The 102,684-nt window shown below is 36.1% G+C and overlaps 4 protein-coding genes, 1 long non-coding RNA gene and 1 pseudogene across 5 annotated transcripts; 2 read left to right on the forward strand and 4 right to left on the reverse strand.

The window, feature by feature from the left end:
• Positions 1 to 7,668: 7,668 nt before the first annotated feature.
• On the reverse strand, positions 7,669 to 10,435 carry LOC126706658 (beta-amyrin 28-monooxygenase-like). The gene is made up of 3 exons (XM_050406193.1): positions 9,336 to 10,435; positions 8,317 to 8,504; positions 7,669 to 8,217 (listed from the first exon to the last, which is right to left on the reverse strand). The coding sequence occupies exons 1-3, from the start codon at positions 10,396 to 10,398 to the stop codon at positions 7,915 to 7,917; spliced, it is 1,554 nt and encodes a 517-aa protein (XP_050262150.1). The 5' UTR covers positions 10,399 to 10,435; the 3' UTR covers positions 7,669 to 7,914.
• Positions 10,436 to 23,209: 12,774 nt separating this feature from the next.
• Positions 23,210 to 26,418, reverse strand: LOC126705221 (uncharacterized). The gene is made up of 2 exons (XM_050404130.1): positions 25,978 to 26,418; positions 23,210 to 23,361 (listed from the first exon to the last, which is right to left on the reverse strand). The coding sequence occupies exons 1-2, from the start codon at positions 26,393 to 26,395 to the stop codon at positions 23,210 to 23,212; spliced, it is 570 nt and encodes a 189-aa protein (XP_050260087.1). The 5' UTR covers positions 26,396 to 26,418.
• Positions 26,419 to 39,350: 12,932 nt separating this feature from the next.
• LOC126706660 (beta-amyrin 28-monooxygenase-like) lies at positions 39,351 to 43,061 on the reverse strand (annotated as a pseudogene).
• Positions 43,062 to 52,162: 9,101 nt separating this feature from the next.
• Positions 52,163 to 54,277, reverse strand: LOC126707069 (uncharacterized). Its single transcript, XR_007648801.1, has 2 exons — positions 54,230 to 54,277; positions 52,163 to 52,791 (listed from the first exon to the last, which is right to left on the reverse strand). It is a non-coding gene; the product is annotated as an uncharacterized LOC126707069 (long non-coding RNA).
• A 2,147-nt stretch (positions 54,278 to 56,424) lies between these two features.
• LOC126705551 (G-type lectin S-receptor-like serine/threonine-protein kinase At4g03230) lies at positions 56,425 to 73,112 on the forward strand. Its single transcript, XM_050404604.1, has 9 exons — positions 56,425 to 56,691; positions 57,431 to 58,018; positions 68,647 to 69,450; positions 70,180 to 70,350; positions 70,481 to 70,680; positions 70,902 to 71,112; positions 71,268 to 71,505; positions 71,589 to 71,736; positions 72,604 to 73,112. Exons 2-9 carry the CDS (start codon positions 57,574 to 57,576, stop codon positions 72,910 to 72,912), a joined length of 2,526 nt encoding a protein of 841 aa, XP_050260561.1. The 5' UTR covers positions 56,425 to 56,691; positions 57,431 to 57,573; the 3' UTR covers positions 72,913 to 73,112.
• Positions 59,936 to 61,321, forward strand: LOC126705549 (uncharacterized). Its single transcript, XM_050404603.1, has 3 exons — positions 59,936 to 60,103; positions 60,176 to 60,573; positions 60,657 to 61,321. Exons 2-3 carry the CDS (start codon positions 60,178 to 60,180, stop codon positions 61,188 to 61,190), a joined length of 930 nt encoding a protein of 309 aa, XP_050260560.1. The 5' UTR covers positions 59,936 to 60,103; positions 60,176 to 60,177; the 3' UTR covers positions 61,191 to 61,321.
• Positions 73,113 to 102,684: the final 29,572 nt, after the last annotated feature.

Consider the following 102,684-nt stretch of genomic DNA (forward strand, 5'->3'; position numbering starts at 1 on the left):
AGTTTGTGTAGACTTCACGGATCTAAATAAAGCCTGCCCAAAAGATCCGTTCCCTATGCCTCAGATAGATAAGTTGGTAGACGTGACCGCGGGCCATTCTTGGATGAGCTTCTTGGATGCCTTTCGAGGATATCATCAAATACCACTAGCCGCAGACGACTAAGAAAAGACGGCTTTTGTCACTCCCATTACAAGGTGATGCATTTTGGTTTGAAAAACGTAGGGTCCATCTACTAGAGAATGATGACCAGAATGTTTGAACCGCAACTAGGCAAGAGCATTGAAGTCTATATAGATGATATGGTGGCAAAGAGTAAGGTGGTGTCTGAGCACATGAAAGACCTCAAGGACATTTTTGAAATTCTAAGGAGACACAAGTTGCATCTCAATACGTCCAAATGTTCATTTGGGGTAGGATTAGGAAAATTCTTGGGTTATATGGTGACCCACAGGGGGATCGAGGCCAGTCCCGATCAAATCAGGGCTGTCAACAACTTACAGCTACCTCGGAATCCCAAGGAGGTCTAGAAGCTTACCGGCATGATTGCTACCTTAAACCGTTTTATTTCTCGGTCAGCAGACAGGTGCAGACTCTTCTTCCTCTTAATGAATAAATGGAAGAGATTTGAGTGGACCGAGGAATGTGCTTTGGTCTTCCAACAACTTAAAGAATATCTATCTTGGCCACCAATCATGTCTAGTCCCGAGGCCGATGAAGTCTTGTTCGCCTACATCGATGTGGCCCCTCATGTAGTAAGCCTAGTGCTAATACGAGTGGACAACGACGTACAACGACTAGTTTATTACGTGAGCAAATCATTGCATGAAGCTAAGATTTGCTACTTACCATTAGAAAAGGCCATCCTAGCGGTGGTTCAAGCTACACAAAAGCTTTCCCATTACTTCCAAGCATACACAGTTATCATTCTAACCTAGCTTTCGCTCAGATCCATATTTCGAAGTGCTGATTATACAGGAAGAGATGCTAAGCAGGGCACGATTCTAGGGACTTTTGACATCAAGTACATGCCTCGTACCTTCGTCAAGGGTCAAGTCCTCGCAGATCTGGTGGCTGAATTCGCTGAACCTTCGTTAGAAGAAGAAGTAGGGACACAAGACATGGATGAAAAATCAGTTGGCGTACTCTCTCTGCAAGGGCCCACATGCTATAAATTATATGTTGATGGCGCAGCGAACCAAAGGGGCTCCAAAGTGGGGCTAGTCCTAATTTTCCCTGAAAGGATTACCATCGAAAAATCACTAAGACTGGGCTTCTCGAGCCACGAATAATGGGGTTGAATATGAAGCCTTACTGGAGGGGATGTCCACGATTCACAAACTGGGCGGAAAAGCAGTTCACATGTTCTCGGACTCAAGACTGGTCGTTGGCCAAGTAAATGGGGAGATAGAAGCAAGAGACGAAAGAATGCAAGAATACTTAGACCAAACTAAACGCCTACAATCACGTTTTGATTCTTTTAGCTTACTGCACATCCCTAGAAGTGGAAACACACATGCCAACTCCTTGGCCACGTTTGCCACTTCCTCGGCTCAAAGTTTGTTTCGGGTCATCCTTGTGGAAGATTTATACAAACCCTCAATGACGAAGAGAGAAGTGATCCATGTCCATCATGTTAGAATGGGACCTAGCTGGATGGACCCTCTAGTACTGTTTCTGAAGGAGGACATCTTGCCCGAAGAGAAGACCGAGATTGACAAGATATGGAGAAATGCTTCTCAGTTCTGGTTATCCAAGGACCAGAAGTTGTATAAACGTTCGTTTTCTAGACCATACTTGCTCTGCGTACACCCTGAGGCCTTAAAACTAATCTTGGAGGAATTACACAAAGGGATTTGTGGAAGCCACATAGGAGGCAGGTCCTTATCTTATAGGGCCATCACCCAAGGCTACTAGTGGCCAAACATGCAAAAAGAAGCACACGAATACGTGAAGAAGTGTGACTAGTGTTAGAGATTTGCGCAAAACATACATCAACCAGGAGGGATCCTCAATCCACTATCCAGCCTTTGGCCATTCACTCAGTGGGGCTTGGATATTTTCGGGCCTTTTCCTAAGGCAGCAGGGAACAAAAGGTATTTGCTCGTCGGCACTGACTACTTTACTAAATGGGTTGAAGCTGAGCCTTTAGCGAATATCAGAGATGTGGACGTCAAAAAGTTCGTCTGGAAAAACATTGTTACCCCGTTCGGGGTCCTTCACTCCCTCATCTCGGACAATGGTCTTCAGTTCGATAGTAAGGCCTTCAGGAGGTACTATTGTGAATTGGGAATTACGAATAGATATTCTACCCCAGCCTATCCCTAGGGGAATGGGCAAGCTGAAACTGTTAACAAGGTCATAGTGAACGGACTTAAGAAGAGGTTAGATGACGCGAAGGGAAGATAGGTGGAAGAACTGCCACATGTCCTATGGACGTATCGAACCACACCTCGCAAGTCAACAGGAGAGACCCCCTTTTCGATGACTTACAGGGCCGAGGCTGTTATTCCTCTAGAAACGGGCTTTCTGACACTAAAAACCAACTCATTTTGTCTGAGCAACAACAATGAACAATGAGTTGCTAGAGAAAAGCTTAGACCTTATTGAAGAAAGAAGGGAAAGGGCAATTGTTCAACTAGCATACTACCAACACAAACTTAAGCAAGGTTATGATGCCAAAGTAAAACTGAGGACATTAGTGCTTGGGGACTTAGTGTTAAGGAAAGTTCTAGGCACTGCAAAAAATCCAGTATGGGGAAAGTTGTGACCGAATTGGGAAGGACCATACCGCATCACCTCAGTCATTGGTATTGGGGCATATTTTCTAGAAGATTTAGAAGAGCATGTAATACCACACTCTTGGAATGTAAACAACCTAAAAAGGTACTATTATTAATGAAAACTTCTTTTCTCAATAAGTTCTTTTGTTGTATAAAGGTCTCGTGCTTCTTGTCTCTCAATTTACTCAAGTATTAAACAGAATCTAAGTTCTGCATGACTCCTCGGATCACAGGCTTAGGACAAATTAATTACTTTTGTCATCCTTTCAAGTATTAAATAGAATCTAAGCCCTACATGGTTCCTCGGACCACAGGCTTAGGGGAAATTAATTACTTTTGTCATCCTTTCAAGTATTAAACAGAACCTAAACCCTGTGTGGCTCCTCAGACCACAGGCTTAGGGGAAATTAATAACTTTTAACGTTTACGCAAGTATTAAATAGAACCTAAATCCTGCATGGCTCATCGGATCACAGGCTTAGGGGAAATTAATTACTTTAGACATTTACTCAAGTATTAAATAGAATTTAAGTCCTCATGGCTCCTCGGACCACAGGTTTAGGGAAAATTAATTACTTTTGTTATCCTTTCAAGTATTAAACAGAACTTAAGCCTTGTATGGCTCCTCAAACCATAGGTTTAGGGAAAATTAATAACTTTTGACGTTTGCTCAAGTATTAAACAGAACTTAAGCCCTGCATGGTTCCTCAGACCATAGGCTTAGGGGAAATTAATTACTTTTGTCATCCTTTCAAGTATTAGACAGAATCTAAACCCTGCATGGCTCCTCGGACCACATACTTAGGGAAAATTAATAAATTTTGACGTTTACTCAAGTATTAAACAAAACCTAAGCCCTGCATGGTTCCTCGAACCACAGGCTAAGGGAAAATTAACTACCTTTGACACTTAAAGAACACCTTTATAAGTGTTAGATAGAATGTAAGTTACGAGGTATATTTCTTACTCCCTTCAGATCCAACATTCACTATGTAAGAGTTAATTCGTATCATGAATGTAAAATATCTCTATCTTGTTGACACTTAGTTAGATTTCTTGAAATACGAATAATGAATTACTGCTGGAAATGGAGCAAAAACTATCCAGGCTCATTTATAATGACAATAAAATTAAAAGCAATGAAAATAAAAACCCAAAGAATAGAAGAGAAGTTCGTTCATTCATTAACTTAAAGAAAATTTATATTACAAGCAGTGGCAAAAGCCATAAGAATGGAAAACAAAAACAGAGTAACAAAAGAAAATCGTACATCTAGAATTCTAGGCCTTGTCCTTGAGGGGATCTTTCTTAGGATCAGCAGCCTCGGAATGAGCACCTTCAGCTTTGGATTTAGATTCAGCGTCCTTGGCCTGCGAGACTACATCTCTGATTATGAGGGAGTCCTTGATGGCTTATCCTTCGTTGGTGGCTGAGCTTCCTCGCCCGCTTTTACCCCCCCCAGGAATGTTGGTGTCAAGAAGGGCGGCTTGGGCAGGAGGGAGTTTCTCGTAAGGAGGGTTTGACACAGGAATCTCTCGAATATCCTCTGGGAAGAAGATATTCTCGGCCCTCCTCAGCTCAGAGTTTGCAGGGACTCTTGCCTGGTCCATTGCCACTCCTTAGGACTCGGTGCAGTAGTCCTTGCAAACGACAACCACCTCCTCAGTCAGCCTGGTCTTTGTGTCCAGCACCCTACACTCATAGGATGCCTTCACCGCGGCCTCAGCTGCTTCCCTAGCCACCCGAGCCGCCTTCTTGGCTTGCTACAGTTGCGCCTTGAGGTCTAAGATTGCTTGCTTCTCTGTGGCCAGGTTTATTTCTGTTACATGCAACTTCTAGCGCATGTCCTTGGCCTGCCTTTCCATAGTCTTCAGGCCTGCCATGGTGCTATCACGAGCCTGGATAGCCTCCTTAACCTTCTCGGACAGGCCTTCCTTCTCTTGCCTAAGGGCCTCAACGACCTTTTCAACCGTAAGACGGGACTGGACCTCAGCGTTCACCTCCTCTCAAGCGTTCTTAACCCACTCCTCAGCCACATAGATTTGCTGGGTAACCTGCATAAAAGTAGTGGAAGTATTATTAAAACATGAGCAACATGTAAGTGAACATAGAGTCTAAAATTTATACGATGAAGGATTTTTGGTTTATCATTACAAGGTCCCTCTTCAACAACATGAAAAGGTCCGGCTGCTTGGTATTCTTAAGCCTGTCCATATCCCGAGGGAGGAGAAGGGGCTGTTGCAAGGCCTCAGTGAGGTATGTTGCCTGTCCCCTCTGGGACTCCTAAAGCGTGGCGTCCTAAGAAATGGGAGCGCCATCTAGCTCAAGCTGAGGGGACCAAGTACGCTGCCCCCTTCGCACTGTAGCCTTATCTCGGCTGTCCACCGACTTGGTCCTTTTATCTTTAGACTCTTTGGCATTCTTTTGCTATTTGGCCTTCTGAGGTCCAACCTCACCCTCCTCTAGATCATCAACATGCCTTTTCCTCCTCAGATTCGGATTGGCTTGCAGCCCGAGGTCAGTGGGAGGAAGAGGAGGAGGAGGGAGGCTGGTAGGAACTTGTACCTTAGGGATGCCTTTGGAGGATTGTCCCTTGTTCCTATTGGCCATTAGGCCCTTCAAGCCGAACCTTTGCTTCAGATCTATGCCTTCTTCTTCAATTTCTTGGTTGGTATCAATCCGGGCAACTATCAACCTCGGAGAATGTGCCGCGGAGAATCGGTCAAGATCTGCGTCAAAGTTTGAGAGCTCTATCGGCCTTATCGGCACTTCACCCTCCTCGTTAAAGCAGAATTGATCAATCTTAGCTTCTAGGGATGAGTGAGTAGAATCAATCTCCTCTCTTGGAGCGGCTACCGCTTGGAGAACACGCTGAGCGGGCGGTTAAACGGGTGGAAGGTCTCTCTGAGCTAAGAATCCCGGCTTAGAGACGTCAATCGGAGCCAATCTAGAACTCCCGGCCCTTATTGCTTGGCCTACGTCTTGGAAGATGCGGGACAGTGGCTCGTAGTCCAAAATTAGATGAGCGGCCCGCAACTGTCCATTTTCACTCACGAAAATCTCTGACCTTAGGAGGTAGTTGAGAGCTTGAACGTTGACCAGACTAATCTTCAGGGCAACGTGTTCTTTCTCTGCAAAACATCCAAAAGGGAAGTTGTGGTTAGTCCGAGAACACAACTAACTAAAACAAGTAAAGGGAAAGCTTAGAAGACTAAGATCCCGGCCGAGGGACCTGATCTTAGAGTACCCCACCTGGTGTTCCTACCTTAACTGGGCAGTGAAGACAGTCATGCCATTCTCCGGAAATGACCAGATAATCGTCCTTCAAGCTTTTGTTGGACTTAGGAAGGCAAGATATCAACTTCACCTTGTTGGATTGAGATTTGAGGTAATATCCTCCGGAAAGGGAGAGACACTTGTATAAGTGAGCAACGTCGTGCCATGTGAGGCCGATGTTCATTTGGTCGTTTAGAGCATCTATGCACCCTAAAACTTGGAACATATTGGCGGCACACTAGTAGGGAGTCAGCTTATGGTTAAGCAAATAATCCCTGGTTATCCTACCCATGGGAAGTATCATTCCTCCCTCTATGAAAGCAATCATAGGAATGACGACTTGACCCGTCTCTCTGTTAGTGAGTATTCGGTCTGAAGGACAATATTCTAAACCCACTCCTTTGGGATATGGTATTTGGCCCTAAAACCCTCCATATCGGCCGGCGAATCTACTAGGTGCTTGAACCTACCCATTTAAGTGGCCAGAAATGACACAGAGAAAGGCTTCTAAAAAGAAAAAGAACGGGGAAGAAGGCTGAGGAGAAAAAAGAAGAATATAAAGAAATAAAAGACTTACAGGAACACGTATGCTAAATCTCTGAAACTTTCAGAAAGATTCGCAAAGACTTCTTACAAGAAACAGCTATGGAGACTCAGGAATTTAGAGTGTTTTGTGAGACGAGGCGTTGGAGTTCTCTGGAGCACTTGAAGGTTTTTTGAAGAAAAGAGGAAAATGATTTCCCTCAAGGCTTTATATAGAGGGAGAGAATAAGTGGGAATACTCCCGCTCAAAATTCTAGGAAAAATGTCAACCGTTGGATACGGGAGACATAAAGCCGCCTAGAGTAATTAATGACGCCTCATGGGCTACGAAGCGTTAGTAAAAATTATGAGGCGCATAAAACCGCGTCCCCACATGTGTAAATCAAAGGATTAGTGGGTCTTATCCCTTAAATATCAAAATCCCACTTTTCCTCATCGGATAAGAGGGAAAAACATGAATTTTGAGGGGCTATTGTAGGGGTAAGGGCCTAAGATCATATATTGGGCTTTGAGCTTCACCTGGGACAATTAACAAATCCGAGGAGAGGCAAATGGTTGTTAAGGGATCCCCAGTTAAAGTTTCATAAGCAGGGAATAAATGGAAGATGATCCGAGAAGGAATACCTCATCAGATGCTACGAATATCAAATGTGTACTCTAGCAATTAGAGGCCCCTTCCAAAAGGCTCTAGCGATAGAAATGTGCCTCAAAAACATACGGGGAAGAAGGAAACACAAAATATCTAAGGAAAAGCTGTTACCACCACATTAAATGCATTGCAGCTCTTTTTTTGGCCGCATTTATGTGGAAAAGACATCTGAATAGTACTGCCTTAGCTGTCACAACTCACAGAAGGTTGAAAGGGGGTGTCTGATGGGATGGACACTCAAGTAGGGATTCAGATGATCAATAAGTGTAGGATTAAGTTAACTCAAAATGGGCTATATAATGTGAGAGACCCTCCATGAGATGGGGATCGAAAATGAGAGAGAAAAGATAGTATAGCAATTTGAACCATTTTGATATTCTAAAGTAGTCATTATATACAGATTTAAGAATAAAAAGAAATAAATAAATGCTAAGCACATATGACTGACATTGGGATATTACAATTTTTATTACATGAGACTTATATATTGATATGTTACAAATCATAAAAAAGTAATTCAAACATTCATTTATTATGTCATTGAAATGACACAATTTACATTTATTGCTAGATAGATTTTTAAAATTTTACAGTAAAATTGGTAGTAGATTTAACATTTTCCTATATAAAATTTGTGTCATTCAATTAATGTTTGACTCAATCTATTATTTATGACTATGAGGCTTAAGGTAAATTGGAAGACCATCAACCGGAATGGGTGCTATATTGAAAGACAACTTTTCATCTAGAATTGCTTTCTCCCAATTGAATCTTGTCACCACATTATGCATAAACACTAGTATTCCTAATCGAGCATACTCCCTCCCAGGACACATTTGAGCTCCTCCTCCAAATGGTACAAAAGTGTAAGGTTCAGGTCCATTCCCTTCAAATCTTGAAGGATTAAATTTCTCAGGATCTTGAAAGTATTTGGGATTTTTATGTGTCGAATATGGAGTCCAAAATGTCTGCAAATATATGGATTAACAATAAGAATCACCACTATAACATAGAGAATTGATGTATAATTTAGCTCATGTACTGGTAACTTGGTAAGTGTCACATACCTTCCACCCTTTTGGAATAGTAAAATTTGTGTAAGTGAAGTCATTTACAACCTCTCTAAATGTTCCTTGAGTAGGTGGTGTTAGCCTCATAGACTCAAGTGCCACATTCCAAGAGTACTTCATCTTTTTAATGTCGTCCCAATTCAACAAATCATTTGGGCCTTTGGCTATTGCAATTTCCATTTGCTCTGTTTACAAATAAGGCCCACTTTTTCATTAGATTAATCATTCGAAATTTCATTTATAAGTTATGTCACTCGTCTGAAGGCATATAGCATACCAAACAAAGTTTCTATTTCTTCTTAGGGAGCCAAAGGTTTTGCATCTATAGCGTGTATGTAGATGTATTTATTTACTTATTTATTTTTTTGAGAATGTGTATGTAGATGTATTGATAATGCTAGACCATTTAATAATTTTATATTAGATATGTATTTTGATAAATAAACCATTAAATTATATTCTTTCTCTTATACCTTATATTTGTCCAAAATATCAAGATCATCATAGATCAATAACTGTTTTATTTTTAAAATATTTAAATTTAGAGTTTTTATATTTTTAAGTTTTCAACAAAACATAGGTTATGGATCGAATAATAAATAACATAAGTTATTGATCAAATAGTACATAACATTCGATTAATATATAATTTGACATGCATGTTAAGAAGTACAAAAATGTTTAATTTAAAGGTGGAAATTTTCAAATTTTAATCCAAGAAGAAGTTCTTATGCAGTGCTATATTAACAAAGATATACACCAAGTTATTTGAATATATACATATAGAAAATATGAAAATGAATTCTAAATTGAAATTGTTGTTGATCCTCAACCGCAATTCAACATTATACTATCGAAAATTGTTAAATGGTAGAGACACTAGGACTACTGATAAAGATTATTTTATACTAGGAAAGAAGTATAGCTTTTTTTTTTTTTTTTTTGAGATACAAAAGAAGTATACCTTAATTGTAATTTAATTGAAAGAAGCCAGGGTTCAAAGTGTTGAGAAGTACCTTTGAAGACCTCACTGTAAACATGAGGAAACTCTGCTAGATACTTCAACACAAATGTGATTGCTGAATTTGTGGAATCACGGCCAGCAATAAGTAAGGACATAATTTTACTAGCAATCATCATCTCATTAATAGCTTTTCCATTCTCATCTAATTCAAGGAGCGAGCGAGTCAAAAAGTCACGAGCAACTGTCCCATTATTCTCGGATAGCTCCTTCTTCCTCTGTTTGATGACTTCTAAAATCTCCTGGCGAATAACCTTGCCTGCTCTTATGGCACGGTTGAAGGTTGTGCCTGGTATATTTATAGGCACAGACAGTAAACCATCCATCATAATGGCAAAGTGATCAGCAAATTTTGTCACATGGCTGTGATCTGTGACATTTAAAAAAAACCTACAAGCCAATGCAAAGGTATATTTCATGGAGAGTGGATAAACTTTGACTTTTCTGTAAGGAGACCACTCTGTCTCCAAGTGTTCCTTTACCGTGGAGTCCATGATGGGTATGAAATGTTGAAGAGCTTCGGGCTTGAAAAATTCAACCACGGACCTCCTCATTTGAGCAAAATCTTTTTGGGCTACATCTTCAAGAAGTTCAGGAGAAGATACAAATACAATTTTTAGTATGGAGCGTGGCCACCAAGTGGAGAGATTTTTTTTATCGTTGAACAGTGACTTGTTTGCTGAAGCACCACAAAACACAACCATGTTCTCACCAAACAGTGAGGTTTTGAAGAGATCCTGTGAATATTTTCTCATTCTGTCGTTAAAGAAGATCTCTTGGGTTCCTCTTCTTCTAGCCGTGGCTAATTCCAATGTTTCTCCAATGACAGGCCATCCCTTTTTACCGGGTGGCAACTTGGCATAACTGGATTTTTGTTTATATATAAGGAATATGAGCGAGACCGAAATACAAAGGATTACAAGGTGAAGCAAGTTTGGGAAGAAATCCATACCAACTTCCACAATTACAGCAATGAGGAAGACGTGAAAAGGTGATGATGGACAAGCTCTAGCAAGTTTAGCTAGGCTATATATATAGGAAAAGAAGAGTGCTTGCATTTTCTAGAGAGTGAAAGATTTTAGAGAAAGAGGTTGGAATCTCTTAGGGTCTATTTGTTACATGTATTAAAACAACCGTTTTTAATTTTTTTGAAATATGTGTGGGTAAAAAAGCATGTGAAAATACGTGTAATATTATTTAAAAACTGAAAATATGTGTTAGAACTCGCGTACCAAATAGGGCTTTAGTGTTTCCAACTGAGACATAAAGAGCTCAAATCCTCTCACTCCTAATTGTTAATTTGACAGAAATAATAGCCACCTAGGTAGAGGCGGAGCTAGGGGGCCTTTTCCCCTAGAGTAGGTGAATATACCTATAACTTAGATGAAAATTTGCATATTAGCACCCCCAAAATTTCAAATTTTGCATCTTAAAATGTAAAATTTAGATCATAAAATTAATTTGGCTACTCAAATTTTTAAGCAGTCCAGAAAACCAAGACATTGCTCTAGGACTACTTATGTACACCTATAATACGATTGCAAACAATGGCGACTCTAGGAATTTTTCCTAGGGTGTTCTTTAAGAAGCATAATTTTTCCCAGTGGTGGCTTCAGGAATTTCTCCCAAATGTATTGTTGTTTAGTTGTTTCATTAATTTGTTTGTCTTTTATAAACTATAATTTGTTATATTGTTATTTTATTAATTATAAAATAATTAATTGTTGTTTAACCTAACATAATTTAATTTGTTTGCCTTATATAAAGTATTGATTAATTAAATTATTAATTATTATTTATTAGTTTTCTTTCTCCAATTAATTATTGGTTAATTAATATCCCAAACAAACAAAATTAATTAGTTCAACTAATTACTATGGTTGTTTGATACTTCCCTACTTGAAATATCACACTATTACTTAACCAAAAAAAAAAAAAAAAAAGTCAATAAATTTTGTAGTACAAAAATATATAGGCCGTATAGCTTAAGTCCAAGTCTAAAAAAGAATGATTTATTACATATTTTATGACCATTAGTTGAACTAATCAACTAGCACATAGCACACAACCATATTTATTAATTATTAGTTGCACATTTGCACTACCCCGGCCCCATGCCCCCATCTACCCTCCAATTCAACAGACAAAGCCCAATGCCCCATGTCCCCCAATCACAAGACTAGAACCAATCAGATAAAGCCAATTTGTTGTATCTCACCAAAAGACACCAACACCAATACTAAAAGACAATTAATAATCTCACCAACAATAACACCTTACACAGTTACTGAGTTACACCAACACCAACACCGAATATTCTCAAAAAAAAAAAAAAAAAAGCACCAACACCTGATAAAGGCATAAAGCCAAAAACATGGTAAATATTACTCATAAAGACCTTACACAGTTACTGAGTTACACCAACACCAACACCGGATATTCTCAAATAAATAAATAAATAAATAAAACACCGGCTAAAGGCATAAAGCCAAAAACATGGTAAATATTACTCATAAAGAGAGAGAGAGAGAGAGAGAGAGAGAGAGAGAGAGAGAGAGAGAGAGAGAGAGAGAGAGAGAGAGAGAGAGAGAGAGAGAGAGAGAGAGACTGAGATAGAGATGAAATACCTTGAGGTTGAGGGAGCAGGGAGGCCTGAGGCTGATGGGCGGTGCCGTCGGGCACAGTGGCGAGGCGAGGAAGACTAATCGAGTAGCACATCGAGATGTAGCTTTCGTCCGTTTGAATGGGAGATCGAGTTTGAGGCCCAATCTGGCGGGCAATCTTCTTCGTCTGTTCCGTTGGTTGATGTCGTCCGTGGTTGTTGCGTGACTTGCATATGTGAAGTGTTTGAGGCCCAATCTGATTTCAGTATATTAGGTTAGGTTAGGTTTTTTTTTTTTTTTTTTTTTTTTTTTTTTGGAGAATCTGTGGGTTACTGGGTTTGCTACCATTTTTTGGGCTTGATGTTGGGCTTGCCGTGGGCTTGCCATCCATTGTTTTTTTTCTTGGAGAATCCGTGGGTTTCGCTTGCTCCGTTACATTTTTTTTTTTTTTTTTTCCAGATTTTAGTTCAAATATTTTTTTTTTGGGCTTTTTTTTTTTGCTTGAAAGTAGAACAAATAAAATATTTTTTTTATTTAGGGTGTTCCTAAATTTTTTTTAAGGATAAACAAATTAAAAAAATTTTAATTATTATATATATATATATATATATATTTTTTTTTTCCCAGTTCAGGGTGTTCCTGGGAACACCCTGGGACCAATGTGGCATCGCCACTGATTGCAAACCTTGGCAGTCAAACAATTGTGATGCATGTATCGCTATTTTTTTCATATACCAAATCGTTTGATTGCAAGGCTTAGGAGCACATACCTTTTATTGCACCATTTTTTCCCCTCAGAGCATCCACGGAGTTATTTTTAGGTATTTGGCACCACAAAAAGTTATTTTATCTATTTTACCCACTTAGAGCATTCTCATCAACACTCTCAAATGCTATAAATGCTAAATTTTAGCATCAAAAGATCAAAAAGCATACTCCATCAAAGCTCTTAAATCCTATTCATTTTGCAAACCAGCTAGAGTGGGTTGCTAGAGATAGCAACCCACTGTAGCAAGATTGTAAAAAAAAAATTATTTGTTTAATAAAGAGAGAGACAGAGGAGAGAGAGGAAAAATAAAAAATGAATAAAAAATAATAAAGAAAGAATATTTAAATGGAGTGTTAAAAAAAATAGAAGTTTTGATGGAAGGGATATTGTAAAATGATGTGTTATATATTATAAAATTAGTTTTTAAGATGGTAAATACTAAATTTTTTAGAAGTGTTGATGGGAATGCTCTTACTTTACAAAACATCCAGCATCAGTGGATTTATTTAGCTTTCAATACAATAAAATTATATAAACATCAGTAGCGGCGCCACGTTCAGTCCAGGGTGTTCCCAGGAATACCCTGACCTGAAAAAAAAAAAAAATTAAAATTTTTTATTTGTTTACCCTTAAAAAAAATATAGGAACACCCTCAAGCAAAATTAAGAACACCCTCAAATAAAAAAAAATAAAAAATTGTTTACCATTGTTGAAGCTTCTCAACCACAGTGAGATGTTGTCAGACCATGAGCTTGCATCTCCATTTCTTCTTCTTCTTTCTCTCTCTCTTTCTTTCTTTCTTCTTTTTTTTTTTTTTTTTTTTTTTTTTTTTTTTTGTGTTTTTGCCGTTTCTGCATTTTTGCTCTTTCTGAAGTCTCTGCTATACTTTGACCGTTTGACGATGATGAAGAAGAACTTTTTATTTTTTCTATCATGGTCTTCCATAAGTAAGTAAATGCTTGGCTATCAAAGCGTAAAGTGTCAACACTTTCTTCTTTTACTTGTACCAAATGATTCGCTGTCAACCATTTACTTGGCTTGTATTAGTATTTATTATTTAATTTTTTTTTTGGGGGGGGGGATTTAATTAATTTTTTAATGGGCAAGTCTGCCACTCTTCTGAATTTTACGATATATATATATATATATATTTTTTTTTTTTTGAAATTTAATAAATAGTTAACCATTTAAATGGACTTGGGTTGTTGGGCATAACTTAAGATTAATTTAAATATAGACTAGCACAAAAATGTTATATAAGTATGTGGGTGTGTATATATATATATATATATTTCATCTCTTCTCTAAATTAAAACAATTTCCATGATGTTATCAACTCCTTGATTAAGAAACTTGATATTTAATTTATGTTTGCTTATAATTTAGTATTTCTTATTTTTCTTATGAAAGTTATGATATAAAAAATACACTTGAAAGATAAATCTCAATATTTATTTTGACTATTTTAGTCAATTCTTCTACTTTTACTAATTAATGTATTCATTTATCTTTAAAAAATTCTTAAATTAATTATAACGTCATCACGGTTCTTTAGTTTATTTGCTTGTAAAGTTAGTTTTGACCCATCCTGTTGCTACTGCAGCGGTAGAAAGAAGTTTTTCAGTAATAAAATATATAAAGAATAAACTGCGCAATCGAATGGGAGATCAATGGATGGATGATTCCTTGGTTGTGTATATTGAAAGAGATGTAGCTTGTAGCATTGATAATCATGCAACGATTTCAAAATATGAAAACTCGTAGAAGGCAATTGTAAACTTTATGTATTTGTATGTTTTTTTTATTGTTGTTGTTGTCAATATATGAATTTTTTTTTTTTTTTAGATTGTGTAATTTATACTTCTTAAGGAATACTCTGAGAAAAATTCTTAGACCCGCCATTGATAAACATCACAATAAAATAATATATCTACTACAATAACAGTGTAAATGCACAAATAAAAAAACGATATATAAGACAATAGCAGTGTGAATGCACAAACAATATATAGCAGTGTGAATGTTATATAAAAAAAAGAAAAGAATGAGTAAAAGAAGTGTGAACCCAGAAGAAGAGAAATAAGAATAAAAGACCGAAGAAGAGAAATAAGAATAAAAGAAAGAATAAAAATGAGTAAAATAATCAAAAGCAGTGTGAATGCACAAATTTTTATTTTTATTTTTATTTTTTTTTACCTTTCAGCATAGCCAACAGTAGCTGTGCACTGTAGCTGTGGAGCCAAAAAATATAGCTCTGGCTCCACCATTGTAGGTCACATTTTGGTATTTGATGGTGCTAAAATTATACATGAATTGCCTCTTCAATTGCTACATACTAAATTGCAAAATGATAGCTTTAAACATGTTTGAAGCTAAAAAATTTATGATATATATTGTGAGAGACCCACCCAAATAGTTTCAAAAAGACTAAAAACTGAAATTTTTATTTATTATTTTTCTGAGGTGCCAAACTCATGGCAAAAGTTTAGGCATAAATTAGAGCCACCCTCACAATTGTATCTATAATTATATCGAAAGATTCTAGAGGGAGACAGAGAGAGCAAGAGGTTGCATTTCTAGAGAGAGTGAAATAGTAGGTAATATTAAAGATGAGAGAGAAGAAAAAAAGATACAAGAAATTTATGTATTGGTAGGCGGTGACAAGGAGATAGTTTACAATAGGAAAAATAGTGGCAAAGCGAGGATTTTAGTCTAGCTAGGGGCAGTAGTAAAAGAACATTAAAAAAAAACAATTAAATATTAAACCTTTTTTAATCAAAATATTAACTGGTATTAATAATAAATAAATAAATATTTCTGAACAATTGTAATTGTCATTCAAAATCTAATATAAACGTAAATTATAATTTATTTTTTCATATATAGTTTAATTAATTACAAGTATATATTTTATATCATTAAAATAAAGAAACACAAGTAAAATTCATAGTTACTAACAATCAAGGTAAAACATTATCTAAATACATAAATTTTAGACATCTAATTTACTGCTTAAAAGAAAATGAAAAAATAAATTAATCTAAAAGTGTTCAAAGTGAGCAATATGCCCGTCTCGCCATCTTGATTGCATTTAAAAAATATTTAGAGAATTCAATATTTCTTTCTCAATTTTTCTAAGTTTTTAAACAGCAAAAATTTAGGTTTACAACAAAAACCTACACTTTAAAATTGTGACAAAGTCAAGAAATGGAGCAGGGAAAAATTAAGTGGAGGCTTTAGGGTTATAATACATTATATACAAGGACATTAGAGCATTCACAATAAAGTAGTCAAAATAACTAAAAAGCTAGTTAGGGCTTAAAGGGTTAGGAATTTGGATGAGACCACAAAAACAAAAACAAAAATTGGAGAGAGATATAAAGTAGATACTAGAATATTCATATTTTTGATCTTCAAAAAATTTTAACAGCAACATAAAAAGCAATTTTATATATTTTAAAATTTTAGATTTTTATTAAAGTAGTTGCCTATTGTGCTCTAGTCTGACTAGAAAGTTACAACCATTATAAAAATAATTGTTGTAAATACATATTCTCTTAATTTTGAGGGGAGTTTGAACTTTTATTAGTGGACTTAGGTTTAGGGCACAACACAGTTTAACAATCTGCCATAAATTTTTTTTTGAGGAAGTGAACAAATGACAATCAGTATTCCTTGACAAAAGGTTCAAATATGGAAGTTTATGTATCTAAACTCTAAAGCCGACACCTAGGTATTGCTATTTTTTACTTGTAAGTTGTAACTAAAGCCATTAATTACCAGACTATTAGACTATATCGAAATCATATCTTGCTACTGTAATAAGTTTTATTAATTATCACTTATCAGGAGAGTTGGATATCATGTCTTTATTTATTTATTTATTTTTGCTGAGAAAAAAATTGAGTAAACGGGGTGATTTGAGTTGACATCTTCCATCTAAGCGTGATCATAATGACACTTTATTTGCTGGACTTGGACTTGCAGAAGCAAGGGATCCGAATGAGCCATAGCAATGCATCATCAAGAACGCTAATGAGCATGAGCCGAGAGCATGAAGTTATTTTCCAAATGCTTTCTATTGCAGAATTTAAACTTGAGACCTTCACCTTCCAAACACTTAAGAGTGAGCCCATAACCACTAGAGCTTATGTCACATCTCAATTTGTTACTCTAATTAATACTATAGTGCTTTATTTCTATTTCCACAAAGTATATAGGTGAAACCACCATCAAGGAATGACCTTGAATCTTTGTTGTATTAATTGCTATTTTGGTATATGCACGTACTGGTTTAAACCATAATGTTTATCATATGAGTTTGATTTTCTCAAAAGACTTTTTACCAGTTTTTAGTGAAGGTTAATCAGAAGCCTCACCACGTTTAGCAAGGTTTCTTTATTGTCTTTCGTTCAGACATCTAACATTTTCACTGCTTGCCACGCATTCGAGCTAATCTGACCTTTTTTTTGAGGAACAAGCTGATCTGACCTGGTCACATGCATTAGTGACCCAACTTTGAAAACCAATCTGACTCTCCTCAGTATGAAGAAGCCGTATATCTTGTTTCAATTCTCTTATCTGACAGTATTTTCTTTCTCACTTTGTGATTTTGATTTGCTTTTGAGTTTTGATATGATCATTTGGTTTGGTATGGTATCCGACAATACAAAATTATTGAAGATATTTCGGAATCAAGGACCCATGACTCAAGCACACAATGAAAGGCAACAAATCTGCCACTATAATATTTACATTAAATGTAAATATCCCATCAAGAGATTATAATATTTACATTAAATGTAAATATCTCAATGAGAGATTTCCTTTATTTGGTAAGTATTTGACTTTGGCTGCCAGCTTTGGTGTCGTTGCTTGATTCAAAGATCCTTGATTCACGTATGCATGATTGTCCTTGATTCCGAAATAGCTTTAATAGGATTATAATATTTACATTAAATAAAATATCCCCATCAGGGATTTCCTTTATTTGGCATGTATTTGACTTTGGCTGCTAATTTTGGTGTGATTGCTTGATTCATGGGTCCTTGAGATATATCCTGTAATTGGCATATATGGCAGGTACAAGATATACAAAATCCCTTGATTCCGAAATATCTTCAATGAAAATTATTGTACTTTCAACGAATAACTCTTGGCCTACCACACAAAATGATTGGTATCCGACAATTATTATTATTATTATTATTTTTTTTTTGAGGAGCACCGACAATACATCTTGGACCGTATATCAATGCATGAGAGAATTGGTCATGGAAAAGAGAAACCCATAACCCATTCCCACTTAAAGTGTTCAGACTTCAGATTGTGCAATCCAGCAATATTATGAAATAAATATGGTCATGGACCCATGCATATGAGTCATGAAATAAAGCAGTCCTTTTTGGATTTTCATATCATATATTGAGATATTACTTCTTGTCCTAAATTGTTAGGCTTTATTTATTTTTCCTTTTTTTTTTTTTTTTTTAAATAGAAGGGGCTTATTTCGTTTTGGATATACCAAATTATTCAAAATAATTTTTTTAACATGCTCTATAATTTATTTAAAAAGCCAATATAATTATTAATAAATTTTAAATAAATGAGTTTTTTTTTTTTTTTTTTTTTCCTGTCGAGAAAATTAAATAGTTGTGAAAATTTATGTATTTTTATGTAAATGATATACATCAAATGATTTCCTTCCAAGGTTTGATTTTAAAACATGAATAATAAAATAGGACAGATGGACTATTTATCATAAGAAATCTCTCTTTAAAATATAAAAATTAATAAACCCAATAGTTATTTTTATATATTTTTATATAAATGATATACATCAAATGATTTCCTTCCAAGGTTTGATTCTTAATACATGAATAATAAAAATAGGACAGAAGGACTATTTAATATTTATCATAAGAAATATCTCTTTAAAATTATAAAAATTAATAAACTCAATAGATAAAATTTAAAAGTTCTTTTTTTAGAATCACTTACCATAAAAGTTAAAAGTTAAAACTATTTATTACTTGGTTAAAATAATATGATAAATCTTTATTGGGCTTTCTGTCAAGCTTAGGCCCTTTACCATGATAGTCTTTTCTGGTTCTACAACTCAGTTTTCTTTCATCACCCATGTGAGAGGAGCAGACCTGTGAAGGTAAAGTGTGAATGAGAACTTACATGAAAGAGGAATGAAGAAAAAGGGACTGACATAAATGAAAAGAGAGAAGAACAATTAAATATTGTCGTGTGAAGAAACTTTGGTTGGATGGGAACTACAAATCAACAACTAGGTCAAGGATTTGGTCCAACGAAACTGCACAGCCAAAAAAAGCTTTGGCAAATTCCCCCACTAGTGCCCTAGTTCATCTTTCTTTTGAAGAAGTTGTTGCGTTTGTGCGTCAAGAGTTTTGTAACCAAGAAGCTTCTGGATCTTCATCGTATGGATGAATTGAAGAACTTTGCAACCAGCATCTTTCTCAAGTTGGTGTGTTAGTCACATACTTGGATCCGTTTAATGGGTTAGTCATGTATTGGGAGCCGTGCATAGTGTTAGAGATATATTAGCCCATTAGCATAGGCCCAAACCTAATTCTACTTTGTGTGCAAGCCAAGTCTCCTACTTGTACTAGAAGTCTATTAGTCTAGGATTTAGTCTACTATATATACACATGTTATGATTCATTGTAACACAGGATTTGTACTACACTCTAATATATTATTAATGTAGCCCTTTAGAGTTTCCTCAGTGGATGTAGGCCGTTAGGCTGAACCACGTAACCCTCGTGTGTTATTGTGTTTTATACTTTATGCTTTCGCTTCCGCATCTATACTAGTATATTCAACATGGTGTATCAATGCTAATATTTAACATGGTATCAGAGCTACTGCTCTGACCTTTTCCTAGCGGTCTTGTCTTCATTAGTGTGACTTCCTTTCTTTTACTAACGCTTCCGCCATCACAACTGCCGCCGCAGCCTCTCGCCGTTGAACCTCCGACGTCATCCAGCCGTCGTCCTTGGGTTCCGGACTTGCAGCCGCCGTCGTTAAGGAGTTTCACACTGCATAGACCACTGCTCTTCACATCACCGTTGCGAATATTGCTCCGATTTCATTTTTGAAGGTACCACTGAGATCGTCCTGCGCCGATCTACACATTCGTGGAAGCCTCGCCACCATTGGAGACTGCACGCGCCCCCACGCGCCGCTCAAATCTGCTGAGACGCTGATCACGCGCCACCACGTGCCACCACGCGCCGCAGTTTCCTTGCACGCGCCATTCACGCGCCTCCGCGCGCCTCCACGCGCCGGAACCTGATCTGCTGACGTCATCACCTCTGCCACGTCAGCCCTAGCTGCGTCAGCATCCACTGATCTGCTGACGTCATCGCCACGTCATCCTGTGACATCATCTACTGGCCGTTGACCGTTGATCGTTGACCGTTGACTTTGACCGTTGACTTTTTCAGGGTTGACTTTTTCTGTCCAGGTTCTCCTTACCCAGTTTTTCGCGTAGATTTCATTTGTGCAGTCTATTTTTGCATATTTTGCTTCAAAATGAAGAATAAGGACAAGTCTTCTTCCTCTTGCAACAATTGTCGCCAACAATCCAACAAACGTTTTTGGAATTTTTGCAAACGTTTTGGCCATAATATTGAGACTTGCTATAAACGCAACAAATTAGCTGTTTCCATTTCTGCTGCTACTGTTGCTAACACTGAGAGTGTCCAACCTATGGCTCCCGTCTCTGCAAAGTCTCAGTCTTCTGGATCCACTTTCACCATTTCCAGAGATGACCTTATAAATATCATCGCCAATGTCATTCGTACGGTTGGTAATGCATCTTATTTCTCTTCTCTCTCAGCTTTATCTGGTATGTCTCCTACCTTTTGGCTTATGGATTCTGCTTGTTGCAATCACATGACACCTCACTCGTCCTTATTTTCTGACCTTAAACCTGCACCACACCCTCTTAATATTCGCACAGCAAATGGTTCCACAATGTCTGGTCATAATATAGGTTCCGTTGCGACCTCCAATCTCTCGGTTCCTGGAGTCTTTAATGTTCCTGACCTTTCTTATAATTTATTTTCTGTTGGACAATTAGCTGAGTTGGGTTATCGCATTATCTTTGATTATTCTGGGTGTATTGTGCAGGATCCGAGGACGGGACAGGAGCTTGGGATTGGTCTCAGAGTTGGGCGTATGTTTCCCGTGGACAACCTTCGTCTTCCACTTGTTGCTCCTGTTTCTGTTGCTGCAGCTGCTACAGCTTCTTCAATTCCTTCCTGTGGCCATGGTTTTCTGTCCTTACGGTATATTTAAGAGCAATCTTTGTCTTCCTCGGTGTTTTTCTTTGCTGCGTTCATCTTCTTTGACTTCCTACTACTGCAGTCAAAACTCTCCAGTATAGTCAAGCCACCGTTAGAAGTCGCATCAACACTGCAAGACCATTGCCTTCCTCAAACTACCGTCACAGAGCCAAATTTCATTCAAGAGATCTTCTCAACCTTATCAAATCTCAAGATTTCATCAAGTTTCCATCTTGAGTTTGAGAGGGGGTGTTAGAGATATATTAGCCCATTAGCATAGGCCCAAGCCTAATTCTACTTTGTGTGCAAGCCAAGTCTCATACTTGTACTAGAAGTCTATTAGTCTAGGGTTTAGTCTACTATATATACACATGTTATGATTCATTGTAACACAGGATTTGTACTACACTCTAATATATTATTAATGTAGCCCTTTAGGGTTTCCTCCGTAGATGTAGGCCGTTAGGCTGAACCACGTAACCCTCGTGTGTTATTGTGTTTTATACTTTATGCTTTCGCTTCCGCATCTATACTAGCATATTCAACATGGTGTATCAATGCTAATATTTAACACATAGAAAAAAGAGATTATCACTACATTACAAGTCCGGAGAAAATGGGCAAATGCCCCTTTTAAAAAAAAAATCTAGCATTTTACCACCTTTCCCAAACTAATTAATGAAATACCTCTCTTTTGAAACTCGATTTTCTCAAAATCGAGTTATAAAAAAAAAAAAATTCTGGAGTCCTATAGTGGCGTTTTAAGGAGCCTATAGTGATGTTTTAAAAACCTATAGTGACGTTTTGTAATCCGATCTCCATGAAGTCGAGTTACTTGCAATTTTTTTTCTTTTTTTTACCTATAACTCGATTTCATGGAAATCGGATTACAAAACGCCACTATAGGTCCTTAAAACGTCACTATAGGATCTTTAAAAACGTCACTATAGGGCTTAACTTGATTTTGAGAAAATCAAGTTTCAAAAGAGGGGCATTTCCCTAATTAATTTGGGAAAGAGGACAAAATGCTGGATTGTTTTTTTTTTGAAAGGGGCAAAAGCCAATTTTTTCCTTACAAGTCCAATTGGGTATTGGGGTAATGATTTAACTGTGGGTTAGTATAAGGTACTGAGATTTCTTTATTGGAATTCCTTTACTTATAATCACTTGTTTTGATAATAGTAGATTCTCGATAGTGGTGACCTTAAATTCACCCGGTGGGATTTTGTTCGGTGGTTTTCCCCATTCATAAACAAATCACCTATGTTAAATTTATTTTCTACTGCATTTAACTTAGTTGGTGATTTGTTTGTGCTACCACGTTTATTGCATGTAATTGAATCTAATTAATTTTACTTGGCTAAATTAATTTGATTAAGTTATAAAGAGGGTCAATACATTCTTGGCCTATCATTTTTATTGTTAGACGGGAGTAAGCTTTGCAATTAATAGTGTTTACATATCAATAAATTAATGTTTCTCATACTTTTTTTTTTCCAAGAGATGCTTGTCACTTTTGGTAATGACTTGAATAGATTCTTCTTTAACAAAATTATGAGTTAAATTAATTTCACCAAACCGAAGCTGGTCTCGTGGAATGAGATGGTAATTATATGTGCCATATTGTTTGTGTACAATGAAGAATTGATTAAGCTACTTGTAGCCCTGAAATCCAACTTTAATAAACATGAAAAACGGGAAGGACAAAAATGAGAATAAAGAAAAAAGGAAATTCCTATTAAACTGTAGCTATCTGTAAGAAATTGAAGAACCAAAGAAAATAAAGAAGCATATTTGTCTCTTTCACAAATGCCAAGTTGTGGAAATTGAAATTTCAATGGATACGTTGATGGACTCTTTGCAAGGACCACCACAACTATGATATGGGGAAATAATGCTTGTGCCATATAAAGTGGCACAACTTATATCAAAAACTCGCCCACGTGACGAGTTGTAAGTGGTAGAGAGGTGATGGTGGGTTTATGTGGGATCACCTTTTTATTGCTCACAACTTACCACGTGGGTGAGTTGTGGTACAACTTGTGTCACTTTATGTGGCACTAGCATAGCTCTATGGGGGTGATGTTTATTTTACTCAATGAAAGTAATGGATATTTAATTACAAATAAATTATTTTCCCAAAAATGCAATTAGGATGAGTAGGATAATTACAATCTGCTCAGTAATAATACCAATGTTTTGAGTGTCGTTCTTCTTCACAAATATCACAATAATTTTCTCCGGAGTCATTTTCAGGAGTGTATTGGAGAGTAAAAGAATGCTCATGTTGTTCATATTTTGCGCTACTTGGTAGTGTAGTACATTTAAAGTCTAGAGCAAATGCACAATCAGCCAGCGGAATACATAACCTTCGGAATCACAAACACTACATTTCCCGCTTCTTGTTGCACTGGAGAGGATAAGGGGGTGCTCATGACCATCATGGGTCAGCCTGTCTGAGGTCAAACTATAGTTGACATCAAGGTCAAAGCCGCATTTGTAACAATTATATGAGAAGTTAATGTCGGAACGAGTACAGGCACTACAAGCGACACCGATATCACTACCATAAGGATTCTTAGAAAGTGTGAGTAGGTGTTGATGAAGAGGGTGCCACTTCTTTCTAGGTAATTCAGCACAGAATTTGTGAAGAACGAAACGACATTGCGTACAATTATAAAATGGAGTCAAGATGGGCCTTTTGCACGCATCACACTTCAGTGGCGGCGCCACGTACAGGTCAGGGTGTTCCCAGGAACACCCTGACCTGAAAAAAATTACTTAAAAAAAAAATTTATATTTAAGCTAAATTAGGAACACCCTCAACACAAAATTAGGAACACCCTCAGATTAAAAAAAAATTTATCTGTTCAACTTTCAAGCAAAAAAAAAAAAAAAAGCCCAAAAAAAAAAGGAACTAAAATCTGGAAAAAAAAAAATTGTAACAGAGCCAAGCCAAAATTTATCTGTTCAACTTTCAAGCAAAAAAAAGCCCAAAAAAAAAATTGAACTAAAATCTGAAAACAAAAAAAATTTGAAATAGAACCAAGCCCATGGTAAGCCAAGCCCACGGTGAGCCCAACAGAGCAAACCGACCCACAGATTCTCAAAAAAAAAAAAAAAACCCAACACAGAATCAGACATCAAACTTACCCACCGTACCCCCGGTCACGTCGCTGCAGAAAAAACCAATCCCCAATACACGATACAGTCTATACAATACCGAGCAAAAGCAAAACAAACCAAAAGAAATATTGTGTTTATCAAAAAAAAAAAAAAAAAACCCAATACAGAGCCTCTGTACCAAAACGGCAAAACCAAACCAAAAAACCCCAATACTCGCTCCTCGGTCGCCGTAGCTCGCTCCTCGTCGTCATCGCCGTAGCTCGCGCCTCGTCATTGTCGCCGTAGCTCGCCCCTCATCGCAAATCGCAGATCGTAGACCGTAGATCGCAATCACAGTCGCCAGTCGCAGATCACCCTGCTCGGTGCTAGCAGATCGCAGTTGCAGTCGTCGTCGCTGTAGCTCGGTGTTAGCAGATCGCAGATCCCTCCGGACCGGCGGACCCTCCCTGAGCTTCAGCTCCCTCAAGGTATGTCTAATTTCTCTCTCTTTTTCTCTCTCAGTTTCTCAGTCTCTCTCTCTTTTTCTCACTGAGTGTGATTTTCTAAAATAATAAGCGTCTCTCTCTCTTTGGTCTTTTATTTAAATTAACTAAGTAACTCTCTCTCTCTCTCTCTCTCTCTCTCTCTCTCTCTCTCTCTCTCTCTCTCTCTCTCTCTCTCTCTCTCTCTCTCTCTCTCTCTCTGATTGGCTATTTGGCTGGCCAAATGAATCACTCCTCTCTCTGATTGGCTGGCTGAATGGATCATTGTTTGTCTTTATTTATATTTTGCTTTTTCCTGTTCTGTCTTTTTGAATTTGGCTTTAGTGTTTATTTTATCCATTGGTGCTGTGTTGGTCAGTGTGTGTTCTGTGTTGGTGTAATATTAATTGTCTTTTTGTGAATATTGTGATTTGTGAATCTTGCGAAATTTTTTGATTGGCAGGCAATTGTGATTGGGCATTAGGCAATAAGGCTTATGCTTGTCCATTGAGTGGGGTGGGGATAGATGGGCTAATGGGCACATCATGGCCGGGAGCACAATAATTAAAGCAATATAATATGTTGTACATGACACTGATTTAATTATTGTGTTGCATATGAAATGTGTAATGTTAGGTTTTTTTAGTGTAATGTGTACAAGGGGCTAAATAATATAATAAATTAAAGTAGTATAATTAATGACAAACAAATTAAAGTAATATAGTTTATTGTTACGCTAAACAACAATAATTAATAGTTTATTGTTACGCTAAACAATAATAATTAAAGCTGTATAATTAACCAATACATTATAAAAGACAAATAAATTAAATTATGTTAGGCTAAATAATAATTAATAATTTTATAATTAATGAAATAATAATATAACAAATTATAGTTTATAAAAAACAAATAAATTAATAAAATAACTAAACAACAATAATTAATAATTTTATTAATATTTCAAACAAACTTATAGTTTATTGTAAGCAACCTTTGTTCATTTATTTTCTTTTCATTTTTTTTTTCCTTTTGAGGTTTTTGGATGTACAACATGCAAATTTGTTTTGGTTTTAAGAATATATATATTTTTTTTAAAACACAAACTTCATACCGGCCAAATTTTGAATTTCGGCCGGTATTTACCGAAACGTCCCAAAACACTCGAAATAGACTGAAATGACCCAAAATTTTTTCAAAGTAAAATAGGAATACCCTGGATAAAATTCCTGGAGTCGCCACTGTCACACTTGTCGCTATTTTTTAGCTCGTGGGTGAGTGTTAATTCATGTTGACTAAAATGTTTAATTTTTGTAGTTATTTCAATTCCTTCTTCTCCCATAATTTTCTTCTTGACAACGTAAGATAATGAGTCCAACAGATTCAGTAGTTGTTGGCTCAATGGACTCCTTATCTTCATCTTTCAGCACATTTACGTTATCCTCGATTTCACCATCAGCTGCGCAACTGAGGTGGGCAACAAAAGTGCAACTCGAGCAATAGTAAAACCCATATTTTGTGTCCACCTTTTCAACACAAAGTAGACAAATCTGGTGGTCAAATTGGATCTGATGAAGAGAATAAGTGAGGTTGAGAGTGTGTTGGTGACGTACATGTTTGACAGTGCGATGTAAAGAAGCACATATTGGATGAACACAAAATGCGCATGTGAGACATAAGTAGGGCGTGTCCTTGCCTTCTTTGCCACAAGCATCACAAGTGAACGTGATTAACTTCCGTAAGAGGGTCAATGAATGATCATGAATCTGAACTTCCATGGTGTGTGGTAAAGGAGTTAATGAAGCACATCCGAGATGAAGGTTAAAGCTGCAGCTTAAACAACTGCATGAGAAATAGGAAAAGATATATTTTGCGCAGCGGTTGCATTTGGGATCATAAGCATATGGCTGATCTTTAGTAAGAACAAGAGGATGTTTTCGGTGGTGCAAGGGATGGTGCAACTCACGGAATAGCTCGAAACATGATTTATGAAGGTAAAACTGTTTGCATTTTATACAACGGTAGCTAGAATCCAATATTTTTTCCCCGCACAAATAACAAAAAAATATTTTTGTCTTCATTTCATAGTAGACCAACGGATGCTCTTGGCAAAAATGTTGAACCTCCATCGATCTATATTTCATGCACAAACAATATCTAATTTGTTTAGGAAAAAAAAAAAAAAAAAAGACTTTATAGAACAAGATTGGGTGGTACCCTGAATCCAAATTTATACATAGGGAAATATTAGAGGATATATAATTATATACCTTTATACAGGATCAGTCTATATTTGAGATGGCATCGCAACCCGCTTTAATGACTCCAATAATCTCCGGTGCTAGCTGATTGATATGGGAAACTAAGGGTCAGCCATGCATTGTGACCAAAAAAGAAATAGAGAGAGGTTCACATATGAAATTTGAAATGGAGTTGATGATCTGTTTTGATCAAGTCTTTTAGGTGCAGTTTGTATTGCACTTATTCACGTTGCGTTTTTCTCCTTCACGTTTTCTCCCTTTTTTTTTTTTTTTTTTTTTTACCTGAAGTTGGTTTCACGTGGGGGACAAACGGCCACATATTGATCTGAAATGGCACTGTTTGTGGGTCCCGTGTACTGTTTATAGGACCCACAAACATCTTTTTTTACCCAAATTTTAATTAAAAATGGGTCCCACGGTACTATTAACACATTTAAAAATTATTTTATTACAGTGTTTTCAGTTTTCAGTTTTCAATTTCAGCAAAAATAAGTTGTATCCAAACTCATAATATATATGTTGTGAACTTGGTAACTCGAATCAACTATATACCTCGACTCTTCCCAAACTCATATGACTCAGGAAGGTTTTAACTCGCCCAACTGTGCAGTGGTCAAAAATATATTGTTAATTCCAATGAATTAACAACTAAAATGAGCCCAAAAATATTGGGATTTAATATTTATATGACAAATTTTAAGCAAGCAAAGCATCCAATACTTCTAAATAATAATAGCAAACCTCTTTTCAAAAAAAAAAAAAAAAACACAAAAATAGTAACAGCAAACCACACACACACACATACAAACAAACTTGCAAACTCAAACTTCAATACTTACAAGAATAAGAATTTAAGTTTGGCTTCACAACATCCCTCAAGAAGTTTCTAAGTTGATTCCAGTTTTCACTTCTGTCAAAGTTAAGTTCAGCTAATTAAAAACTCATAGAACTAAATGGTGCTACTTTTTCAATATTTTATCAAACTATGATCATGGTGGCAACAACAACAACAACAACAAACTTCTCAAACACAAAAGAAATGAAACAAAGAAAGAAAGAGAAAGGAAACAAGTGAAAATGGAACTTATCCTCATCGACTTAGATTTATGTTTCATCTTCTCTTTTATTATCAACTCTTTACTTTATTTTGTGTTGTACTCCTATTTGAACTCCAATATAACATTTCCCTTTTCCCCTAATATTTTCTTACTAACATTTTATTTTTTTCATTCGTTTAAGAGACTTTTATCCATCTCTCTTCAAGTTATAAACATATGTGATACTATTTCATAGGGTTGTCATAAAATTTTCGATCTTCTAATTAATAAGTTGCTGTGATCACCTATTTATCATCTTTAAAAACAAAGGAAGAATCGGGTGGGCTTAGACATCCGAAGCTTCCCTCCAAAAGAAAAGAAGAGAATATTCTATTTTTAGCCTCAAGCAAAACCTTATATTTTCATTTTAAGGCGGTCAAATAAGCGGAGAAAAAGTGAAAAAAAAAAGGCAACATCATAAGTACAAGATAACACCATCAAGCGAAAATATAGAAGACTGAAGAAAATGTGAATGAAAGGCATTAGGACTTGCTATGCAACCTAGGGTCCTATGCTTCTCCCTCTAATATGTTATATTTTCCTTTTCTATATTCTTATTGTCTTAACGTTTCTTATTGCTACTCTCCATGGACCATGCTTCACCATTTGCTTTTCTATATCCTTATTATCCTTACATTTTCGTGCACTGACAAGATCCCAATCCTTGTGATTTTTTCATGATAAATGACATTAAGAAACTATAATTTTATCTTTAAGGGAATGTAGAACAAGTTATACCATACACAAAATGCTCTATTAAATAATGTGGGACAATTATCTTTTTTTCTTAGAAAAAAATACACACACAAGAGAGAGTAAAATGGGTAAAAGGTATTGTAAATTCAAGTGGAAATTAACAATCAAATAGGCCCAAAATTTATTGCATTCAACATCTATATGGAAAATTTAAGCAAGCAAAGCAACCTATTGTTTATGGATAGCATTAGAAAAACATACACACTTATTAACAAAGTTTTGAAAGCAACCATCACTACTAGTATTAACAAAGTTTTGTTAAAACTATGTTCTTTTGAAGATCATAACTTCTAGTATATATAGGACTCAAGGGTGTTACTTTTTGAGGATAAAACATGGTCCTTATTATTTTATCAAGTTATAATCATAACATTGTGCCCAAAAAAAAAATTTCTTCAACACAAAAGGAAAAGAGAAGCAATTAATAGGCTAGGTATTTATGCTTTCCAATTTAGATTTATATTATGTTTCTCTTTTCTCCGGTCACTTTTTAATCCATGGACAAATTTCATACGAACATTTCTTTTTTAAATGTCCACATAAATATTTTATTTATTCATTTATTTACATATCTCTATTTAGGTTTTTTTTTAATTTTATTTTAAATTTTTTTATAATAATTTGATATTTACAATAATGGAGTAGATGAGATTCAAATTCTAGTTCTCTTTAGAAATGAGAGTAAGAAATGCAATTAAACTACGATACACTTAAGATTCTATCTCTGATCTCATTTTGGATTAGGAATTCTTGAAGTGGAATTTACACAAAATTGTAATTTGAAAATTTCATTATTGACTTCCTTTGTTTAGGTTAACAAAAAAGGTAATTCATTTGTTTTGTACAAATTTTAGGCTTGAGATTTTCATTTATTCAAATTGATGTTCACAACAATTTTACAACATTTTCACAAGAAGGACAAGTTGTTATGGGTTGTTATTATTGATGGGCAAAAGAATAATTTCAATGACAGGTTTATATTAGAATTAATAACAACTTACCACCTATGTTTTATTATGAAAATATTGTAAAAACGTTGTAAACGTAGTACTTCTCATTCAAATTCCAAGTTCAAATTCTATAGAGGAATGCATCATTTAAAAATTCTATCAACATTACTATAGTCATCCCACCAACCAATCCATAATTAATGCTCTTATGGGCAAAACTAAATAAATGCTATTGGGCACTCAAATTTTTAAAGTGTAAAATTTTAGCCTTATATTTCAATTTAATTTTGCAACATGAATATTGGTGCCCCAAATTTTCATATTTCTTATATAAGCCTCTTAAGTTTGTTTATAAAAGTCTAGTTCAATCCTTATTTATTCTTTAAAGTATTGTCCTCCCACCACCACCATCATTGTCATTGTCAATGTTGTTGCCACCACTAGTCAATATCGTCACCACTATCTCCACCACTGCTCATAGGCATTGTCAACATGGCAACCACTAACATAATGATACATACCATCTGTCATTAAGTCATTGTCACCATCATTTCCATTGTTATTATAACTACAACAATATTCTAAAATTGCCCAAAACAAAAAACCCTCTAAATTTTGAAGATATACTTGACTAATCAATATAAATTTAAATTAATATATTTAAATATCCCATCATTTTGAAAATTTTAAGAAATTTTCGGAGCCATGTTTTTTAGCATTAAGATATATTAACACCATTATGTGAAAATTCAAACAGAAGAAAAAGAAGTAAAGTAATGGAATTCTATTTATTTATTTATTTGATTGGGGAATTCTAATTTGTTAAGCAAACTATAGATTCATATGCTTCTTTGTGTATCATCCGTTACCTTTTCTTTATTATATTCATACTTTCTATAACATTCCCTTCACTGGCAATATTTCTTAGTATTTTTTGTGATTCTTTATAGATTTGAAGAAAATAATAAATGCATTAAGAATTCAAGAGAATTTATGGAACTATACTTTTTATCTTTCCTTAGAATATATTCAATTATTTCCAATAAAAAATGGATTATTCTAAACTTGAAAAGTACACTAGTAGCTAGCTATAGTTGGTAACTTGAACATTTTTTATTTCTTTCTATATGGTTGAGAATTGGTAACTTTGAATTTTTTTTTTAATAATTTAATTGTTACAATAAGTGGGGAAAGAAGAATTTGAACTTCAATTCTCTTGATAAAGGAGACCAATAAATTACAAAGACTCTTACCGCTTCAACTTTTAGTACTATAATAGTTTTACTTCAAAACTGTATGGGTTTTGTTAGGAGTAATATTTCTAAAGTAGGACAACACTTGAGCTAGTTTTTCCATTTTTTTTTTTTGCTTCCTCATTGAAAAAACATAAGCATCGTATGTCTAGAACAGAAAGGAAAAGAGCTATTGCCTTATGCCTAAAGTTATATTAAATTGGCCCTAGGTCCAACCCTTCTAACAATCAACTTGTTTTTCTTAAGTTTCAGGCTCTTTCATCTTCGCACGATCCATATGAAATAGTCCAGCTGTGGTCCTGTACTAACGCCTAGGTGCTACGTAGTACGTACGCGTAAAATTTGTTTAGGATAAAATACAAAAATCACCCCTAAGAATTAGGTTAATGCCATTACTAAGTACTACTAAACTTTTAAAAAAAAATCCAATTTGTTACTTAAGTCCAAATGACACTTTATACCATTTGAAAGTTTCATGCTCCTTTAGGTTCTCTACTTTCTTTCAACAGCTTATCTTGTCTATGTTATGCCAATAATAGAGAAATGCAGTCAGAGACTAAGATGAAAGCAATAGTAAGGGATTTTTGAATGGTGTTAAATGACGTTTTTGCTTAGAGAGCATATTGGATAATTTTTAAAAGCATCTAGCATTAGCCTAAACCTCAAGGTTAATTTTTTGTATTTTATCCATTTCTTTAATTAATACAACAATAATTGCATGCACGAATCTTTTTATGACTAATGGCAACAAATCTTCATTTGGCGACTCCTTTGATGAGTGGAAACTCTAGAAACTTTTATGCGTTCTTCTAAGAATGTCAATTCACGATCCTTCTTCATGATTTCCATGGATTAATTGTGCTTTGACTATGTGTATTTGATGTTGGAATGTTGTTTGATCAAGATTTTACCTAGATAAACTAGGACTTTGATTTTGATTCTTTAATGTGATTATTTTGTGTGAAGTTTTTGTATGAAAGATTTGTTATTAAAGTTGTACTACAACGATGGATTTGTCAAAAGTTTCATTGAATAAAAAAAAATTGTGTAATATTATTTAAAGAATCTCTCTCTCTCTCTCTCTCTCTCTCTCTCTATATATATATATATATATATATATATATATACATATATTCAATTCAAATTGAGATTCTCACTATTCTAAAAGACAAAGCAAACATCTATTTGTCCCTTTCTTTGCTTGGACCTAAAACAATGCAAACTAAATCTTTTATTACCTCCATTTATAAGGAGAGAATGATGAATATAAATAAGCTATTAGGAATTGGTATTCTAAAAGACAAAGCAAAAATCTATATATCCCATTCTTCCCTTGGACCTAAAGCAATGCAAAGCAAATCTTTTATCCCTCCATTTATAAGGAGAGAATAATGAATATAAGTAGGCTATTAGGAAATGGTATTCTAAAAGACAAAGCAAACATCTATATATCCCATTCTTCCCTTGGGCCTAAAGCAATGCAAAGTAAATCTTTTATTCCTCCATTTATAAGGAGAAAATATTAGCTTTAAGGTACAGTAAATGTCTATCTTTAAAACAATATTTATCCTTGTATATGCCTTATTTTGTAACTTTGGAAATTTTATTTTTTGAATAAATTTGGAAAAGGGAAAATTTTTCGAAAATTGATGTAGGGAAAAAAAAAATATAATCACATATTGTCACATTTGGGGTCAAGGACAACAAAGTATTTTTCTGGATAAGAATTGGAGTTCTTGAATGGTCTTGTGAAAAACTTAATTTTGATTGATTAGATTTTGGTCTTAAAACGCATCAAAATGAATGAAATTGCAATATTTTAATTTCCCTTGGGCGAACCAATTAAAATCAACCCAATGCTTGGTTTTCATTAGTTCAATCAGAAGACTTATCATGTTCTTGCAGGCACTTGATAATCCTGCAAGAAAAGTTTATAATTTTTATATTAAAATTAATTATATGTTTGATTGTAATGTAATTTAAGATTAAATGAGCCCAATATCATTTGGAGTAAATCCTTAGGAAACCAATCTCATTCAGGCTCAATCCCTGATTTTGACTCCTAATTATTTTTTAGGGAACTTTTACAGACGTTTATTAGACCTTAGCACTTCAGTTGGGCTTAATTGTATTTTAAATTTTTGTGTGATTATTCTTGTTCAAATATTTGTAGACATCTACCATTAACCCTACATCTTACTTCAGCTTAAGAAAGTAGGAAATTTTGTTTGTAATTCATAATCAGTTACTGCAAAACATTACTAAATTTGATTCAAGGAATATAAACTTTGGATTCTTTTGCGGTGAGTGCTTGTAGCTCATTCTCTATGGGACTTGTGTCTTTTCAGATTTGGAACCCTAAGATTTCGTTGAGCTGAATAGCTAGGCACGTAAGACAATTATTTGGGAAAAGTTATGGATTGATTTAGAAAATATTTGGCGTAAATGCATTTTTAGTCCTTATATTTTGGTTTTTATCCATTTTGGTCCCTATATTTCCATTTCACCACTTTTAGTCTCTAAACCAATTAACGTGTGTTATTTTAGTCATTTCCGTTAGTCAACAGATGAAAATGAAAATAACTAAAATAACTAATGGAGGGATTAAAATATTATTAAAAATTTACTGTAGCACTCATTAGATTAAAAAAAAAAAAAAATCAAGATCTATGTTCATCTTCATCAAGAACACCAAAGAACACAGACCCAAATTTTAAACATAAGAACACATGCCCAGATTTACTTGCATTTTCTTGGCCTTTCTTGTCAACCAAACACAAACACAAACACAAATCGACCTCTAGCAAGAACACAAACACAAACCTAGCAGTAGATCTTCTCAGATTTTCTCAAACCACAAAACCCAGATATACAAAATCACAACTCAAACCCAAATTTTCTCATCTTTCAATCAACAATGAAACCTCCAGCAAATAAAATTCATAAACCCAGAAAATTCAGCATAAAAACACCATAAATAAATAAAAAAAATCATAAATTCCAAAGCCCCCATCCTCAAACCCAAGCAACATGATCTCTGATCGTGCCCAACCTTTGTTGGTCTGATCGTGCCACAGGTTCAGGCCTTAGCCTTATTGGACCGTCATCGTCTTTGCCACAGATCTACACCACCGAGAAGCTAACACAATCTCTAATCTACAAACCCAACCAAAGCCTCAAAGCTAACACCGATCCTCAAAGCCAAGAAGCTAACACGATCTCTGATCTACAAACCAATCTCGTCGCCGTCACCTCCTTCAGACCCACCCACTGATCTCACCGCTGTCAGACCCACTTGCCCATCTTGCCACTATCAAACCCACCCGCCCATCTCACCTCCTTCAGACCCACCCACCAATCTGTGGTCCTTTACCTCTCTCTTTCTCTCAATCTATCTCTCCCTTCCCACTCTCACTATCAATGCTTATTTTTTAGGAAGATTGAATTTTTTTTGTTATGTATTTTTGTTGATTTGGTTTATATATTCAGATTTCCTATTATAATATTAAAGTAGAGGGTCTGTGTTCTTTGGTGTTCTTGTTGAAGATGAACATAGATCTTGATTTTTTTTTTTTCTAATCTGATGAGTGCTACAGTAAATTTTTAATAATATTTTAATCCCTTCGTTAGTCATCTCAGTTATTTCTATCTGTTAACTGATGGAAAGAACTAAAATAACACGCGTTAATTGGTTTAGGGACTAAAAGTGGTGAAATGGAAATGTATGGACCAAAATGGAAAAAAGCCAAAATATAGGGACTAAAAGTGTATTTACGCCAAAATATTTTTAAAAACATTTTAAGAGAAAAGAGGAAAGTAACTAACTTTTTTTTATTTTTTTATTTCTCATGAAAATGGTATTAATTTTTTGTTAACAAATGCCCTAAGCGCCCCCCCCCCCCCTCCTCGCGCCGGGCGGAGGTTTCTACTTTTAACTCCTTAAAGTTCCTTATCTGCCAAATTGACCCCTAAGACTAACTTACGTTAGCTCTTATGGATGAAAAAATCACGTGACCATATTAAGAAAACAATAACTAATTCGGACAATAACTAATTCGTTCTACTGGTTACATAATGGTCACATGATTTTTATGTCTATATATAAGAGTTAACGAAAGTTATCTCACTGGTCAATTTGATGGATATGGAAACCTCAAGGGGTTATAACTTTATAAGCTATAGAAAAATAAAATGTAACATATAAAGACACTTAAACCTAAAAGGCATAAACCCAATAGATATGTGTTCAGTTATGTTATATTAACTACTCATTCTTCTCATCATTATTCAGTGTGAGACTTCACTCACACGTATAACCCAACAATCTCCCCCTCACGTGTGAATTTTGTTGGAAATATGCATAAACGCAGCGGAAAGTTAAACGGATCTACTTCATTCACAATCTATAACATGCACTATGTAAATTTAAGAATTCAAGTATAAGAGAGCATACCTTGAAGCGGTGAATTTCAAAAACTAAGATCAAAGCACTTGGGAATACTTTTAATCTTCACTCCAATTCCACTAACGCCCAAGAAGTGTGGACTCTCAATTGGTTACAAAGGATGAATTTGAGAGTGACATACACTCACCTACACCATTTTTCAATGATGTTTTTCTCATTTTTAAAATTCTATACGTTTTTCCGTTTGTATCTAACCAATTATCTAATTGGGCTGACCTTTTGGGCCTTTCCAATTGGGCTTAAGTGTGTGGCTTGGAGTGGGACCAAAAGGGACCAATAAGACACTAGCTCCAATGGGCCTTGGGCTTTTCTGTCAACTCTTGACAAGTCCAAAATTACCATTAACTATATTTAATACCACTATATAAACAGTTGCACTTTAGGCCTTATCTATAAATTATATCCCAAGACTTTATTGTACATGCAACCTCTTCATAAAATATTCGTAGTAATACAAAGTCATTAATGTAGACTGTCACTTTGTAAATTACTACATCTTAATCCTTGAGTACCCGGTTTAATCCTTTTAAGTTATTCACCATATATTTATGAAATCCAATTTCATAAATATATACTTTAGTAATTTCTTATTAAAGTGGCTAGGTCTAACTTTCTAAATAACTAAACCCATTAAACTTATCTCAAGGGAATATTTTATATCTCCGTTAAGAGACTATGAATTCTATCTTGAGAATATATGTTCCATCAACACTAAATGTGGCTGCCCAATATAATGAGGTTTTGAACGTTATTTTAGATCTCACTCCTGATATATCAAAGCAACCTACACTTCATGATCAAGTCCATTATTCTCTCAAGATTAAGAGTTCATGCAAATATAAGTCGTGAGATTTATTATTCAATTGACAGTCTTTACAAGAATAATAAATCTCACAGCGGTCCAGTTTAATATGTTTTAACTCTTAAAATATATTAACATATCAACTAGAAGTCACCACTTCCATGATCAAGACAAATCATCTTAGTTGATACATTATAGTCTTCGCAGATGAAACGCCCAATTTCATCACCGACTACGAACTAAATTCTGAGTTTACAAAGAACTTGTAATTTATATCTTCTGTGACTTTTCACATAAATCACATACTATGCATCTCATGGACTATATGATAATGTCCAAATATTCATGTTACCATTATTTCAGATAATAATAAAACAAATTTATTAATTACAATATTAAGTCATACATCATGTCATACATAATGTCACACATAATATCATACATAGCATCATACAATAGGATTTAAGGGCACTAATCCTAACAAATTTTTGCCTCTCTGTGGGTTTTAAGACCTCTCTTTGTGGACCATGAACAAGTCTTACTCTCTCCCCCTTGCCTAATGGGCCTTTCCCTTCACTAGTGCATCATCCATGGGCCTCTACGTGTCAAACCCACATGTCATTTATCCTCTATGGGAACCTCGCATCTCATCGTTGTTTAGCACCATTGGCAATAATACTCATTTCTTAGACCTTTTCCAAGAAATGAGTACACACCCTGTTCCTACTCCAACTGCAAAAGGAATCTCGTTAACCTTGACTCCTTTATTCTACACACCACCGCGTGCTTTGATACCACTTTTTGTAGAGATAAACACCTTGGAGAGCTTCCTTAAATAATTAATATAATATATAGAGACACATTTTAATCCAAAAGGCCTAAACCCAATGGGTATGTGCTCAATTATATTATATTAACTAATCATTCTTTTAATCATTATTCAATGTGGGACTTCACTCTCAACTTTGTCTTGTAAATTTGTTAATAAACATGAGCTTAAACTTGTCTTGTTAATTTGTTTATAATAAACATGAGCTTGAACATTTTTATTAAATGGCTTCATTCTCAACTTGCTTTTGTGTGAGTTTGTTATTGATAATGGAGGTGAAGTTCTTTGATCTTAAGAAGCTAAGGTGGAAGCAAAGTGTTGATGTTTACAAGTCCAAGAAATTACTATATTTAAGTTTTGCTCATATATATACACACATGCGCACACACATATCTAAGTTTTGCCCATAATGGAGGTATTGTATCTAAATTTTGCCCAAATGAGTGTCTATATATATATATATATATATATACACATGTATATACACGTGCGCACACACATATAGTAAAATTTACACATTACACATTATACTTACGTCAAGTGGGTCTCAAATCGAACAAATTACCTTCATGGACAGCTTACCTTCTGGCTGACTGGGTTGCTAGCTTCGCTGTTGGATTAGTCTTTGAGAGTGAAGAGAAATATACTTCTGGTCATGACAAAGTGGATGATACTGGTCTTCTGATTTTGTGGGCACCTTTCATTTTATTGCTGGTTGGTAGGCAGGATAGAATAACTTTCACAGTGCAGGATAATGAGCTGTGGCACAGACACTTGATTTGGCTAATTCTCCAAACTCTCCACCACTAGTTTTTTGTTTATTCAATCAATTCACCCAAACAGACTATGGATCCCTACACTTCTTCTCCTTCTCCCTGGAATCATCAAGTATGCTGAGCGGACGGCTGCATTGTATCTTGCAAGTTTGGAGAGTTTTGGAATATCTGTACTTGAAGAATCGAACCCAGGACCCAATTATGAGAGATTAATGAAAACATACTCCACGTTCAAAGAGATGGGTCTTCCTATAAAATATGAATGTCTCTAAGACAAAGAAGCAAGAGAATCCCAGGTGGGCAAATTCATTACAAGAATGGTGAAGGAGGGGAAGCTGGACAACCGTGAGTTGGTGCAGTATACTTATGGCATGTCAAATATGTACAAGGGACTCATTGTCAATGTCATGTTCAGCTCTAGTGAGCATAAGGAGAGTCGAGACTTCTTCTCTAAAAGAGATGCAAAAGATACATTGAGAATGTTAAAGATCGAACTCAACTTCTTTTATGATCTTCTCTAAAAAAATTTCCGGGCTCTAACACTGCGTCACTAGATTACTATCATAAATATTCTTATAACTATAAGAGGTTCCACCCCCCCCCCCCCCCCCCCCCCCCCCCCACACACACACACAAAAAGAGAGTATGGTAGAATTTCCCATAAAATCAATGTGTTTGTTCTTCCCTAATTCGGCCAAATATGTACTTGGTAATGCAAGAAAAATAATGTACAAGATTTAGACGATAAATAAAAATTTCTTTATTCCAGGAACTCTAAATATGTGTACATCTAAGTTCTGAAGAAATTATAAGGTCCTCATGGTGGACAAGTGATGTGGTTCATCATTCCACTAAAAGACTCCCACTTATTTAAAATTGTTGAGTTAAATTTTTTTTTTTAACAGAAACTAATTATAGACTCAGCAATTTTAAACAAATGGGAGTCTTTTAGTGAAATGATGGACAAATGACATGGTTCACCAGAGGACTGTATAATTTCTCAAAGTTCGGGTACTAGTAGTTAGTTTTATTGAATCAACAATGAGCACAAACATACTCCCCCGGAGAAAAAAAATAAAGCATAATTGAAATTAAGAGGGGGACTCATTAATGTTAGAAAATGCTAAAGTTGTTACCAATTTTATTACCAAAAGCTTATAAATTGATATTGCAATGAATGTTTCTTTTTGAGTTATTTCAATAACATAACAATCAAATTTTTGCATTACTTTTTTTTTTTCTTTTTATGATTGATGACATATCAATTGATAAGCTTACATCCAAGAATAAAAAGAAATAAATAAATGCTAAGCACATACGATTTTTTTTTTTTTGAGTAAAAAGCACATATATATGATTGATATTGGGATATTACAATTTTTATTACATGAGACTTATATATTGATATGTCACAAAATCATAAAAAAGTAATAATTCAAACATTCATTTATTATGTTATTGAAATGACACAATTTACATTTATTGCTAGATAGATTTTACCAATTTTACAGTAAAATTGGTAGGAGATTTAACATTTTCCTATATAAAATTTGTGTCATTCAATTAATGTTTGACTCAATCTATTATTTTTGACCATGAGGCTTAAGGTAAATTGGAAGACTATTAACCGGAATGGGTGATATATTGAAAGACAACTTTTCATCTAGAATTGCTTTCTCCCACTTGAATCTTGTTACCACATTATGCATAAACACTAGATTTCTAATCGAGCATACTCCCTCCCAGGACACATTCGAGGTCCTCCTCCAAATGGTACAAAAGTGTAAGGTTCAGGTCCATTCCCTTCAAATCTTGAAGGATTAAATTTCACAGGATCTTGAAAGTATTTGGGATTTTTATGTGTCGAATATGGAGTCCAAAATGTCTGCAAAATATATGGATTAACACTAAGAATCACCATTATAACATAGAGAATTGATGTATAATTTAGCTCATGTACTGGTAACTTGGTAAGTGTCACATACCTTCCACCCTTTTGGAATAGTAAAATTTGTGTAAGTGAAGTCATTTACAACCTCTCTAAATGTTCCTTGAGTAGGCGGTGTTAGCCTCATAGACTCAAGTGCCACATTCCAAGAGTACTTCATCTTGCTAATGTCGTCCCAATTCAACAAATCATTCGTGCCTTTAGATATTGCAATTCCCATTTGCTCTGTAAGGCCCACTTTTTCATTAGATTAATCATTCGAAATTTTATTTATAAGTTATGTCACCTGTCTAAAGGCATATAGCATACCAAACAAAGTTTCTATTTCTTCTTAGGGAGCCGCAGTAAGGTTTTGCATCTATAGTGTGTATGTAGATGTATTGATAATGCTAGACCATTTAATAATTTTATATTAGATATGTATTTTGATAAATGAACCATTAAATTATATTTTTTTCCTTATACCTTATATTTGTCGAAAATATCAAGATCATCATAGATCAATAATTGTCTTATTTTTAAAATATTTTCAAAACATAGGTTATGGATCGATCGAATAATAAATCACATAAGTTATTGATCAAATAGTACGTAACATTCGATTAATATGTAATTTGACATGCATGTTAAAAAGTACAAAAATGTTTAATTTAAAAGTGGAAAATTTCATATTTTAATCCAAGAAGAAGTTATTAAGCAGTGCTATATTAACAAAGATATACACCAAATTTAGTTGAATATATACATATAGAAAATATGAAAATGAATTCTAAACTGAAATTGTTGTTGATCCCCAACCGCAATACAACATTATACTATCGAAAATTGTTAAATGGTAGAGACACTAGTACTATTGATAAAGTTTATTTTGTACTAGGAAACAAGGCCAGCCCAAGATAGTTTGAGGCTGCAAAAATTTTAAAGGAGTTTTTTTATATTTCACTTAATAAATATGTAAGGACTCAATTTGTAACGACCCAAAATTGGTTTATTGGGTTCGAACGTTAAAGGCTCAAACAATAAATTTGTAGAGAGTGGAATGAAAGGCTAGGTCTTGGTCACCGGACAGTGGTTGGTTATGGTGTTCATGATAATCGCACAAGGGTTAACCGTGCTTGCCCAATAAGTCTTTCTCCTCGGCATGGACTGGGAGGCTTTGGTTCTTGGAGGTTCTGGTTCTTGGCCTTTTTTCCCAGCCCCCTCTTTTTGGCTTGCTTCCTTCTCCTTTTATACTAACCTTCAGCCTCTCTCCAACGTCCACGTGTAGGTTCAGCTTTCTCGGGATGATACTTGTCCTATCAGCCCATACCCAAAGTGGTTGGGGGTGGTTGTAAAAGCTGAAAAGCATTGCTCTGTCAGGTGCAGAGTACTTAATCACAGTAATGGTAGCCCTTCCCTTGTCCTTTGTCATCACACTGTTCAGGGATCCTTTACCCATCAATGTAGAGGTGTTTAGCTTTTCCATTAACTGTTCATATACCGTACTTACTCTTTCTTCCAGGAGCGCTTTGGGATGCCGATGACAGAATCATTCTCGGCTATATCTCTAGGCCTTTTGGACTTTCGTTGTATGTCTTCGGCAATATCCCTCCTCGGCTTGGGTCTTGGGTCATACCGTAAAGTGGGCCGGGTTCACAAGTTCTCTAGCCCCACAAAATATTTAATTTATTTTTTATTATATATTTTTTATTTCAATTTATTATTAATTCTTACTTATTATATAGGTTTTACGAACTGACATATCACCAATAAAAAAATAAGTTATTCAAACATTCATTTATTATATTGTTTAAATGACATCGATGATCATATTCATGTCACATTAGTTTATAAATTTTTTGTTGTAAAATTTGTATTAGCTTTAGCATTTTTCATTCACTTAATGTTGATTGGGTTATATTTCTATTAATTTTTTTTTGTTAAAAAAATGCTAAACTTACTACAAATTTAATTACAAAAAACTTACAAACTAATATGACAATAAGGTGGCATTTTAACAACAGAATCAATTGAGTATTAAATTATTCGCATATCAATTCATAGAACCTATGTAATCAAACTAGTAATAAACTAACATAACTCTAATATTTTAAGACTTCTTAAGCATAGAAAAAAAAAAAAACATGTAACTCACATTTTTTTTTTCCTTAATTACCCAAAAAAAAAAAAAAAAAAAAAAAAAACCCCTTACCGCCCCCATACTTGGGGGCCTTAGGCCATGGCCTAAATGGCCTAGGCCTAGGACCGGCCCTGCTAGGAAAGAAGTGTAGCTTAATTGTAATTTAATTGAAAGAAGCCAGGGTTAAGTGTTGAGAAGTACCTTTGAAGACCTCACTGTAAACATGAGGAAACTCTGCTAGATACTTCAACACAAATGTGATAGCTGAATTTGTGGAATCATGGCCAGCAATAAGTAAGGACATAATTCTACTAGCAATCATCATCTCATTAATAGCTTTTCCATGCTTATCTAATTCAAGGAGCGAGTGAGTCAAAAAGTCACGAGCAACCGTCCCATTATTCTCGGATAGCTCCTTCTTCCTCTGTTTGATGACTTCTAAAATCTCCTGGCGAATAACTTTGCCTTCTCTTATGGCACGGTTGAAGGTTGTGCCTGGTATATTTATAGGCACAGACAGTAAACCATGCATGATAATGGCAAAGTGATCAGCAAATTTTGTTACATGGCTGTGATTTGTGACATTTAAAAAAAGCCTACAAGCCAATGCAAAGGTATATTTCATGGAGAGTGGATAAACTTTGACTTTTCTGTAAGGAGACCACTGTGTCTCCAAGTGTTCCTTTGCCATGGAGTCCATGATGGGTATGAAATGTTGAAGAGCTTCGGGCTTGAGAAATTCAACTACGGACCTCCTCATTTGAGCAAAATCTTTTTGGGCTACATCTTCAAGAAGTTCAGGAGAAGATATAATTTTTAGCATGGAGCGTGGCCACCAAGTGGAGAGATTTTTTTTTTATCGTTGTAGAACAGTGACTTGTTTGCTGAAGCACCACAAAACACAACCATGTTCTCACCAAACAGTGAGGTTTTGAAGAGATCCTGTGAATATTTTCTCATTCTGTCGTTAAAAAAGCTCTCTTGGGTTCCTCTTCTTCTAGCCGTGGCAAATTCCAATGTTTCTCCAATGACAGGCCATCCCTTTGTACCAGGTGGCAACTTGGCATGATTGGATTTTTGTTTATATATAAGGAATATGAGAGAGACCGAAATACATAGGATTACAAGTTGAAGCAAGTTTGGGAAGAAATCCATACCAACTTCCACAATTACAGCAATGAGCAAGACGTGAAAAGGTGATGGACAAGCTGTAGCAAGTTTAGCTAGGATATATATAGGAAAAGAAGAGTGCTTGCATTTTCTAGAGAGTGAAAGATTTTAGAGAAAAAGGTTGGTCAGAAGCCACATTTTCATTGCTTGCCACGCATTCGACCTGATCTGACCAAGGATAACATGCATTGGTAACCCAACTTTGAAAACCAATCTGACTCTCCTCACTACGAACAAGCCGTATATCTTGTTTCAGTTCTCTTATCTGACAATATCTTGTGATTTTGATTAGCTTTTGAGTTTTGATATGATTTGGTTTGGTATCCAACAATACAAAATTATTATTTTTACTTTCAACGAATAACTCTTGGCCTACCAAACAAAATGATTGATATCCGACAATACATCTTGAACTGTGTATCAATGCATGAGATAATTGGTCAGGATAAGAGAAACCCATTCCCACTTGAAAGTGTTCAGACTTCAGATTGTGCAATCCAGCAATATCATGAAATAAATATGGTCGTGGACCCATGCATATGGGCATTCATATCATATATTGAGATATTATTTATTGTCCTAAATTATTAGGCTTTATTTATTTTTCTTTTCTTTTCTTAATAGAAGGGGCTTATTTCGTTTTGGATGTACCAAATTATTCAAAATAATTTTTTAACATGCTTTATAATTTATTTAAAAAACCAATATATTTATTAATAAATTTTAAATAAATGAGTTTTTTTTTCGTGTTGAGAAAATTAAATAGTTGTGAAAATTTACATATTTTTATGTAAATGATATACATCAAATGATTTCCTTCCAAGGTTTAATTTTAAAACATGAATAATAAAATAGTACAGAAGGACTATTTATCATGAGAAATCTCTCTTTAAAATATAAAAATTAATAAACCCAATAGTTATTTTATATATTTTTATATAAATGATATACATCAAATGATTTCTTTCCAAGGTTTAATTCTTAAAACATGACTTTAAAATAATAAAAATTAATAAACTCAATAGATAAAATTTAAAAGTTCTTTTTTTAGAATCACTTACCATAAAAGTTAAAAGTTAAAAGTATTTATTACTTGGTTAAAATAATATGATAAATCTTTATTCGGTTTTCTATCAAGCTTAGGCCCTTTATTAGGGGTGTGTGCAGGTCGAATTGGGTGGGTAAATGCCAATTTTTCTATCTAATCTGTCACTAGCAAGTTGCGAAAATTCCAATTTGCTACCAACCCACCAAAGTCTAAATCTGGCGGATTGGTTACAAATTTTGGTGGTTTCAACTTAGCGGATTAGGTGGGTTGGGTAGGTTGATGTTAACAATATTTAAAATATATATATATATATATATATATATATATATATATAACAAACTACAATTTTTTATTAAATAATCTCAAAATATAACTAATGCACAAAAAAAACTAAAGGTAGATTTCAATGAATAATCTCAATTCTAATATAAACATAGGGTCAATGAAAAAGAGATACATCATCTCTAGCAAAAGTAGGCTCTACCTCACAACTTAGGAAATTAAAAAACAGTAGGCTCTACCTTACAACTTAGGAAAATTAAATCAACAAACTCAAAGTCTTAACGTTTCCAAAGTCACATCAAGGATTAAAAATAATAAATAAAAAATTAGACAAAGACAAAGAACTAGATGATCTATATACTTATGTAATATATAACATATTTAACTTGAATATACAATGAACTACTTGAATATACAATGAACCTGCCTGCTAGAATGGCTTTGCTTGTAATATTATAATACATTTTATAATATATAAATGGATCAAATGATATAAACCAAAATAAAAAAGACAAAAAAGAATTAAACAATAGAAGACAATACCGCAATTACATACCTTTGTGATTGTCGGTGAAGAATTGAAATAATAAAAAATAGGCTTCAAAAAGGTTAAAGAGGAAAGAGAAAGGGAAAGACAGTGGTTGAAGGTGAAAGCCAAAAGTAAAAGGTGAGAAGAAAAAGTGAGACCTAGAGCCACAAAGTGTATACTGTATACACAGCTAAAGTAAATGGGATAGGTGGTAGGTAGGGTGTTTAGGTTTCAATGTTGACTTTTTAGATTTTGTTTAAGGAATTTTTTGGGGCCAATCTATTCAGGGAATTGATTATTGATTAGTTGTAAAAATTTATTAGGTGAATTGATTAACTTTAAATACTTAACAATCTGAACTAATATATTTTATTTTTTATGTATGTATAATTAAGCAGGTGGGTCAAATTGTAACGGGTTGGCAATTTTTCAATCTATAACCCAATTCAATCCGCAATTTTGGGGGTCTAACCCAGTGGCGGAGCCAGGAATTTAGGTCAAGGGGGGCAAGATTAAAAGACAAAATTGAAAGTCAAAAACTAATCTAAAAAAATTTAAACGTGAATATTAAGAGTATGCAATATACCTGTGACTATATAAACGTGACTCAATGACTTGAATTCTTTAAAAAACTCAACTTGAATGCTTTTAAAAACTCAACAGAAACTCTAATAGCTTGTTTGAATAGATGGGAGTAAAGTAAAGCGAGGGAAAGTAAGATAAATTACCTTATTTGGATTTTTTTATAAGAAAGGAAATGGAGAGATTTGGAGGGGTTCTAATTACTTCTAACTTCTCATTTTTAATTTCTCTAAATTAGAGAGATATGGAGAAAGAGTAGAGCATAGAAATATTTGACCAAATGAATTACCAAATTTAAAATTTCTTTTTCTTAAAAGCAAATTATTTTCCTCCCTTTACTTAATTTTAAAAACATTCAAAAACTTTTTTTTTTTTTAAATATGGGAGGCATGCTTTACACTGTATCATATATACACTTTTTTTTTTAGAGTTCTATTAGTATTAGGATGCTGTGATTCCTATTCCGTATAGGCATATATCAGTAGCATAGGTTTTTTTTTTTTAATGGTTACTAGGTGGGACGCATAGTTCTATATTAGAGTTATGGTAGTCTCAAGAGTTCTAGTTAAGGAAAAGTTTTTTGGCTTTTGTGTAGAGGGGCAAATAATACATTTTAATGCAATATACTGCCATTATTAGTAAAAAATTTGGAAGTTCAGGGGGGGCAGGTAATTTGGAAGTTCAGGGGGGGCACCTGCCCCCCCTCGCCCCCCCTCCCTCCGCCCCTGGTCTAACCGCTCCAACCCAAATCGCCTAATTTAATGACCTGTATGGGGCGGACGGATCGAGTGCGGGTCAGGCGGGTTAAGCGGATATTTTGCACACCCCTACCCTTTAACATGATAGTCTTTTCGAAGCTGGGTCTACAACTCAGTTTTCTTTCATCACTCATGGGAGAGGAGCAGACCTGTGAAGGTAAAGTGTGAATGAGAAGTTACATGAAAGAGGAATGAAGAAAAAAGGACGACATAAATGAAAAGAGAGAAGAACAATTAAATAGTGTCATGTGAAGAAACTTTGGTTGGATGGGAACTACAAATCAACAACTAGGTCAAGGATTTGGTCCATTTGGATAATATTCGTGAGGGGTGGGTGCATTCTTTTGCAGAGGTAAGGAGCAAATCCACGTGTATTGAATTAGTGTGCGATCTGGTTAGCATCATATAGGTGGAAGGAAAAAGCTTGGAGGAGTTTGCCATGATTGCGTGGTTTATATGGATTCGAAGAAACAAATTGAGACACAACAAACCAACCTTGCCAGTTTCGAAGCTTGCCCAATTTGCCTCAACCTTGTTACATGAGTTCCAACAAGGTAAGCAGTGGAAAGAATCCCAAACGAGAGTTGGACCGGTACGGTGACAGCCTCCACCAGAGGGCTCAGTGAAAGTAAATTTCGGCAGGGCGGTGTTTGGGGAGGAGTAGGTGGGAGGCATTGGGGTGGTCATTCACAGCAATGAGGGGCGGGTGTTAGCTGCTCTGTCTGAGAAGGTACCCATGCCAACATCAGTGGAGATTTTGGAAATGATGGCTGCTCGAAGAGCTACAATTTTTGCTCGGGAACTTGGCTTTCGCAAGGTGTGCTTTGAAGGAGATGCAAACCTCGTGGTGAAGAATTTGCAGGCAGGGAAGGACCCAAATGTGCTGGTTGGCCACTTAGTAAAAGACTTCACGTCTATAGGGGTTATTTTCAATCCTATTCTATCATCCATGTAAGGCGGCAAGGTAATTATTTTGCCCATGCTTTTACTAGGGATGCTAGGCTTTCTTTCCCATTAAGAGTTTGGGGGGAGGTTGTTCCTCCAAACATTTTAAATTATGTTGTAAAAAACTTGGTTTAGTTATATATTTTCAGCTCGTGTTGGGTTGTTCCTCAAAAAAAAAAAAAAAAAAAAAAAAAAAATGTCAAGGATTTGGTCCAACGAAACTGCACAGCCAAAAAAAAGCTTTGGCAAATTCCCCCACTGGAGTCCTTCCTGATTGCAATTTGGAAATATGTAAATAGGAAACTTTGGCAAAAATAATTTAAGAAACTTTTTATGATAAATTGAAATGTTGTAAAATTTTTATTTATTTATTTATTATTTTTATAAAAATGTCTTAAAATGGTTTATTAATGATTTTATGTATACTTTCCATTGCAATTTTTTTTTTTTTTTTTGGAAGGGAATTTGAACCATGCTATAACAAAAATTTGCACAATTTTTGTCATAACTCGTTAAATAATGAGTTTTTTTAATTTTATTTCGGAAAAAATACCTTGACACCCCTTGAGCTTTGGAGTTGTTGTCATGACACCCCCGTAAACTTTTATTTCAGCCAATTTAGTTCCTAAACTTCACACCTTAGCCAAATCACTACATTCGTTAGTCTCCGGTTAATAAACAAGGGTCATGCTAATGAGTTTAGTCTCTGGTCAATTTCCCATAAACTGACGGTTCAAATCACGTGCGAGGCACAAATAACCAAAAAAAAAAAAAAAAAACCAGGCCTAGATGAACCAATTCAGAGGAAAAAGAAACATAGGACTCAGTTTTAAGAGAGAGAGAAAGAGGATCAAACGAAACTCGCTGTCCGTGGTCTTGCCGGAGCTAATGTCTCTTCACCTTTCGCACCACTCGTGATTTCAACTATGCAGTTCATTTTCTATCGTTCAACTGCACAAAATCACTGGGCTCAACTATATATTGTTTAAATTGATAGCTTAAGGTTCTTTTAAATTACTGTTGTGGTGAGAAATCTTTGTTTCTTTTGCGTTGAGGTGACTATATTAGACTTCAAATCATTGCAGCATCATGGAGCTTCTTGTAGATTATTATTTTAATATATATTGTTTGATTTGCTTCAGCAAGCCATTCAAATCTGGGATCTTAATAAATTTAAACTTTTCAATGTTTTCATAATTCGCTGATATAATTTAAGCTTTTCAATGTCTTGTTGTGAAAAGGATTACACTCTTTAGACTTTAAACCGTTGCCGTTCAAAGTCGGATAGCCACAGAATGCATTTCAACGAAGAAATTGATAAGATGTGCAAGGATTTGGCGAGACCACAGACGGCGGCCCGGCTTTTTATTTTTTATTTATAAATCGGTTCATCTGAGCCTCAGTTTCATTCGGTGATATAGTCACAGAATGCCTCTCTCAAAACTGGTTCGATCCCTCAGTTTCTCTTTCCTCTCAATCGGTTCATCTAGGCATGGTTTTTTTTTTTTTTTTTTTTTTTTTTTTTTTTTTTTTTTAAATTTTTAAAGTTTACACAAACTGATGCAATTCTAAAGTAAATTTCCCAAAAAAATAGGGGCTATAAAGAATTAGGAACAAGATGAGACAGCAAAAAAAAAAAAAAAAAAAATATAAAGTGGTTTAAAAGCATTCACATCAGTCTCACCAATTTAATATTTTAGTAAAAATTTATTTAAACTTAACCGAAACAAGCGTGCATCAGCCTCACTAAATTAACTAAAGTTTTTAAAGAAGATATTCTCATCGCTACACGTAGTGAGCCTCTATCCTCACTACATTAAATTTTAATGTATGAGTTCTAGTTATCTCAACTTGTAAAGTCTTTGATAGTTGAATAATAGATCTAGAATTCAATTTCTGCCAACACTAAAAACCGATTGGAATTTTGGTCTAATAATAAAAAGTTATTACCAGGAACGATTAGTATTTTGTAGTGTTGGAGATATATTAGTTATATTAGCTTATTAGTATAGGTCTAAGCTCATCCTATAAGACTCATACTTATGCTAAAAGTCTAAGATTTAACCTTCTATATATATACCCATGTTATGTTTATTGTAACATAAGATTTGTACAACGTTCTCATATAATAAATATGTAATCTTTTGTTCTTGTGTTCTTTAATTTATGCTTCTACTTTTGTAAGTATTCTAAAATATTCAATATAATATATTAACCCTAATATTTAACAAATACTTAATGGGCTCTCAACTTCAAATTAATACTACGGATTTACATTCCTTTGAAATCCGTAGTTCCGTCGCTTTTCCTCCTAGGAATTTCTATTCAACATTTCAGCGTAGCTGTCCTATCAAGTGTCAATAAATAGTCGATCCGTGGGTTCCACTTATTTCTTTTTCAATTTGATTTTTCCCTTTTGATTTTTCAAATCAAAGAGGGTGGCCAAAATAGCCCACTAACCCTACTTAGCAAAAAAGTTAGCAATTTATTACTGAATTGAAAATATGTAAAGATCTATCACATTTTTGAAAGAACATGAATTTTCTCCAAACAAGTTTGCAACAACTGTTGCAAACAAGGACAGATGTCAATTAAACAAGGAGACACCTAAGCAATCACTTAAGTAAGGGTCATGTGCAATGCACAGGACCCATTTTAAGTGAATTGTTGTTAACTCTAATGTTAATAGCGTCAGCGTTAGGAGAAATTATAAAATCCACATGGTGGACAAGTAATGTGGCCCACCATTCCATTAAAAAACTTCCACTTATTTAAAATTGTTAGTTAGAAAATTTTTTTAAATAGAAATTAAAAACTGACTCAGCAATTTTAAATAAATTGAAGTTTTTTAGTGGAATGGTGGACAAATGACGTGGTCCACCAGAGGACTCTATAATTTCTCCAATGTTAGGTAGAGTCATGCCCCTGCTTCCTCTCACCCACAGCTTCAAACACGTACGCCTCTCTCTCATCTCCTCTGTTTTCTTAGCAAACTCAGATCGACAAGAGCTTGGGTGAATAGGCGGAATCGACGATGGCCACATGCAGCAGCCGCGAATATCACCAGACCATATCTCCATTCCTCCTCTTCACCCGCTTCCCTTGTCGCTGATTCTGCCCCATTCACTTTCTCACTCAGCCGATGCCGCTCCCATAAATTCGCCACCAAGGACCACCACTCCATCGTTTCTCGGCATTCTCCCTGACAGTGACAAATGCAATGGTTCTCAATTTGTTTAGGTTTGATTTTCATTGAATTTATTGTAATTTTTTTTAAAAAAAAAACACTGTTTTTTTAAAGATAATTATTCCCTCAAATTGGTTTCTCAAATTGCATTATATTTGAAGTTTGAATATTTGTCCTTATGATTATTACCATAGTTGAGTTCTATAGCTTAAGAGCTTATGGTTTTGAATGGGTATTTATTGTTGGTGGCAAGGATTTATATACTACTTATTTTTTGGGAGTTTTTGAGTATAATTTTTGTTGAATAGGATATTTAGGTATTTTGAGTTCTGAATATTGTTGTTGTTGTTCATTGTGACTGTTTGTAAGACTATAAGCAACTACGATTTTTTACTAGGTTTATTAAAAAATTAAATATTATTTTTCATATTGAATATTCTTAACACTATTGCTTTTTATTGATTTTTGGATTTAGGAAGAAACTCAAGTAAAACCTATTGATGGTAGTCCAAACACCCTGAGTAAACACAATAAGGAAATTAAGGCACCAATGATTGGAATGAAATTTGATTGTGATGACAATGCATATGAGTTTTACAAACAATATGCTCATAGAATGGGCTTCAATGTAAGGAAACAATATGTTAGGCGAGGAAGTGCTGGACATGTTAAGAGGAGAACATTTTGTTATTCAAAACAAGGTGAACGAGCTATTGACAGACGTTGTGAACAGGTATCTTTCCATCACCCAATTTCACGAATTGGTTGTTTAGCACAAATGACTTGTCAGCTTCGAAAGGATGGTATGTTAGAAGTTGTTTCTTTTCATGAACAACATAATCATGAGTTTGCTCCTTCCCCAATGAAACACATGTTAAGATCAAATAGAAAAATTACACCTGCCCAACAAGCTTTTGCGGATGATGTAGAAAAATCTAGGGTATCAATAAAACAAACCATAGATTTGTTGAGCATGCAAGTTGGTGGTTATGAAAATCTTGGGTTTAAATGTTATATGTAGGAATCTTTTGATTGTGAAATTTTGGTTGGACAAGATCACATTGGGTTATATGGCTTGAATCGGGTGTGTATAGTTGTTATGAATTTTGCTAAAACTTAAACTTATATTTTCCTTTTAGTTATTTTTTCCATACACTTATTTTATATTTGGTGGCATATTTTGCAGGTTTCAATAGATCTTGATATTGGCAACCTTTGAAAAACACCATATTGGCTGTTTTCCTTTGTGTTTTGCACAGTTTTTGGACAACATATTGGCTGTTATATAACATTTAGTGGACAGAACTTTGACAGTATTTTGGATAGCACATCTGACTTTGACAGATTTTTGGAGAGCATATCTAACAATTTGGACAGATTTTGGATAATTTCATATTCAATGGGAAATTTCATTTTTATATTTTTTGTATCTATGTATTTGCATATTTGAACAAGGCAGCTTTAAATGAATGCAATAAAATGATATGGATGAAAATTTAAATTCAGGAACTTTAAATTTAGCAATAGATTTGTTGAGCTTTTCTTTTTATTTGGCTCTCTTTTAAGATTCAGGAAGTTTAAACTTAGATATGGATTTGGTTAGCAGAAAACATTTCAGGTGAGCGCGCAACCATATCTGACAATTTGGATTTGGTTTGAACATGCTTATTTCTGTTGTGAGCTAGTTGCATGTGGTATATGATCACATGGCCCACTACAAGAGGTCCATAATCTTCAATCACATGTAACATCAATTAAACAACCAAAATCTAAACAGAGGGAGAGGAATAAAGAGTGGTACCACGGTGTTACCTTTATAAATAAAGTAAAAGAACATATAATAATTCTTTTGGTTGGCAAGGAACTAATAATATTATGTCAAAACTCAATTTGATGTAACAAAACCATATATGATTCTCAGAGCTCATCCCAAATAAATATTGCAAGAATTGTAATGTAACACATTACTAATACAAATGACAAAATTATACAAGGCTTATAAAACATTCTCATGATGAGATCTTGACTTTAATTCTGAGGATGTGATATGGACTGCAAGCTTCTATACATTTTTGAACATGAACGCGCAAACTCTGACAATCCTCCTCCTCTTCCAACCTCTACTTCAAAACATCTATCGCAAACTGCTCTTCCGCAATGAGATAGTTTTGAGGTTTATCTTCCATCCCATCTTGTTCCATCTCATTTGGTCCCCTCTTCTACTTATGTTGTTCCAACTCATATTATTCCAACTCATCTGTTGAATCCAAGGATTGCATGTCAACAATGTATCTTGTATGAAGATGACTCAATGCAGCCTTTGCTTTCTCCAATGCTTCAGAGTTGGTACCTTGTTTCTTATGCCTATTCAGTGAAGCAACCTTCTTCTGGTATTCAAATTTCATAAGCTCACTTGCCTATCGAGCAACATTCAACCCTAAAGAAGACAGTTTATAAGTAATGTATATGATTACTTTGTAATAAAATTATAAATAAATGCACAACAGAAGCAGCACTTTTAGTGAACAAAAAAATTTGCATAAAGATATATGCATAAGTTAATATCAACAAAAATATTATATTTACTGAACACAAGCGAACTATCCTATATCAGCCAAAGTGAACTGTCCTAAAAACAAAATTAATGAAAGGAGAATATGAGCTTCAATTCTAATTTTTATCCTCATAAATTTTTGACAAGCATAATAAGCAAATAGGGCTTTTTCCTTCCCTTTTCTTTCTTTCTTTTTTTTTTTTTTGGAAGAAAAATTATTAACCAAAGGCCAGGCACCCCCAGCTTTTGAATTTGAACAGGAGAAGTACCATTACTGACGCACGCTCAGAGATTCTACAACATTAGCAAGTCAACAATTCTTACCTAATTGAGTGTTCATTTTCAAGGATAATTGGAGGTACAGCCACTTCAAGAGAAAAGCTATCAATCTGATAGCCCTCTCACTAATACAACCAAACTTATCTAATATAGCTTCAAAGCAGGAACTATCATTATAATGTGTAAATGACATTAGGCCCTAAAATACATCATGAAAAAGAGAATAATGTATCACTGTAAAAAAAAAAAAAAAAAAAAATATATATATATATATATATATATATATATATATATAAAGACATTGAGATTTGGTGGTAAACAACATGAAATTGAAGGAAAGATGATTAAGCGACATTTTCAATATTCCTTTGCCAAATAACTTGTCCTTGGACACCACCACGCCAAACGGCAAATGATTACCCACAAACAACGATCAAAATTCACATTCCAAGAAGCAATTTGTATGGTTAGTAGTTCTTTGACCCAAAAAAAAGGGGGGGAGTCTTTTCTAGAATGGCAAAACTCATGTACAGATTACAGAATGTGCTCTCATATTCATAATTACAACTTATAGCATAGCTGAATTTAAATGGTGAAGTTAAGTTGCAATACCTAAGTTTGGATATGAAAACTAACTTAAGATACCTACTAAAGCAACTAGCAATTTCACTGTTATTTGTCTGTAAATGTTTCTCAAACTCAAATTGTGCATCATACCTCTAAAGCACATCACCAATTTCATGACAAATTGACAAGCAAGCTGGGATAACTAGAAGTTTTTATTTTTTAATTTTTAGAAGTAATAACTAGAAGATTATCCACGTGGACCAATTCTTATCAACTCAAAGAAAATCTCCATTACTTATACTCAAGAAATGCTCAAGCATACATGTGAAGGCCCATAAATTTATAATTAAGCAAAAAATTAATAATCAGTTCATGTAAAATGGAACCACACTGGGTACAGCTTTTTTTTCAGGACAAAGTGTGACAAAATAAAGCAAAGAAATATTGCAATATACCTTCACTTCATCATATAGCTTCTGCCAGGCTAGCAACTTATCTAACACTGCGGCATGAGTTTCATGATCTTCTGAGTCAAAGTCATCCTTCCCATCATCAACATTAGGTAACCCTCTAAATGACCGATTCCATGTAATTACAAGCATCAATCTAGCAGAATGATCAATATGTCCTATCAAGTAATTAGCAACAAAGTTTAGGTATGAATACCCAAAACATCAGTAAAATCTAAAGATTACAGAACAGCTGAGAAAAGTTGAAGTTATAGGAGTGGTGGTCCTTGGCGGCAAATATATGGATGCGGGATGGGAATGGCAAAGAGAGAGAAGGTTGTTAAGGGCGGCAATGATTGAGTGGGAAAGGAATGAGACAGAATTGGCGAAGAAGGAAAGGGGTGAATAGGCGGAATCAACGGCGGCCTTAGTGGCCGTGATTCTTTGGCCGAACTGGGGTTCTTGAGAAAAACAAAGGTGGAGCCATCGTGCCATAGAGGAGGATGAGAGAGAAGTTGTGGGTGAGAGACTGAGAGGAAGCAAGGGCGTGTTTGAGGAGAAGACTCTGCCTAACGCTGTTAATGTTAGGGTTAATAGCAATCCATTTAGTTGCACATGACCCTTGCTTAAGTGATTGCTTAGGTGTCTCCTTATTTAGTTGACACCTGTCCCTGTTTGCAACAGTTGCTGCAAACCTGTTTGGAGGAAATCTGTGTCTTTTTGAAATTCGAGTTTGTGAAACTTGAGTTCTTTGAAAAAATATACTCTGAAAATTTTTGAAATTTTTTTATGAGATTCAAGTACCCAAAAAGTGGTAGATCCTTACATATTTTCGAAATAGTTATAGATTGCAACATTTTTTGCAAAAAGGGACTATTTGACTATTTTCACCAAAGAGAGATGTAATTGGTTTTTTGAGAGAGAAGGCAATGTTTAGGTTGCTATTTAGTCAAAAATCAAACAACCACACACATTGCATGATTTTCATAAAAATATCAGCCAAATGATGACTAAACTATTACAGTCGTCTTTTCTATTATGTTTAAAAATGTGTACATTAAGGTATGTGTAAACACCGTTCTTTGTTAACCAAAAAAAAAAAGCACCGTTCTTTTTTTTTTTTTCTGAGAAACGACACCGTTCTTTAATATATATAAAGTTGACACATAACACAACTAAATTGTTTTCCTCGGCTAAAAAAAGGGATGATCATGACCCTTGATTCATGTTCCATTGCGTTTGAATAGGCGTTGCTTTTTATTTCGGGGCGGTTAGCCATTGACTTTTGATATTTGTTGCTCCGCACCTGTAAGGTTGGACACTAGGAAAAGACAAAGAAGTCAACAAAGAGAGAGAAAGAGAGAGTCAGGTGAGTGTCGGTGTGAAGCGAGGACTTATTGGAGGGAGGGATAAAAAGAATAAAATTAAATAGTGTCGGTGCTAGGGTAGACAAATCAATCAAAGGAAAAAGCAGCTTTGGTTAATTGGTTCTGGTACTCACATGGTAGAAAAACTGGTAAAAATAAAAAGACAAATTTTGTTAGGAAAAAGTGTAGGAAAATATATAATTTTGGAAGGCTTTGGGATTGGACTTTTTTTTTTTTTTTAAATGGAATTTTCAAAAAATGTAGTATGAAATTAGGTTTTTTGTGAAAATTAAAAATAGTGTTTGATAAAAACAGTTAGAAAAGTACTTTTTGAAAAAGTTAAGTGTTTGACTAGTATTTATAAAAATGGCAATTTGAAAGATAAATTACCAAAAATGATAATGTATAGATAAAGAAAATTATTTGTTTCAATTACCTCTCTTAATACAAGTTATGAATACAATATTTTTACAAAAATTTTACAATAAAGTCTATATGACAAGTTGTTAATGGTAGAAAAAAAATGTCACTAGTAAGTCTATATGAGAACTAATAACAACTTACTGTATAAACTTTATTATGAAATTAATATAAAAATATTTTGTCAATAGTACTATTTTTTTTCTAAAGAAAAATAGTAATAATCTAAAAAATTGAAAAATATAATAAAATGATATAATATTTTCATAATATTAATTTAAAATTAATCTTTGTAAAATGAAATTTTATTAACATTACAATTAAAAAAGAAATTGTGAAATAATATGTGGTCCCAAACCCTATATTTTCTCCCAATTTGCTTTACCCAAACTGAAAAACTCTTTTAAACTTTTTTCTTTCACTTTTTTCTCATCCACTCCTTCACTTCTTCCTCATCTTCTTATTTTCCTTTTCTTTTACTTTCCTCCACGCAAAGCCCCACATGCTCCTCCACATATTAGTAAAGGACTTCAAGATTTTCAGAACAAGATCTTCAGCCAAGGCTGCCTTGTTGTTGTTGTTGTTGTCTCCAGCTGACTTATTAAGCAAAGAACGTAGCTGATTTGCAATATCACGGCCTTGAACAAGCTCTTCTATTGCCTTTTTCTTGCTAGCTAGAAGGTAAGCTCTCAGGCCAAGTACACTCCATTGTTGTGTGTGTGAGTTTCAGTGTGTTTTGAGACTTTTGTGTTTTGTGCATATGTGACTGTCTTTTGAGCTTTGAGTCCCTTGTGTTTGAGCTCTTCTTTTTACCAGCCAATGTGAAGCAAAGCAAGAGGGTTTTTTGAGATTAGATATGTAAGACGTAAATAAAAAATAAAAATAAAAATAGAGAAGAGAAGAAGAAGAAGCAGCATGGAGAGGCTTGTTCTGAAGATGAGATGAGAGGAATCCGTGAAGTGAGCTACAGTCCATGATTTATCAAAGGGCAAAATTGAGTTTTCAATAAATTTAGTTTATGTTATTTTTAATTTGTTGTGAAGTTAATCCTTATGGTAACTAGTCACTAAAGCTTACATGAACTAAAAAAATCAAGATCTTATTATTATTATTATTTTAATATTTCTTCTCCTTTCTTACTAACCAAGCATATCTAAATTCATTTGCTCCTTCTCTTTCAATAATAATAATAATAAATAAATCATTTGCTCCTACGTTTATGGAGATCCAATAATCACACATATCAATACACGAGGACCAAAAATTAAAACCCGATTAGTAAGTTTACGAACTATGTCATGTCATTTTATGTTCACTGGGGATAAAAATTATAAAATTGATTACAGTAAAACCTAGAATTGTACGACACTATAGTTTAAGTGAAATGTCACCATAATGATTAATGCCTTTTCATTTTCAGTGACAGGGCGAAAAGCGCTGACGGTTGACCTAGTCTCCTTCCTCAATCTAACGACATGACTTTTGAGTCTCCTTCCTCTGCACTGCAAATGGCAAATTGTAAATTGTGCTGCATTGCACAATGCATAGCTGCCTGATAAAAACATGAATAATAGAATTTCCCCTCTTATTGCTTTCCTGCTTCTTTTTTTCTCTCTGGGTTTTCAATCCACGTATAATACTGTCACGGATACCATCTTACCTGGCCAATCACTGACACACCCGGAGACCATTGTGTCGCCTAATGGAATCTTCGAACTTTGTTTCTACTCTCCAGGAAATTCGACAAAGTATTACTTGGCAATACGATTCAAGAATGTTTCTGAGCAGAGTGTAGTTTGGGTTGCAAACAGAAAGTACCCATTCCCTGATTCCACTGCTGCTCTCAATATTAATCAGGATGGAGATCTCGCAATATCTGATGGCACAATGACATACGCCATGACCAACACTTCAGCTGGCAACGGTACCTATGCCATGCTATTGGATACAGGTAATCTTATACTCACAAACAGGGTCTTGGAGCTTTTTTGGCAAAGCTTTGACTATCCTACTTGATGACGTCGATTCCCGTCACCAATGGGTCACACCGTACTCGCGACTCGAATTGAACCTGCACGAGGAAAGAAACTAAAGAATCCTTCAGAGAGCACCGGTGAGGTGCCGGCCAAAGACTCTCCGACGGTCAAGTTAGACTTCCTCTGTTTTACTTAGTGCGTTAGAGAGGGTTCATAAAAGCATACCTCGATTTCTGTGGGTATTACGCCTTTTATAGTGATAAGGGGTTGACTTTCCCTTTCTGGTTCCCACATCTTTTCAATGTGGGACTCTATTCCCAATTCTTCCAAACGTGGTGAGCAAGGATTCTCATTACCGGATCATGGGCCCTTGCTGCGTCAGTAGTGATGGGCCTTCAAAGCTGGGACCATACCTACGCAGGCCCAAGAGACCCAATCCGTCAGGCCCATTAAGGTAAGCCCATCATGCCCAATATTTTATCATCTTCAGTTGCCCCCTTCACCCCGATGATCCGTCACCTTTAAGGTCAAAGGATCAGTGGGGTGACGGTCCTTACATATGGATATGACGGATTCATGCAAAATAGAACGACGGTCCTAGCTGAATCAACCCGTCAAAGGGAGAATCATCCAGTTGACGGATACATGGCAGGTACAAATCTGTTGGTACGTACTGACAGGTTGTCAGCATTTATTAAGCATGCCACGTGTCACTCTCTGAATGGTCGTTGTATAGGATCGAAGCGTCGCTTCGTCTTCCGTGCACTTCCTATATATATAAGGCGCCTCACTCTTTCATTTTTCAATTTTCACTCAGAAAACACTTGTCAGAGCGAAGCCGTCAACCCTGTCAGAGCAAAGCCGTCAACCTAATCTGTGCAATCCGTCGAGGACGAATATTCGCTGATTACACCAACCGTCACCCGTCCTCTGTTAAGTTCGGTAAGTGCTTCTAATTTACTATAGTCAAGTTACATTCTCTTCCATGCATTGTTGTTAGGCTTTCCATACCCGTCAACACTTTCAAACCCGTCGGTCTTAGGTTTTATTGTCAATTGTAGGAAATGTCTAGTGCGTCAAGTAACCAGTCGGTGGTTCGTGATGGGACGGAATACGAGGATGTATACCCGTCCGGTCATAAAGACCAAGAGAGCCCCGGCGAAAGTAGGAGTCCGTCTGCCTCCTCTTCATCCTCAACAAATGAGGATGTGGAGATAGTCGAAGTAGAGGGTTCCGATGATGACGGGGATCAACAACTGGAGTCCGTTGTAGGCGCTGATGGACTAAGGCAGTTCATCATGTTGCCAGAGTGGACTGTTCATAGGTTTACATCCGTCATCAGGGAGAGACATTTCAGCACCTTCAGGACCAACTTCCAAATTCCAGACTATGTCTCCATCCGTCTACCATATGTGTCGGAGAAGTGTTATTACGAAGGGGTAGACGGTGTAGGAGTGTACGAACAGGCATTGAAGGCTGGACTTCGATTCCCGCTTTCTACCCTTCATAGGGAACTCTTGCAGTATCTGGGGTTGTCCGTCACCCAGATATCCCCTAACGCCTGGAGGGTCTTCATAGCCATGGAGATTCTCTACGGTGCAATGTCAAACGGGGAAAGGAAATTGACGGTCCGTGAATTTCTTCACTGTTACCGTCCAGACGAGATTTCTGGATCAAGGGGGATGTACAGTTTTGCCAGTCGGAGCCCCTTGTTGAAGGTGATCTTTGAGACCCCAGACTCAAATAGAGACTGGAAGAGTCGGTACTTCTTCCTGGAGGGTGATAGATGGATGAACCATCCAGGGGAGACGGAGTTCATGCCCGTCGACACAACTTGGGCAGTTATAAATCAGACACGTATGCATCCGTCTAAATTTTGTGTTGCTTTTCATATCCGTCCAGTTATATGTGTATATCTTGATCATCTTTCTTTGCAGGTAGACGGCGCCCACAAGTCAGCCTTGAGGAGTTTAGCTTCCTTGAAAAGGTTTGCAAGAAGACTACGCCGGAGGAAAGGACTTGGGCGAAGTTGGTGAACCCGAGGACCATACATTGGTACTGCGACGGTCCTGAGCCCACCCAAGAAGCGATAAGATACGACGAGCGAGTTCACAAACGTAAGCCCGTCAACTTTACTTGTCATTTATTTTGCTTTATTTTGTTTTAATTTCATCCGTCATTATTTGCAGAGATGGATGACGCAAAGAGGAGAGCTTTGATCAAGTCCCAAGCCGTCAAGAAGAGGGAATCCGGCGAGGAGGTTCCTAAGGCATCAGCTTCAGTCCCTAAAAGGAAACTGACGACAAAATCCGACCGTCCCTTTAAGCAACCAAAGGTCTCTCTTGAACCTGTGGTTGGCTTAATGGCTGAGGGTAACAAGGCCGTCACCCCAGCGAAGCAGGGGAAGGGCAAAGGATTGATGGCGGTCCCAGACGGTAAGCAAGAGAGACCTCCTTCCCTTCTTCGTGATGACTCCAAGTATGCATTGGAGAAACTGTCGTCCATCATCACGGCAGAAGACTACGAAGACCTGGGAAACCATTCGACGGAGGCCATGGGGGAGACGGGCCTCTTCGCCGTCGCTCAGGTTGGTTATGTTTGTCAAATAAGTTTTTGTTTTTCATTCTTCCTGTTACTTACATTATGTGACGGTCTCTTTTCTACTTGCAGTCCTTGGTCATGATGAAGGGACTACTTGACCGGTGTCTCAACCGTGAGAGTAGCTTGGACCGGGTGCGCGCGAAGGCGCAGCAGACGGAGGAAGAGCTCGGACAACTTCAGAGATGGAGGTCCAAGATGGAGAAGAAGCTGGGGCTTTCTGAGCAGGCGAGGAAGGAGCTTGAGGAGAAGACGGCTACTTCGCTGACGGTCATAGAGAACAAAGAAGCTGAGATAAAACAACTCAAAGAAGAGATCCGTCAGGCTAGAGTGGCAGCCGTCGAGGAGTACCGATGCTCGGAGTCCTGTTTGGGCGAGCTGTCGGACTCCTTCCTCCAAGGATTCGATGATTCCCTCCGTCAAGTCAAGAAGGCTTATCCAGAGCTGGACTTGACAATGGTCAAACTTGAGGACCAAGCCCAGACTTCTGCCCTCCCCGTCGCCTCCGAAAATACGGAGGACCTTTTTGGAGACGGTGCTGCTCAGGGAGACGGAGAGTCCGCCCCGTCGAAGGATGTCCCAGATGCTGAAGAAAAGAAAGATTGATGCATATGTACTTTATTTTGTGAACAATCCGTCTTTCTTTTTTATTCATTTTTTGAGACAATCCGTCCTTTTTTTGTATTGAACATTTGCCTTTGGGGCTTTTGGCTTAAAAGTTCACATGCTTTTTATAATTGTTTGGTGCTCTGTTTAAAACTCCGTCTACCTTCTTGAGGGATTATTTTTGTGAGGATATTTGTTAATCTGTGATTATCCGTCCACATTGCAGACTTGTTATCTTGTGTTGATTGAGCATTTACATCGGTGAGGATTTTCCTTCTCCGTCTGTTTTGAGGGGTTTATTATGCGGACCGTCCACTTTGTGGCGTTGTTCATCACTTTTAAATATATCGTGTATTTAATGGACTTGTAGAAAATTTTAACGTAGCCAGTATACGTCCACTTTGCGAAAACGTCCATCTATTGTATCCGTCCACCTTGGGACTTTATTTCATGTAGGACAGTCCGTCCATCTCAAGGACTTTATTTCATGTATTTCAACATCTTAGTGATCCGTCCACTTTGTGGACTAATTGCATCACCTTTGTGATCCGTCCACTTTGTGGACCTATGTCACATCACCTAAGTAGTCCGTCCACTTGGTGGACTTATGTTTCATCACCTTAGTGATCCGTCCACTTTATGGATTCATATTTCATCACCTTAGTGATCCGTCCACTTTGTGGACTTTTGTTTCATCACCTTAGTGATCCGTCCACTTTGTGGACTCACATTTCATCACCTTAGTGATCCGTCCACTTTGTGGACTTTTGTTTCATCACCTTAGTGATCTGTCTACTTTGTGGACTTATATTTCATCACCTTAGTGATCTGTCCACTTTGTGGACTTTTGTTTCATCACCTTAGTGATCTGTCCACTTTGTGGACTTATATTTCATCACCTTAGTGATCCGTCCACTTTGTGGACTTTTGTTTCATCACCTTAGTGATCCGTCCACTTTGTGGACTCACATTTCATCACCTTAGTGATCCGTCCACTTTGTGGACTTTTGTTTCATCACCTTAGTGATCTGTCTACTTTGTGGACTTATATTTCATCACCTTAGTGATCTGTCCACTTTGTGGACTTTTGTTTCATCACCTTAGTGATCTGTCCACTTTGTGGACTTATATTTCATCACCTTAGTGATCCGTCCACTTTGTGGACTTTTGTTTCATCACCTTAGTGATCCGTCCACTTTGTGGACTCACATTTAATCACCTTAGTGATCCGTCCACTTTGTGGACTTTTGTTTCATCACCTTAGTGATCCGTCCACTTTGTGGACTCAGGGTGATCGTCCCTGTAGGACGATCCGTCCACCTTGTGGACGTAGTGGGATCGTCCCTGTAGGATAATCCGTCCGTCTTGCGGACTTCATATTGTATCCGTCCATCTTGTGGACTTATGGTTATCATCCCTGTAGGATGATCCGTCCACCTTGTGGACGTAGTGGGATCGTCCCTGTAGGATAATCCGTCCATCTTGCGGACTTCTATCGTTTCCGTTAACTTTTGTGGGCAATTGCAATGACATACATTCAAGTAGAAGATCAAAAATTGCATCTGATTGTAGAATGCGTAAAGGAAAAGTGCCTGCCCCCTTGGGCTTAAAAAAGGCACGACAATATTGTAGCAAAAATAGTTAAACAGTGCCAATAAAAGTTAATAATTCCCAAAAAGTCTTAAAAGAGAAACTGGTTGTCGTGTCGCTATCACTGGTAGTATTTCCTCAAGTGCTCGGCATTCCACGGATGTGGTAGCTTTTCTCCGTCTATTGTCTCCAGGTGGTATGTCCCTTTCCTTTTCCACGACGTAACTCTGTAGGGTCCTTCCCAGTTGGGGCCGAGCTTTCCTTGTGTAGGGTCTCTAGTTGTACCCATGACCCTCCTGAGTACGAGGTCTCCAACTTGGAAGCTTCTTTGTCGGACCCGTGAGTTGAAATGTTTGGACATGCGATCCTGGTATCTAGCGATCCTCTGTTCTGCTTCCGACCTGACCTCGTCTATAAGGTCCAGCTGTAGCCTCATGGATTCGTCATTCCTTCCCTCGTCGTGGTTGTGAACCCTGTAGCTCGTGAGCCCAACTTCCGCTGGGATGACTGCCTCGCTCCCGTAGGTCAGTCGAAACGGTGTCTCTCCTGTCGGAGTCCTCGCCGTTGTCCTATATGCCCACAGTATGCTTGGCAGTTCTTCTGGCCATATGCCCTTTGCCCCCTCGAGCCGAGTTTTGATAATCTTTAGCAAGGATCGGTTTGTGACCTCAACCTGACCGTTAGCCTGAGGATGGGCGGGGGATGAGTAGTGGTTTTTTATTCCTAGTTGTGAGCAGAAATCACGGAAGGGGCCGTTATCGAACTGCCTCCCGTTATCTGAGACAAGGACTCTAGGAATACCAAACCTACATACTATGTTCCGCCAGACAAAACTTCTAATGTTCTTTTCTGTAATGGTGGCCAAGGCTTCCGCTTCTACCCATTTCGTGAAGTAGTCAATGCCCACTACCAAGAACTTTAGCTGCCTTATCGCCGTTGGGAAAGGTCCCATGATGTCCAGTCCCCACTGAGCGAACGGCCATGGAGCCGTTATGGGGGTCAGCTCTTCAGCTGGCTGTCCGATAAAATTGCTGAACCTCTGGCATTTGTCGCATCTTTTAACATAGGACTCAGCATCCTTTTGCATGGTCGGCCAGTAATAACCAGCTCGTAACAGCTTGTGCACCAACGACCGCGATCCAGAATGGTTCCCGCATATTCCTTCGTGTACTTCCCTCATCACGTAGTCTGCCTCTTCAACCCCGAGACATCTTTGGTAAGGACGGGAGAAACCTCTCTTGTAAAGAATGTCTTTTATCAAGACGAACCTTGCCGCTCGGACTTTTAGCTTTCTCGCTGCCTCCTTCTCCTCAGGCAATATCCCGTCCTTTAAGTATGAAGCTATCGGCGTAGTCCAGTTTCTTTCGGAGCGTATCTCCTGCATGTTGTCGGGGTCTATCAGCGGAAAGATTTGAACAAAGGGAAGTACATTACCCAGTGTTATCATGTGTTCTGCTGAAGCGGCTTTGGCTAGCCGATCAGCGAGCTCGTTGTCTCCCCTGGGGATCTGGACGAACGTTGCTTTTAGCCCATCGACTCTAGCCCTCACTTGATCGAGATATCTCTTCAACCTTTCCCCTTTGCATTCATAATCTCCGTTTACTTGATTGGTCACGACTTGAGAGTCGCAATGCACGACCACACTTTCAGCTCCGGCGGCTTTGGCTAGGTCGAGTCCTGCTGCTACTGCTTCGTATTCTGCTTCATTGTTGGTAATGGGGAAGTCGAGACGGACCATACATTCAATCTTGTCTCCTTCAGGTGACAGCAATACTATGCCGGCTCCTCCAACTCGCTTATTGGATGATCCGTCGGTGTAGATGTTCCACTGGGGGGGTTCTTCTGCCCCCTTGTCCGCGTCATGCGTAAACTCAGCTATGAAGTCGGCTACAGCTTGTCCTTTGATGGCCACACGTGGACGATACTTGATGTCAAACTCGCTCAATTCTATTGCCCACAGCGTCAGTCGACCTGCGGCCTCAGGATTACTTAGTGCCCTTCGCAAGGGCTTGTCGGTCACTACGTTCACGGTATGGGCTTGAAAGTAGGGCTTGAGCTTGCGAGCCGCCGTGACCAACGCAAAGGCGAGTTTCTCCATAGGTTGGTATCTTTCCTCGGCACCGCGGAGCGCCCGGCTGGCGTAGTACACGGGCTTCTGTGCCCTGTCCTCCTCTCTGATTAAGGCCGCGCTGACGGCCACAGTGGAGACGGCCAAATAGAGGAAGAGCTCTTCACCTGGTTGCGAGGGGCTCAGTAGAGGTGGTGAAGATAGATAGGTTTTTAACTCCTCGAATGCTCGTTGACACTCGTCCGTCCACTCGAATGACTTTTTCAATGTTCGGAAGAAAGGTAAACATTTGTCCGTCGCTCTCGACACGAATCTATTCAATGCCGCTACCTTGCCGTTAAGGCTCTGTACTTCCTTCACGTTTCTCGGGGGGGCCATCTCCATTATGGCTCGGATTTTGTCCGGGTTAGCTTCAATCCCCCTTTGAGATACCATGAATCCTAGGAATTTTCCTGCCGTTACACCAAACGCGCACTTTCCTGGATTGAGCTTCATGTTGTAGGATCGGAGTGTGCCGAATGTTTCCTTGAGATCTTCCAAATGGTCTTCCTCCTTCCGGCTCTTCACCAGCATGTCGTCGACATAAACTTGGACGTTCCTCCCGATTTGCTGTGCGAACATCTTGTTCATTAGTCTCTGGTATGTTGCCCCTGCATTCTTCAGACCGAATGGCATTACTTTGTAACAGAAGAGACCTTGACTGGTTACAAACGAAGTCTTCTCCTGGTCGTCCTCGTGCATGCGGATCTGGTTATAACCCGAGAAAGCATCCATGAAGCTTAGCAATTGGTGTTGAGCCGTCGAGTCCACTAGGATGTCGACCCTTGGGAGGGGATAGCTATCTTTGGGGCATGCTTTGTTAAGATCGGTGAAGTCCACGCACATCCGCCATTTGCCACTCGTTTTCTTCACCATTACCACATTCGCCAGCCAATCGGGGTAGTAGACTTCCCTGATAAAGCTTGCATCTTGGAGTTTGCGGACCTCTTCCGCTATTGCTTGGTCTCGCTCCGGGGCGAATACTCTCTTCTTTTGTCGGACGGGTGGGAACGAGGGCAACACATTCAACTTATGTACCATGACCGAGGGATCGATTCCTGGCATATCGTCATGGCTCCAAGCGAACACATCCTTATTGCTCCTCAAGAAAGCTACGAGCTCTTGACGGATTGCGGGTTTGACAAGCGTTCCGATCCTGGTAGTTCGATCTGAATTGGAACTGTCGAGAACTATCTCCTCTAGCTTCTCAGTAGGTTCTGCCGTCGTTCGGTGTTCTTCTATGTTCAAGGCCTGGATCTGGTCTTCCACCTCCATCATAGCTACGTAGCATTCTCGTGCGGCAATTTGGCTTCCGCGTAGCTCTCCTACCCCATACTCCGTTGGGAACTTGATCATCAGGTGGTATGTTGATGTTGCCGCCTTCCACGAGTTGAGAGTGGGCCGTCCAATAATAGCATTGTAGGCTGACGAGCAATCGACCACCAGGAATGTTACGTCCTTGGTGATTTGTTGGGGGTAGTCTCCTACCGTCACCGGTAACGTGACGGCGCCCAAAGGGAATATCCTACTCCCCCCGAAGCCAACGAGCGGGGCGTTTGTCGGTATTAGCAGTTCTCTATCAATCCTCATTTGTTGGAATGCCGGATAATACATGATGTCGGCCGAACTACCGTTGTCGACCAACACCCGGTGGATGTTGTAGTCGCCTGCCCGCAAGGTGACGACGAGTGCATCGTCGTGTGGATGGTGTAGGCGTCTTGCATCCTCCTCCGAGAACCCGATAATGGGGCCTTCCCTTCTAGCCATCTTTGGTACCGTGCCTGCCAGCTGGACATTCTGTACCATCCGAAGGTACGTTTTGCGAGCCTTTTTGGACGATCCGGCCGCTGCTGTTCCTCCAATTATCATCCTTATGTCCCCTATTGGGGGCCTTGGCCGCTCGTTTTCTCGACGGGGGTGTTGTTCTTGTTGGGGTTGATCCATTCTTTCCTTGCTGACGAACTTCTTCAGCTTTCCTTGTCGGATAAGGTTTTCGATTTGTTGCTTCAAGTCGTAACAATCGGCAGTGTCGTGACCATGGTCACGGTGGAAGCGGCAATATTTGTCTCTTGACCTTTTGTTGGGATCACTCTTCAGCTTTCCCGGAAACGTCAGGGATCCTTCGTCCTTAATCTGCATTAGGACTTGGTCTATCGGAGCGGTCAACGGGGTGAAACTTGTGAACCTTCCACCCATGGGTTTTGGACGTCTCTCGTCCCTTCGATCTCCCATCCGTCCTTTTTTTCGCCCCTGGTCCTGTCGGGGATCCTCTTGTCTGTCTCTTTTCTTCGGTCTGTCTTCTCTTGCTAGTAGAGCGTCTTCAGCGTTCATATACTTGGTGGCCCTGTAAAGCACCTCCGACATTGTCTTTGGGTCGTTTTTGTATAGGGAGAACAAAAACTTACCCCCCTTCAGCCCGTTTGTGAACGCGGCCACCAATATTTTGTCGTCGGCTTCGTCGATCGTGAGCGCTTCTTTATTGAAGCGTGATATGTAGGCCCGTAACGTCTCCTCCTCTCTCTGCTTGATGTTCATCAGACAAGCCGTGGATTTCTTGTACCGATGTCCTCCAATGAAGTGTGTAGTGAACTGAGCGCTCAGCTCTCTGAAGGTGCCGATGGAGTTTGGTGTCAGGCGGCTGAACCAAATCCTTGCCGCGCCCTTCAGGGTTGTAGGGAATGCCCTACACATAATTGCGTCCGCCACTCCCTGGAGGTGCATCAAGGTCTTGAAGGTCTCTAGGTGATCGAGGGGGTCCTTGACTCCGTCATAACTGTCCATGCTCGGCATGCGGAACTTACTCGGCAGGGGGAAGGAGTTGACGGACGCCGTAAATGGCGAGTCAGTCCGGTTGACAAGGTCGTCAAGATCGCTGGACACTCGCCCCTTGAGAGCGTTCATCAGGACTTCCATCTGTTCCTTCATCGCCTGCATCTCTGCGATGATGGGTTGTGGAGCTGTGTCCGTCACTGAGGGGATGCTAGCGTCCCGTCGCACTTGTTTGCTCGGTGCGTTGCTCTCCTGCGGTCCGTCATTATTTCTCCTCTCCGCACTGTTCCCTTCTTGATCTCCCTGGCTATTCACGGCTGCACTCTTTTGATTCAGCTGTTCCGTCAGGTCGTGGTTTTGTTTGGTGAGGCGCTCCACAGCTGCGGCGAGCGTCTTGACCTGTCTCTCAAGGGCAGTCGTAGGAGCTTCTTCTTGGACGTCATTTGTGGTTGCCATCGAGCGCGTGAGTACCATGTAACTCCTTTATCTAGGAAATGTTACCGTACCCGGTCGTCGATTTCCCACAGACGGCGCCAACTGATGACGTCGATTCCCGTCACCAATGGGTCACACCGTACTCGCGACTCGAATTGAACCTGCACGAGGAAAGAAACTAAAGAATCCTTCAGAGAGCACCGGTGAGGTGCCGGCCAAAGACTCTCCGACGGTCAAGTTAGACTTCCTCTGTTTTACTTAGTGCGTTAGAGAGGGTTCATAAAAGCATACCTCGATTTCTGTGGGTATTACGCCTTTTATAGTGATAAGGGGTTGACTTTCCCTTTCTGGTTCCCACATCTTTTCAATGTGGGACTCTATTCCCAATTCTTCCAAACGTGGTGAGCAAGGATTCTCATTACCGGATCATGGGCCCTTGCTGCGTCAGTAGTGATGGGCCTTCAAAGCTGGGACCATACCTACGCAGGCCCAAGAGACCCAATCCGTCAGGCCCATTAAGGTAAGCCCATCATGCCCAATATTTTATCATCTTCACTACTGATACTCTTTTGCCCGGAATGAAACTAATAGTAGATAACGCCTCATTAATATCATGGAAAAGTAGAGAAGATCCTGCGCCTGGTCATTTCTATCTGCAGTTGGGTCTTAATATTTATAGTACAGTCCAACCAATAATAAAAATAATGAAGGGGTCTGAAGTATATTGGACTAGTTTACTCACTAGCTTTGATGTTTTATCTTGTGATTGGGGTTATGTTTCTTGGCCTATTAACTACACTTCTCAGACTCAAATTTCGAGAATCGTGTTGCATGAATCCGGGAAGCTTAAACTTCAGTCATGGTTAGAAGATAAGAAAAAGTGGAATTCCACATTACAGTCATCCAGATGTGGGGATTATGCTTTATGCGGCAATTTTAGCGTATGCAATGAGACTGCACATGAACCATGTAGCTGTTTGCCAGGTTTCAAACCCGTTTCTGCTGGTGCTCGGAGCAAAGGAGGCGTGTCCAGTGACTGTGTGAGGAAAACTGCTCTGCAGTGCAGTAAGAATAATAGTGATATTCAAAATGATGTGTTTCTTCTCATGTCTAACGTTGATTGGCTTGATAATCCGAAGCCTTTGGAGATGAGCAGTAATAAGGAGTGTCAATCATCTTGCTTGAACAGTTGTTCTTGTATTGCTTATGCTTTTGAGGAAAAGTTCGGTCCCAATAGGACCAAGTCTGTCTGCATAGAATGGCATGGTTCTTTTTCATATCTGAAGCTACCATCAATTGAAGATAAATATGGAAATGATTTCTATCTGAAACTAGACCCCTTGGAATCGGGCACCCATGGTAAGAATTATGTAAGAACTTTTGTTGGTAAAGTGAATAACTAGTTGTTCCATTTGTAATTGTATATGTTTCTGTTATTAAATTCACTCTTTCCTTCCAAGAGCCTTGTAGCTCAATTTGTACACTAGGAAGACAATCCGGGTTTAAATCTCCATACCCTACCAATAGAATTTTAAAAATAAAAAAAGTAAATGTTAAAAAATTCAATTAGGCATCCTAATGTATAACATATAAGATACTTTATCTATGTTTTACTCTTAAGCTAAATTGTCTTAATTTGGAATTGGGTCACAACTTTACATTTAGACTTAGGGTCTGTTTGGATTGAGCTTATTTTTGTTGAAATTGAAAGCACTGTAGTAAAATAATTTTTAAATGTGTAAATAGTACTGTGGGATCCATTTTTAATTTTTTTTTTAATAAAGTGACTGTAGGTCCCATGAACAGTACGTGAACAGTATTAGTACAGTGTGTGAATAGTGACATTTGTCTCATGAACAGTAAATTTTGTCTTCTCCCTAAAATGCGTGAAAGCAAAAAAAAAAAAAAAAAAAAAAAAAAGAGAAAAACGCAATACAGGATTCAGCGGAAATGCTGAATCCAAACAGCTTCTTATTGAGTTCCCAAGGTTTTTACGGGATAATTCTAGGTGTTGCCATATTATTTTTACTTGAGATGGTAGGCATTACCAATTTTTAGTTTATTTATTCCTCTGATTTTCTTTGACAGGCCCAAGCTCAAGGAATGAATCTAACTCAGCAGCGACGCCTGGAGCAATTGATGGAGTAATGCTTGTACGAGCTAAGCAATTAGTCGCCATACTATCTCTGCCTCTTGCAACGCTTTTGTTGGGCCTCTTTGTCTATTGTGTATGGAAAAAACTCAGGATGACAAGCAAGGGTGAGAAAATAATTGCTGATAATGCTACTTAAGCAATCAAAATGTATATCCTTAATTATTGCCATAAATAAATAAATATGTATATATATATACTCTGTGTGTGTGTGTTTTGTAATTGTTCACTGTTCAGGTGAGGATTTGGTACAGTTAGATTTGGGCATGACCATAAAGTCTGAAAATTCGGAGCTGCTGGAAGAAAATAAGAGTGGAGACATCAGGAAAAAGGAAGTCAAAATGCCATTATTCAGTTTTACAAGTGTTTCTGCTGCAACTGATAATTTCTCAGATGCAAATAAGCTTGGAGAGGGTGGTTTTGGACCTGTTTACAAGGTATGATTATCCATAAACTCAATGCTTAGGATGTGGAATATATACAAAGGTTTACTCTTATAAACTTTACACTTGCCATGTTAACGAGAACAAACAGGCACTGCCAGTTTGTTACTGCGTCTGTTATAATCTCTACTCTATATATCTCTGTCGAGTATAATTGGGCTATACTAATTTCTTCGTGGCGGCCATAAAACTAAGTTCAAGGAAAACAATTTCAGGGAATATTACTGAAAGGGGATTTGGTAGCTGTGAAAAGGCTTTCAAGAAGATCAGGCCAAGGTTGGGAGGAGCTAAAAAATGAAGCTATGCTCATAGCCAAGCTCCAACACAACAATCTTGTTAGACTTTTTGGCTGCTGCATTGAACGAGATGAAAAGATACTAGTATATGAGTATATGCCAAATAAAAGTTTGGACTTTTTCATTTTTGGTTAGTAATTTTTCATACATACATACATACATATATATACATACATATATATATATATATATACACACATATATGATATTGTGATTGATTTCATGGTCGACCTTTGCATATGATCTATTAATGCATACAACTAATTTCTCATGATTGTAAAATAGATCAAGAAAAGCGCAAGATTTTAGATTGGCAAATGCGGATTCGTGTGATTGAAGGCGTTGCACAAGGGCTTCTTTACCTTCATCAATATTCTAGATTGAGGATTATTCATAGAGACTTAAAGGCTAGCAACATTTTGTTAGATACCAAAATGAATCCGAAGATATCAGATTTTGGATTGGCAAGAATATTTGAAGGAAACGAATCACAGGCAAATACAAATAGAATTGTTGGCACTTAGTAAGTACAAACCAACATGATATGTGCTCAAACAAAGAGACAAAACATGACTAATAACATTTTAACTTGATTATGGTTTTCAGTGGTTATATGTCCCCTGAATATGCTCTAGAGGGCCTCTTCTCCATCAAGTCGGATGTTTTCAGTTTTGGTGTCTTGTTGTTAGAGATTGTGAGTGGTAGGAAGAACACTGGATTTTATCAGACCGATTCTTTCCATCTTCTTGGATATGTGAGTATTTTATTTGCCACTATTTTTTCAAAAGTAGTTCAATATTCTTTTTACTTTATTGACAGTTACTCCTTTAAAAAAAAAATTCAACAATCCCCCATCTCACTCCCCCCACCCCCTAACACACACACTCACATAAACATGCAATATTTCAGATCCTTATGAATATAGTATTTTCATGCCAAAAAAAAAAAAAAAACACACACACACACACAATAATAATATATTAATTTATTTGTGTTTTTCTATGAAAGGTTTTTTACATGAATCAATTATTGTTACAATTACTTCATAGTCAGAATTTCATTCAGCATTCATATGAAATAATTTTTAGTTGTTAAATGGACCCCCAATTATAAAATAAATAATAATAATAAAAATAAAATTATACTCCGAACATTTATGAACCTAAAACTCAAAGTTCTAAACTTAAATAATTTTAAACTATAGATTTTATTATTTAATTATTCCAAGATCTATGATACCCTTGAGGCCTTCAGTCGAGGCAATATAGGAATTTTGCTTATATAACTTGATCTAACTCAAGCTAAGATGGAGATTTGTTGATGTGCCTTGTGGCTTGCGCAAGGGGTTCCAGGTTCCCTCATGTCCACTATGTGCTGAACATATATTCAACTTTTTAACTAGTACTCCTATGTGCATGTTGTAATCAGGTATCTTATCGTGTGCTAATGTTTAATAGAGAGAGTGTTCTTTGGGTGTATTTGGACTTTGAATTTCTTAAGGAGAGCCTTTATGCCAATATTGTAATCTTCCCATCTTCATAGTGAAGTTTTCTCCTTGTTGCCGCTTGTGAACATAGGTATCTTGCCTAACATTTATTATTTTCTTTCCCCGATATTGAAGGCATGGGAATTATGGACAAGTGATAGGGGATCGGAATTGGTGGATCCACTACTTGATGATGTATCCTCTGTCTGTGCGGCATTGAAATATGTTAACATAGGTCTCCTGTGTGTTCAAGAAAGCGCAGCGGATAGACCTACTATGTCTGATGTTGTCGCAATGCTTAGCAGTGAAAGTACGGCTCTACCTTATCCCAAACAACCTGCTTTCTTGACTATGAGAAGTGTGATAAAGGCAAACCCTGGTATTAGCAGGACAGAAATCTGTTCTGTGAATCATGCAACTGTTTCAATTATCGAAGGCCGGTAACATTTTTTGAATTAAAGCCATAAGCATTAGTATATCCTTGTAAATCATCCATAAACTTTCAATTTCTTTGCCTATGGCCTAACAACATTATTCAAATGTATTATGGTTCTGAAACGTATCATCAAAAGATCCGTTGGTACCTGACATTCGAGAGATTAGCTTCTCGCATTTTTGAAATGAAATTCAAGGTCTTTCTGTCACTTGAAAGTGGCAATGCTAATATAGGAAGCTATATTATGCTGGAGAAAGTATATTTCAACTTTAGTTACAAACCTACAACAAACTATTTTAGAGTGATTTTGAGTGACAGGACAATTTTGCATTTGTGTAATAAATTTTGTCTCATAAATGAATGTTGATAATCTAGAAGCTTTGCAATAATATTCAAGAGAAATGTTGTGAATAAAAATGTTTTAAATTTGCAAGTTTTTATGTAATTCCCTGCTGAAAAGCTCTGTTGGGGGATAATAGTTGGGAGACTCCAAAGGAGGCCTTAATATAACATATATAGTAACAATTTAACCCAAAATTTTGGGAATGTGTTATGGTCAAATTATGTTATATTAATTTCTCTATTATTATTATTATTTTTTTTTGTGGGACTTGTGGGGAAATTACCTCAAATTCCAATTGTGGCTTGGAAATTCAATTAGGTTTCCTAGTTGAAGAAGGAAAAATTAATTTGGGTTTCCTTGTTATAGAAGGAAAGACTATTCCTTGGTGTGAAGAAAGTCTATTCCTTATTAAAAATGTAATATATTCCTAATCCAAGAGGGAATAAATTCTTTGTTAAAGAGGTAATGAATTCCTAGTCCAAAAGGGAATAGCAAAAGTCTTATAAATAGACAATGGTATAAAGAATTTGATAGTTTTGGCTCATGGGTCCTCCCTATGGAGAAAGGGAAAATAAAACATGAAACCAAGAGAGAGAATAGAGATTTTCACTTGGGAGGAATGCAAGAGGAATGAGAGAGTAAGGTATTGCCGCCTTTAAGAAGACAGCCAAAGAGGAGAGAGCAAAGTGTTGCCGCATTTGAAATAGACAATTAGTGTGTGTGTGTGTGAGAGAGTAAAGAAAAATAAGAGAGATTTTTCTTTAACCGTGAGACATACACAAGAACTATTGTAATTAATTTGATAATAGTGAAATTATTCGGAGTTTGTCACTTTGTCTAGTGGTTTTTTCCCTTCAAAGAGAAAGGGTTTTCCACATAAATTTTGTGTTCTTGTGTGTGATTTTTATTTTGGATTGTTAATATTGTTAATAATATTATTTGAGACCCAACAGGACTTCCACACACGCATTTGTAACTAACAATCTTCTTCTCACATGTCATTATCTCTTTGTTGTATTCCAGACTTCTTGATGGGTCACACATAAGTTCAAATAGCACAACTTGGTTTTGGAGTTTTTTCTTTTGCCGTTTTTTTTACTTCACCTGCATAGCCTCTCATATGAGATCCATGAGAACCACATAAAAACCGAAGTTGAGAATTTCATTAATAAAATTTCAGTGTGATTTTTCTCTATCATGCTTTCCATTCTACATCACAATTTCTTAAGTCTTAACCAAGTAAAAAAATCTTTGATATACTATTTGTAACTTTTGGTCGAAGGAGATAATGTAAAAAAGGAGTGAAGAGAGAAAGTTAATAGACACAAGTTTTATACCACAGCTCCAAAAGATGTGTAAATTTAAATAGAAAAAAAAGAAGTAATGGATCTATGTGAAAATAATAGTTTAGCAATTACAATTAGATATACCATCAAGTTGTGACAATAAACGTAATCCTAGAAGAACTGGAAAAGCTAACGTGAATAATTATAATAAGATATGGATTAGAGTTTGATCACCTTTGTTTTACAAAATAATATCATATCAATTCATTTAAATTTTCTTATTTAATTAATAGAGTTTGCAACAGTTGTGGAGAAATCAAATATCGCTTTGTCTCTGTCAGTGTCAGGGTCCCAGGGAAGACAATGGTGAGGAGAAAAATACAATTTTGGCTGTGTAAAGTTTGAGTGAATAATCAATTAAATAGACATTAATTGTAGTGTGATATAGAAAAGCTCGCCATAGCTTAGCATTTTCTTGGTAGTTTCTGAGACAAAAACTCATGATTTGGGTTATGATAGAAAAAGCAGGTTCATGTCATTTTCACTTCATTGGAAAAGCTCAATGACTTGGAAATTGGAATTATGATTGCTTAGTTCAGTTGACTCTCATTTACCTGTCAAATTAAGGCTGTGTTTGGTTGGATGTAAAATATTTTGTGTTTGGTTGGATGTAAAATATTTTCAAGTGAAAATATTTTTGGGAAAAGAAAATATTTTCAAGTGTTTGGTTGTATTCTAAAAAATACTTTGGAAAATATTTTCTAGTGTTTGGTTGTGTTGCTGAAAATGCTCTGAAAAATTCATTTTTATCATGTTTCTCACATTTTCTTAGGATCCAAACAAATATTATTATAGAGAATCAAAATATATAAACAAGAAACAAAAATCAAAAAAAAAAAAAAAAAATCAAAATCACAGGACCAATCGTGGCACGATCGGTTCGTGGGTTCGTCGGTGAGGATGAGAGATGGGTCGATCGGTTTGTAGGTTTGTGGTGTGATCTTGCCGGTGGAGGAGGTGGGTCGATCGGTTAGTGGGTTCGTGGCGCGATCTCACCGTTGCATGGAGGGGATGAGGACGGCGATCAGTTCGTGGGTTCGTGGCGCGATCTCACCGTCGCGTGGAGGGAATGAGGACGGCGATCTGACCGACGCAATCTTGAACTCGACGGTGCGATCTCGAACTCTCTTTGTTTGCGCATCTGTGAGGCCTTTCTCTTTCTCTTTCTCTCTTTGCGCGTCTCTAGAAATGATTTGAAGGTAAAACAGAAGCTGAAAATATTTTCCGGGTCAAAGGGGCTATTTTACAGTCAAAGTAAATGATTTTCCGGAAAATTCTATTTTCCATGCACAACCAAACACACGGTTTCATGTAAAAGGATTTCCTGAAATCGTTTTCAACCAAAACAAACACAGCCCAATACTACAGATAATTCCTTCGTATAAATCATAGGTTCCGTCGCTTTTCCACTAATTTTTTCTTTTTCAATTTGATTTTTTCAAATAAAAAAGAGACGTAATAGGTTTTCCAAGTGAGAAGGCAATGAAAATTGAAAGCGTACTAGGTTTTTTTTTTTTTTTTTTTTTTTTTTTTTTTTTTTTGGAGAATTGCAAGTCGGAAAATCAAACCACCATATAGAATTTTCATTAAAATATCAGCATATATATATATAAAAGAAAATTAAAATATCAGCCAAATGATGACTAACTATTACCTTTACATAATTTAGCAACAAAAAAAGAAAAACTATTTCCTTTACATAGAGCTCTCCTCGCTGTCGGTATATTTAGTATTTATATATTTTTAGTTACACATATGTTAATCCCAACTTTATCCGCTTCTTATAGAAAAAAGAAGCGTTATTTTTTTTTTCTTCTCAAAAAAGAAAAAGAAAAGAGAAGTGTTAATTTTTTTTTTTTTTTGGTGGTTCAAAATATGTTAAAGTTGTGGCACTTAAAAAAAACCTACAAGCCAATGCAAAGGTATATTTCATGGAGAGTGGATAAACTTTGACTTTTCTGTAAGGAGACCACTTTGTCTCCAAGTGTTCAATTGCCATGGAGTCCATGACGGGTATGAAATGTTGAAGAGCTTCGGGCTTGAGAAATTCAACCACGGACCTCCTCATTAGAGCAAAATCGTTTTGGGCTACATCTTCAAGAAGTTCAGGAGAAGATACAATTTTGAGCATGGAGCGTGGCCACCAAGTGGAGAGAATTTTTTTATCGTTGTAGAACAGTGACTTGTTTGCTGAAGCACCACAAAACACAACCATGTTCTCACCAAACAGTGAGGTTTTGAAGAGATCCTGTGAATATTTTCTCAATCTGTCGTTAAAGAAGCTCTCATGGGTTCCTCTTCTTCTAGCCATGGAAAATTCCAATGTTTCTCCAATGACAGGCCATCCCTTTTTACCGGGTGGCAACTTGGCATGATTGGATTTTTGTTTATATATAAGGAATTTGAGAGAGACCGAAATACAAAGGATTACAAGGTGAAGCAAGTTTGGGAAGAAATCCATACCAACTTCCACAATTACAGCAATGAGCAAGACGTGAAAAGGTGATGGACAAGCTCTAGCAAGTTTAGCTAGGATATATATAGGAAAAGAAGAGTGCTTGCATTTTCTAGAGTGTAAAAGATTTTAGAGAAAGAGGTTGGAAGGTTCCATTTAGATACCGTTTATTTTACTGAAAATTGAAAATACTATAGCAAAATAATTTTTAAAAGTATGAATAGTCCCGTGGGACCCATTTTAATGAAAGTTTGTGTAAAAAAAAAGGTTTGTAGGTCCCATGAATAGTGCACGAGACCCATTGACAGACACATTTCAATATAAAATTTGTTGATCAAAGAGGTAGTGGGTCCCGTGCACTGCTAACAAATAACATCCCACGTGAAAACACTGTTCTTTTTTTTTTATTAAAAAAAAAGAAAAAGAAAAACACAAGCATTGAAATGCTGCCTAAAAAAACAATCCAAACACTACCTTAGTGTTTCCTACTTAGACATAAAGAGCTCAGATCCTCACACTCCTAACTGTTAAATTATCAAAAAGAGATAATTTAATTTGACAGAAATAATAGCCACCTAGGTAGAGGCGGAGCTAGGGGGGCTTTTCCCCTAGAGTAGATGAAAATACCAATAACTCAGATGAAAATTTGCATATTATCACCCTTGGAATTTCAAATTTTGCATCTTAAAATGTAAAATTTCGATCATAAAATTAATTTGGCTGCTCAAATTTTTAAGCAGTCCAGAAAACCAAGACATTGCTCTACTAGGACTACTTACGTAGGTGTACGATTGCAAACCTTGGCAATCAAACAATTGTGATGCATGTATCGCTATTTTTTTCATATACCAAACCGTTTGATTGCAAGGCTTGGGAGCACATACCTTTTATTGCATCATTTTTTTTTCCCTCAGAGCATCCACATTGGCAGAGCTATTTTTTTAGTTATATAGCATCACAAAAAGTTATTTTATCTATTTTACTTACTCATTTTACAAAACATCCAGTTTTAGTAGATCTATTTTAGTTTTCAACACAATAAAATAATATATCTACTACAATAGTAATGTGAACGCACAAATAAAAAAACAATATATAAGAAAAGATAAAATATAAGAATAAAAGAATAATAACAGTGTGAACGCACAAACAATATATAGCCGTGTGAATATTATATAAAAAAAGAAAAAATAATAATTAGTAAAAGAAGTGTGAACGCACAAACAATAGCATTGAAGAAGAGAAATAAGAATAAAAATGAGTAAGATAATCAAAAGTAGTATGAACGCACAAATAAACTTTTTTTTTTTTTCACCGCATAGCCAAAAGTAGCTCTGTAGAGTCAAAAAATATAGCTTTGGCTCTACCGTTGTAGGTCACATTTTGGTATTTAGTGGTACTAAAAATAGTAATATAGTTATTTAGTACCACTAATGTGGATTCTTTTAAAATTATCCATAATGCGTATTCATTATTTTTAATTATTAAATACATATACATTATTTTTTGAAATGTGCTGTTGGTATATTTTCTATTTTGTGTACTTGCTAAAGGTACTAAAGGGAATATATATATATATATATATATATATTATGTATGTATGTATGTATCTATGTATGTGTGAGTGTGCGTGCGCACGATGATATATAAAATTATCTATATGTTCTTTTTAAGTAAAATGAATCATAAATAAGGTCATATGACTAAAATTACACATCAATTGCCTCTTTAATTGCTACATACTAAATTGCAAAATAATAGCTTTAAACATGTTTGAAGCTAAAAATTTTATGATATATATTGTGAGAGACCCCCAAATAGGATCAAAATGACTAAAAACCGAAATTTTTATTTATTATTTTTTTTAAGGTGCCAAACTCGTGTCAAAAGTTTAGGCATAAATTAGAGCCACCCTTTACAATTGTATCTATAATTATATTGAAAGATTCTAGAGGTAGACAAAGAGAGCAAGAGGTTGCATTTCTAGAGAGAGTGAAATAGTAGGTAAGATTAAAGATAAGAGAGAAGAAAAAAAAAGATACAAGAAATTTATGTATTGGTAGGTGGTGACAAGGAGATAATTTACCATAGGAAAAATAGTGGCAGAGCGAGGATTTTAGTCTAGCTAGGAGCCAGTAGTAAAAGAACATTTAAAAAAAAACGATTAAATATTAACCCTTTTTTAATCAAAATATTAACTGGTATTAATAATAAATAAATAAATATTTTTGAACAATTGTAATTGTCATTCAAAATCTAATATAAACGTAAATTATTATTTACTTTTTCATACATAGTTTAATTAATTATAAGTATATATTTTATATAATTAAAATAAATAAACACAAATTAAATTCATAATTGCTAACAATCAAGGTAAAACATTATCTAAATACATAAATTTTAGACATCTAATTTACTGCTCAAAATAAATTGAGAAAATAAATTAATCTAAAGTGTTCAAAGTGAGCAATATACTTGGTCTCACAATCTTGATTGCATTTTAAAAATATTTAGAGAATTCAATATTTATTTCTCAATTTTTCTAAGTTTTTAAACAGCAAAAATTTAGGTTTACAGCAAAAACCTACACTTTAAAATTGTGACAAAGTCAAGAAATGGAGCAGGGAAAAATTAAGTGGAGGCTTTAGGGTTGTAATACATTATATATAAGGACATTAGAGCATTCACAATAAAGTATTCAAAATAACTAAAAAGCTAGATAGGGCTTGAAGGGTTAGGAATTTGGATGAGACCACAAAAACAAAAATTGGAGAGAGATATAAAGTAGATACTAGAATATTCATATTTTTGATCTTCAAAAAATTTTAACAGCAACATAAAATGCAATTTTATACATTTTAAAATTTTAGATTTTTATTAAAGTAGTTACCTATTATGCTCTAGTCTGACTAGAAAGTTACAACCATTATAAAAATAATTGTCGTAAATACATATCCTCTTAATTTTGAGGGGAATTTGAACTTTTATTAGTGGACTTAGCTTTAGGGCACAACACAGTTTTACAATTTGCCATAAATAATTTTTTTGAGGAAGTGAACAAATGACAATTAGTACACCTTGACAAAAGGTTCAAATATGGAAGTTTATGTATCTAAACTCTAAAGCCGACACCTAGGTATTGCTATTTTTTACTTGTAAGTTGTAACTAAAGCCAATAATTACCAGACTATCAGATTATATCAAAATCATATCTTGCTATTGTAATCAGTTTTATTAATCATCAAGAAAGTTGGATATCATGTCTTTATTTATTTATTGCTGAGAAAAAAAATGAGTAAATGAAGATGATTTGAGTTGACATCTTTCACTTGAACGTAATCATAATGACACTCTATTTACTAGACTCAGACCTACGGAAGCAAGGGTTCCGAATGAGCCATAGCAATGCATCATCAAGAACACTAGTGAGCATGAGTTGAAACTATAAAGTTATTTTCCAAACGTTTTCCATGGTAGAATTTGAACTTGAAACTTTCAACTTCCAAACCCTTAAAAGTGAGCTCATAATCAATGGAGCAACCACCCTAGTAGTTGGATATTATTGTAGTGCTCATAATCAATGTCACATCTCAATTTGTTACTTTAATTAATATTGTAGTGCTTTATTTCTATTTCCACAAAGTATATAGGTGAAACCACCGTGAATGAATGACCTTGAATCTTTGTTGTATTAATTGCTATTTTGGTATATGCACGTACTGGTTTAAACTATAATTTTTATCATATGCTCAGAGTTTGATTTTCCCAAAAGACTAGTTAGTTTTTAGTGAAGGTTAATCAGAAGCCACATTTTCATTGCTTGCCACGCATTCGAGCTGATTTGACCAAGGATCACATGCATTTGTAACCCAACTTTGAAAACCAATCTGACTCTCCTCAGTACGAACAAGCCGTATATCTTGTTTCAGTTCTCTTATCTGACAATATCTTGTGATTTTGATTTGCTTTTGAGTTTTGATATGATTTGGTTTGGTATCCGACAATACAAAATTATTTTTTGTACTTTCAACGAATAAGTCTTGGCCTACCAAACAAAATGATTGGTATCCGACAATACATCTTGGACTGTGTATCATGAGAGAATTGGTCATGGAAAAGAGAAACCCATTCCCACTTGAAAGTTTTTTTTTTGGCACAATTCCCACTTGAAAGTTGACTTCAGATTGCGCAATCCAGCAATATCATGAAATAAAAATGGTCATGGACCCATGCATATGAGCAATGAAATGAAGCAGTCCTTTTTGGATTTTCATATCACATATTGAGATATTTCTTCTTGTACTAAATTATTAGGCTTTATTTATTTTTCCTTTTTTTTTAATTTTATAATAGAAGGGGCTTATTTCGTTTTCGATGTGCCAAATTATTCAAAATAATTTTTTTAACATGCTTTATAATTTATTTAAAAAACCAATATAATTATTAATAAATTTTAAGTAAATGAGTTTTTTTTTTTTTTTTCCTATTGAGAAAATTAAATAGTTGTGAAAATTTACATATTTTTATGTAAATGATATACATCAAATGATTTCCTTCCAAGGTTTGATTTTAAAACATGAATAATAAAATAGGATAGAAGGACTATTTATCATAAGAAATCTCTCTTTAAAATATAAAAATTAATAAACCCGATAGTTATTTTATATATTTTTATATAAATGATATACATCAAATGATTTCCTTCCAAGGTTTAATTCTTAAAACATGAATAATAAAAATAGGACAGAAGGACTATTTAATATTTATCATAAGAAATCTCCCTTTAAAATAATAAAAGAAAAAGAAAACCCAGGCCTAGATGAACCAATTCAGAGGAAAGAGAAACCTAGGACGCAGTTTTAAGAGAGAGAGAAAGAGGATCAAACGAAACTCGCTGTCCGTGGTCTCGCCGGAGCTAATGTCCCTTCACCTTTCGTACCACTCGAGATTTCAACTATGCAGTTCATTTTCTATCGTTCAACTGCACAAAATCACTGGGCTCAACCATATATTGTTTAAATTGATAGCTTAAGATTCTTTTAAATTACTGTTGTGGTGAGAAATCTTTGTTTCTTTTGCGTTGAGGTGACTATATTAGACTTCAAATCATTGCAGCATCATGGAGCTTCTTGTAGATTATTATTTTAATATATATTGTTTGATTTGCTTCAGCAAGCCATTCAAATCTGGGACCTTAATAAATTTTAACTTTTCAATGTTTTCATAATTCGCTGATATAATTTAAGCTTTTCAATGTCTTGTTGTGAAAAGGATTACACTCTTTAGACTTTAAACCGTTGCCGTTCAAAGTCGGATAGCCACAGAATGCATTTCAACAAAGAAATTGATAAGATGTGCAAGGATTTGGCGAGACCACAGACGGCGGCCCGGCTTTTTATTTTTTTATTTATAAATCGGTTCATCTGAGCCTCAGTTTCATTCGGTGATATAGTCACAGAATGCCTCTCTCAAAACTGGTTCGATCCCTCGGTTTCTCTTTCCTTTCAATCGGTTCATCTAGGCATGGTTTTTTTTTTAAATTTGTGCCTCACACGTGAGTTGAACGTTAGTTTATTAACGGGAGACTAATGGACGTAGTGATTTGGCTGGGGAATAAAGTTCAGGTACTAAATTGGCTGGAATATTTCTCAAAAAAAAAAAAAATTGGCTGGAATAAAAGTTTATGGGATGTGTCATGGCAACAAGTAACAATCCCAAAGTTCAAGGGATGTGTAAAGTTGGGTAATATTTTTTGTAATCCTAAGAGCACTTACATAAGAGCACTTACATGAGTGGATATATATATATATATATATAATTTACACATTTTTGTATAAAAAATTACCCACATCAATTAGCGTATGATTGTGTAAATTTATAAATTTATTAGAGCATCCACATCAGTTGGTGGATAGTCTTCTATAATACAAAAACTCCTTTATTTTACACATTTTGGCCAAAAAAACTCCCACATCAGCTCATGTAAAACTGTGTAAAGTCTTCTAAAAATTTCCATGAGCTACAGTAACCGTGCATATATGCTCGGTTACTGTAGCTCGTCTATACATTAATTTCTAATTTCGCTCATTTTTTTCTCTCTCTTCTCCATTTGCACAACCAACGCCCTCATCATCTGCTTCTTCCTCTGATACACACACTCCCACAGACAAAATCAACAACAAAATCACCCACAGACACCACAAAACCAAACACACCCTCACACGGACACACCAACGGAGATAGAGAGGAGTGGATCGGCGCTTGTGGCGGATCGGTGTGCTTGGATTGGAGTGCTTGGATCGGCGTTCTTCTCGTCGTGCTTGGATCGGCGTTCTTCTCATTGTGCTTGGATCGGCGTTCTTCTCATTGTGCTTGGATCGGAATTCTTCTCGCCGTGCTTGGATCGGAGTTTCATATCGGCGTCGTGCTTGGATCAGAGTGCTTGGATCGGCGTTCTTCTCATCGTGCTTGGATCGGAGTTCTCGCCATGCTTGGATCGAAGTTTCAGATTGGCGCCGTGCTTGGATCAGAGTTTCAGATGGAAATTTCAGATCAGTGTTTGAATTTCAGATGGAAATTTCAGCTTGGATCGGAGTTTCAGATCGGCACTGTGCTCCCTACTTGGATCAAAATTTCAGAGAGTTTGGAATAGAGAAGAGTTTCAGAGAGGAGTGAAAATGTTGGAATAGAGAGGAGTTTCAGAAAAGACACTAGAACAGAGTCTTGTGAGTGGAGAGAGAAACTCTTGTGTGGAGAGAGAGAGTTTGAGATAAAATAATAATAATAATAAGAAAAGTAAGAAAATAATTATTTAAATAAAACAGATGATAAAATAGATAAACTGATGTGGGTGTTTTGTAAAAATGAGTGTGTAAAATAGAAAAAGTAGGTTTTTAGTGTAAAAATAGGTGTGTATAATACACCAACTGATGTGGTTGCTCTAAGAGATATCGTTGCAATAACTTGATACCAACTATTTTTGCAATTTATTGCAACGAAAATTTTAAAGTGATATTTTATTACAATGAATATATCATTGCAATAACTTGGTATAAAATATTTTATAATTTATTGCAATGACAAACACAAAGCATATATCATTGCAAAAACTTGATATCAATTATTTTACAATCTATTGCAATGAAAAGTATGAAACAATTATCAATTACAACGAATATATCATTGCAATAACTTAACCCAAATGATTTTTGTCAATTATTTTCAATCTAAATTCGTGAAGTAATACTCTATTACTATAAGATATTCGAAGCAGTACTGTAAGACCGATCTAGGAAGACCGACTACCATAAGTGGATCTAACTTACTTGGTCGTGGTTGTGCACTTTCTTTCTCCGAATCTGTAATCTCCATTTGAAAGCTTACTTGAGTCTTTGTCACGTCTAACTATATATTGCCCAACTAGTCACCTCCCATTTCTTTTATACCCTTTTCCTTAGGTAATGGAGAAGATATTTTGTATTTTAATTATGTTCTTACAGCCACTTGCTCCAAATCTTTCATGAGCCATTGAGCCTAATCAATTCACAATTTTTTTGCTTGGCAAGGATAAAAAGTTTTGAGCAAAAATTAGGATAGAATATCTGCTGCACCTAAAGTCTTAAACAATTAAAGGCATTATATATCAACAAATATAGGTTTGGGGCTTAATTCTTTTTAGTATAGTATTTGTCAAGTAAGATGATAGAATTTTCAATCTTGATAATTCTTTTTAATATATTATCTGTATATATTAAAAGGATTCAGAAAGTTAGTTATTGCTTTTTTTCTTGTCAAAAATATCCCTAAATTAATTAACTAACAACTTTAAAATGGGGTTAAAATAGTAAATTGGCAAAAAAAGTTAATTATTATTTTTTTACTGTCAAAAAATACCCCTATCTAAATATCTTTTATAATTTTTTAATATATATTGAGGTAGTATATTTTGATTAGTGTATAATAAAATTTGTGTTAATAATGAACTCATGGAAAATAATAAATCTTCTATACTACAATACTATTTAAGGGGTTTCCCATGTTTTCTATACTACTATTTAAGGGGCTTCTTCTACTTGAGATCCTCATTTTTTTGTTCAAAAATGCCCCTACACACCTATGTTTAAGTAGAGACAAAACTAAAGGACAATTTGATAAAAATAAAACTCTAACTCTCACTAAGACATTGCCTAAAAAATAAGGTCACTCTTTTGTTAATTTTCAAATTGCTTTATCCACTTATAAATTATATATAAAAAATAAAGACACAAACTTTTTTTTAACTATAAAATAAGACCACTAAACCCAAAAAAAAAAAACCTCATCGCACGCGCAAAGCGCATGTGATGAGGTTAGTATTAATAATTGTACTGAAATAGCTTTATAACAAAGCCAACATGCATGAGCCCCCCCACACACTCTTTCATGTTGTCCAGGTGTTGCTCTTGTTGATATAATATACCAAAGTTGAATTCAGTCAATTTAACTTTATTCCCACCAATATATTGTTAGATAACTCTCACTTTTCTTAGTCATAATATCGGTCGATTAAAAATAACTCAACAAAGACCTGAGATGGCAATTTTTCTCCGTCCCGCCCCGCTTAACCCATCCCTCCCCGCGTGGGTTTTCCCCGCCCCGCAAAGGTGATGGGGCGGGGATGGGGCAAGATGTTAGCCCCACACCACAAGGCGGAGTGGAGATGGGTTTATACTTTTTAGATCCACCCCGTCCCACCCTTCCCCGGCCCCGCATCGCTAAGGGTTATAATTGTAAATTTTTCATACCCTAAAACCCTACTATTAAAATAAACATATCAATATTAGTTTATTTTATCTATCCAATATGGTTCTCTGCCTTTATTTTTTTGTGTTATACTATGAGATTTTTTTTTTTTTTTAAAAATTTTTTTTTATGATTGTCTTGTTAAACACTTGAATATATTATTCAATTTTTTCTGAAAATTGATTTGATTTGATGGGATAAATTTAGTTGTAATTTCAAATATATTTTTTTTTAATGAAACCTATTTCATGTTGGGTGGGGCGGGGCTTCGCGGGGCCCCAAGGGGCAGGGATGGGGTGAAAGTTTTCCTCGTCATGCTAGGTGGGGCGGGGATGGGACAGGACAAAACCATGCAGGGCGGGGATGAAGACCCCATCCTTCGGCCCTGTCCCGCCCCATTGCCATCCCTACTTGAAATCTCTCTCTCAAAAGATCTTCTTTGTTAAGTAAAGAAATAATCTAGGCAAAGAAGTTTTTTATTTTTTATTTTTTTGCTAAATAATCCAGTTAAAGAAGTTAGAGCAAGAAAAATACACAACATTCATTTCTCAAATAAAGAGTTGCGATTAATTCAATTAAAAATGAGGACCAGTGAACTAATGGGTAAAACATGACACTTCACCAAGCCTTTATAAATTCCCATTGTTAGTGTAGGAGGCGAAAATTTTAAGCCAATCATAAAATGCCACATCAAAATTTAGTGGCAAATTCTAAATTAATGTCATTAAATTAATTAAATTACATGATGACATGTGTCATCCAAACTCATGATATTACATTGACATGTTGAAATTCACCACGTGTCATTTGGCCCAAAAACTAAAGATAAATTTCCTATTCAAAATTTATGAATAATTATCTTTATAAATAAATAAAATAAAGATAAATTTTCTATTCAAAACTGATAGATAATTATCTTTATTAAAATAAATTAAATAGAGATAATTATTTATCTTTATTGATTATTATCTTTATCAAAATAGATAAATAGAGATAATTATCTCTAAGAAGAATTTGGGCCAATAAAAAATCTACTACATACTTTCGAGTATATCAATTCGAAGTGGAGTTTATCTTCTAAAATCACTATAAATAGAGGACAACCCCTCTCAATTTCAAAACCAAGTTTTGAAGAAGCCCAAGCTCTGGAGAAATTATGTCTCAAGAATCTTCGAAGAACTTGAAGCATCTTTGAAGAACTTGAAGAACATTCAAAGGGCTTGAAGAACTTGAAGGACAACAAATCTCTAACAAACTCAAGGTTAGAGATTCGTTGTGAAGACCGTTCAATCCATCTTCCAACCAAAGTCAAGAAGATCTCTTGTTTGAGTTCTTTGAAGTTCTATTAGAATTAAGCTGAAAAGCCTCCATAAACCTCCAAAAACCCAAATCTTTGAAGCTCAACGGATTAAGCCTCTAAAGCCCCGAAGAACTTCAACCTAGGAGCCTTCACATTCAAAGACTTGAAGAACAATAAATCTCTAATAAGCTTAAAGCTAGAGATTTGTTGTAGAGATTGTTCAATCCATCTTCCAACTAAAGTCAAGAAGATTCCTTGTTCGAGTCAAGTTCAATGAAGATAGAATCAGAGTATATTCTTTTGTAAAAGAATTGAAATAGAGATTGTACTCATTATTCATCAATAAAAATTTATATTTGCAAACCATATTTCTTTTCAATTGTTTGATTTTCTGCAATTGAGAAATTTTGTGTTTACAATTAGTCATAAAGAAGTGCTTTTAAAAGGTATTACAATGCCCAGGGAAGTTGGAGAATAGTCTTCAAAAGAAGCATATTCAAAATGCCTGATAAAGCTTCTTCATGAAACTTTCAAAACCACTTCATTCACACACCAGTGTCACAATTAAAAAAAAAAAAAAAAAAGTTGAAGTTTAACATCAATATCCAAATTTAGTCCATTAATAGTACAATGGAAATGAAAAAAAAAAATTAAAAATTAAAAAATTCTAGAAAACCTCTCAAATGAAACAAAAATGCTATTTAAGTGAACTTCTTTCTCTTTGGGTTAGCTCGTAGCCTTTTTTAGAGAGAAAGAACGTTATAGCAACTGAGCATCCAATCCAAGTACGGTGTGATCCATGGGATAGTTCTCACAATACACAACAGAAATATTGAGCTCCGACTTCTGCTCGGCCTCTAAAATTTGGTAAGCAACTTCAAGTACGACACAACACACATTTAACTGAGTTTCACACCCTTCAACAGAATGCAGAAATTATTATCGCCTAAATACAAAGAAGAGGATTAATATATATCATAGATATGGTCATCCATCTCAACAATGCCTTGGCAAATGTGCAGCCGGCCCTCGGACCACACACCTTTATCAAGATCATAAGCGTGCATAACCAACTCTTTTGGATTCCAATTCTCGAACAAAATCCAGTAGAGAACATTACCGGCGGCTACAACATTTTTATATTTACTCGGACTACCACCCAAACCATGTAGTTCAGGCACGATAGGCACTTCAAATGTTGTCCAACAACGATCCTTGACAATTTATGTGAAGAAAAAACAATCATGACCGGGAGAAGGAAAGAGTGAAGCAACAAGTATCTGTTTCTTACTCTCGAGAAGAGTGGTAACTATATTAATACGAGGGGTGATCGCAAAGGGAGGAGGATTGGGTAAGAGTTCCCAAGTTCCTAAACTTGGGTCGAAAACCTCCATCCAATGAGTATCTCCTGGTCCTAAGAGGTACAACTTTCCTTCGAGGATAATGCTGTAAGTGGGAGGGTGGTTTCGTCTCGGAATAGACCTGACTTCCAACCATCACTAGGAGAGTTAATATCAAACGTCCAAACTTGGTTTGTTATTCGGCTAATGCAATAGAGAAATGAGCCCACGGCTGCAAAGTAGGAGTGATTCAATTGGTGAAACTGCAATGCTAACAACGGAGTCAGCTTTTCCTTTGCCTTGAGCCTTGCCTTTGCCTTGAGTTTCTTGAGCTTCTCCTTTGCCTTGAGCACTGCTAAGTAATGCCCCAAGAAATTCAACTGATCGAGAATTTTCTTTTGCCTGGTTTTGCTTTGCCTTGAGCTTCTTGAGCTTTTTCTTTGACCTTACGCAGCGTCTATAGTCTGGCACCGTAATACAAAACCATTCCATCGTTGATTCACCGACACTCTAATCGTTCTCCATTACTGGTTAGTTATAGCCCCAAATATGATTTTTGAAGCATCGTCCTTTGGCTTCAATGATTTGAGGCTCGTCCTTGATCGCTTTCGCTTCAATTGTCTCAAGCTCGTCTTTAATGTTTCAATGGTAGAATTGAAGATAGTCATTGATGTTTGCATGGCAAAATTGAAGTTTTCATGGTAGAATTGAAGATAGTCGTTGATGTTTCCATAGCAGAATTAAAGGAAATTTCTTATGGAGAGTAACTGCGTTTCGGGAAGAGAGATAGGGTTAGGGTTAGGAATTGGGACAAAACAAATGGAGAGCGTGAACTAGTGAGAGCGATTAGGACTATATAAGTATATATAGATAAATACTTGGACTCGGTAATCCATTTTTATAATAATAATAATAATAATAATGGAATTTATATTTGAGAATTATTAATTAGATTATCAAAAAATAAAGGTTATTACATAATATATGTTCATCAATTCTCATATTAATTGCAAGCATGTAAGGTGTCAAAAATACTTTGCCCACCTTCTAATTGAAGAATGAAGAAGAAGATTATTGTAGGCATACATAACTTTGAATAAAAACAAAATTAAGCTCTTCAATGAGTTGTAGAGACCTTTCCTTTTCTTCTTGTACACTTTTTTTTTTTTTTGGGAGAAACTTTTCTTGTACACAATTGAACACTTCTTTTTTCTATCATATTCAAATTTCGATTTCAATTTTTTCTGTTGTTGAGATTCCAAACCTAAAGGTCACCTTATTAAAAAAAGATAAGAGACTTCATAGAGTCACGGGTTAAAAGGGAGTTATATCGTTAGGAATGGATTCAATCCAAACCTGAAATTCATTATTAGACTTGAATTTTTTGGCAAGATAATGAGCAATTGAATTGCCTATTTTTTTTTTTTTTTTTTTTTTTACATGGGAGAAAAGGTAGAATTAGAAATGAAAATCCATAGCAAAATGAAGGGTGCTCTGAATATCTTTTCTCTTCTCTTGTTATGGCAATAGCAACGAGTCGCGCATTGAATATCTCTTCTCTTCTTTTCTCTTATTATTAATTTGAGTAAACATTTGGTCAGGCTTGGCATAAAACTAGTGTTTTACACCAGCCAATAGGAGGCTACCACATCATCTCCTTTAATATTTTATTATTTTTTTCTCTCTCATTCTGTTTACTCCCTCACTCTTTCTGAACATCTCTCTATCCCTCACTCTCTCTGAAATCTCTCTCTGTTTCTCAGTCTCTAACTCACTTAAATCCCTCTCCAAAGAGTTCAAACAGAGATCAAATTGAGAAAGAAGACCCACAGCCCTCAGACTGAAGCTAGCCCGAACCTCCACCACACCACACACCAAGTTCACCGGAGTTCGTCGGAGCTGTGCGTGGAGCTTGGAAACATACCGAAACAGAGACTGAATTAAGAAATACCCACAGCCCCCAGACAAAAACTTCCTCCCTCTTCCATCTTTGCTTGCCCAAACCTCCACCTCAGTCTCTCACCTCTCTCACAGACCCAAGACAACCCACACAGCCACCATCATCTAACCACCCAACCACCATCATCAAGCCACACAACAACCCAGCCACCATCCCATTCAACCAAGCTACCATCAAAGAAATTCACATACCCATTCAAAAATCCAAAGATCCAAAACAAAAACAAACCAAACTCATTCTCTCTGTAACCCCAAAAAACCCACAACCATGTCTCCCACTCACTCTCTCCCCCTCCTTCTCCTCATTTCCCTTCTTCTCATCTTAACCTCAACCAACTCCTTCGACTCGGATCGAGTCTTAGAGCTCCAATCCCTCCAATCTTGATCCAAAACCGGCATAATCCACCTCGACGACCCCTCCATCTCTCGCTACCTCACCTCCACAAAAACCCCAAGACCCTACTACCTCATCTTCTTCGACGCCACCGAGCTCCACAACAAGTCGAACTGAAAAGCTTGAGTTAGAGACTGAGAAACAGAGAGAGAGTTCAGAGAGAGTGAGGGACTTTGAGAGAGTTCATCGAGCTCCACAACAAGTCGGACTGAGAAGCTTGAGTTAGAGACTGAGAAACAGAGAGAGAGTTTAGAGAGAGTGAGGGACTTTGGGAGAGTTCAGAGAGAGTGAGGGACAGAGAGATGTTCAGAAAGAGTGAGGGAGTGAATAGAATGAGAGAAAAAAAAAATATTAAAGAAGATGATGTGGCAGCCTCCTATTAGCTGGCGTAAAACACTGGTTTTACGCCAAACCTGACTGAATGTTTACTCATTTTTAAAAATTTTTGGGACAATGATGATGGTAGACTTATTGTAAGTTGTAGCATGTGGTGAAGAGTTTTAACTGGGTTTGGCTTGTCTCACAGCTATGCTTTCAAATGGATTGAAATTTTGCTCTGGTACCAAATTTGAGATAAGACAAATCAAATAAATATTTTATATATATAATATAAATTATTTATTTATATTAATAATTTATAATAATAATTTATATTACTATATTATTACTGGAGTATAATTTAAAATAAGTGTGCCGTTTATTAAATAATTTCACGTGTGGATGTGAGCCCCAAAGAATAACAGTAAATAATGAGGGGCCAAAAAAAAAAAAAAGTATGTAAAGCAAATTTAAATGGGCTTTTATATTTTCTCAAGAAAAGGGGCTTTTATATATATTAGTATTAAATTTTCAGCCAAAACCGGCCTCTCTCTTGTCTAAACTCTCAAGTAACTCTCAATCCAATTCACAACCCTAACCCTAATTAGCCCTTATTGCCTCGTATCAAAACAAAAGCAAGCTCCTGCTATGGCCGAGGAAGGTTCAGCGACAACATCAAAAGGATTGAGGCCGACAGAGGATGATGGATCAGTCATCCTTTTCGGTGGGTTTGAGAATGACCACCGGATGAACAAAAGGATGGAATGGTATTGCATTAAGGTCCCAGAGATCTCAGACTCAAGCGCAGACAACGCAGACAAAGACTTTCCTTCGGAAAATCAAAAGCAAAAGCTCAAACCGTTTTCGGCTGTGGAGCTAGACGAATTGACTTACTTTGCAGCTTCAGGCTCATCTATCTATTGTCTTAGCGAATCTACCAATCAAGTTTTGACGTTAGACCTTACTCGTGTTAGTGATGGTTGGAAGCTAGGTCCTCCAGCCATTGGTGGCTGGAAGCCTCACAAAATCATTCTGGATGGTAAATTATATGTTTTAGGTGGTGGTTTACCATCTAATGCTGGAGATCAGTTTCCCTGTATGGAGGTTTTTGACCCAAACTTAGGAACTTGGGAAACCTTACCCGATCCTCCATATGCGCCGACGGCCTTTGATATGGTTACAGCTCTTCTTGAGCCCACAAAACAGATTCTTGTTACATCATTCCATCCTAGGCATTGGAGGAAGTATTGCGGTCAGGATGATACTTATTATGATTGTTTTTTCCTCACATACAATGTCACGGATCGTTATTGGACTAAATTTATGAATCCTCCCGTGCGCAATTTACGTAGGAGGTGTGGTGATCCAGAATATAATAAGGCTGTAGCGGTTGGGAATACTCTCTACTTGGTTTTGCCCTTCGATGATTATTTTCTTAAGGATGTTTTGGTTATGCACGCCTATGATATAGATAAAAATGAGTGGTTCGAGGGCTGTTTGAACATTCCCAATGAATTTTTTGGGAAGCGCGAATTTCTCACTAGTAGAGCTCCTCGTAGTCTTATCCATTTATATGATCAGAAATTCTGCATTCTCTTTACGTCCGTCACCTATTTAGATAGAAATAGGAACAAGGATAAAAGGAGCAGTAAGTATCATGAGCTACCTGAAGTCGAGTGCCGTTATTTATATTGTGTCACTCTTGAAGTTTCTCCAATATTAGAGGGGGAAGAGGACTCTGCTGGTTTCAAGGTGTTGGATATTTCGGTTGTGTCCACCAAAAAATATCTCTTGGATCACGACTTAGAAATCATGGATATTCTATTGCTGTAAGTTTCTACCCTAAATCCTAAGAGGCTACATTTTATCAAATAGCTAACTCATGTTCTTCTAAATGTAACACTTACTTGATATGCGCTTGCATTATTGTTAGTTATTTATGTGTAAACCCTGACTTGCAGGGACGACGGCGCCTTTTACACATCAATGCAGAAGAAGATCGAGTTATCAAATGAAGCAGCTAGTGTAGCAAGCAAAGATGACTGTGATAGTGGCTCCCTTCCTTTAAGGGTATATTCTTTGTTCCATCTTTTTATGCACGCACTTTTTATTGATGACATTTTCAAGTATTCGTAAATGAAAAAAATGAATAGTTGAAACATGAGGCCAATGAGTTCTAGCTCAACCAGTATCTCCTCCTTATTGAAGAAAAGTGTGAAAAGTAAGGTTGTTGGTTCAAAATTCATTGGCGTGTGTGTGAACTTACCAATTAAGAAAAAAAGAAGTTAGGACGTGTTTATCTTATTATTTGATAATCTAATTTGTTGAATTGTAGGGTAGTGAATAAGAACTAGGATGAATGGACTTGGGTATAATGTGAAGAGTAAATAATTTCGAGTGTTTTCTGTGAATGGAATGGCCGTGGGTTGGTAGTTTGGCTATTGATTTGTAAATTTGTTGTGGGATATTGGTAGCATGTGGTATCTTTTTGTACTTCAAAGACTGGAAAATATGTTTGTTTATGTTATGGGACAATATTATGGAATTCCATTGGATTAATAAATGGCTGAGAGTTGAGACGTGGGAGAGAGACATGCTCTGGTAGTATTTTTGTTGTGCAGTCATTTTTTTTATAACTTAATGTAATTTGTTGAATTGTTAGGTAATGAGTAAGATGAATGGTGAACTTTGGTAAAGTGAATAATTTTGTGTTGTGTGATATAGAATGGTTGAGGATATTGGTAATATGGCTAATGGTGTGAGAATTAGCAAGGGTTGTGGATTAGAAACATAACATAGAACAATAAAAGATTGGTCTTGTAATTGCTAACATGATCAAGTAAAATAGACTAATTGGCCCTCTTTGTTGTTGGTTTAGATGCTTTTACATCAGTGTTAATCCTTGTCAGGATTTATGTCCTATTTATAGATGCTAAAGAGAGAGAAAAAAAAAATGTTTTGTTGAGTTTTCTGGTTTGGTATTAGTATAGTGCTTCTAGAGACTTTCTAATAGGTAAAGTTCAAGATGTAATCAAATGCTACACTTTGTTGACCTATCGGACTATGAATGTGAGGTGGATAATTTTTTTCGATAATTTGTTTCTTTGGTTCGTTTTCTTTTGTTCTTACTTTTTCTTTTTTTGGGAGAGGGGGGGGGGGGGGGGGGTGGGGTGTGGGTTATGAGGTGGATGATTAGGATTGATTAAGACAAATAAATTGAGCATATCTTGTTTTTTTTTTTTTTTTTCCTTAGCAAATTACTAGGGTTTCTGGTTTTCTAGGACCACTTATTTTTGCATAGGTATAGGGGTATCACACAAGGTCCACATGAATATGAAAACATGAAGATCAATTGATAGATGCAATTTTTCTTGAAGATTGTTATTTGCAAAGGATCTAGGAAGAAATTCCAGAACTAAAATGAGATCATAGCGAAGGAAGAAAATAAGATTGAAATTGAAACAATATAAGATCAAATACTAGGCTCAAGTGTGCCTATAATAGCATATAAGAAGTAAAATTTCACTGAAAATGAGATCATAGCAAAAGGAAGAAAATAAGATTGAAGTTGAAACAATATAAGATCAAATACTAGGCTCAAGTGTGCCTATAATAGCATATAAGAAGTAAAATTTCACTGAGAATCACATGTAGTCAGATGGGTACAAAGTGTTAAAGCCATAATACTAATAAAAAAAATTAAAGACTAGAATATTTATAATAGCTAATGGGGTCAAATAAAATGGACAATGGACTAATAGCCATTGTCTGCCTTTGGTTTAGATGTACGCTCATCATTTGTGCTCTATGTTTCATGTGGTTGCTTACTTGATATGATTAGTTGATTGATATCGCTTTCTTAATCATGTTTCCGGTGTGAACTATGGTAAATATGGTGCATTTATTTCTTGTTAGATTATCACTAATTATGTAGTAGTATCAACGCAATTAACTATCGGCACCTTATAGTGGTTTGAGTTAGAGATTCTTATGGTAATTTTGAACTTGTTACCACTATTGACAGATTGAATTAACTAACTAGAACGTCATCTTTTTCGATGTTGTTAGTTCTTTGATGATCATTGTATGATGTGTTTGAATATTGTTTTTTTTTTCCTTGCATTTGATTTTGTTAAAACTTTTTAATAACATATATATATTTTTTTGTCAACAGGTATGAGACCAGAGTTCTTGCTTGTGCAAGGGTTGCTATTTCTAACATGTGGATGCATGTGAGACAGAGGCTAAGCTTCTACGTACTGTTTGAGATTTTGTGCAATTATATAGATCTAAGCAAATTTTGTGGCCCTGTCTGTGTAATCTTTGAGGGAATCATTCCCATCTCTTTCATCCTCTCTTCTTTTTTTCTTTTTTCTATTTTCTTTTTGCCTTGAGGACTTGGAAACAGAAGAAAAGGGCTACTCTTTTTATAATTTCTTTTTATCCTTGAATTAATTCTTTGTTAAGTCCAAATTCTTTCAATTGGTGATAGAGGAAGGAAGTCATTTTTTTTTCATAAAGGATTTTTGAATGGGACAAATTTTTTATGAACTCAGTTTTTATGAGTAAGAATGTGGCTCAATGGTTGATGAAGAATATCGAACACACTGTTGTTGGGGTTAATCCTAAGCAATTTTTTACATTTAGGGAGAGGGATATTGCATACACTCTTCAATAAGTTCCAACTCCTTTAGTGCCTTTTTGTTATTGACCGAACTCAAAACTGATGTGTCCAGAAGGTCTGTGATTATCCCTGAAGGCAGAGCAAAACACAGTTGGAGGGTCATAATATGTTATGGGTGGATCAGGCCATTCAAAATTTATTGCTCAGCCACATTAGTGTAATTCTGAGTAACTGAATTTGTGAGAAACTATTTTGTTTATTATTGTTTGTGTTGGTTAGGGCATAGATTAAACATAACCCAAATAAGAATGATCAAACTGATTTCATATCTCATATTAAAAAAATTAACATTGTGGGAGGGTAGGATCTGAAGGTAACATAAAGCCTATGGGCCCAGACTAAGGATGGAAAAAGGCTCATTCGCATACCAGTCTGGGTTGGACACGTGGATAAGAATCCTAGGAGGGAAAACATAGAGGCCCATATCATCCGAGGAGCCCGAAGAGCAAGTGCTCTTCGGGAATTTTTTAGTTAGCCACTTGCACCAAAGGACTGGATACCAAGGAAGAAAATAAAGACATGCAAGTAAAGAAAAGATGAAATATCTGGGTAAAGTAGCCATCACCTCCATATGTAATGCACTGAACCAACTCAGCTAACCGCATTAATGAAGATATGACCCCTGAACAGTAATCTCATAGCTCACAACACACTCTACCACTTTTAGCAGAGTCCTGATGGGACAAGCATCCAAATTAATATCTTGAGCTATATAGGTGGAAGGCTTAAATGCAATGGGAGGGACTATATAAAGGAAAGGAATCCCTTCAAGAAGGGGGACGAAACATTGAGAAAAGAGTAGAAATTATAGAACATCATTTTGTATCAAGAACTTGAACACTTTTTTTTATGAACATTGCCTCCTCGGCCAGACCCGAGGAAGTGTTATTTCCATATTTCGTACTTCTTTTTACTATTCTCTAAGCCCTAACTCCACTGACCTCATATCTAGATCATAAAGAGCATTAAAGTTGACCTTGCAAACCCATACTCTTAACAAATTAGTTGCACTAGGCCTAAAAAATCCAATTCCACTATTCTAAGTGGGCCTAGCATTTTTTGACTCATACAAACATAAAGCACAAAAATATTTTTAAAATATAAAAATAAATAAACACGGATAAACTCTAAACTGTAAACCATCGGAACTCAAAATAAATTTTTATTAACAATATTTACTTATTTTATAATGTATTATTACTATATATTTAATAATTTAGTTTTAATTATTTTAAAATTTGTGAGCTTACATGGGAATATTCATCAAGCCGTGTATCACTTGGGAATAATATTAGTTTTATAATATTTTGTGTACAAAGCATGCTGTTTTTTTTTTTCCCTGAATAAATATTTTATGGAGAACTAAAAAATGGGAAAAAAAAAAATGAAAAAGAAGAAGAAGAAGAAGTGGGCCTCAGCCATCTCCAATCCTGGGATAGAAAACCCAATCTCTATTACGAAAAAGGCCCATTGGGCCAAGTTGTTTGGGTCGAGTCTGGGTCAGATTTGACCCGGATTCAAACAATTATAAATTTTAGGTTTGAATAGTTTCATACTCTCTCAGATAAAACCCTAAAAAGGCCAAAAACCCTTTAACTCGGCGCAAAGCTCAGCTCAGTATCAAAACAAAAGCTCCCGCCATGGAGGATGCAGTTTCTGCTAATTCAAGGCAACTGTGTCCTAACAAAGATGGATCAGTCATCGTGTTTAATGGATTGGACTGGTACAAACATAATCCAAGGAATAGTATCATCTTTGATGCCGAACCATCAATGCAATGGTTCTCCATTAAGGTTCCAGGCATCCCAAACCCAGACGCAGAAGAAGAGGCTCGTTCTTCTTCTTCTTCTTCTTTTTCTTCAGAAAATGAAAAGCCCAATCCGATTTCCATAGTGGGGTTTCGAAGATCAAGTCACTTTGCTGCATTAGGCACGTCTATCTATTGTTTTAGACCAGATCATACGCAGGCTTTTACGTTCAACGTTACTTGCCCTAGTATTGGTTGGAAGGATGGTCTGAATCTTCCTGGACGCGACCTAAACATTGTCGTCCTGGACGGTAAATTATATGTTTTAAGGGATGGTGATAAGTTTCCGGCTTTTGAGTTTCAGGCTTTTGAGTTTGACCCGATCTTAGGAACATGGGAACAGTTACCCGATCATCCATCTGATATTGACATGGTTTGGGAAGCCACTCCTCTTGAGGCCACTAAACAGATTCTTGTTACCTCACTCGTTCCTGGAACTGCAGATTATTGTAAATTCTTGACATACAATGTCACAGAACGTTCCTGGACAAAGCTTGAACCTTTTGTGCGCAAGCTACGTGGCGGTTATCCGGTTTCTAACGGTTGGAATGGTCGTGATGAACGGAGTTCGAATCGTAAAGCTGTAGCAGCCGGTAATACTCTCTACTGGGTTTGGTTCGATAAAATGGCTGCTTCGGATGATTTGGTTATGCACGCTTATGATCTAAATGAGGACGAGTGGTTCAAGGGTAGCCTGAATGTTCCCAAAGAAATTTTTGTGAAGGATGAATATCTCAGCAATAGAGATCCTCTGCGGCTTATCCACTTACGCGTTCGCAAGTTCTGCTTTCTCTTGCAATCCTGCATCTATAAGCAATGCGGACCGGATTTTCAATACTTGAATTGTATCACAATTGATGTTTCTCCAATGTTAAAGGAAGATCAGGGCCGAGACCAGAACTTGGGTGGTTTCAGGGATTTGAATATTTCCATTGTGTCCAACGAGAAATATCCCATGGAGAATGATATAGAAATCTTGGATACTCTGTTGCTGTAAGTTTCTATCTCTCTACAAGATTGCCTTTTAAATGTAGCACTTGTCTTATATGCACTTAAGAATAACATTACTTTCAGTGACTTATGTGTAAGCCCTGACTTGCAGGGATGGTGGCAAAAGAAACCAAAGTTAGAAGTGTAACGAGCAAACATATTCTCTTCCTTAACAAAACAGGTATTCTCTTTTCCATCTTCTTATGCTGCCACTTTATTGATGAAAATTGTCAAATATTCCCAACAGAACAGTATATATACATATATGTTAGGGGTTTGTATTAGTTTATTCCCCATCAACCAATCATCTAGTATGTACAGATTATATGCAATAGAAACAATGACACAGGGAATGGGTAACATACATTCATGATGTAGTCAATTGTGTTCAAATGCTTCACAGAACACATCTACTATATCGTTGTGAATGTTATGTGGGTGCTTGAGTGGGATGATTAGGATTGACTAAGATGAATAAATTGAGCGTAAGTGGTCTATATATATAATTTCATAAAGATATAAGGACTGCCACATGTAACCCAGATGAATACATGAATCACTGACATTATAAAATGCTGAAGAAATAATAATAGACAATACATAACATAGACCAATAAAAGATTGGTCTTGTAATAGCTAACAACATTGAGAAAAATGGATTAATTGTACTTCTTTAGTATGGGTTTAGATGCTCCTACATCATTGTTAATCCTTGCCAAGGTTTATTTCATATTTGAAGATGCGAGAGGGACAAAAAATAAATGATTTGCTGGATTTTCTTATTTGGTACTAATATAATTCTTCAAGAGACTTTCCTAACGGGTAAAGTAACACCTGAAAATTTTCATGATGAAATCAAATGCTGCACTTTGTACACCTATTGGACAATGAATGTGATGGGGATAATTTTTTTTTTTTTTTTTTTTTTTTGGTTTTTTTTCTTATGTTTTTGCATCAGTTGTTTGAAGGGGGTGGGGGGTGTTATGAGGTGGATGATTAGGATTGATTAAGATGAATGAATGAAGCATCTCTTGGTTTTTTCATTAGCAAATTATAAGGGTTTCTGGTGTTAAAGGACGCATATTTTGCATAGGTATAGGGAGCAGCACACAAGGTCCACATGTATATGAGATGATGACGATTAGTGATAAGGAACAAAACAATTAGCAAAGGCTTTTTATAGTGTAGTAAGGATAACATAGATCTAATATGAACAAGCTAAAAGATGCCATTTTTCATGAAAATTGATGTTTACAACGGGTCTAGGAAGAAATTCCAGAACCAAAATGAGATCATAGCAAAAGGAATAAAATAAGATTGAATTTGAAATAATAGATTATCAATTTATAGGCTTAAGCTACCTACAATGATTCAAAACAGGTTAATTATAATAGCATGTAACAAGTAAATCTCTTGATCATCTACTTTCATTGAGAGTCACATGTAAGTCAGATGGGTACAAAATGTTAAAGACATAATAATGGACGAAATATAACATAGACAACTAAAAGACTAGTCTTATAATAGCTAATGGGCTGAACAAAATGGCCAATGAACTAATAGGTATTATCTGCCTTTATGTACCCTCATCATTTTTGCTCTATGTTTAATGTGGTCATTTACTTGACATGATTAGTTGATTGATGTTACGCTGTTAACCATGTTTCCGGTGTGAACTATGGTAAATATAGGAAATATATTTCTTGTTAGACTAACACTAACCATGCAGTAGTGTCAATGCAGTCAACTATTGAAACCTTATAGTGGTTTGGGTTTGAGATTCTTATATGGTAATTATGAACTTGTTACCACCATTGACAAATTGAATTAACTAGATTGTTATTTTTTTATGTTAGTGCTTTGATGATCTTTGTATGAGTGTTTGAATATTCCCTTTATTTTTTTCTTCTTGATTTTGCAGTACCTTTTTTAATATTGCTTTTTTTTTTGGTCAACAGGGATGAGAGCAGAGTTTTTGCTTGTGCAAGAGCTGCTATTTCCAGCATGCTTATTATATGCATGGGAGACAAAGGCTAAGCTTCTTCTATTTGGAATTTTGTGTAATTATATAGATCTAGGCAAATTTTAATCTTTGAGGGAATCATTCCCTTCTCTTCCATCCCATATTTTTGCCTTGAGGACTTGGAAAGAGAAGAAAAGGGCAATCCTTCCTTTTGTAATTTTTTTTCTTGTTCCTTGAATTATTCAAGTTTACTCAGGGAACAGAACCTTTTGGTTTATACAGAATCATTATGGATATCCATTTTCTAGACTCTGTTGAAGCTCAAAATTGAGATTATGTTGAGTTGTCTATTGCATTTTGCCCATCTAAAAAGCTTCTTCAACCATCAGGGGACGTAAGATCTTCGAGAAAACCCTTGGTACTTGCACAAGCAACTTCTTTGGCCTCAAGAGGTTGCCAATTTAGTTACTAGTAAGATCCTACACTAATAATCGACCCAATAAAATTTAAATGCCTCAGATGTTCTTTTAATTGAAGTAGGGATGAGAATTATGAATCAAACGTTCTTTTTTATCTGTCTAATATGATCCTACATTAAAAGGGAATCGTTAGAGGAATGTTTGTGTACCTCTTCAAAATGTGGGGTTAGGCATACAGATTTGGTTCTTTATCAAGCATTGTTGGGTAAATGGTTGTGGCAAAATGCTTTGAAGAGAGATGCTTCGTAGAGACAGATTGTTGACAAAAAAATATGTTAGTATGTGGGGGGCTGGTGATCAAATACTATACATGGACCATATGGGGTATGCCTATGGAAAAGTATAAGGAAGGAGTGTGATACTTTTCATCGCTTTGTTAGCTTTAGGGTGGGGATGGACATTCTATTAAATTCTTGCATGATTCTTGGGGTGGGAATCGGACCTTCCTATATAGGAGAATTTCCCCGAGTTGTATGGCATTGCACATAAATAAAGAGGCATCAGTGGTAGATCTAATTTCCTTCTCAGGGTATAGCTATCATATTTGATGCTCTTATAGGTATGTATGATTTTTAAAAAATTTCTACATGTATTAGGCTGTTAAGGCGTACTGCAATGGTTCAAGTTCATGACTTAGGGTGATGGGAGAAATGAATGCAAACTTAATTGATTTGAGATAATCAGCCTCCAAGAGAGAAAGTAAGAGGAAATGAATGAAGAAAGTTATGCCTGATTGTTTGGTTAATGTTTTACACTTTTGAGTAAGTACTTGTATAGGTTTAGTTGGCCTTACAAATTATGATTTATCCATCCTTGCCATTTCTTATAACTAATCTTGCAATTGTTATATGTTACAACATTTAGGCCCATTACAGATACAATGTTGTGACAGACTATTTTCGTAACTGCTGTGACAAGTTGTTAAATCATAGATGAGAGATCTTTAAGGAAAACCTTGTACCTGACAAGCAACTTCTTTCCCAAGAGGTTGCCAACTGCCTTTTTCCACTAAGCTCAGAGAGGTTCTTTACCCATTTAAGAGCTCTAAAGACAACCTTTTTTCACAAAATATATACAAATATTGAAGTGGCAAGTTATTGATGGGAAAAAGTAAAGTGATGTTATTAGTGATGAGCCCAAACAAAAATCAATAAAAACCTCAACTCAATTTTTGTGAGAAATATTGTGAAAATTGTTCTGTTTATAGTGTTTTCTCCTTCTGACACGTACATTTAGCAAGATTGTCAAGATTATGAAATAACAATTGCATCATGTATGAGATTTGGGAGATTCTCTTTTAGCCTGGAAGTGGAATAGGTTGGTATCAACATCACCTGTCCAAGATACCAATACAAAAGACAGACACATCTAAGATGAGTTTTGTTGTCCTACATTATTGTATTTCTCTTACTAACATCAAGGAGAAACTGCTTTCTAAAAGGAACTAATTTTGGTTTTAAGATATTTAGCATGGAAAGCATGCATTGGCTATTGCTCAGCAGAAGTATCACCATAGACCCAAGTATGATGTGTTCTAGGGTGATGATACTACCATAGACCAAGCATGTTTCTAGTTTTCAAATCTTTCCTGGACTTGGTTTTGTTTGCTATAAGAGGA

Source organism: Quercus robur, chromosome 11 (genome assembly GCF_932294415.1).
Source record: "Quercus robur chromosome 11, dhQueRobu3.1, whole genome shotgun sequence".
Taxonomy (NCBI): Eukaryota; Viridiplantae; Streptophyta; class Magnoliopsida; order Fagales; family Fagaceae; genus Quercus; species Quercus robur.

Excerpts from the sequence above, each read along its gene's own strand:
- LOC126706658 (XM_050406193.1), bottom strand. The coding sequence starts at position 10,398 with ATGCAAGCACTCTTCTTTTCCTATATATATAGCCTAGCTAAACTTGCT. Across the intron at positions 8,505-9,335 it reads TTACAGTGAGGTCTTCAAAG|AGCAAATGGAAATTGCAATA; the intron begins GTACTTCTCAAC and ends ATTTGTAAACAG. Across the intron at positions 8,218-8,316 it reads CTATTCCAAAAGGGTGGAAG|ACATTTTGGACTCCATATTC; the intron begins GTATGTGACACT and ends ATATATTTGCAG.
- LOC126705221 (XM_050404130.1), bottom strand. The coding sequence starts at position 26,395 with ATGGAAGTTCAGATTCATGATCATTCATTGACCCTCTTACGGAAGTTA. Across the intron at positions 23,362-25,977 it reads TGTTGGACTCATTATCTTAC|ACTTTAAATGTACTACACTA; the intron begins GTTGTCAAGAAG and ends CATTTGCTCTAG.
- LOC126705551 (XM_050404604.1), top strand. The coding sequence starts at position 57,574 with ATGAATAATAGAATTTCCCCTCTTATTGCTTTCCTGCTTCTTTTTTTC. Across the intron at positions 71,506-71,588 it reads AATAGAATTGTTGGCACTTA|TGGTTATATGTCCCCTGAAT; the intron begins GTAAGTACAAAC and ends TATGGTTTTCAG. Across the intron at positions 71,737-72,603 it reads CTTTCCATCTTCTTGGATAT|GCATGGGAATTATGGACAAG; the intron begins GTGAGTATTTTA and ends CCGATATTGAAG.
- LOC126705549 (XM_050404603.1), top strand. The coding sequence starts at position 60,178 with ATGGATGACGCAAAGAGGAGAGCTTTGATCAAGTCCCAAGCCGTCAAG. Across the intron at positions 60,574-60,656 it reads GCCTCTTCGCCGTCGCTCAG|TCCTTGGTCATGATGAAGGG; the intron begins GTTGGTTATGTT and ends TTCTACTTGCAG.